Source organism: Balaenoptera physalus, assembly GCF_965194825.1.
Source record: "Balaenoptera physalus genome assembly, chromosome: 19".
In the NCBI taxonomy this organism is placed as follows: Eukaryota; Metazoa; Chordata; class Mammalia; order Artiodactyla; family Balaenopteridae; genus Balaenoptera; species Balaenoptera physalus.
In genome coordinates, this window is record NC_138900.1 from 40,719,125 (window position 1) to 40,856,255 (window position 137,131).

The following is a 137,131-nucleotide window of genomic DNA, read 5'->3' on the forward strand; positions in this document are numbered from 1 at the left end:
CAAATTTTGAAAATGCAAACTAGGTTCGTGGAAGAGATGGAAAGGGGAGGACAGGGAAACCTCGAGGCGGAGGCGGGATCAAGGACACGGCAGCTCGCATTGGTTCGTTGGAGGCCGAGGGGCGGCTCTTGAACGCTCCTTCCTCGTGATTAGTCCAATTCAGGAAAAGGGGGCGGGTACTTAGGAAAAGCGGCAGAAGCGCCTGCTTCTATTGGTCAAACCCGGAGGCGGGTGGTGAGCTCGCGGCGGCTGATTGGTGCGGGAGGTGAGGAAGGCGAGGCTCTGAGCCGGAGGTTTTGTTGTGAGGGTCGGTTGTCAAGCAGCGGCCAATCAGGCCAGGGGATGGAGGCAAGTGGGGGTCGCGCCTGGAGCGGAGCCTCGGCCTCCCGAGCCGCAGCTGCAGGTGGGGTGGACGCGGGGCCGAGGGGGCGAGGAGGCGAGGGGAGGATGAGCCCCGGGCTGGGCCGAGCCAGGCGGGGCCAGGACAGGCTGCGGCGGAGAGGGCTCTGGGCGGAGGGAGGCTGCAGCCTGTGCCCCGTAAGTTGAGAGGAATGGGAGGATTAGGCGAGGCCGAGGGACCAGCCCCAGCTTCGGGAGGGGTGGGACCGGCGCGGAGGCCGGAGGGGAAAAACCAGGGAGGCCGGAAGCAGAGCCGGGGGTCTAGCAGGAGGAGGGGTGATGAATAGGGACACAAGAATCAAGAGAGTGAATGAATGGGGATACTGTTAGCGCAGGGGAAGGGGAGAAAAGAGGGTCTGGCGAGGCAGGGGCCAAGTTAGGGAGCCCAGGAGACAGGATGTGCACGCATGGGGGACACAGGCGGCAGGGAGAAGGAGGAGTGAATGGAGGACTAGAGAGGCAGAACTGGGGAACCCAGGAGAAAGGGGAGGGCGAGGATAGGGTTCGTGGGAGGGAGACTTGGAGGAAGGGGATAGGAGGCTCCATGAGGTCGCCTTTTAGAGTTGAAGAGTCATACCGACTCACGACCAGACTGGAGGCCTAGTTTCCAGCACTGTCCTTGGGAATTGCAGGGACCCGGTGTAGTTCCCTTGATACGAACTGGATCCCTAGGGCCCTCTTTGAGACTGTCCCCAGAGAAGACTTCAATGCCTATCTCTAGGGTGCCTCTGATGGGCCCCTAAACTTAGCCTCTGACTCCGCCCCCTTCCCATACGTCAGAGAAACAGTAACTCCCAGCAATCTATCCGAACTGCAGACATGTGGTCTTCCCCTCCCCACCGCAGCTGCTGCATTTCAGGCAGCCAGCTTCCTGGAACAGAGCCTTCTCCCATCATCCTGGCCTCTGGGAGGACCTTCTTTTTCCCTGTGTTCCAAGTCACCCTGCCTGAGGTACCCCCTCTCCAGATTCTCAAACCCAGTTTGCAGTGCATCTCTTGGCTCTGGTGGTTTTGGTGGGTGTTTGTCTTTATCAAGTGGCCTTGGTCATCCAGGGAGCTGCATCTGCAGGTCTGCAAACCCAGGGACCCCTGAGCTCCCCCTGGGTATTTGCTAACAAGCCATCACCTCTGTTTGTGTTCCAGCCCGGTGTTGAGCTGGGATGGCTCAAGCCTGACATTCCATGACCCAGGATCCCAACAGTCACGCACGGGCTGCTGCTGTGGATGATTTAAAACCACGAGGTGGTCCGGGGCTGGGAGACGAAGCATTCCCTCTGCCTGGATGTGTGGAAACTCCCTGCCAACTTGATTGGCGGATCTGGGGGGGGATCCACCCCCACCCCACAAGGAAAGCACAGTCTATTGTGGGTGGAACTTCAGGTGCCAGCCAGCTGAAGGATGGCCACCCCTGTGGTCACCAAGACGGCCTGGAAGCTACGTAAGTGGTTTTCTTTCTCACCCCATTTACCCTGATAGCTGTTTGTTGCTGGGTGGCCTGAACCCCCAACTGTGTCTCCAGTTCTTGGCACAGGGGGAGACTCCAGGCTTTGGAGTAAAGTAGACCAAGATGCAAATCATGCCTTTGGCATTTTGTAGCTGGATGACATTGGCCGGGTGACTTAACCTGTCTGAGGCTTAGTTTCCTGTCTGTGCAAGGAGATAATCACGCCTCCATTCTAGAGTTGCTGTGAGATTCAAGTGAGAAAATGAACATAATGAAGCACTTAGCAGGATTTCCAGTTAGGCTGGCAGGCGGGATGGGGCAAGAAATCCTGAAAGATGTTCTTGGCGTTTTCAGACGTCTCACAAGTCAAGCTCCCCCGTCAGATGAGGGCATCTTGGGCTGGGGGCTGGGGTGAGAGGATAGGCAGAGGGATGCTGATAGCCTCTGGAATGTACCTGAGCCCGGGCACCACCCACCCCCACCGTTACTCTATACTGACAGCTCTAAACTCTTTGGTCTTAGGACACCTTTATACTCTTAAAAATTATTGAGGACCCCAAAGAGTTTTTGTTTATGGGAGTCACATCTATCAATATTTACCGTGTTAGAAATTAATACTGAGACATTTTAAAACACAAGAACGCAGAAACACGCTGTTAGTGATGATGTCCTCACATGTCATATATCTCCTGGAAAACTCCACCGTATTCTTGTGAGCAAATGAGAGTATAGAAGTCAAATTCCATCTTAGTGTTATGATAAAAGTAGTTTTGTTCTCTTGGATCCCCAAAAGGATCGTGAGGATCCCAGTGTTCTCCAGATCATATTTTGAGACCTGTTGCTCTACACGTTGGCGCTTCTGTGGGCTGTACCCCGCCTGTAATAACTGGGTGGCATAGATCTGGTGTGTCCGAACTGGCCACCTTCTGCTATGCGCTGTCCCTGGGCTGTTTTCAGAAGCTGGGGCAAGGCTCCTTCACTTTTTTAACTGTGAGAATCTGGGCAAAACTCTTTGCTGGGCCTCAGCGTCCTCATTTGTAAATGAGAGGTTTGGGCCATTTTCAAATTGTTCCTCAGCCCTAGGGTTCTGGGAGAATCCTGTTATGGGCTCCCAAGGAGGGTATACTTTGGACAGAATGGCTTTGTATTTATTGGGGTTATGAATGTATACCTTCAACAGCTGTTTTTCCTGAGAAACCAGGAAAGAACCAGGCACTGGGGAGACAGTGGGGGACAGAATAGACAACGTCCCTATGCAGCGGGGCTCAGAGCCTGGGGAGGGCAACAGGCAGGAATCAGATAATCACACTGACCCATCTCTCCTTGGAACCCAATTCCAAGCTGGAACAGTTAACAGTTGTGCGTTGAATCAGTTAACTAGGTGATGAGGGGTGGGGGTAGGGGAGTGCTGTAGGCTGCCTAAACAGCATGTGCAAAGGCCCTGAGGCAGGAAGCTTGGTGCATTGGAAGGCCTCAGAAGAGGCCATGGGCTGCAGCACAGCAGTGGGGAGAATGTGGTGTCACATAGGCTGGTGAGGACATGTGTCTGCAGGACCCCAGCCCTTCTGAGGTTTCAGCTTTATCTGAAGGGCAAGGCCAAGCCCTCAAAGCATTCAAGTGGGAGGTGATGTGATCAGGCATATTGGGCATCTGCTGACAATTTCATGTGCACAGCAGTTTCCATGGGTATAAACTGTCTGAGAGCCCAAGCCCAAATGACCTCCGGCTCCTTGTGGCTCTAGAGTCTGGGGAGGATCAGAACGTGCTTGGCCAGCGTGAGGTCGTTGAAACCTAGTTCTTTGCATCTTCTGTTTGGGGTGCAGGTGCGCAGTGCCTCTGGCCAGAATGCAGTGTTCCCCCAGCTCTGGCTGGGATGTGGGGTCCAGGTTGTGCCACCTGAGCTTGGGAAACTAGCATGGGCCTGTGCCACAGGGTAGAGCAGCAGCCATCAACCTGGCCTGCTGTGAGGATTTTTGTTTGTTTTTATTTGTTTGTACATTTAAGTTCAGTACCCAGGCCTGGGCCATTGCTGGATGCTGTCCTTCAGGCCAGAGTGGGAGCTCTTGGGCCAGTGCCCTATGCCGAGGCCTCTGCCTGGTGCCTGAGGTGTGCCCCCCTTTCCCCACCCCACCCCCTGGTCCCTCCAGGGGCTCCAATCAGTCCCCTGCTCAGGCTGCTTGCAGGCGGGTGGTCTGAGCCCTTCTAGAAGGGCCCAACCTTCAAATTCTTCTCACCCTAAAGTCTGTGGTTCTGCAGGCTGGATGCCCTGTATCAGGGACCATGTGATCAGGCTGGAGTGTGAAAACGAGAAACTTATCACTATCCCTCCCCACTGTCTCTTAGCGCCCGGCCTAGAGCAGGTACCCAGGAAACATTTATATCATGCATTAATGGCTGTCTCTGGGGGCAGTAGTCCTGAGGTACAGAGAGGGGTGGCAGTGCGTCCAGAAGGCCCAGTGCAGTGGGGGCCAGCCAGGACTTTCCCTGGGAAGGGTGAGAGCTGGGGTGGGCAGTCAGGCCTCTAGGTGGGTCACACACAGAGGGCAGCGCATGCGGGGAGTGTCTTCAGGGAAGGGGGGAGGACCCCAGGCTGGGGATCAGAGTGCTCAGGGGGAAGGTGGTTTGCCCTCTAGCTGGGTTGGGCCGTCAGTTTGGCCCAGCAGAAGCTTTTGAACATGTAAGTGTCCGTGACCAGAGCCCCAGAGCATCCAGGCGTCTGTCCCTACAGTGTGCAGAGGACAGAAGGCTCCTTGGCTGAGGTGCGGACCAGAGAGAGGCCCAGCTTCCTCGAATCCAGTGGTGGGGTCCCCAGGGCCCTGGCTCAGGTCTGGGCCTGCTGGGAGCTCTCGCCCTGCTGGGGCTGGCCTAGCCGGGCCTTGAGGTGGGGTGTTGTCTGTGAGGTCGAGCCTGGAGCCTGGCCCCCTGGGCAGCTCTGACAGCCCCTGTGAGCCACACCACCTGGCAAGCATCCTTCCTGGGCCCAGCTTCCCAGCCTTCCTGCCGTCTGAAGCGGGCACCACAGAGACCCCCAGGCAGGGTGGAGGCCAGAGCAGGTGCCCAGGAGGGGCCTCTGCAGGGCAGCCGCAGTGGCCTCTTCCTCAGAGGCACCCACGCCGGCCTCGCAGCTGCCTCAGGGCGTCAGCATGTTGGGGTTTTTCCTCCTCTGTGTGGGGAGACCTGTTTCTTCCCTCTGCGTTCTCAGGAGGGGCTACTCAGGCCCTGGCTCGGAGGCCTGGGCTGCCTCTTGGTTCCTTGCCCATGTTTTGTTCCCTGGGGGCCCTGGCAATGTCCCTTGAGACATGTGTCCGCTGCCCTCCCCACCCCAGTCCAAGCCAGGGGCCCTCGTGGCCGCCCACAGTGACCTTGCCTCCCGCTCTGTCCGGTCGGTCCTCATACCTAGACCCCTCAGGCGGCTGCGTCCTGCTCCCTCCTCACCCAGCCCACCCTCCTGTGCCCTCCTGGGCCCCAGTGCCCGCTCTCCATGGCGTCTGGTCCTCAGCCTGCCGAGCAGCCGCGAGCACCCAGCGCCTCGCAGCAGCCCACAGGCATGTCCTCACTGAACCCTCAGTAGCCCAGTGAGCCAAGCACTGTTATTATCCCCATTTACCCGACGAGGAACCCAGCACTCAGAGAGGGTGAGCGACTTGTCTGAGGCCACACAGCCTGCAATAGCAGAGCTCAGACCAGAACCCAGCTCATGATTCTGAAGCTGCGGGCTGAAGCCCTGGCTGAGCTCACCTGGGGACGGCTCGTCTGCGGTTGACATGCACGGTTCTGAAAGTGTGTTCCCCAAAGCAGGAACGCCAGGCGGTGGCTGAGAGGTGCTTAGGTGCATGGGTCAATATTTTTTATTTTAATAATTGTTTTCATTTTTCTTTTTGTATCGTAGAAAAAATAGAATGAACATATCAAGCTTATAATTTCATGCACATTATTACTTAAACGACACAGCTAAATAAAAATAGCAAGTCAGTTTTAAAAATTGAGCATAGTAAGTCAATAACCGTACCCGTGGGTATACAGAAGAAGGAAAAAATCATGAGGCCTAAGGGAAGGATGGGAATGACTGAAGTTGAGAAATAGTCATTTCTGTCTCAGGCCCAAACTGTGCCTCGTCCCACGGCTCATGGTGGGTGTCTGGGCACCAAAGGGGAGCCGCAGGGGGCAGAGCCCTCCCGCTGAGCTTCGGGTGCCAGGGCTGGTGGCCAAGCAGGGCAAGGCCTAGCCCTCCTCCATGTGGCCTGTCAGGCCCCTGACTGCCTTGTCCCTCTGCTCTTTCCTGTATAGAGGAGATCGTGGCCCATGCCAGCAACGTGTCCTCGCTGGTGCTGGGCAAAGCCTCGGGCCGGCTGCTGGCCACAGGTGGGGATGACTGCCGTGTCAACCTGTGGTCCATCAACAAGCCCAACTGCATCATGGTGAGGCTCGGCTGGCAGGTGGGGCTGGGGAGGGGTGGGTGGGCAGGCCAGGGTTGGGGGCTGGGAGCGGGCAGCTTTGCAGGAACCCAGCACATCAGTGCCTTCCCCAGCCGTCCGCTCAGGAAGGCCCAGGACAACCCTGATGGCTGGGACAGTGACCCGTCCTCAGGAATGCGGGGAGGGGGGGTCACCTGGCCATGGGACAGAACTCTGGGGAGCCTGCGTGAGAATGCTAAAATAATCCCACAGACCCGAATTTGAGCCTCGCCTGCCCACTGGCCTATCCGCTTGCCTGTCAGTTACACGTGCGGCTGTTTTGATTCATTCCCCACCTCATTCCACAAAAAGGATCTGAGCACCCCTGGTTGGAGCTGATTAGAGGACTGGTTCTTTAACAGTGTTACCAAACTTAGGTCTGGCTGCTTGCAGCTTGGAAGCCAATACTCGAGAGGCAAGTGTTGGTTGAAAGGTAAGGTTGCTTTGTTCAGGAGGCTGGCAACTGGGGGGAAGGCAGACACGTATCCAATGGCCAACTCCCCCCCGTTGATCAGAGGGCAAGAACTTTTAAAGGAGAGTTTCAGGGGTATGTAGGTGCTGGGAGGGTGCCATTGCAGAGCAGCACAGCCAGCTCTGACAGTCATCTTGAAATTGGTCATGCAGTGGTCTGATCAGCATCTTTAGTACCGGGGTCTGTTTGTCCCCATTTCTTTGAGGCCAGTTCTTGGAAGCAGCAGTTCTTGGTCATGGCTATAGTCTGGTCGTCACGTAGTCAACTTCTTCCACCTGGTGGGAATTTCAGTATCACAGCTCAAAAGATATGGTTCAGATTATTATCCATAGCCCTTGAAGAGGAACTGAAGGTCCTTGACTTTGTTTAATGACTAAGCTATTATTATTTGGTCTTGTTTGACTGCTTTCCTTTGATGCTTCTGCATTTTCCTCATTTCTCTGATTAAATTTATTCTTTGACAGAAGTTTCTCTACAGACAAAAAGCAGACAGAGGACATGCGGGGAGGTGTGTCTGTCCTAGGAAGGCCCCATAGGGTCCTTCTCCATTTCAGTGGCACTCTCTCCCTGTACACAACTATATTCAATGCCAAAAACTGTTTTCCAAAACAGGAAGGTGTAAAGGAGGGAAAAAAATAACGAAAATGAATCACATATAGTTTGATTATCCAAAGACCATTACATTTGGTATTTTGGTCTGTGCCCTTCTAGGTACGCATGCATGTGTGTGCAGACTTGTGCCTGTATGTACACACGCACACATGCAAACATGCCTACGTGTACACACACAGAAACGTATAACAGTATGTTTCCAGAACACTATCTTGCTCTTCTGTAGCCTGGTTTTTTTAAAAATAACAACATCGTCAGCATTTTCCTGTGTCCACAAATATCCTTTTACGACATGATTTCTAAAAGCCTCGCAGTATTTCATCGCAGGGATGAGCTTGGCCACGCCTGGTTCGCAGCGTGGAAGTCATTGCCGGGTTTTTGGCTCTGCTCAGCCGCAGTGGGGAGCATCCTCCTCTCCCTAAATCTTTGAGCAGATCTGCGACCTGCACATTGAATCTGTGGGTGTGGCATGTTTTTTTTTTATAAATTTTATTTATTTATTTTTGGCTGTGTTGGGTCTTCATGGCTACTCGCGGGCTTTCTCTAGTTGTGTCGAGCGGGGGCTACTCCTCGCTGCGGTGCACAAGCCTCTCACCACGGTGACCTCTCTTGCTGCGGAGCACGGGCTCTAGGCACATGGGCTCAGTAGTTGTGGCACGTGGGCCCCAGAGCGCAGGCTCAGCAGTCGTGGCACACGGGCTTAGGTGCTCCGCGGCATGTGGGATCCTCCCGGACCAGGGCTCGAACCCCTGTCCCCTGCACTGGCAGGCGGACTCTCAACCACTGTGCCACCAGGGAAGCCCCCTGTGGCATGTTTTAAAAAGCTTTCAAAACATATTGCCAAACTGTCCTCTGGAAATCAATTTACATTCTCACCGGCAGCACAGAAGCCTGCCCTCTCCCGCCACAGTGTTGCAGCACAGGGCAGTATCAGTCTTTTGACTCTTGGCCAAGTAAAGATAAAGATAAAAAGCGGCGGGAGGTGATATTTATTTATTTATTTATTTATTTGGTTGCACGGGGTCTTAGCTGCAGCAGTCGGGCTTTGTAGTTGCAGCTTGCCGGCTCCTTCGTTGCGGCACGCGGGCTCCTTAGTTGCAGCTCCTTAGTGGTGGCACGCAGGCTCCTTAGTTGTGACATGCATGTGGGATCTAGTTCCCCGACCAGGGATCGAACCCCGGCCCCCTGCATTGGGAGTGCAGGAGTGCAGAGTCTTATCCACTGCGCCACCAGGGAAATCCCGGGAGGTGATATTTATTAGTAGAAACTTAATCAGCTTAGTGTTCTTGTGAGGTCCAGCAGACAGCTGAGATCTGACCCGAACCACGGCCAAGGTTAAGGACAGAACTGAAAGTGTTTTGCTTCACTTTGCTTTGGGAGTTCAAATGTGTTTCCCCTCTCTGAAATGCCAAAGTAACATACACCAGTTGAAAAAGAATCAACACAGGCTGACAAAAAATGGACATGAAGTGACCTCCATGCTCTCACCCTCAGAACAGCACAGTGGACAGCGTGGGGTCTGGCCTCTAGACTAAGCCGCTTACACCAGGTGTAGCTCACAGGCCCCCAGCAGGCCTCATCCCCTCACTTGCCACAGAGCAGGCCTCTCAGTGCCTCAGACTCACCAGGTTCTTTCTCACCTCAGGTGTATACACACGCTATCACCTCTGCAGGCAGTCTTTGCATTTCTGTGTGTTTTTGACTGTGAGTGAACTTGTATAGCTCCCTGACCCAAACATCCCTCCCTGGAGACAACCGCGGCTCCCGATGCCTCTGTGTCCTTCCAGGATTGTTTTATACATTTGCAAGCAAATGTGTATGCCTGGTCCCCTTCCCCTTCTTAGTTTGCACAAATGCTATCGAGCGACATATACTGTCCTCCACCTTTTCTCACCTGAGAGCATCATGGAGATTAGTCTTTCTCATATTCAGAGGGTGCCTCGTTCATCCTTGTAGCTGAATGCTATTCCATTGCATGGGTGGCCACAGCTTCTCTAAACAGTTTCCTGTGATGGGCATATATATTCTTTCCAGTCTGTTGTCAGATTCACGGCAAAGAATGACCTTGGGTCTGTGTTGTTTCACGTGTTTGAGTGTGTGTTGGGTAAGCCCCAAGGTGGAGTGCCTGGTGTGCAGGGAATGTGCATTTCTAATTGTGGATAGATTTTTGCTTAATTGCCCTCCATGGAGTTTCTACCCATTTATACTCCTGCTGGTGATACTGGGGAGTCGGGCAAGCTGCTTGTAACTGTCTGGCCTTTGGGTAGTTCTGCTGAGGAGCAGTTTTCCCCTACTGTCCCCAGTTCCCATGGGAACATGGTCTTAGCAAACGCTGATGGCATCACCACTGGGCATTCGGTGGCCAGTGCTGTACGGGGAGTGACAGACACCACGGATTTCAGATTCCAGCCTCCTCTCCAGAAAGCTGGAAGTGCCAGCACCTCCCACCCCCATCCCTGGGCTCAGCCCTGCCCAGCTCTGGCCTGGTCTGAATTGGGGGGAGCCTCTGTGTCTCCCAGCAGAGTCACTCCCAGGTCCCCTGGGTTCCAGAGCCCCTGCCTGAGAACGTGGCTGGGTCCTCCAGAGGGGGCCGCCTCTGGGGATCCGCGCGTTCCAGAGGGGCGAGGTGTGTGCCGCTGACGAGCCAGGCCTCAGTTCTGCCGTGGTTTCCCCTCCTGAGGGCTGGGCCGGGCGGAGAGTGGAGATGGGAGCACAGCCCAGGTGGGCGATGCTGTGGACTTGGGACTAAAAGGTCAGCTGCCCCCCTCCGAGGGGCCCAGGGCCACTTCTGCAGGTGATGTTCATGCCAGGAGCACGACTGGCGTCTGGCCCACTTTTAGCCCTGGGAGTCGAGAGGCCTGGGGGTGGCTCGGTCTAGCACAGCATCCCTGCTTGACGTGCCTCCCAGGGATCCAGATTTTAGGGCCATAGCTGGGGGTCTGTTCGCGCAGAGTGCTGAAGCTGCCACCCTCTCCTCGCAGAGCCTGACGGGTCACACGTCCCCAGTGGAGAGCGTACGTCTCAACACCCCTGAGGAGCTCATTGTGGCCGGTTCCCAGTCGGGCTCCATCCGCGTCTGGGACCTGGAAGCTGCCAAAAGTAGGTGTCCGCACTTGCCTTCCCCACACGCACACCTGCAGTTGTGCTTGTCCTCGGCTTTGCTGTCCAGCCGCTTCCTCCAGGAAGCCTGTCCTGACTAGGTTTGGTGCTTTTCTCCTGGGGCACTGACCGGACAGTGTGGTGACCCCCACCCCTGTTGACCTGGCAGCAGTGACGTGCATTGCTGTCTGAGTGCTGCCACTGAGGGGGCGTTCTGTAAATGTCTGAATGATGGACAAATGTGTGCATGGGTGGGTGGGTGTCTGTGGATTCAGAACCTGGAATGACATCAAGTGCCACCAGGGACCACGCAGGACTCGTAAATGAGTGAGGGGGCTGTGTGCGGAGAACTGGGGTGTGTGCCCCGCTCCCGAGGGTCCCCACTCAGCTCCAGCTAACTGTTGCCTGCAGGAATGGGGCCTGGGCGGCCAGACTTTCTGTTTCCTTGTGCTTTGTTTGTTTTAATTTAGTTTTCATCTTTATAGAAGTTATGCATAGTCTAAAAAGTCAAATGCTGGTAGTTCACAAATGGTCACAATGGAAAGAGGAAACCTTGCCCCACTCCGGCCCACTCCAGGGGCCTCAGCCTTCTGTCCTTTCACCTGGTGAGTGCTAATCGCCTCCGCTTTTCCAAACAATGTGGATATACTGCAGTTTCTTTCCTTTTTAAAAACACTTCATACATTAGCTGTGCCTTCCTCCTACAGAAAAGGAGAATTGAGCTCTCTCGTTGCTACCCCAGCTCCGTCACTCACAACATTTCCCCCCCATCCTCCCTGAATCACCTTTTAAATACTCAGTGTTTATATTATCAGGACCTATAGATATTATTCAGAGCTGATTGTATGTATTTCTTTTCTTCTGATAATTTTGTTTCCTTGGAATTAATAGTTGTTCTTTTTTTCATCTGCATGTTTTCTGTGTCTTTGTTACTAATCCAGCCCCAACTTCTCTGCCAGAAGAGGAAGGCTCCTCCTTGAGTTTACCCCCAAACCCATCCCATCACTGAGGTGTCTCTTCCCAGAGCCTCTGTCCCCAGGTCCTAGTGGCCTGGGAGCTCCCAGGCCTGCAGCCCAGCTGCCATCCTGAGGCCCTTGTCTCCTCCCCGGGGAACTCTCTCCGACTCTGCCACACCGGATCCCACGTTGTCACTTTTCTTGTTTCCCCCCCTCTTTTATTTATTTATTTTATTTATGGCTGTGTTGGGTCTTCATTTCTGTGCGAGGGCTTTCTCTAGTTGTGGCAAGCGGGGGCCACTCTTCATCGCGGTGCGCGGGCCTCTCACTATCGCGGCCTCTCCTGTTGCGGAGCACAGGCTCCAGACACGCAGGCTCAGTAATTGTGGCTCACGGGCCCAGTTGCTCCGCAGCATGTGGGATCTTCCCAGACCAGGGCTCGAACCCGTGTCCCCTGCATTGGCAGGCAGATTCTCAACCACTGCACCACCAGGGAAGTCCCTGAAAATTACTTTATTCTAAAACCACCCCCCTTTTATTTTTAAGAGTTTGAGTATAGAATTCTAGGTTGGGAATACTTTTCCCTCCGAATTGTGAAGGTGCAGCTCCGTTGCCTTTTAGGTTCCAGGGTTGCTGTGGGGAAGTCAGTGCCGTCTCATCCCAGATCCCTCTCATGGGACCTGCGTCTCTCCTCCTTCTGCCTCTCTCTCTTTACAGGTTTGTAGGATCTTCGTCCCAGTGTCCTCAGGTTTCACAGAATAGGCCTTGGTGGGCCTATTCTCATCCCTGTGCTGGATCCTCACTGGGGTCTTTTGGTCTATAAACTTGTGCCCTCAGTTCTGGGCCAAGTCGGGAGTCCCGCCTTCCCTGGAAGGGGGGCTGCCTCTCAGCCTTGGTGGCTGTTGCCACACGGCAGTGTGGGCGCAGTGTTGCCAGCTGTACAGATTTTTCAAGTGAAGCTGGGAATCTGGACATTTATGTGGAATCCACCCATTTCTGAAGGTTGACAGCTAATTCAACATATTTTTCAAGGGCTTCCCTGGTGGCACAGTGGTTAAGAATCCACCTGCCAGTGCAGGGGACACAAGTTTGAGCCCTGGTCCAGGAAGATCCCACATGCCGCAGAGCAACTAAGCCTGTGTGCCACAACTACTGAGCCTGCGCTCCAGAGCCTGTGCTCCGCAACAAGAGAAGCCACTGCAATGAGAAGCCCGCGCACCGCAACAGAGCAGCCCCCGCTTGCCGCAACTAGAGAAAGCCTGTGTGCAGCAGCGAAGACCCAATGCAGCCAAAAATTAATTAATTAATTAATTAAAAATAAAACCAAAAACGTATTTTTCAGAACACTCTGCAGGCTGACACTCAGAGGTCCAAGTAAAACCTGTTTGCTCCCTGCTTTTTGCCAACCTCTAGTCTGGACCTTCCAGCATGCCAGGTGGGAGGCCATCCCCTACCTGAAGGACAGGAGAGGAAAGGGTGACATGGATTTTGCCGAGTCTGCCTCTTCCAGAAGAGATGCCCCCCTTGCCTGGCTGAGACTTGAAGGTCATTCCAGGCCTCTACTCTGGTGCTTGCTCTACCTCTGCTGCAGGACAGTGGCCATTGGCCACGCATGCCTGGTGGCTGGGTTCATTCTGCTCTTGTATAGGTGATCCTCAAGAAATGACCTCAACCCGAGCCTCTTGGGTGATGCTTGCCCATGCAGTGACGGGCTGTTTAAGAAAGACAGAACCCCGGGACTTCCCTGGTGGTCCAGTGGTTAAGAATCCGCCTTCCAATGCAGGGGACACGGGATCATTCTCTGGTCGGGGAACTAAGATCCCACATGCCGCGGGGCAACAAAGCCTGCGCGCCCCAACTTCTGAGCCCGCGCACTCTGGAGCCCACGTGCCACAGCTAGAGAGCCTGCGTGCCGCGACTAAGACCTGTCGCAGCCATAAATAAATAAACAGACAGACAGAGCCCCAGGCCCTCTTAGATAATGAAGAGGGGCTGCATGCTTTGCATCTCAGCACGCGGTCCCACTGCCTGGCCACACACAGGACCCACAGTGCGGGGGCATCGCTGGACAAGGGGCCAGGGAGGAGCAAGCCTGAGCTGGCTGGGCTCCAGCTGAGAAAGCAGAAAGGCTCGGGCAGAAGGCAGTTCATTTCCTGGGAAGCCTCTGCCTGGACCCAGATCCCAGTGGAGGGCACCAGCCATTCACCATTCACTGAGGAGCAAGGGAAAAAGAGAAGCCAAGGGCCGTGATTTCTCAACCATGACTTTCGTGCATAAGGGAATGTGAGGAATTTCTTGAGGTGGGCAAAGAATGGAAACTGAAGACCTCTGGAATTCCTGAGCCCTGGACTCCCAGAGCTGGCTGCTCTACAAGGAGCCTGTTACACAGCACAGCCCAGACCCCACTCCCGGAGAGCCTGACTCAGTGGTGGGATGGGCCCAGACTCTGGCTTTCTTAAGCTTCTAGGTGGTTCTGATGCAAAGCCAGGTTGGCCCTGTCTCCTTATTTGACAGATGGACAAACTGAGGCTCAGGGAGGGCCCTGAACTTGATAAAGACTCTGTGGCTGGGGGTGGCGGAACCTGGGACTTGAATCCTGGTGTCAAGACTCCCATCCCAGTGTTGTCCGCCCTGCCATTTGCGGGGGGTTCAGCGATGGAAGAGAAACTTGCCCTTAGCATCCTCGGCAGGAAGAGCTAAGACCTCAGGCCCACCTCCACCCCCAACCCACCACAGTGTGAATGGAAATGATACAGAGGCAAACTGGCACCCCACATGCAGGAAGGGGTTCTTAAAGGGCTGCCTTACTGTCACATCAGTTGCTCATCACTGGAGGGTTCAGCTACTCGGCTGGAAGGGCTTAGAGATTCCCATGTGAGGCAGACAGACCCCAGAGACCCCTCCACTCTGCAGCTCCTGGATCCTGCGACCAAGTCCGGCCTCAGGAGGCCTGCCGAGAGCCCTCCTGGGACAGAAGACCAAGGGCAGAAATCACACCAGAAGAATGTGTTCCTGCCTGCTTTCCACAGAGCAGCCAGAGGGCGAGGGTGGGTCAGCCCAGGATCCCACAGGAAGGCATGCTTCACGAATGTGAACCTGCCACATCCTCTCAGGGCGGGCCAGGATTTTGGAAGCCTGGCTTATGGGATGCAAAGCAGGTGGGCTGGTGGGGGTGGTGTGGACTGGGGCAGGAGCCAGACGAGTCTCCTCCCTCCAGGGCCTGGACTGGCCAGCATGTGCCCGAAACCCCCTTGGCCAGCAAGGCAATGCTGAGCCCCCGAGACAACTACAGAGAGTGAGGAGGGCAGCTGCTCAGGTTTTGGTGCGGTTGAATCTTGTCCTTAAAGCATTACATCTGGGGTCTGCTTGAACACCTCCTCCAACAGAGAGCTCACCACCTCACAAGGCAGCCTGTTTCACCTTGGTGCAAACCTAAGGACGGCTGGACTGCCACACCCCTTGGCACCAGCACTCCTGGGGTGATCAGTTTCATTCAAACAGCGGAATTATAAATCTTATAAAAAGCAAGACACATGAGGCCAGAGAGAAGAGGCAAACTTGAGTGGTACCAGAGAACACTCTGAGACAGAAACGCAAGGTTTGCCTGCAGCCTCCCTCATCTGCCACCCACTAACATCCTGCTCAACGACCACCTCCTCCAAGAAGCCCCCCTGGATTTCTCTTTTCAACCTAGCAGCTTCTCCCCCAGCTTGGACCTCTCCTGCATCTCTCTCCTTGCACTGTCTTGGGTGTGGTGGGATGCCTGGCAGACCATAAGCTCCATGTCCGCATCCACAGGGCCTGAACCAAGTACCATAGCTACCTGGCTCTGCTGACTCTGAGGCTTCACTCTCATGAGAGCATGCTGGGACAAGCCCAGAGGTGCAAGCTGTGGGGAGCTTGTAGGGAGTTTTCTGAGGGCTCGGGTAATGGCAGAAATGGCTGGCATCTCTTGAGAGGAAAATAGGAAAGTTAGTTGTTAGGGTGGTAGGACTCTGGTTGGTTTTCCTCCCTGTTTTGAAAGTCTGTGCTACTGTTGTGTTTTTCTGTGCAGTCAGTATGAAAGCACACACACAAACGAACACAACGGCCCTCGCTCCACCAGCCATCCTGTTTGCCTCTCACGCCATTGTCTCTGCTCTCTTCCTTGTTAGTCCTTCGCACACTTATGGGACACAAAGCCAACATCTGCAGCCTGGATTTCCACCCGTATGGCGAGTTTGTGGCCTCGGGTTCCCAGGACACGAACATCAAGGTGAGCCACCACTCTGCACCCTGGCTCTCCCGCCGGGCCAAGCAGCGGGACCGGGACGGTGTATCCCATCTGCAGTGGGGGGTGGGCTTCGGCTCTTCAGGGGACATCTTCCCCCTGTGTGGCAGCATCCATGCCCTCCCAGGGCAGGGATGTGGAAGCGTTTGCCAGACATTTCTGCTAGGGATGCCCAGCTTTAGTGAGCGGTTTCCAGACCCCTGTCACTTGGGGGTGTAATGACCTGGAGGTGCCCAGAGCCCCACTCTGCTCATGGCCACATGTTGCCCTCTGGCCCAGGCTCCAGGACTGAGCTTGGCTAGGCCTCCCCAGCCCAGCCCACCTTGGTTGTGACCTGTCCTGACCCTGCCCCCCTCTGCTCCTCTCCTCACAGCTCTGGGACATCAGGAGGAAAGGCTGTGTCTTCCGATACAGGGTAAGCAAGGCACCCTCTGTCCATCACTCCACAAGCACCTTGCAGGTGCGGAGCATGGGGCGGTGCCCAGACCCTGGCAGGGGCTGGAGGGGACTGTTGTCCAACCTGGGTGAGAACGTGAGAAACAAGAGTCCAGATGAGAAACATGCATCTGGAGCAGAGCAGGAGTGCAGTGGGTGGTCCACCTGGGCCCCCGGTTTTCCGTGACTCCCCGCAGAGCTGTGTTTACCAAACTGTGCTCCACGGTTTGCAGGCCGCTAACAGGTGTCATTAAGTGAAGGGGGTTCCTGTTCATATGAGTTTGGAAGGACTGGGTTTAATAATTAATTTTGGAGGTTTCTAGACCCTTTGATGTTAAGAGGAGGCATTTAACTCTCCAAAAAGAGACACAAGACACATTGCTTCCCAAACTATAAGACCACGCAGTGTTGATTTCCTGGAGCGTCCTGCAGGACTGGGAGTCCATGAGCGCACAATGGAGAAGTGTCCCTCTGTGACATCTCCCGCACGTGGCTGGCAGTCCCCTCCTCGCCTGCTCCCAGGAAGCACTGCTTCTGGAGAGCAGGGAGGAGTGGGTGGTGGGGAGAGAAGGCCACTGGGCCCAGGCCCCTCGGGTGCTCATGCTCTGTCCTCCCCTCAGGGGCACAGCCAGGCCGTGCGGTGTCTCCGGTTCAGCCCCGACGGGAAGTGGTTGGCATCGGCCGCAGATGACCACACGGTGAAGGTAGCTCCCGGCCTGACCTGGGCCCAGGGCTGGAGACTGGGGTCTGCTGAACCCACTCAGGCTGGGTCCTCACCTCCCTCCTGATCAGGCTCGCACATCCCGAGCCTGTCCAGAGTGGGAGGAGGTTCGTGGATAAAGAGCTCGGGCTGGATTGGAGGGCGAGCGGGCAGCTGAGGGCCAGGCTGGCCCTGACCTCCACCCTGCCCTGCCCCAGCTCTGGGATCTGACTGCTGGCAAGATGATGTCCGAGTTCCCTGGCCACACGGGGCCTGTCAACGTGGTGGAGTTTCACCCCAATGAGTACCTCCTGGCTTCTGGCAGCTCTGACAGGTGAGGAGGAGGAGCAGGGCTCGTCGCCCATGACTGCTGTCCCTCACATCTCTGTCCTCTGGTGTATATCTGTCCCCAGTCTGTCTCTCTGTCCCAGGGTGTCACATGATCCCAGGTAGACTGAATTAACTGCCAGCCAAGCTGGGATGGGACCCGGGTCACATCTCTCTCCCGACTCTGGTTCCCTGGCCCCAGTGTCCTGGGACTTCATGGTATGTCTGGATCTGGCCCCAGTGTCCTGGGACTTCATGGTATGTCTGGATCTGGCCCCAGTGTCCTGGGACTTCATGGTATGTCTGGATCTGGCCCCAGTGTCCTGGGACTTGATTGCGTGTCTGGATCCAAGGCCCATATTCACCTCCCAGGTGCTGAGTCCCCTCCCGCTCCCTGTGCAGGGCCAGCCCCTGGCCCCAGGCATTGCTCTGAATGGCCGTGACCTGGGGCGGCAGGTGTCTGGAGAGAAGTGGACGCCCCCGGCCACTGGCCTGTGTGGAGGCCAACACGTGGCACCGGCTTCCCAGCACAGCCTGGCTTCCTTTGCAGGACCATCCGTTTCTGGGATCTGGAGAAATTCCAGGTGGTGAGCTGTATCGAAGGGGAGCCAGGGCCTGTCAGGTAGGCGGGCGGCTGGGCAGTGGGCCAGGGCCCTCCTCCCGGGCAGTGGGGTGTGGCTGCAGGTGGACCTTTCCCATCTCCGCTTCCGCTCCCTCCCGTCCTGGGCTCCCCGCAGCCTCTCCGGTGTCTCCTGACCCACGGTCCACTCTCGCCTGGCCCAGGAGCGTCCTCTTCAACCCCGATGGCTGCTGCCTGTATAGTGGCTGCCAGGACTCACTGCGCGTCTACGGCTGGGAGCCCGAGCGCTGCTTTGACGTGGTCCTCGTCAACTGGGGCAAGGTGGCCGACCTGGCCATCTGCAATGACCAGCTGGTGAGAGAGCCACCGCCCACCGTGCACCCTTCTGCTGGGTCGCCTGCCTGCCTCCCCCTCAGGCCCCCAACTCCCACCCGGCCCCGGGGAGGTCCTGCCCCCCCCACCCTGTCCCCCAGCACCACTGCGAAGGGTCCCGCCCCAGCTCTGCCGCTTCCCGCAGATAGGCGTGGCCTTCTCCCAGAGCAGCGTCTCCTCTTACGTGGTGGACCTGACGCGGGTCACCAGGACGGGCACGGTAGCCCCGGACCCCATGCAGGACAGCTGGCCCCCGGCGCAGCAGCCGCCCCACCCCAGCGCCCCGCTTCGGCGCATCTACGAGCGGCCCAGCGCCACCGGCAGCGAGCCTCAGAGGTGGGGTGCTCAGGGCCCCGGAGGGCGCTGGGGGGCGCAGGAGGCGGGCCCGCAGCCCCTGCCTCACCGGGGCCCCCGCCTCCTTTCTGCCTGGCCTGCTCCCCAGGGTGAAACAGAACTCAGAGAGCGAGCGCCGCAGCCCCAGCAGCGAGGATGACCGGGATGAACGGGAGTCTCGGGCGGAGATCCAGAACGCCGAGGACTACAACGAGATCTTCCAGCCCAAGAACAGCATCAGTGAGGCCTGGGCCCTCCCCTCCGAGCCCCAGCGTTCCCCTCTGTGAAATGGAGGCAGATGGTCCTTTCTGCGGATGGCGTCCATTTGCTGCACTCCCTTAGCTTAATTCCTAACCCATGTCTGGGCCCGGACTCTGTTCCCAGGTCCTCTAGGCCCCAGCAGAGACCCAGCAGCCGCTCAGTGCTCGGCCTGCCCCGAGCAAAGGAAGGCCCAGTGGGGCAAGGGGCAGGGAAGGGGCAAGCCTGAGGGTTCGGGGCCCGGGAACAGGTCACAGTCTGCAGCTGTGCGCACGCCCAGGAACCACACTGCATCCGCTGCATCCTGACGGGCCCAGGGTCCCCGGCTGGCCGGGCCTGAGGGCTCAGACAGCAGCCCTAGGCTGACCCACATGAGTCCCCAGCCCCCTTTTCCTCTGCAGGTCGGACGCCACCCCGAAGAAGTGAGCCCTTCCCAGCACCCCCAGAGGATGGTGAGTCGGGGGGCAGAGCCTGGCCTCCCAGGGACCCCAACTCCCTACTCCTCCCCTCCCACAGCACAGTTTCCAGCCTCTCCCCCAATGGATCTTTTCCGTCCACTCGTCCAAAACCACCAGCTGTGTGCCAGGCCCTGTGTCAGACCCTGGTGATTGAGTGTGAAAAAGCAGGTAGCTGCCCCCGTCAGCAGCCAACACCCAGTGAGGAAGGCGAATGGTAGACAGCCACAGGGGAGGAAGGAGCCGGGAGTGGTGAGAGGCTCCGTGTTGGGGAGAAGGTGTGTGTGTGGGAGAAGGTGTGTGTGGGAGAGAAGGTGTGTGTTGGGAGAGAAGGTGTGTGTGGGAGAGAAGGTGTGTGTGGGGGAGAAGGTGTGTATGGGGAGAGAAGGTGTCTGGGGGGGAGAAGGTGAGTGTGGTGGTGAAGGTGTGTGTGAGGAGGAGAAGGTGTCTATGGGAGGAGAAGGTGTGTGGGGGGGAGAAGGTGTGTGTGGGAGAGAAGGTATCTATGGGAGGAGAAGGTGTGTGGGGGGGAGAAGGTGTGTGTGGGAGAGAAGGTATCTATGGGAGGAAAAGGTGTGAGTGGGGGAGAAGATGTCTATGGGGGGAGAAGGTGTGTGTGGGGGAAAAAGTGTCTCTGGGGGGAGAAGGTGTGTGTGTGGGAGAAGGTGTCGATGGGGAGAGAAGGTGTGTGTGGGGGAGAAGGTGTGTGTGGGGGGAGAAGGTGTCTGAGGGGGGAGAAGGTGTCTGAGGGGGGAGAAGGTGTCTATGGGGGGAGAAGGTGTCTATGGGGGGAGAAGGTGTGTGTGGGGGAGAAGGTGCCTATGCGGGGAGAAGGTATGTGTAGGGGAGAAGGTGTGTGTGGGGGAGAAGGTGTGTGTGACAGGAGAAGTTGTCTGTGGGGGGAGAAGGTGTATGTGCGGGAGAAAGTGTCTATGAGGGAGAAGGTGTGTGTGCGGGAGAAGTGTGTGTGGGGGAGAAGGTGTCTATGGGGGAAGAAGGTGTGTGTCGGGGAGAAGGTGTCTATGGGGGAGAAGGTGTCTATGGGGGAAGAAGGTGTGTGTGGGGGAGAAGGTGTCTATGGGGGGAAAAGGTGTGCAGGGGAAAAGGTGTCTATGGGTGGAGAAGGTGTGTGTGGTGGAGAAGGTGTCTATGGCGGGAGAAGGTGTGTGTGTGGGAGAAGGTGTGTGGGTAAGCAGGTGTTTATGGAGGGAGAAGGTTTGTGTGAGGAGGAAGGTGTGTGGGGGGAGAAGGTGTGTGTGGTGGAGAAGGTGTCTATGGGGGGAGAAGGTGTGTGTGGGGGGGAAAGGTGTGTGTGGGGGAGAAGATGTCTATGGGGGAAGAAGGTGTCTATGGGGGGAGAAGGTGTCTATGGGGAGAGAAGGTGTGTGGGGGGGAGGAGGTGTCTATGGGGGAAGGTGTGTGTGTGGAGAAGGTGTCTAAGGGGGGAGAAGGTGTGTGGTGGAGAAGGTGTTTATGGGGGAAGAAGGTTTCTACAGGGGGAGAAGGTGTGTGTGCGGGAGAAGGTGTCTATGGGGGGAGAAGGTGTGTGTGGGGAGAGGGTGTCTATGCGGGGAGAAGGTGTCTGTTGGGGAGAAGGTGTCTATGGGGGGAGAAGATGTGTGAGAGGGAAAAGGTATCTATGGGGGGAGAGAGTGTGTGTGGAGGAGAAGGTGTCTGGGGGGAAAAGGTATGTGTAGGGGAGAAGGTGTGTGTGAGGGAGAAGGTGTGTGTGAGCGGAGAAGGTGTCTATGGGGTGAGAAGGTGTCTGTGGGGGAGAAAGTGTCTTTGGGGCGAGAAGGTTTGTGTGTGGGAGAAATTGTCTATGGGGGGAGAAGGTGTATGTGGGGAAAAAGGTGTCTGGGGAGGGAAGGTCTGAGTGGGTGAGAAGGTGTGTGTGGGCGGGAACGTGTGTGTGGGGAAGAAGGTGTGTGGTGGGGGGAAAGGTGTCTATGGAGGGAGAAGGTGTCGGGGGGGTGAGGGTGTGTGTGGGGGAGAAGGTGTGTGGGGGGGAGAAGGTGAGGGTGTGGGAAAAGGTGTGTGTAGGGAGAGAAGGTGTCTATGGGGGAAGAATGTGTCTACTGGGGGAGAAGGTATCTATGGGGGCAGAAGGTATGTGTTGGGGAGAAGGTGTCTATGGGGGAAGAAGGTGTCTATGGGGAGAGAAGGTGTCTATGGGGGGATAAGGTGTGTGTGGGGGAGAAGGTGTCTACGGGGGAAGGTGTGTGGGATGCAGAAGGTGTCTAAGGGGGGAGAAGGATTGTGTGAGGGAGAAGGTGTCTATGGGGAGAGATGTTGTGTGTGGGGAGACGGTGTCTATGCAGGGAGAAGGTGTCTGTTGGGGAGGTTTCTACGGGGGGAGAAGGTGTGTGTGGGGGAAAACGTGTGTGTGGGGAGAGAAGTTGTCTGTAGGGGGAGAAGGTATCTATGGGGGAGAAGGTGTGTGGGGGGAAGAAGGTGTCTACTGGGGGGAGAAGGTGTGTGGGGGGGGGAGAAGGTGTCTACGGAGGGAAAAAGTATGTGTAGGGGAAAAGGTGTTTATGGGGGGGAGAAGGTGTGTGTAGGGGAGAAGGTGTGTGTGTGGGACAAGGTGTCTTTGGGGAGAGAAGGTGTGTGTGCGGGAGAAGGTGTGTGTAGGGAGACAGTGTCTAAGGGAGGAGAAGGTGTGTGTGCAGGAGAAGTGTGTGTGGGGGAGAAGGTGTCTATGGGGGGAGAAGGTGTGTGTGATGGAGGAAGTTTCTATGGGAGGAGAAGATGTCTATGGGGGAAGAAGGTGTGTGGGGGGGGAGAGTGTCTTTCCGGGGAGAAGGTGTGTGGGGGGAGACGGTGTCTATGGAGGGAGAAGGTGTCTGTGGGAGAGAAAGTGTCTTTGAGTGGAGAAGGTTTGTGTGTGGGAGAAATTGTCTATGGGGGGAGAAGGTGTGTGTGGGGGAGAAGGTGTCTATGGGGGGAAAAGGTGTGTGTTGGGGAGAAGGTGTGTGTTGGGGAGAAGGTGTCTATGGGGGAGAAGGTGTGTGTGGGGGAGAAGGTGTCTATGAGGGGAGAAGGTGTGTGTGGGGGAGAAGGTGTGTGTGGGGGAGAAGGTGTGTGTGGGGGAGAAGGTGTCTATGGGGGGTGAAGGTGTGTGTGGGGGAGAAAGTGTATGCGGGGGAGAAGGTGAGGGTGTGGGAGAAGGTGTGTGTAGGGAGAGAAGGTGTTTATGGGGGGAGAATGTGTCTATTGGGGGAGAAGGTGTCTATGGGGGGAGAAGGTGTGTGTGGGGAAGAAGGTGTCTATGGGGGAAGAAGGGGTCTATGGGGGGAGAAGGTGTCTATGGGGGAGACGGTGTGTGTGGGGGAAAAGGTGTCTATGTGGGGAGGTGTGTGTGCTGGAGAAGGTGTATAAGGGGGAGAAGGTGTGTATGGGGGGAGAGGTGTGTGTGAGGTAGAAGGTGTCTATGGGGGAAGAAGGTGTCTATGGGGGCAGAAGGTGTCTATGGGGGGATAAGGTGTGTGTTGGGGAGAAAGTATCTATGGGGGGAGAAGATGTGCGTGGGAGAAAAGGTGTGTGTGGCGGGAGAAGTTGTCTGTAGGGGGAGAAGGTATCTATGGGGGAGAAGGTGTGTGTGGGGGACAAGGTGTCTGTGGGGGGAGAAGGTGTGTGTGGGGGAGAATATGCCTGTGGGGGAGAAGGTGTCTGTGGGGGAGAATATGCCTGTGGGGGAGAAGGTGTTTGTGGGGGAGAAGGTGTCTATGGGAGGAGGAGGTGTGTGTGCGGTAGAAGGTGTCTGTGGGGGAAGAAGGTGTGTGTGGGGGACAAGGTGTGTGTGGGGGAGAAGGTGTCTATGGGGCAGAAGGTGTGTTTGGGGGAGATGGTGTGTTTGGAGGGAGAAGGTGTCTATGGGGGGACAAGGTCTTTGTTAGGGAGAAGGTGTCTATGGGGTGAGAAGGTTTGTTTGTGGGAGACGGTGTGTGTACGGGAGAAGGTGTGTGTGGGGAAGATGGTTTCTATGGCGGAGAAGGTGTGTGTGGGAGAGAAGGTTTCTATGGGGGGAGAAGGTGTGTGTGGGGAAGATGGTTTCTATGGGGGAGAAGGTGTGTGTGGGAGAGACGGTTTCTATGGGGGGAGAAGGTGTGTGTGGGGGAGTAGGTGTCTAGGTGGGAGAAGGTGTGTGTGGGGGAGAAGGTGTCTATGGGGGGAGAAGGTATGTGTTGGAGAGAAGGTGTCTATGTGGGGAGGTGTGTGAGTGTAGAAGGTGTCTAAGGGGGGAGAAGGTGTGTATGGGGGGAGAGGTGTGTGTGAGGGAGAAGGTGTCTATGGGGTGAGAAGGTGTGTTTGGGGAGAAGGTGTCTATGCGGGGAGAAGTTGTCTGTTGGGGAGAAGGTATCTATGGGGGGAGAAGGTGTGTGTGGGAGAAAAGGTGTGTGTGGCGGGAGAAGTTGTCTGTAGGGGGAGAAGGTGTGTGTGGGGGAGAAGGTTTCTATGGGGGGAAAAGATGTGTGTAGGCGAGAAGGTGTCTCTGGGAGGAGAAGGTGTGTGTTGGGTAGAAGGTATCTATTAGGGGAGAAGGTGTGTGTGGGGGAGAAGGTGTGTGTGGGGAGAGAAGCTGTCTATGGGGCGAGACGGTGTGTGTGTGGGCGAAGGTGTCTATGGGGGGAGAAGGTGTCTATGGAGGGAGAAGGTGTGTGTGGGAGAGAAGGTGTCTGTGGGGGGAAAAACTGTGAGGGAGAAGGTGTGTGGGTGAGAAGGTGTCTATGGGGGCAGAAGGTGTGTGTGGGGACAAGGTTTCTATGGTGGAGAAGGTGTGTGTGGGAGAGGTGTCTATGGGGGAGAAGGTGTGTGTGGGAGAGGTGTCTATGGGGGGAGAAGGTGTGTGTGCCAGGGGAGGTGTGTGTGGGAGAGAAGGTGTGTATGGGTGGAGAAGGTGTGTGTGGGGTAGAAGGTGTGTGGAGGAGAAGGTATGTTTGGAGGGAGAAGGTGTGTGTGGTGGCGAAGGTGTCTGTGGGGAGAGAAGGTGGGTGTCGGGGAGAAGGTGTCTATGGGGGGAGAAGGTGTGTGTGGGGAGAAGGTGTGTGTGGGAGAGAAGGTGTGTGTAGGGGAGAAGGTGTCTATGGGGGGAGAACGTGTGTGTGGGCAAAAGGTGTCTATCGGGGGAGATGGTGTCTATGGGGGGAGAAGGTGTCTGTCGGGGAGAAAGTGTCGTTGGGTGGAGAAGGTTTGTGTGTGGGAGAAATTGTCTATGGGGGAAGAAGGTGTGTGTGGGGGAGTAGGTGTCTGTCGGGGGAGAAGGTGTGTCTGCGGCACAAGGTGTCTCTGGGGCAGAAGGTGTGTCTGCGGGAGAAGGTGTGTGGGGCGTAAAAGGTGTGTATGGGGGGAGAAGGTATGTGTGGGCCAGAAGGTGTCTATGGGGCGGGAAGGTGTGTGTGGGAAAGATGGTGTCTGTGGGGGAGAAGGTGTGTTTGGGAGAGAAGGTGTCTAACGGGAGAGAAGGTCTTTGTTAGGGAGATGGTGTCTATGGGGCGAGAAGGTTTGTTAGTGGGAGACGATGTGTGTAGGGGAGAAGGTGTGTGTGGGGAAGATGATTTCTATGGAAGAGAAGGTGTGTGTGGGAGAGAACGTTTCTAAGGAGGGAGAAGGTGTGTGTGAGGAAGAAGGTGTTTATGGGGGAAGAGGGTGTGTGGGGGGGAGAAGGTGTCTATGGGGGGACAAGGTGTGTTAGGGGGAGAAAGTGTGTTTGGGGGGAGAAGGTGTTTATGGGGGGAGAAGGCCTTTGTTAGGGAGAAGGTGTGTATTCGGTGAGAAGGTTTGTTTGTGGGAGACGGTGTGTGTAGGGAAGAAGGTGTATGTGGGGGAGATGATGTGTGGGGGGGAGAAGGTATGTGTGGGGGAAACCATATCTATTGGGAGAGAAGGTGTGTGTGGGGGAAAACGTGTGCCTCCGGGGGAAGGTGTGTGGAGGGGATAAGGTGTCTTTGGGTGGGGAAGGTGTGTGTGCGGGAGAAGGTGTGTGTGGGGAAGAAGGTGTCTATGCGGGGAGAAAGTGTCTATGGGGGGAGAAGGTGTGTCTTGGGGAGAAGGTATCTCTGGGGGGGAGAAGATTTGTGTGGGTGAGAATGTGTGTGTGGGCGAGAAGGTGTGTGTGTGGGAGAAGGTGTGTGTGGGGGAGAAGGTGTGTGTGGGAGAGAAGGTGTCTATGGGGGGAGAAGGTGTGTGTGGGGGAGAAGGTGTGTGTGGGATAGAAGGTGTCTATGGGGTGAGAAGGTGTGTTTGCGGAGAAGATGTCTATGTGGGGAGAAGTCTGTTGGGGAGAAGGTATCTATAGGGGGAGAAGGTGTGTGTAGGGGAGAAGGTGTCTATTGGGGGGAGAAGGTGTGTGTGGGTAAGGTGGTGTCTATGGGGGGAGAAGGTGAGTGGGGGGGAGAAGGTGTGTATGGCGGGAGAAGGTGTGTGTTGGGGAGAAGGTGTCTTTGTGGGGAGGTGTGTGTGCTGTAGAAGGTGTCTAAGGGGGTAGAAGGTGTGTATGGGGCGAGATATGTGTGTGAGGCAGAAGGTGTCTATGGGGTGAGAAAGTGTGTTTGGGGAGAAGGTGTCTATGCGGGGAGAAGTTGTCTGTTGGGGAGAAGGTATCTATGGGGGGAGAAGGTGTGTGTGGGAGAAAAGGTGTGTGTGGCGGGAGAAGTTGTTTGTAGGGGGAGAAGGTATCTATGGGGGAGAAGGTGTGTGTGGGGGACAAGGTGTCTGTGGGGGGAGAAGGTGTGTGTGGGGGAGAAGATGTCTGTGGGGGAGAAGGTGTCTGTGGGAGAGAAGGTGTGTGTGGGGGGAGAAGGTGTGTGTGGGGGAGAAGGTGTTTGTGGGGGAGAAGGTGTCTATGGGAGGAGGAGGTGTGTCTATGGGGGGAGAAGGTGTGTGTGGGGGAGAAGGTGTCTATGGGAGGAGGAGGTGTGTGTGGGGGAGAAGGTGTCTATGGGGGGAGAAGGTGTGTGTGGGGGAGAAGGTGTGTGGGGGGGATAATGTGTCTATGGGAGGAGGAGGTGTGTGTGGGGGAGAAGGTGTCTATGGGGGGAGAAGGTGTATGTGGGGGAGATGATGTGTGGAGGGGAGCAGGTATGTATGGGAGAAACCATGTCTATTGGGAGAAAAGGTGTGTGTGGGGGAAAAGGTGTGCCTCCGGGAGAAGGTGTGTGGGGGGGATAAGGTGTCTTTGGGTGGAGAAGGTGTGTGTGGGGAAGAAGGTGTCTATGGGGGGAGAAAGTGTCTATGGGGGGAGAAGGTGTGTCTTGGGGAGAAGATTTGTGTGCGTGAGAATGTGTGTGTGTGCGAGAATGTGTGTGTGGGGGAGAAGGTGTCTATGGGAGGAGAAGGTGTGTATGGGGGGAAAAGGTGTGTGTGGGGAAGAAGGTGTCTATGGGGGGAGAAGGTGTGTGTGGGGGGAGAAGGTGTGTGTGGGGGAGAAGGTGTCTATGGGGGGAGAAGCTGTGTGTGGGGGGAGAAGGTGTGTGTTGGGGAGAAGGTGTCTTTGTGGGGAGGTGTGTGTCCTGCAGAAGGTGTCTAAGGGGGTAGAAGGTGTGTACGGGGGGAGATATGTGTGTGAGGCAGAAGGTGTCTATGGGGTGAGAAGGTGTGTTTGGGGAGAAGGTGTCTATGCGAGGAGAAGTTGTCTGTTGGGGAGTTGGTATCTATGGGGGGAGAAGGTGTGTGTGGGAGAAAAGGTGTGTGTGGCGGGAGAAGTTGTCTGTAGGGGGAGAAGGTATCTATGGGGGAGAAGGTGTGTGTGGGGGACAACGTGTCTGTGGGGGGAGAAGGTGTGTGTGGGGGAGAAGATGTCTGTGGGGGAGAAGGTGTCTGTGGGAGAGAAGGTGTGTGTGGGGGAGAAGGTGTTTGTGGGGGAGAAGGTGTCTATGGGAGGAGGAGGTGTGTATGGGGGAAGAAGGTGTGTGTGGGGAAGAAGGTGTCTATGGGGGGAGAAGGTGTGTGTGGGGGAGAAGGTGTCTATAGGGGAGGTGTGTGTGGGGGAGAAGGTGTGTGTCGGGGGAGAAGGTGTGTGTGGGGGAGAAGGTGTCTATGGGGGGAGAAGGTGTGTGTGGGGGAGAAGGTGTGTGTGGGAGAGAAGGTGTCTATGGGGTGAGAAGGTGTGTTTGCGGAGAAGGTGTCTATGTGGGGAGAAGTTGTCTGTTGGGGAGAAGGTATCTATAGGGGGAGAAGGTGTGTGTTGGGGAGAAGGTGTCTTTGTGGGGAGGTGTGTGTGCTGTAGAAGGTGTCTGAGGGGGTAGAAGGTGTGTATGGGGCGAGATATGTGTGTGAGGCAGAAGGTGTCTATGGGGTGAGAAGGTGTGTTTGGGGAGAAGGCGTCTATGCGGGGAGAAGTTGTCTGTTGCGGAGAAGGTATCTATGGGGGGAGAAGGTGTGTGTGGGAGAAAAGGTGTGTGTGGCCGGAGAAGTTTTCTGTAGGGGGAGAAGGTATCTATGGGGGAGAAGGTGTGTGTGGGGGACAAGGTGTCTGTGGGGGGAGAAGGTGTGTGTGGGGGAGAAGATGTCTGTGGGGGAGAAGGTGTCTGTGGGAGAGAAGGTGTGTGTGGGGGGAGAAGGTGTGTGTGGGGGAGAAGGTGTTTGTGGGGGAGAAGGTGTCTATGGGAGGAGGAGGTGTCTATGGGGGGAGAAGGTGTGTGTGGGGGAGAAGGTGTCTATAGGGGAGGTGTGTGTGGGGGAGAAGGTGTGTGTGGGGGAGAAGGTGTGTGTGGGGGGAGAAGGTGTGTGTGGGGGAGAAGGTGTCTATGGGGGGAGAAGGTGTGTGTGGGGGAGAAGGTGTGTGGGGGGGATAATGTGTCTATGGGAGGAGGAGGTGTGTGTGCGGGAGAAGGTGTCTATGGGGGGAGAAGGTGTATGTGGGGGAGATGATGTGTGGGGGGGAGCAGGTATGTATGGGGGAAACCATATCTATTGGGAGAGAAGGTGTGTGTGGAGGAAAAGGTGTGCCTCCGGGAGAAGGTGTGTGGGGGGCATAAGGTGTCTTTGGGTGGAGAAGGTGTGTGTGCGGGAGAAGGTGTGTGTGGGGAAGAAGGTGTCTATGGGGGGAGAAGGTGTGTCTTGGGGAAAAGGTGTCTATGGGGGGAGAAGATTTGTGTGGGTGAGAATGTGTGTGTGGGCGAGAAGGTGTGTGTGGGGGAGAAGGTGTCTATGGGAGGCGAAGGTGTGTATGGGGGGAAAAGTTGTGTGTGGGGAAGAAGGTGTCTGTGGGGGGAGAAGGTGTGTGTGGGGGAGAAGGTGTGTGTGGGGGGAGAAGGTGTGTGGCGGGGAGAAGGTGTGTGGCGGGGAGAAGGTGTCTATGGGAGGAGGAGGTGTGTGTGCAGGAGAAGGTGTCTATAGGGGGAGAAGGTGTATGTGGGGGAGATCATGTGTGGGGGGGAGCAGGTATGTATGGGGGAAACCCTATCTATTGGGAGAAAAGGTGTGTGTGGGGGAAAAGGTGTGCCTCCGCGAGAAGGTGTGTGTGGGGGATAAGGTGTCTTTGGGTGGAGAAGGTGTGTGTGCGGGAGAAGGTGTGTGTGGGGAAGAAGGTGTCTACGGGGGGAGAAAGTGTCTATGGGGGGAGAAGGTGTGTCTTGGGGAGAAGGTGTCTCTGGGGGGAGAAGATTTGTGTGGGTGAGAAGGTGTGTGTGTGGGAGAAGGTGTGTGTGGGGGAGAAGGTGTGTGTGGGAGAGAAGGTATCTATGGGGGAGAAGGTGTGTGTGGGGGAGAAGGTGTCTACGGGGGGAGAAGATTTGTGTGGGTGAGAAGGTGTGTGTGTGGGAGAAGGTGTGTCTTGGGGAGAAGGTGTCTCTGGGGGGAGAAGATTTGTGTGGGTGAGAAGGTGTGTGTGTGGGAGAAGGTGTGTGTGGGGGAGAAGGTGTGTGTGGGAGAGAAGGTATCTATGGGGGAGAAGGTGTGTGTGGGGGAGAAGGTGTGTGTGGGAGAGAAGGTGTCTATGGGGTGAGAAGGTGTGTTTGCGGAGAAGGTGTCTATGTGGGGAGAAGTTGTCTGTTGGGGAGAAGGTATCTATAGGGGGAGAAGGTGTGTGTGGGAGAGAAGGTGTCTATGGGGGGAGAAGGTGTGTGTGGGTAAGGTGGTGTCTATGGGGGGATAAGGTGTTTGGGGGGGAAAAGCTGTCTATGGCGGGAGAAGGTGTGTGTTGGGGAGAAGGTGTCTTTGTGGGGAGGTGTGTGTGCTGTAGAAGGTGTCTAAGGGGGTAGAAGGTGTGTATGGGGCGAGATATGTGTGTGAGGCAGAAGGTGTCTATGGGGTGAGAAGGTGTGTTTGGGGAGAAGGTGTCTATGCGGGGAGAGGTGGTCTGTTGGGGAGAAGGTATCTATGGGGAGAGAAGGTGTGTGTGGGAGAAAAGGTGTGTGTGGCGGGAGAAGTTGTCTGTAGGGGGAGAAGGTATCTATGGGGGAGAAGGTGTGTGTGGGGGACAAGGTGTCTGTGGGGGGAGAAGGTGTGTGTGGGGGAGAAGATGTCTGTGGGGGAGGTGTCTGTGGGAGAGAAGGTGTGTGTGGGGGGAGAAGGTGTGTGTGGGGGAGAAGGTGTTTGTGGGGTAGAAGGTGTCTATGGGAGGAGGAGGTGTCTATGGGGGGAGAAGGTGTGTGTGGGGGAGAAGGTGTCTATAGGGGAGGTGTGTGTGGGGGAGAAGGTGTGTGTGGGGGGAGAAGGTGTGTGTGGGGGAGAAGGTGTCTATGGGGGGAGAAGGTGTGTGTGGGGGAGAAGGTGTGTGGGGGGGATAATGTGTCTATGGGAGGAGGAGGTGTGTGTGCGGGAGAAGGTGTCTATGGGGGGAGAAGGTGTATGTGGGGGAGATGATGTGTGGGGGGGAGCAGGTATGTATGGGGGAAACCATATCTAGTGGGAGAGAAGGTGTGTGTGGAGGAAAAGGTGTGCCTCCGGGAGAAGGTGTGTGGGGGGAAGAAGGTGTCTATGGGGGGAGAAGGTGTGTCTTGGGGAAAAGGTGTCTATGGGGGGAGAAGATTTGTGTGGGTGAGAATGTGTGTGTGGGCGAGAAGGTGTGTGTGGGGGAGAAGGTGTCTATGGGAGGAGAAGGTGTGTATGGGGGGAAAAGGTGTGTGTGGGGAAGAAGGTGTCTGTGGGGGGATAAGGTGTGTGTGGGGGAGAAGGTGTGTATGGGTGGAGAAGGTGTGTGTGGGGTAGAAGGTGTGTGGAGGAGAAGGTATGTTTGGAGGGAGAAGGTGTGTGTGGTGGCGAAGGTGTCTGTGGGGAGAGAAGGTGGGTGTCGGGGAGAAGGTGTCTATGGGGGGAGAAGGTGTGTGTGGGGAGAAGGTGTGTGTGGGAGAGAAGGTGTGTGTAGGGGAGAAGGTGTCTATGGGGGGAGAACGTGTGTGTGGGCAAAAGGTGTCTATCGGGGGAGATGGTGTCTATGGGGGGAGAAGGTGTCTGTCGGGGAGAAAGTGTCGTTGGGTGGAGAAGGTTTGTGTGTGGGAGAAATTGTCTATGGGGGAAGAAGGTGTGTGTGGGGGAGTAGGTGTCTGTCGGGGGAGAAGGTGTGTCTGCGGCACAAGGTGTCTCTGGGGCAGAAGGTGTGTCTGCGGGAGAAGGTGTGTGGGGCGTAAAAGGTGTGTATGGGGGGAGAAGGTGTGTGTGGGCCAGAAGGTGTCTATGGGGCGGGAAGGTGTGTGTGGGAAAGATGGTGTCTGTGGGGGAGAAGGTGTGTTTGGGAGAGAAGGTGTCTAACGGGAGAGAAGGTCTTTGTTAGGGAGATGGTGTCTATGGGGCGAGAAGGTTTGTTAGTGGGAGACGATGTGTGTAGGGGAGAAGGTGTGTGTGGGGAAGATGATTTCTATGGAAGAGAAGGTGTGTGTGGGAGAGAACGTTTCTAAGGAGGGAGAAGGTGTGTGTGAGGAAGAAGGTGTTTATGGGGGAAGAGGGTGTGTGGGGGGGAGAAGGTGTCTATGGGGGGACAAGGTGTGTTAGGGGGAGAAAGTGTGTTTGGGGGGAGAAGGTGTTTATGGGGGGAGAAGGCCTTTGTTAGGGAGAAGGTGTGTATTCGGTGAGAAGGTTTGTTTGTGGGAGACGGTGTGTGTAGGGAAGAAGGTGTATGTGGGGGAGATGATGTGTGGGGGGGAGAAGGTATGTGTGGGGGAAACCATATCTATTGGGAGAGAAGGTGTGTGTGGGGGAAAACGTGTGCCTCCGGGGGAAGGTGTGTGGAGGGGATAAGGTGTCTTTGGGTGGGGAAGGTGTGTGTGCGGGAGAAGGTGTGTGTGGGGAAGAAGGTGTCTATGCGGGGAGAAAGTGTCTATGGGGGGAGAAGGTGTGTCTTGGGGAGAAGGTATCTCTGGGGGGGAGAAGATTTGTGTGGGTGAGAATGTGTGTGTGGGCGAGAAGGTGTGTGTGTGGGAGAAGGTGTGTGTGGGGGAGAAGGTGTGTGTGGGAGAGAAGGTGTCTATGGGGGGAGAAGGTGTGTGTGGGGGAGAAGGTGTGTGTGGGATAGAAGGTGTCTATGGGGTGAGAAGGTGTGTTTGCGGAGAAGATGTCTATGTGGGGAGAAGTCTGTTGGGGAGAAGGTATCTATAGGGGGAGAAGGTGTGTGTAGGGGAGAAGGTGTCTATTGGGGGGAGAAGGTGTGTGTGGGTAAGGTGGTGTCTATGGGGGGAGAAGGTGAGTGGGGGGGAGAAGGTGTGTATGGCGGGAGAAGGTGTGTGTTGGGGAGAAGGTGTCTTTGTGGGGAGGTGTGTGTGCTGTAGAAGGTGTCTAAGGGGGTAGAAGGTGTGTATGGGGCGAGATATGTGTGTGAGGCAGAAGGTGTCTATGGGGTGAGAAAGTGTGTTTGGGGAGAAGGTGTCTATGCGGGGAGAAGTTGTCTGTTGGGGAGAAGGTATCTATGGGGGGAGAAGGTGTGTGTGGGAGAAAAGGTGTGTGTGGCGGGAGAAGTTGTTTGTAGGGGGAGAAGGTATCTATGGGGGAGAAGGTGTGTGTGGGGGACAAGGTGTCTGTGGGGGGAGAAGGTGTGTGTGGGGGAGAAGATGTCTGTGGGGGAGAAGGTGTCTGTGGGAGAGAAGGTGTGTGTGGGGGGAGAAGGTGTGTGTGGGGGAGAAGGTGTTTGTGGGGGAGAAGGTGTCTATGGGAGGAGGAGGTGTGTCTATGGGGGGAGAAGGTGTGTGTGGGGGAGAAGGTGTCTATGGGAGGAGGAGGTGTGTGTGGGGGAGAAGGTGTCTATGGGGGGAGAAGGTGTGTGTGGGGGAGAAGGTGTGTGGGGGGGATAATGTGTCTATGGGAGGAGGAGGTGTGTGTGGGGGAGAAGGTGTCTATGGGGGGAGAAGGTGTATGTGGGGGAGATGATGTGTGGAGGGGAGCAGGTATGTATGGGAGAAACCATGTCTATTGGGAGAAAAGGTGTGTGTGGGGGAAAAGGTGTGCCTCCGGGAGAAGGTGTGTGGGGGGGATAAGGTGTCTTTGGGTGGAGAAGGTGTGTGTGGGGAAGAAGGTGTCTATGCGGGGAGAAAGTGTCTATGGGGGGAGAAGGTGTGTCTTGGGGAGAAGATTTGTGTGCGTGAGAATGTGTGTGTGTGCGAGAATGTGTGTGTGGGGGAGAAGGTGTCTATGGGAGGAGAAGGTGTGTATGGGGGAAAAGGTGTGTGTGGGGAAGAAGGTGTCTATGGGGGGAGAAGGTGTGTGTGGGGGGAGAAGGTGTGTGTGGGGGAGAAGGTGTCTATGGGGGGAGAAGCTGTGTGTGGGGGGAGAAGGTGTGTGTTGGGGAGAAGGTGTCTTTGTGGGGAGGTGTGTGTCCTGCAGAAGGTGTCTAAGGGGGTAGAAGGTGTGTACGGGGGGAGATATGTGTGTGAGGCAGAAGGTGTCTATGGGGTGAGAAGGTGTGTTTGGGGAGAAGGTGTCTATGAGAGGAAAAGTTGTCTGTTGGGGAGTTGGTATCTATGGGGGGAGAAGGTGTGTGTGGGAGAAAAGGTGTGTGTGGCGGGAGAAGTTGTCTGTAGGGGGAGAAGGTATCTATGGGGGAGAAGGTGTGTGTGGGGGACAACGTGTCTGTGGGGGGAGAAGGTGTGTGTGGGGGAGAAGATGTCTGTGGGGGAGAAGGTGTCTGTGGGAGAGAAGGTGTGTGTGGGGGAGAAGGTGTTTGTGGGGGAGAAGGTGTCTATGGGAGGAGGAGGTGTGTATGGGGGAAGAAGGTGTGTGTGGGGAAGAAGGTGTCTATGGGGGGAGAAGGTGTGTGTGGGGGAGAAGGTGTCTATAGGGGAGGTGTGTGTGGGGGAGAAGGTGTGTGTCGGGGGAGAAGGTGTGTGTGGGGGAGAAGGTGTCTATGGGGGGAGAAGGTGTGTGTGGGGGAGAAGGTGTGTGTGGGAGAGAAGGTGTCTATGGGGTGAGAAGGTGTGTTTGCGGAGAAGGTGTCTATGTGGGGAGAAGTTGTCTGTTGGGGAGAAGGTATCTATAGGGGGAGAAGGTGTGTGTTGGGGAGAAGGTGTCTTTGTGGGGAGGTGTGTGTGCTGTAGAAGGTGTCTGAGGGGGTAGAAGGTGTGTATGGGGCGAGATATGTGTGTGAGGCAGAAGGTGTCTATGGGGTGAGAAGGTGTGTTTGGGGAGAAGGCGTCTATGCGGGGAGAAGTTGTCTGTTGCGGAGAAGGTATCTATGGGGGGAGAAGGTGTGTGTGGGAGAAAAGGTGTGTGTGGCCGGAGAAGTTTTCTGTAGGGGGAGAAGGTATCTATGGGGGAGAAGGTGTGTGTGGGGGACAAGGTGTCTGTGGGGGGAGAAGGTGTGTGTGGGGGAGAAGATGTCTGTGGGGGAGAAGGTGTCTGTGGGAGAGAAGGTGTGTGTGGGGGGAGAAGGTGTGTGTGGGGGAGAAGGTGTTTGTGGGGGAGAAGGTGTCTATGGGAGGAGGAGGTGTCTATGGGGGGAGAAGGTGTGTGTGGGGGAGAAGGTGTCTATAGGGGAGGTGTGTGTGGGGGAGAAGGTGTGTGTGGGGGAGAAGGTGTGTGTGGGGGGAGAAGGTGTGTGTGGGGGAGAAGGTGTCTATGGGGGGAGAAGGTGTGTGTGGGGGAGAAGGTGTGTGGGGGGGATAATGTGTCTATGGGAGGAGGAGGTGTGTGTGCGGGAGAAGGTGTCTATGGGGGGAGAAGGTGTATGTGGGGGAGATGATGTGTGGGGGGGAGCAGGTATGTATGGGGGAAACCATATCTATTGGGAGAGAAGGTGTGTGTGGAGGAAAAGGTGTGCCTCCGGGAGAAGGTGTGTGGGGGACATAAGGTGTCTTTGGGTGGAGAAGGTGTGTGTGCGGGAGAAGGTGTGTGTGGGGAAGAAGGTGTCTATGGGGGGAGAAGGTGTGTCTTGGGGAAAAGGTGTCTATGGGGGGAGAAGATTTGTGTGGGTGAGAATGTGTGTGTGGGCGAGAAGGTGTGTGTGGGGGAGAAGGTGTCTATGGGAGGCGAAGGTGTGTATGGGGGGAAAAGTTGTGTGTGGGGAAGAAGGTGTCTGTGGGGGGAGAAGGTGTGTGTGGGGGAGAAGGTGTGTGTGGGGGGAGAAGGTGTGTGGCGGGGAGAAGGTGTGTGGCGGGGAGAAGGTGTCTATGGGAGGAGGAGGTGTGTGTGCAGGAGAAGGTGTCTATAGGGGGAGAAGGTGTATGTGGGGGAGATCATGTGTGGGGGGGAGCAGGTATGTATGGGGGAAACCCTATCTATTGGGAGAAAAGGTGTGTGTGGGGGAAAAGGTGTGCCTCCGCGAGAAGGTGTGTGTGGGGGATAAGGTGTCTTTGGGTGGAGAAGGTGTGTGTGCGGTAGAAGGTGTGTGTGGGGAAGAAGGTGTCTACGGGGGGAGAAGATTTGTGTGGGTGAGAAGGTGTGTGTGTGGGAGAAGGTGTGTCTTGGGGAGAAGGTGTCTCTGGGGGGAGAAGATTTGTGTGGGTGAGAAGGTGTGTGTGTGGGAGAAGGTGTGTGTGGGGGAGAAGGTGTGTGTGGGAGAGAAGGTATCTATGGGGGAGAAGGTGTGTGTGGGGGAGAAGGTGTGTGTGGGAGAGAAGGTGTCTATGGGGTGAGAAGGTGTGTTTGCGGAGAAGGTGTCTATGTGGGGAGAAGTTGTCTGTTGGGGAGAAGGTATCTATAGGGGGAGAAGGTGTGTGTGGGAGAGAAGGTGTCTATGGGGGGAGAAGGTGTGTGTGGGTAAGGTGGTGTCTATGGGGGGATAAGGTGTGTGGGGGGGAAAAGCTGTCTATGGCGGGAGAAGGTGTGTGTTGGGGAGAAGGTGTCTTTGTGGGGAGGTGTGTGTGCTGTAGAAGGTGTCTAAGGGGGTAGAAGGTGTGTATGGGGCGAGATATGTGTGTGAGGCAGAAGGTGTCTATGGGGTGAGAAGGTGTGTTTGGGGAGAAGGTGTCTATGCGGGGAGAGGTGGTCTGTTGGGGAGAAGGTATCTATGGGGAGAGAAGGTGTGTGTGGGAGAAAAGGTGTGTGTGGCGGGAGAAGTTGTCTGTAGGGGGAGAAGGTATCTATGGGGGAGAAGGTGTGTGTGGGGGACAAGGTGTCTGTGGGGGGAGAAGGTGTGTGTGGGGGAGAAGATGTCTGTGGGGGAGGTGTCTGTGGGAGAGAAGGTGTGTGTGGGGGGAGAAGGTGTGTGTGGGGGAGAAGGTGTTTGTGGGGTAGAAGGTGTCTATGGGAGGAGGAGGTGTCTATGGGGGGAGAAGGTGTGTGTGGGGGAGAAGGTGTCTATAGGGGAGGTGTGTGTGGGGGAGAAGGTGTGTGTGGGGGGAGAAGGTGTGTGTGGGGGAGAAGGTGTCTATGGGGGGAGAAGGTGTGTGTGGGGGAGAAGGTGTGTGGGGGGGATAATGTGTCTATGGGAGGAGGAGGTGTGTGTGCGGGAGAAGGTGTCTATGGGGGGAGAAGGTGTATGTGGGGGAGATGATGTGTGGGGGGGAGCAGGTATGTATGGGGGAAACCATATCTAGTGGGAGAGAAGGTGTGTGTGGAGGAAAAGGTGTGCCTCCGGGAGAAGGTGTGTGGGGGGAAGAAGGTGTCTATGGGGGGAGAAGGTGTGTCTTGGGGAAAAGGTGTCTATGGGGGGAGAAGATTTGTGTGGGTGAGAATGTGTGTGTGGGCGAGAAGGTGTGTGTGGGGGAGAAGGTGTCTATGGGAGGAGAAGGTGTGTATGGGGGGAAAAGGTGTGTGTGGGGAAGAAGGTGTCTGTGGGGGGATAAGGTGTGTGTGGGGGAGAAGGTGTGTGTGGGGGGAGAAGGTGTGTGGCGGGGAGAAGGTGTGTGGCGGGGAGAAGGTGTCTATGGGAGGAGGAGCTGTGTGTGCAGGAGAAGGTGTCTATGGGGGGAGAAGGTGTATGTGGGGGAGATGATGTGTGGGGGGGAGCAGGTATGTATGGGGGAAACCCTATCTATTGGGAGAAAAGGTGTGTGTGGGGGAAAAGGTGTGCCTCCAGGAGAAGGTGTGTGGGGGGGATAAGGTGTCTTTGGGTGGAGAAGGTGTGTGTGCGGGAGAAGGTGTGTGTGGGGAAGAAGGTGTCTGTGGGCGGAGAAAGTGTCTATGGGGGGAGAAGGTGTGTCTTGGGGAGAAGATGTCTCTGGGGGGAGAAGATTTGTGTGGGTGAGAATGTGTGTGTGGGGGAGGTGTGTGTGTGGGAGAAGGTGTGTGTGGGGGAGAAGGTGTGTGTGGGGGAGAAGGTGTGTGTGGGAGAGAAGGTGTCTATGGGGGAGAAGGTGTGTGTGGGGGAGAAGGTGTGTGTGGGAGAGAAGGTGTCTATGGGGTGACAAGGTGTGTTTGCGGAGAAGGTGTCTATGTGGGGAGAAGTTGTCTGTTGGGGAGAAGGTATCTATAGGGGAAGAAGGTGTGTGTGGGGGAGAAGGTGTCTATGGGGGGAGAAGGTGTGTGTGGGTAAGGTGGTGTCTATGGGGGGAGAAGGTGTGTGGGGGGGAGAAGCTGTCTATGGCGGGAGAAGGTGTGTGTTGGGGAGAAGGTGTCTTTGTGGGGAGGTGTGTGTGCTGTAGAAGGTGTCTAAGGGGGTAGAAGGTGTGTATGGGGCGAGATATGTGTGTGAGGCAGAAGGTGTCTATGGGGTGAGAAGGTGTGTTTGGGGAGAAGGTGTGTGAGGGAGAGAAGGTGTGTATGGGGGGAGAAGGTGTGTGTGGAGGAGAAGGTGTCTATGGGGGGAGAAGGTGTGTGTGGAGGAGAAGATGTCTATGGTGGGAAAAGGTGTGTGTCGGGTAAATGGTGTCTATGGGGGGAGAAGGTGTGTGTGGGGGAGAAGGTGTGTGTGGGGGCAAAGGTTTATGTGGTGGAGAAGGTGAGGGTGTGGGAGAAGTTGTGTGTAGGGAGAGAAGGTGTCTATGGGGGGAGATGTGTGTGCTGGAGAAGGTGTCTAAGTGGGGAGAAGGTGTTTATGGGGGGAGAGGTGTGTGTGAGGGAGAAGGTGTCTATGGGGGAAGAAGCTGTCTGGGGGAAGAAGGTTTCTATGGGGTGAGACGGTGTCTATGCGGGGAGAAGGTGTCTGTTCGGGAGAAGGTGTGTGTGGGGGAAAATGTGTGTGTGGGGAAAGAAGTTATCTGTAGGGAGAGAAGGTATCTATTGGGGAGAAGGTGTGTGGGGGGAAGAAGGTGTCTATGGGGGGAGAAGGTGTGTGTGGAGGTGAAGTTGTCTATGGGATGAGAAGGTATGTGTAGGGGAGAAGGTGTGTGTGGGGGAGAATGTGTGTGTGGGGGAGAACATGTGTGTGCGGTAGAAGGTGTCTATGGGGGGAAAAGGTGTGTGGGGGAGGAGAAGGTGAATATGGGGGGAAAAGGTGTGTGGGGGATAAAAGGTGTGTGTGGCGGGACAAGTTGTCTGTAGGGGGAGAAGGTATCTATGGGGGACAAGGTGTGTGTGGGGGACAAGGTGTCTGTGGGGGGAGAAGGTGTGTGTGGGGGAGAAGGTGTCTGTGGGGGAGAAGGTGTGTGTGGGGGAGAAGGTGTCTATGGGAGGAGGAGGTGTGTGTGCGGTAGAAGGTGTCTGTGGGGGGAGAATGTGTATGTGGGGGAGATGATGTGTGGGGGGGAGCAGTTATGTATGGGGGAAACCATATCTATTGGGAGAGAAGGTGTGTGTGGGGGAAAAGGTGTGCCTCCGGGAGAAGGTGTGTGGGGGGGATAAGGTGTCTTTGGGTGGAGATGGTGTGTGTGCGGGAGAAGCTGTGTGTGGGGAAGAAGGTGTCTATGGGGGGAGAAAGTGTCTATGGGGGGAGAAGGTGTGTCTTGGGGAAAAGGTGTCTATGGGGGGAGAAGATTTGTGTGGGTGAGAATGTGTGTGTGGGCGAGAAGGTGTGTGTGGGGGAGAAGGTGTCTATGGGAGGAGAAGGTGTGTATGGGGTAAAAGGTGTGTGTGGGGAAGAAGGTGTCTGGGGGGAGAAAGTGTGTGTGGGGGAGAAGGTGTCTATAGGGGAGGTGTGTGTGGGGGAGAAGGTGTGTGTGGGGGGAGAAGGTGTGTGTGGGGGAGAAGGTGTCTATGGGGGGAGAAGGTGTGCGTGGGGGAGAAGGTGTGTGGCGGGGAGAAGGTGTCTATGGGAGGAGGAGGTGTGTGTGCAGGAGAAGGTGTCTATGGAGGGAGAAGGTGTATGTGGGGGAGATGATGTGTGGGGGGGAGCAGGTATGTATGGGGGAAACCCTATCTATTGGGAGAAAAGGTGTGTGTGGGGGAAAAGGTGTGCCTCCGGGAGAAGGTGTGTGGGGGGGATAAGGTGTCTTTGGGTGGAGAAGGTGTGTGTGCGGGAGAAGGTGTGTGTGGGGAAGAACGTGTCTATGGGGGGAGAAAGTGTCTATGGGGGGCGAAGGTGTGTCTTGGGGAGAAGGTGTCTATGGGGGGAGAAGATTTGTGTGGGTGAGAATGTGTGTGTGTGCGAGAAGGTGTGTGTGGGGGAGAAGGTGTCTATGGGAGGAGAAGGTGTGTATGGGGGGAAAAGGTGTGTGTGGGGAAGAAGGTGTCTATGGGGGGAGAAGGTGTGTGTGGGGGAGAAGGTGTGTGTGGGGCGAGAAGGTGTGTGTGGGGGAGAAGGTGTCTATGGGGGGAGAAGCTGTGTGTGCGGGGGAAGGTGTGTGTTGGGGAGAAGGTGTCTTTGTGGGGAGGTGTGTGTGCTGTAGAAGGTGTCTAAGGGGGTAGAAGGTGTGTACGGGGGGAGATATGTGTGTGAGGCAGAAGGTGTCTATGGGGTGAGAAGGTGTGTTTGGTGAGAAGGTGTCTATGCGAGGAGAAGTTGTCTGTTGTGGAGATGGTATCTATGGGGGGAGAAGGTGTGTGTGGGAGAAAAGGTGTGTGTGGCGGGAGAAGTTGTCTGTAGGGGGAGAAGGTATCTATGGGGGAGAAGGTGTGTGTGGGGGACAACGTGTCTGTGGGGGGAGAAGGTGTGTGTGGGGGAGAAGATGTCTGTGGGGGAGAAGGTGTCTGTGGGAGAGAAGGTGTTTGTGGGGGAGAAGGTGTCTATGGGAGGAGGAGGTGTGTATGGGGGGAGAAGGTGTGTGTGGGGAAGAAGGTGTCTATGGGGGGAGAAGGTGTGTGTGGGGGAGAAGGTGTCTATAGGGGATGTGTGTGTGGGACAGAAGGTGTGTGTCGGGGGAGAAGGTGTGTGTGGGGGAGAAGGTGTCTATGGGAGGAGAAGGTGTGTATGGGGGGAAAAGGTGTGTGTGGGGAAGAAGGTGTCTATGGGGAGAGAACGTGTGTGTGGGGGAGAAGGTGTGTGTGGCGGGAGAAGGTGTGTGTGGGGGAGAAGGTGTGTGGCGGGGAGAAGGTGTCTATGGGAGGAGGAGGTGTGTGTGCAGGAGAAGGTGTCTATGGGGGGAGAAGGTGTATGTGGGGGAGATGATGTGTGGGGGGGAGCAGGTATGTATGGGGGAAACCCTATCTATTGGGAAAAAAGGTGTGTGTGGGGGAAAAGGTGTGCCTCCGGGAGAAGGTGTGTGGGGGGGATAAGGTGTCTTTGGGTGGAGAAGGTGTGTGTGCGGGAGAAGGTGTGTGTGGGGAAGAAGGTGTCTATGGGGGGAGAAAGTGTCTATGGGGGGAGAAGGTGTGTCTTGGGGAGAAGATTTGTGTGGGTGAGAATGTGTGTGTGGGGGAGAAGGTGTGTGTGTGGGAGAAGGTGTGTGTGGGGGAGAAGGTGTGTGTGGGAGAGAAGGTGTCTATGGGGGAGAAGGTGTGTGTGGGAGAGAAGGTGTCTATGGGGTGAGAAGGTGTGTTTGCGGAGAAGGTGTCTATGTGGGGAGAAGTTGTCTGTTGGGGAGAAGGTATCTATAGGGGAAGAAGGTGTGTGTGGGGGAGAAGGTGTGTATGGGGGGAGAAGGTGTGTGTGGGTAAGGTGGTGTCTATGGGGGGAGAAGGTGTGTGGGGGGGAGAAGCTGTCTATGGCGGGAGAAGGTGTGTGTTGGGGAGAAGGTGTCTTTGTGGGGCGGTGTGTGTGCTGTAGAAGGTGTCTAAGGGGGTAGAAGGTGTGTATGGGGCGAGATATGTGTGTGAGGCAGAAGGTGTCTATGGGGTGAGAAGGTGTGTTTGGGGAGAAGGTGTGTGAGGGAGAGAAGGTGTGTACGGGGGGAGATATGTGTGTGAGGCAGAAGGTGTCTATGGGGTGAGAAGGTGTGTTTGGTGAGAAGGTGTCTATGCGAGGAGGAGTTGTCTGTTGTGGAGATGGTATCTATGGGGGGAGAAGGTGTGTGTGGGAGAAAAGGTGTGTGTGGCGGGAGAAGTTGTCTGTAGGGGGAGAAGGTATCTATGGGGGAGAAGGTGTGTGTGGGGGACAACGTGTCTGTGGGGGGAGAAGGTGTGTGTGGGGGAGAAGATGTCTGTGGGGGAGAAGGTGTCTGTGGGAGAGAAGGTGTTTGTGGGGGAGAAGGTGTCTATGGGAGGAGGAGGTGTGTATGGGGGGAGAAGGTGTGTGTGGGGAAGAAGGTGTCTATGGGGGGAGAAGGTGTGTGTGGGGGAGAAGGTGTCTATAGGGGAGGTGTGTGTGGAGCAGAAGGTGTGTGTCGGGGGAGAAGGTGTGTGTGGGGGAGAAGGTGTCTATGGGGGGAGAAGGTGTATGTGGGGGAGATGATGTGTGGTGGGGAGCAGGTATGTATGGGGGAAACCATATCTATTGGGAGAGAAGGTGTGTGTGGGGGAAAAGCTGTGCCTCCCGGAGAAGGTGTGTGGGGGGGGATAAGGTGTCTTTGGGTGGAGAAGGTGTGTGTGCGGGAGAAGGTGTGTGTGGGGAAGAAGGTGTCTATGGGGGGAGAAAGTGTCTATGGGGGGAGAACGTGTGTCTTGGGGAAAAGGTGTCTATGGGGGGAGAAGATTTGTGTGGGTGAGAATGTGTGTGGGCGAGAAGGTGTGTGTGGGGGAGAAGGTGTCTATGGGAGGAGAAGGTGTGTATGGGGGGAAAAGGTGTGTGGGGAAGAAGGTGTCTATGGGGGGAGATGGTGATTGTGGGGGAGAAGGTGTGTGTGGGGGGAGAAGGTGTGTGTTGGGGAGGTGTCTATGGGGGGAGAAGGTGTGTGTGGGGGAGAAGGTGTGTGGCGGGGAGAAAGTGTCTATGGGAGGAGGAGGTGTGTGTGCAGGAGAAGGTGTCTATGGGGGGAGAAGGTGTATGTGGGGGAGATGATGTGTGGAGGGGAGCAGGTATGTATGGGGGAAACCCTATCTATTGGGAGAAAAGGTGTGTGTGGGGGAAAAGTTGTGCCTCCGGGAGAAGGTGTGTGGGGGGGATAAGGTGTCTTTGGGTGGAGAAGGTGTGTGTGCGGGAGAAGGTGTGTGTGGGGAAGAAGGTGTCTATGGGGGGAGAAAGTGTCTATGGGGGGAGAAGGTGTGTCTTGGGGAGAAGGTGTCTCTGGGGGGAGAAGATTTGTGTGGGTTAGAATGTGTGTGTGGGCGAGAAGGTGTGTGTGTGGGAGAAGGTGTGTGTGGGGGAGAAGGTGTGTGTGGGGGAAGAAGGTGTGTGTGGGGGAGAAGGTGTCTATGGGGGGAGAAGGTGTGTGTGGGGGAGAAGGTGTGTGGGGGGGATAATGTGTCTATGGGAGGAGGAGGTGTGTGTGCGGGAGAAGGTGTCTATGGGGGGAGAAGGTGTATGTGGGGGAGATGATGTGTGGGGGGGAGCAGGTATGTATGGGGGAAACCATATCTATTGGGAGAGAAGGTGTGTGTGGAGGAAAAGGTGTGCCTCCGGGAGAAGGTGTGTGGGGGGGATAAGGTGTCTTTGGGTGGAGAAGGTGTGTGTGCGGGAGAAGGTGTGTGTGGGGAAGAAGGTGTCTATGGGGGGAGAAGGTGTGTCTTGGGGAAAAGGTGTCTATGGGGGGAGAAGATTTGTTTGGGTGAGAATGTGTGTTTGGGCGAGAAGGTGTGTGTGGGGGAGAAGGTGTCTATGGGAGGAGAAGGTGTGTATGGGGGGAAAAGGTGTGTGTGGGGAAGAAGGTGTCTGTGGGGGGAGAAGGTGTGTGTGGGGGAGAAGGTGTGTGTGGGGGGAGAAGGTGTGTGGCGGGGAGAAGGTGTGTGCCGGGGAGAAGGTGTCTATGGGAGGAGGAGCTGTGTGTGCAGGAGAAGGTGTCTATGGGGGGAGAAGGTGTATGTGGGGGAGATGATGTGTGGGGGGGAGCAGGTATGTATGGGGGAAACCCTATCTATAGGGAGAAAAGGTGTGTGTGGGGGAAAAGGTGTGCCTCCAGGAGAAGGTGTGTGGGGGGGATAAGGTGTCTTTGGGTGGAGAAGGTGTGTGTGCGGGAGAAGATGTGTGTGGGGAAGAAGGTGTCTATGGGGGGAGAAAGTGTCTGTGGGGGGAGAAGGTGTGTCTTGGGGAGAAGGTGTCTATGGGGGGAGAAGATTTGTGTGGGTGAGAATGTGTGTGTGGGCGAGAAGTTGTGTGTGGGGGAGTAGGTGTGTGAGGGAGAGAAGGTGTCTATGGGGTGAGAAGGTGTGTTTGCGGAGAAGGTGTCTATGTGGGGAGAAGTTGTCTGTTGGGGAGAAGGTATCTATAGGGGGAGAAGGTGTGTGTGGGGGAGAAGGTGTCTATGGGGGAGAAGGTGTGTGTGGGTAAAGTGGTGTCTATGGGGGGAGTAGGTGTGTGGGGGGGAGAAGGTGTCTATGGCGGGAGAAGGTGTGTGTTGGGGAGAAGGTATCTTTGTGGGGAGGTGTGTGTGCTGTAGAAGGTGTCTAAGGGGGTAGAAGGTGTGTATGGGGGGAGATATGTGTGTGAGGCAGAAGGTGTCTATGGGGTGAGAAGGTGTGTTTGGGGAGAAGGTGTCCATGCGGGGAGAAGTTGTCTGTTGGGGAGAAGGTATCTATGGGGGGAGAAGGTGTGTGTGGGAGAAAAGGTGTGTGTGGCGGGAGAAGTTGTCTGTAGGGGGAGAAGGTATCTATGGGGGAGAAGGTGTGTGTGGGGGACAACGTGTCTGTGGGGGGAGACGGTGTGTGTGGGAGAGAAGATGTCTGTGGGGGAGAAGGTGTCTGTGGGAGAGAAGGTGTGTGTGGGAGGAGAAGGTGTGTGTAGGGAAGAAGGTGTCTATGGGGGGAGAAGGTGTGTGTGGGGGAGAAGGTGTCTATAGGGGAGGTGTGTGTGGGGGAGAAGGTGTATGTGGGGGGAGAAGGTGTGTGGGGGGGATAATGTGTCTATTGGAGGAGGAGGTGTGTGTGTGGAAGAAGGTGTCTATGGGGGGAGAAGGTGTATGTGGGGGAGATGATGTGTGGGGGGGAGCAGGTATGTATGGGGGAAACCATATCTATTGGGAGAGAAGGTGTGTGTGGGGGAAAAGGTGTGCCTCCGGGAGAAGGTGTGTGGGAGGGATAAGGTGTCTTTGGGTGGAGAAGGTGTGTGTGCGGGAGAAGGTGTGTGTGGGGAAGAAGCTGTCTATGGGGGGAGAAAGTGTCTATGGGGGGAGAAGGTGTGTCTTGGGGAAAAGGTGTCTATGGGGGGAGAAGTTTTGTGTGGGTGAGAATGTGTGTGTGGGCGAGAAGGTGTGTGTGGGGGAGAAGGTGTCTATGGGAGGAGAAGGTGTGTATTTGGGGAAAAGGTGTGTATGGGGAAGAAGGTGTCTGGGGAGAGAAGGTGTGTGTGGGGGAGAAGGTGTCTATAGGGGAGGTGTGTGTGGGGGAGAAGGTGTGTGTGGGGGAGAAGGTTTCTATGGGGGGAGAAGGTGTGTGTGGGGGAGAAGGTGTGTGGCGGGGAGAAGGTGTCTATGGGAGGAGGAGGTGTGTGTGCAGGAGAAGGTGTCTATGGGGGGAGAAGGTGTATGTGGGGGAGATGATGTGTGGGGGGGAGCAGGTATGTATGGGGGAAACCCTATCTATTGGGAGAAAAGGTGTGTGTGGGGGAAAAGATGTGCCTCCGGGAGAAGGTGTGTGGGGGGGATAAGGTGTCTTTGGGTGGAGAAGGTGTGTGTGCGGGAGAAGGTGTGTGTGGAGAAGAAGGTGTCTATGGGGGGAGAAAGTGTCTATTGGGGGAGAAGGTGTGTCTTGGGGAGAAGGTGTCTATGGGGGGAGAAGATTTGTGTGGGTGAGAATGTGTGTGTGGGCGAGAAGTTGTGTGTGAGGGAGAAGGTGTGTGTGGGGGAGAAGGTGTGTGAGGGAGAGAAGGTGTCTATGGGGGAGAAGGTGTGTGTGGGGAGAAGGTGTGTGTGGGAGAGAAGGTGTCTATGGGGGGAGAAGGTGTGTGTGGAGGAGAAGGTGTCTATGGGGGGAGAAGGTGTGTGTGGAGGAGAAGATGTCTATGGTGGGAGAAGGTGTGTGTCGGGTAAATGGTGTCTATGGGGGTAGAAGGTGTGTGTGGGGGAGAAGGTGTGTGTGGGGGCAAAGGTTTATGTGGTGGAGAAGGTGAGGGTGTGGGAGAAGGTGTATGTAGGGAGAGAAGGTTTCTATGGGGGGAGATGTGTGTGCTGGAGAAGGTGTCTAAGGGGGGAGAAGGTGTTTATGGGGGGAGAGGTGTGTGTGAGGGAGAAGGTGTCTATGGGGGAAGAAGCTGTCTGGGGGCAGAAGGTGTCTATGGGGTGAGACGGTGTCTATGCGGGGAGAAGGTGTCTGTTCGGGAGAAGGTGTGTGTGGGGGAAAATGTGTGTGTGGGGAAAGAAGTTGTCTGTAGGGAGAGAAGGTATCTATTGGGGAGAAGGTGTGTGGGGGGAAAAAGGTGTCTATGGGGGGAGAAGGTGTGTGTGGAGGTGAAGTTGTCTATGGGATGAGAAGGTATGTGTAGGGGAGAAGGTGTGTGTGGGGGAGAATGTGTGTGTGGGGGAGAACATGTGTGTGCGGTAGAAGGTGTCTATGGGGGGAAAAGGTGTGTGGGGGGGGAGAAGGTGAATATGGGGGGAAAAGGTGTGTGGGGGAGAAAAGGTGTGTGTGGCGGGACAAGTTGTCTGTAGGGGGAGAAGGTATCTATGGGGGAGAAGGTGTGTGTGGGGGACAAGGTGTCTGTGGGGGGAGAAGGTGTGTGTGGGGGAGAAGGTGTCTGTGGGGGAGAAGGTGTGTGTGGGGGAGAAGGTGTGTGTGGGGGAGAAGGTGTCTATGGGAGGAGGAGGTGTGTGTGCGGTAGAAGGTGTCTGTGGGGGGAGAATGTGTATGTGGGGGAGATGATGTGTGGGGTGGAGCAGTTATGTATGGGGGAAACCATATCTATTGGGAGAGAAGGTGTGTGTGGGGGAAAAGGTGTGCCTCCGGGAGAAGGTGTGTGGGGGGGATAAGGTGTCTTTGGGTGGAGAAGGTGTGTGTGCGGGAGAAGCTGTGTGTGGGGAAGAAGGTGTCTATGGGGGGAGAAAGTGTCTATGGGGGGAGAAGGTGTGTCTTGGGGAAAAGGTGTCTATGGGGGGAGAAGATTTGTGTGGGTGAGAATGTGTGTGTGGGCGAGAAGGTGTGTGTGGGGGAGAAGGTGTCTATGGGAGGAGAAGGTGTGTATGGGGAGAAAAGGTGTGTGTGGGGAAGAAGGTGTCTGGGGGGAGAAAGTGTGTGTGGGGGAGAAGGTGTCTATAGGGGAGGTGTGTGTGGGGGAGAAGGTGTGTGTGGGGGAGAAGGTGTCTATGGGGGGAGAAGGTGTGCGTGAGGGAGAAGGTGTGTGGCGGGGAGAAGGTGTCTATGGGAGGAGGAGGTGTGTGTGCAGGAGAAGGTGTCTATGGAGGGAGAAGGTGTATGTGGGGGAGATGATGTGTGGGGGGGAGCAGGTATGTATGGGGGAAACCCTATCTATTGGGAGAAAAGGTGTGTGTGGGGGAAAAGGTGTGCCTCCGGGAGAAGGTGTGTGGGGGGGATAAGGTGTCTTTGGGTGGAGAAGGTGTGTGTGCGGGAGAAGGTGTGTGTGGGGAAGAAGGTGTCTATGGGGGGAGAAAGTGTCTATGGGGGGCGAAGGTGTGTCTTGGGGAGAAGGTGTCTATGGGGGGAGAAGATTTGTGTGGGTGAGAATGTGTGTGTGGGCGAGAAGGTGTGTGTGGGGGAGAAGGTGTCTATGGGAGGAGAAGGTGTGTGAGGGAGAGAAGGTGTCTATGGGGGAGAAGGTGTGTGTGGGGAAGAAGGTGTGTGTGGGAGAGAAGGTGTCTATGGGGGGAGAAGGTGTGTGTGGAGGAGAAGGTGTGTGGCGGGGAGAAGGTGTCTATGGGAGGAGGAGGTGTGTGTGCAGGAGAAGGTGTCTATGGGGGGAGAAGGTGTATGTGGGGGAGATGATGTGTGGGGGGGAGCAGGTATGTATGTGGGAAACCCTATCTATTGGGAGAAAAGGTGTGTGTGGGGGAAAACGTGTGCCTCCGGGAGAAGGTGTGTGGGGGGGATAAGGTGTCTTTGGGTGGAGAAGGTTTGTGTGCGGGAGAAGGTGTGTGTGGGGAAGAAGGTGTCTATGGGGGGAGAAAGTGTCTATGGGGGGAGAAGCTGTGTCTTGGGGAAAAGGTGTCTATGGGGGGAGAAGATTTGTGTGGGTGAGAATGTGTGTGTGTGCGAGAAGGTGTGTGTGGGGGAGAAGGTGTCTATGGGAGGAGAAGGTGTGTATGTGGGGAAAAGGTGTGTGTGGGGAAGAAGGTGTCTATGGGGGGAGAAGGTGTGTGTGGGGGAGAAGGTGTGTGTGGGGCGAGAAGGTGTGTGTGGGGGAGAAGGTGTCTATGGGGGGAGAAGCTGTGTGTGCGGGGAGAAGGTGTGTGTTGGGGAGAAGGTGTCTTTGTGGGGAGGTGTGTGTGCTGTAGAAGGTGTCTAAGGGGGTAGAAGGTGTGTACAGGGGGAGATATGTGTGTGAGGCAGAAGGTGTCTATGGGGTGAGAAGGTGTGTTTGGTGAGAAGGTGTCTATGCGAGGAGAAGTTGTCTGTTGTGGAGATGGTATCTATGGGGAGAGAAGGTGTGTGTGGGAGAAAAGGTGTGTGTGGCGGGAGAAGTTGTCTGTAGGGGGAGAAGGTATCTATGGGGGAGAAGGTGTGTGTGGGGGACAACGTGTCTGTGGGGGGAGAAGGTGTGTGTGGGGGAGAAGATGTCTGTGGGGGAGAAGGTGTCTGTGGGAGAGAAGGTGTTTGTGGGGGAGAAGGTGTCTATGGGAGGAGGAGGTGTGTATGGGGGGAGAAGGTGTGTGTGGGGAAGAAGGTGTCTATGGGGGGAGAAGGTGTGTGTGGGGGAGAAGGTGTCTATAGGGGATGTGTGTGTGGGACAGAAGGTGTGTGTCGGGGGAGAAGGTGTGTGTGGGGGAGAAGGTGTATGTGGGGGAGATGATGTGTGGGGGGGAGCAGGTATGTATGGGGGAAACCATATCTATTGGGAGAGAAGGTGTGTGTGGAGGAAAAGGTGTGCCTCCGGGAGAAGGTGTGTGGGGGGGATAAAGTGTCTTTGGGTGGAGAAGGTGTGTGTGCGGGAGAAGGTGTGTGTGGGGAAGAAGGTGTCTATGGGGGGAGAAAGTGTCTATGGGGGGAGAAGGTGTGTTTGGGGAGAAGGTGTCTATGCGGGGAGAGGTGGTCTGTTGGGGAGAAGGTATCTATGGGGAGAGAAGGTGTGTGTGGGAGAAAAGGTGTGTGTGGCGGGAGAAGTTGTCTGTAGGGGGAGAAGGTATCTATGGGGAAGAAGGTGTGTGTGGGGGACAAGGTGTCTGTGGGGGGAGAAGGTGTGTGTGGGGGAGAAGATGTCTGTGGGGGAGGTGTCTGTGGGAGAGAAGGTGTGTGTGGGGGGAGAAGGTGTGTGTGGGGGAGAAGGTGTTTGTGGGGTAGAAGGTGTCTATGGGAGGAGGAGGTGTCTATGGGGGGAGAAGGTGTGTGTGGGGGAGAAGGTGTCTATAGGGGAGGTGTGTGTGGGGGAGAAGGTGTGTGTGGGGGGAGAAGGTGTGTGTGGGGGAGAAGGTGTCTATGGGGGGAGAAGGTGTGTGTGGGGGAGAAGGTGTGTGGGGGGGATAATGTGTCTATGGGAGGAGGAGGTGTGTGTGCGGGAGAAGGTGTCTATGGGGGGAGAAGGTGTATGTGGGGGAGATGATGTGTGGGGGGGAGCAGGTATGTATGGGGGAAACCATATCTAGTGGGAGAGAAGGTGTGTGTGGAGGAAAAGGTGTGCCTCCGGGAGAAGGTGTGTGGGGGGAAGAAGGTGTCTATGGGGGGAGAAGGTGTGTCTTGGGGAAAAGGTGTCTATGGGGGGAGAAGATTTGTGTGGGTGAGAATGTGTGTGTGGGCGAGAAGGTGTGTGTGGGGGAGAAGGTGTCTATGGGAGGAGAAGGTGTGTATGGGGGGAAAAGGTGTGTGTGGGGAAGAAGGTGTCTGTGGGGGGATAAGGTGTGTGTGGGGGAGAAGGTGTGTGTGGGGGGAGAAGGTGTGTGGCGGGGAGAAGGTGTGTGGCGGGGAGAAGGTGTCTATGGGAGGAGGAGCTGTGTGTGCAGGAGAAGGTGTCTATGGGGGGAGAAGGTGTATGTGGGGGAGATGATGTGTGGGGGGGAGCAGGTATGTATGGGGGAAACCCTATCTATTGGGAGAAAAGGTGTGTGTGGGGGAAAAGGTGTGCCTCCAGGAGAAGGTGTGTGGGGGGGATAAGGTGTCTTTGGGTGGAGAAGGTGTGTGTGCGGGAGAAGGTGTGTGTGGGGAAGAAGGTGTCTGTGGGCGGAGAAAGTGTCTATGGGGGGAGAAGGTGTGTCTTGGGGAGAAGATGTCTCTGGGGGGAGAAGATTTGTGTGGGTGAGAATGTGTGTGTGGGGGAGGTGTGTGTGCGGGAGAAGGTGTGTGTGGGGGAGAAGGTGTGTGTGGGGGAGAAGGTGTGTGTGGGAGAGAAGGTGTCTATGGGGGAGAAGGTGTGTGTGGGGGAGAAGGTGTGTGTGGGAGAGAAGGTGTCTATGGGGTGACAAGGTGTGTTTGCGGAGAAGGTGTCTATGTGGGGAGAAGTTGTCTGTTGGGGAGAAGGTATCTATAGGGGAAGAAGGTGTGTGTGGGGGAGAAGGTGTCTATGGGGGGAGAAGGTGTGTGTGGGTAAGGTGGTGTCTATGGGGGGAGAAGGTGTGTGGGGGGGAGAAGCTGTCTATGGCGGGAGAAGGTGTGTGTTGGGGAGAAGGTGTCTTTGTGGGGAGGTGTGTGTGCTGTAGAAGGTGTCTAAGGGGGTAGAAGGTGTGTATGGGGCGAGATATGTGTGTGAGGCAGAAGGTGTCTATGGGGTGAGAAGGTGTGTTTGGGGAGAAGGTGTGTGAGGGAGAGAAGGTGTGTATGGGGGGAGAAGGTGTGTGTGGAGGAGAAGGTGTCTATGGGGGGAGAAGGTGTGTGTGGAGGAGAAGATGTCTATGGTGTGAAAAGGTGTGTGTCGGGTAAATGGTGTCTATGGGGGGAGAAGGTGTGTGTGGGGGAGAAGGTGTGTGTGGGGGCAAAGGTTTATGTGGTGGAGAAGGTGAGGGTGTGGGAGAAGTTGTGTGTAGGGAGAGAAGGTGTCTATGGGGGGAGATGTGTGTGCTGGAGAAGGTGTCTAAGTGGGGAGAAGGTGTTTATGGGGGGAGAGGTGTGTGTGAGGGAGAAGGTGTCTATGGGGGAAGAAGCTGTCTGGGGGAAGAAGGTTTCTATGGGGTGAGACGGTGTCTATGCGGGGAGAAGGTGTCTGTTCGGGAGAAGGTGTGTGTGGGGGAAAATGTGTGTGTGGGGAAAGAAGTTATCTGTAGGGAGAGAAGGTATCTATTGGGGAGAAGGTGTGTGGGGGGAAGAAGGTGTCTATGGGGGGAGAAGGTGTGTGTGGAGGTGAAGTTGTCTATGGGATGAGAAGGTATGTGTAGGGGAGAAGGTGTGTGTGGGGGAGAATGTGTGTGTGGGGGAGAACATGTGTGTGCGGTAGAAGGTGTCTATGGGGGGAAAAGGTGTGTGGGGGAGGAGAAGGTGAATATGGGGGGAAAAGGTGTGTGGGGGATAAAAGGTGTGTGTGGCGGGACAAGTTGTCTGTAGGGGGAGAAGGTATCTATGGGGGACAAGGTGTGTGTGGGGGACAAGGTGTCTGTGGGGGGAGAAGGTGTGTGTGGGGGAGAAGGTGTCTGTGGGGGAGAAGGTGTGTGTGGGGGAGAAGGTGTCTATGGGAGGAGGAGGTGTGTGTGCGGTAGAAGGTGTCTGTGGGGGGAGAATGTGTATGTGGGGGAGATGATGTGTGGGGGGGAGCAGTTATGTATGGGGGAAACCATATCTATTGGGAGAGAAGGTGTGTGTGGGGGAAAAGGTGTGCCTCCGGGAGAAGGTGTGTGGGGGGGATAAGGTGTCTTTGGGTGGAGATGGTGTGTGTGCGGGAGAAGCTGTGTGTGGGGAAGAAGGTGTCTATGGGGGGAGAAAGTGTCTATGGGGGGAGAAGGTGTGTCTTGGGGAAAAGGTGTCTATGGGGGGAGAAGATTTGTGTGGGTGAGAATGTGTGTGTGGGCGAGAAGGTGTGTGTGGGGGAGAAGGTGTCTATGGGAGGAGAAGGTGTGTATGGGGTAAAAGGTGTGTGTGGGGAAGAAGGTGTCTGGGGGGAGAAAGTGTGTGTGGGGGAGAAGGTGTCTATAGGGGAGGTGTGTGTGGGGGAGAAGGTGTGTGTGGGGGGAGAAGGTGTGTGTGGGGGAGAAGGTGTCTATGGGGGGAGAAGGTGTGCGTGGGGGAGAAGGTGTGTGGCGGGGAGAAGGTGTCTATGGGAGGAGGAGGTGTGTGTGCAGGAGAAGGTGTCTATGGAGGGAGAAGGTGTATGTGGGGGAGATGATGTGTGGGGGGGAGCAGGTATGTATGGGGGAAACCCTATCTATTGGGAGAAAAGGTGTGTGTGGGGGAAAAGGTGTGCCTCCGGGAGAAGGTGTGTGGGGGGGATAAGGTGTCTTTGGGTGGAGAAGGTGTGTGTGCGGGAGAAGGTGTGTGTGGGGAAGAACGTGTCTATGGGGGGAGAAAGTGTCTATGGGGGGCGAAGGTGTGTCTTGGGGAGAAGGTGTCTATGGGGGGAGAAGATTTGTGTGGGTGAGAATGTGTGTGTGTGCGAGAAGGTGTGTGTGGGGGAGAAGGTGTCTATGGGAGGAGAAGGTGTGTATGGGGGGAAAAGGTGTGTGTGAGGAAGAAGGTGTCTATGGGGGGAGAAGGTGTGTGTGGGGGAGAAGGTGTGTGTGGGGCGAGAAGGTGTGTGTGGGGGAGAAGGTGTCTATGGGGGGAGAAGCTGTGTGTGCGGGGGAAGGTGTGTGTTGGGGAGAAGGTGTCTTTTTGGGGAGGTGTGTGTGCTGTAGAAGGTGTCTAAGGGGGTAGAAGGTGTGTACGGGGGGAGATATGTGTGTGAGGCAGAAGGTGTCTATGGGGTGAGAAGGTGTGTTTGGTGAGAAGGTGTCTATGCGAGGAGAAGTTGTCTGTTGTGGAGATGGTATCTATGGGGGGAGAAGGTGTGTGTGGGAGAAAAGGTGTGTGTGGCGGGAGAAGTTGTCTGTAGGGGGAGAAGGTATCTATGGGGGAGAAGGTGTGTGTGGGGGACAACGTGTCTGTGGGGGGAGAAGGTGTGTGTGGGGGAGAAGATGTCTGTGGGGGAGAAGGTGTCTGTGGGAGAGAAGGTGTTTGTGGGGGAGAAGGTGTCTATGGGAGGAGGAGGTGTGTATGGGGGGAGAAGGTGTGTGTGGGGAAGAAGGTGTCTATGGGGGGAGAAGGTGTGTGTGGGGGAGAAGGTGTCTATAGGGGATGTGTGTGTGGGACAGAAGGTGTGTGTCGGGGGAGAAGGTGTGTGTGGGGGAGAAGGTGTCTATGGGAGGAGAAGGTGTGTATGGGGGGAAAAGGTGTGTGTGGGGAAGAAGGTGTCTATGGGGAGAGAACGTGTGTGTGGGGGAGAAGGTGTGTGTGGCGGGAGAAGGTGTGTGTGGGGGAGAAGGTGTGTGGCGGGGAGAAGGTGTCTATGGGAGGAGGAGGTGTGTGTGCAGGAGAAGGTGTCTATGGGGGGAGAAGGTGTATGTGGGGGAGATGATGTGTGGGGGGGAGCAGGTATGTATGGGGGAAACCCTATCTATTGGGAAAAAAGGTGTGTGTGGGGGAAAAGGTGTGCCTCCGGGAGAAGGTGTGTGGGGGGGATAAGGTGTCTTTGGGTGGAGAAGGTGTGTGTGCGGGAGAAGGTGTGTGTGGGGAAGAAGGTGTCTATGGGGGGAGAAAGTGTCTATGGGGGGAGAAGGTGTGTCTTGGGGAGAAGATTTGTGTGGGTGAGAATGTGTGTGTGGGGGAGAAGGTGTGTGTGTGGGAGAAGGTGTGTGTGGGGGAGAAGGTGTGTGTGGGAGAGAAGGTGTCTATGGGGGAGAAGGTGTGTGTGGGAGAGAAGGTGTCTATGGGGTGAGAAGGTGTGTTTGCGGAGAAGGTGTCTATGTGGGGAGAAGTTGTCTGTTGGGGAGAAGGTATCTATAGGGGAAGAAGGTGTGTGTGGGGGAGAAGGTGTGTATGGGGGGAGAAGGTGTGTGTGGGTAAGGTGGTGTCTATGGGGGGAGAAGGTGTGTGGGGGGGAGAAGCTGTCTATGGCGGGAGAAGGTGTGTGTTGGGGAGAAGGTGTCTTTGTGGGGCGGTGTGTGTGCTGTAGAAGGTGTCTAAGGGGGTAGAAGGTGTGTATGGGGCGAGATATGTGTGTGAGGCAGAAGGTGTCTATGGGGTGAGAAGGTGTGTTTGGGGAGAAGGTGTGTGAGGGAGAGAAGGTGTGTACGGGGGGAGATATGTGTGTGAGGCAGAAGGTGTCTATGGGGTGAGAAGGTGTGTTTGGTGAGAAGGTGTCTATGCGAGGAGGAGTTGTCTGTTGTGGAGATGGTATCTATGGGGGGAGAAGGTGTGTGTGGGAGAAAAGGTGTGTGTGGCGGGAGAAGTTGTCTGTAGGGGGAGAAGGTATCTATGGGGGAGAAGGTGTGTGTGGGGGACAACGTGTCTGTGGGGGGAGAAGGTGTGTGTGGGGGAGAAGATGTCTGTGGGGGAGAAGGTGTCTGTGGGAGAGAAGGTGTTTGTGGGGGAGAAGGTGTCTATGGGAGGAGGAGGTGTGTATGGGGGGAGAAGGTGTGTGTGGGGAAGAAGGTGTCTATGGGGGGAGAAGGTGTGTGTGGGGGAGAAGGTGTCTATAGGGGAGGTGTGTGTGGAGCAGAAGGTGTGTGTCGGGGGAGAAGGTGTGTGTGGGGGAGAAGGTGTCTATGGGGGGAGAAGGTGTATGTGGGGGAGATGATGTGTGGTGGGGAGCAGGTATGTATGGGGGAAACCATATCTATTGGGAGAGAAGGTGTGTGTGGGGGAAAAGCTGTGCCTCCCGGAGAAGGTGTGTGGGGGGGGATAAGGTGTCTTTGGGTGGAGAAGGTGTGTGTGCGGGAGAAGGTGTGTGTGGGGAAGAAGGTGTCTATGGGGGGAGAAAGTGTCTATGGGGGGAGAACGTGTGTCTTGGGGAAAAGGTGTCTATGGGGGGAGAAGATTTGTGTGGGTGAGAATGTGTGTGGGCGAGAAGGTGTGTGTGGGGGAGAAGGTGTCTATGGGAGGAGAAGGTGTGTATGGGGGGAAAAGGTGTGTGGGGAAGAAGGTGTCTATGGGGGGAGATGGTGATTGTGGGGGAGAAGGTGTGTGTGGGGGGAGAAGGTGTGTGTTGGGGAGGTGTCTATGGGGGGAGAAGGTGTGTGTGGGGGAGAAGGTGTGTGGCGGGGAGAAAGTGTCTATGGGAGGAGGAGGTGTGTGTGCAGGAGAAGGTGTCTATGGGGGGAGAAGGTGTATGTGGGGGAGATGATGTGTGGAGGGGAGCAGGTATGTATGGGGGAAACCCTATCTATTGGGAGAAAAGGTGTGTGTGGGGGAAAAGTTGTGCCTCCGGGAGAAGGTGTGTGGGGGGGATAAGGTGTCTTTGGGTGGAGAAGGTGTGTGTGCGGGAGAAGGTGTGTGTGGGGAAGAAGGTGTCTATGGGGGGAGAAAGTGTCTATGGGGGGAGAAGGTGTGTCTTGGGGAGAAGGTGTCTCTGGGGGGAGAAGATTTGTGTGGGTTAGAATGTGTGTGTGGGCGAGAAGGTGTGTGTGTGGGAGAAGGTGTGTGTGGGGGAGAAGGTGTGTGTGGGGGAAGAAGGTGTGTGTGGGGGAGAAGGTGTCTATGGGGGGAGAAGGTGTGTGTGGGGGAGAAGGTGTGTGGGGGGGATAATGTGTCTATGGGAGGAGGAGGTGTGTGTGCGGGAGAAGGTGTCTATGGGGGGAGAAGGTGTATGTGGGGGAGATGATGTGTGGGGGGGAGCAGGTATGTATGGGGGAAACCATATCTATTGGGAGAGAAGGTGTGTGTGGAGGAAAAGGTGTGCCTCCGGGAGAAGGTGTGTGGGGGGGATAAGGTGTCTTTGGGTGGAGAAGGTGTGTGTGCGGGAGAAGGTATGTGTGGGGAAGAAGGTGTCTATGGGGGGAGAAGGTGTGTCTTGGGGAAAAGGTGTCTATGGGGGGAGAAGATTTGTGTGGGTGAGAATGTGTGTTTGGGCGAGAAGGTGTGTGTGGGGGAGAAGGTGTCTATGGGAGGAGAAGGTGTGTATGGGGGGAAAAGGTGTGTGTGGGGAAGAAGGTGTCTGTGGGGGGAGAAGGTGTGTGTGGGGGAGAAGGTGTGTGTGGGGGGAGAAGGTGTGTGGCGGGGAGAAGGTGTGTGGCGGGGAGAAGGTGTCTATGGGAGGAGGAGCTGTGTGTGCAGGAGAAGGTGTCTATGGGGGGAGAAGGTGTATGTGGGGGAGATGATGTGTGGGGGGGAGCAGGTATGTATGGGGGAAACCCTATCTATAGGGAGAAAAGGTGTGTGTGGGGGAAAAGGTGTGCCTCCAGGAGAAGGTGTGTGGGGGGGATAAGGTGTCTTTGGGTGGAGAAGGTGTGTGTGCGGGAGAAGATGTGTGTGGGGAAGAAGGTGTCTATGGGGGGAGAAAGTGTCTGTGGGGGGAGAAGGTGTGTCTTGGGGAGAAGGTGTCTATGGGGGGAGAAGATTTGTGTGGGTGAGAATGTGTGTGTGGGCGAGAAGTTGTGTGTGGGGGAGTAGGTGTGTGAGGGAGAGAAGGTGTCTATGGGGTGAGAAGGTGTGTTTGCGGAGAAGGTGTCTATGTGGGGAGAAGTTGTCTGTTGGGGAGAAGGTATCTATAGGGGGAGAAGGTGTGTGTGGGGGAGAAGGTGTCTATGGGGGAGAAGGTGTGTGTGGGTAAGGTGGTGTCTATGGGGGGAGTAGGTGTGTGGGGGGGAGAAGGTGTCTATGGCGGGAGAAGGTGTGTGTTGGGGAGAAGGTATCTTTGTGGGGAGGTGTGTGTGCTGTAGAAGGTGTCTAAGGGGGTAGAAGGTGTGTATGGGGGGAGATATGTGTGTGAGGCAGAAGGTGTCTATGGGGTGAGAAGGTGTGTTTGGGGAGAAGGTGTCCATGCGGGGAGAAGTTGTCTGTTGGGGAGAAGGTATCTATGGGGGGAGAAGGTGTGTGTGGGAGAAAAGGTGTGTGTGGCGGGAGAAGTTGTCTGTAGGGGGAGAAGGTATCTATGGGGGAGAAGGTGTGTGTGGGGGACAACGTGTCTGTGGGGGGAGACGGTGTGTGTGGGAGAGAAGATGTCTGTGGGGGAGAAGGTGTCTGTGGGAGAGAAGGTGTGTGTGGGAGGAGAAGGTGTGTGTAGGGAAGAAGGTGTCTATGGGGGGAGAAGGTGTGTGTGGGGGAGAAGGTGTCTATAGGGGAGGTGTGTGTGGGGGAGAAGGTGTATGTGGGGGGAGAAGGTGTGTGGGGGGGATAATGTGTCTATTGGAGGAGGAGGTGTGTGTGTGGAAGAAGGTGTCTATGGGGGGAGAAGGTGTATGTGGGGGAGATGATGTGTGGGGGGGAGCAGGTATGTATGGGGGAAACCATATCTATTGGGAGAGAAGGTGTGTGTGGGGGAAAAGGTGTGCCTCCGGGAGAAGGTGTGTGGGAGGGATAAGGTGTCTTTGGGTGGAGAAGGTGTGTGTGCGGGAGAAGGTGTGTGTGGGGAAGAAGCTGTCTATGGGGGGAGAAAGTGTCTATGGGGGGAGAAGGTGTGTCTTGGGGAAAAGGTGTCTATGGGGGGAGAAGTTTTGTGTGGGTGAGAATGTGTGTGTGGGCGAGAAGGTGTGTGTGGGGGAGAAGGTGTCTATGGGAGGAGAAGGTGTGTATTTGGGGAAAAGGTGTGTATGGGGAAGAAGGTGTCTGGGGAGAGAAGGTGTGTGTGGGGGAGAAGGTGTCTATAGGGGAGGTGTGTGTGGGGGAGAAGGTGTGTGTGGGGGAGAAGGTTTCTATGGGGGGAGAAGGTGTGTGTGGGGGAGAAGGTGTGTGGCGGGGAGAAGGTGTCTATGGGAGGAGGAGGTGTGTGTGCAGGAGAAGGTGTCTATGGGGGGAGAAGGTGTATGTGGGGGAGATGATGTGTGGGGGGGAGCAGGTATGTATGGGGGAAACCCTATCTATTGGGAGAAAAGGTGTGTGTGGGGGAAAAGATGTGCCTCCGGGAGAAGGTGTGTGGGGGGGATAAGGTGTCTTTGGGTGGAGAAGGTGTGTGTGCGGGAGAAGGTGTGTGTGGAGAAGAAGGTGTCTATGGGGGGAGAAAGTGTCTATTGGGGGAGAAGGTGTGTCTTGGGGAGAAGGTGTCTATGGGGGGAGAAGATTTGTGTGGGTGAGAATGTGTGTGTGGGCGAGAAGTTGTGTGTGAGGGAGAAGGTGTGTGTGGGGGAGAAGGTGTGTGAGGGAGAGAAGGTGTCTATGGGGGAGAAGGTGTGTGTGGGGAGAAGGTGTGTGTGGGAGAGAAGGTGTCTATGGGGGGAGAAGGTGTGTGTGGAGGAGAAGGTGTCTATGGGGGGAGAAGGTGTGTGTGGATGAGAAGATGTCTATGGTGGGAGAAGGTGTGTGTCGGGTAAATGGTGTCTATGGGGGTAGAAGGTGTGTGTGGGGGAGAAGGTGTGTGTGGGGGCAAAGGTTTATGTGGTGGAGAAGGTGAGGGTGTGGGAGAAGGTGTGTGTAGGGAGAGAAGGTTTCTATGGGGGGAGATGTGTGTGCTGGAGAAGGTGTCTAAGGGGGGAGAAGGTGTTTATGGGGGGAGAGGTGTGTGTGAGGGAGAAGGTGTGTATGGGGGAAGAAGCTGTCTGGGGGCAGAAGGTGTCTATGGGGTGAGACGGTGTCTATGCGGGGAGAAGGTGTCTGTTCGGGAGAAGGTGTGTGTGGGGGAAAATGTGTGTGTGGGGAAAGAAGTTGTCTGTAGGGAGAGAAGGTATCTATTGGGGAGAAGGTGTGGGGGGGGAAGAAGGTGTCTATGGGGGGAGAAGGTGTGTGTGGAGGTGAAGTTGTCTATGGGATGAGAAGGTATGTGTAGGGGAGAAGGTGTGTGTGGGGGAGAATGTGTGTGTGGGGGAGAACATGTGTGTGCGGTAGAAGGTGTCTATGGGGGGAAAAGGTGTGTGGGGGGGGAGAAGGTGAATATGGGGGGAAAAGGTGTGTGGGGGAGAAAAGGTGTGTGTGGCGGGACAAGTTGTCTGTAGGGGGAGAAGGTATCTATGGGGGAGAAGGTGTGTGTGGGGGACAAGGTGTCTGTGGGGGGAGAAGGTGTGTGTGGGGGAGAAGGTGTCTGTGGGGGAGAAGGTGTGTGTGGGGGAGAAGGTGTGTGTGGGGGAGAAGGTGTCTATGGGAGGAGGAGGTGTGTGTGCGGTAGAAGGTGTCTGTGGGGGGAGAATGTGTATGTGGGGGAGATGATGTGTGGGGTGGAGCAGTTATGTATGGGGGAAACCATATCTATTGGGAGAGAAGGTGTGTGTGGGGGAAAAGGTGTGCCTCCGGGAGAAGGTGTGTGGGGGGGATAAGGTGTCTTTGGGTGGAGAAGGTGTGTGTGCGGGAGAAGCTGTGTGTGGGGAAGAAGGTGTCTATGGGGGGAGAAAGTGTCTATGGGGGGAGAAGGTGTGTCTTGGGGAAAAGGTGTCTATGGGGGGAGAAGATTTGTGTGGGTGAGAATGTGTGTGTGGGCGAGAAGGTGTGTGTGGGGGAGAAGGTGTCTATGGGAGGAGAAGGTGTGTATGGGGAGAAAAGGTGTGTGTGGGGAAGAAGGTGTCTGGGGGGAGAAAGTGTGTGTGGGGGAGAAGGTGTCTATAGGGGAGGTGTGTGTGGGGGAGAAGGTGTGTGTGGGGGAGAAGGTGTCTATGGGGGGAGAAGGTGTGCGTGAGGGAGAAGGTGTGTGGCGGGGAGAAGGTGTCTATGGGAGGAGGAGGTGTGTGTGCAGGAGAAAGTGTCTATGGAGGGAGAAGGTGTATGTGGGGGAGATGATGTGTGGGGGGGAGCAGGTATGTATGGGGGAAACCCTATCTATTGGGAGAAAAGGTGTGTGTGGGGGAAAAGGTGTGCCTCCGGGAGAAGGTGTGTGGGGGGGATAAGGTGTCTTTGGGTGGAGAAGGTGTGTGTGCGGGAGAAGGTGTGTGTGGGGAAGAAGGTGTCTATGGGGGGAGAAAGTGTCTATGGGGGGCGAAGGTGTGTCTTGGGGAGAAGGTGTCTATGGGGGGAGAAGATTTGTGTGGGTGAGAATGTGTGTGTGGGCGAGAAGGTGTGTGTGGGGGAGAAGGTGTCTATGGGAGGAGAAGGTGTGTGAGGGAGAGAAGGTGTCTATGGGGGAGAAGGTGTGTGTGGGGAAGAAGGTGTGTGTGGGAGAGAAGGTGTCTATGGGGGGAGAAGGTGTGTGTGGAGGAGAAGGTGTGTGGCGGGGAGAAGGTGTCTATGGGAGGAGGAGGTGTGTGTGCAGGAGAAGGTGTCTATGGGGGGAGAAGGTGTATGTGGGGGAGATGATGTGTGGGGGGGAGCAGGTATGTATGTGGGAAACCCTATCTATTGGGAGAAAAGGTGTGTGTGGGGGAAAACGTGTGCCTCCGGGAGAAGGTGTGTGGGGGGGATAAGGTGTCTTTGGGTGGAGAAGGTTTGTGTGCGGGAGAAGGTGTGTGTGGGGAAGAAGGTGTCTATGGGGGGAGAAAGTGTCTATGGGGGGAGAAGCTGTGTCTTGGGGAGAAGGTGTCTATGGGGGGAGAAGATTTGTGTGGGTGAGAATGTGTGTGTGTGCGAGAAGGTGTGTGTGGGGGAGAAGGTGTCTATGGGAGGAGAAGGTGTGTATGTGGGGAAAAGGTGTGTGTGGGGAAGAAGGTGTCTATGGGGGGAGAAGGTGTGTGTGGGGGAGAAGGTGTGTGTGGGGCGAGAAGGTGTGTGTGGGGGAGAAGGTGTCTATGGGGGGAGAAGCTGTGTGTGCGGGGAGAAGGTGTGTGTTGGGGAGAAGGTGTCTTTGTGGGGAGGTGTGTGTGCTGTAGAAGGTGTCTAAGGGGGTAGAAGGTGTGTACAGGGGGAGATATGTGTGTGAGGCAGAAGGTGTCTATGGGGTGAGAAGGTGTGTTTGGTGAGAAGGTGTCTATGCGAGGAGAAGTTGTCTGTTGTGGAGATGGTATCTATGGGGAGAGAAGGTGTGTGTGGGAGAAAAGGTGTGTGTGGCGGGAGAAGTTGTCTGTAGGGGGAGAAGGTATCTATGGGGGAGAAGGTGTGTGTGGGGGAGAAGGTGTCTATAGGGGAGGTGTGTGTGGGGGAGAAGGTGTGTGTGGGGGAGAAGGTTTCTATGCGGGGAGAAGGTGTGTGTGGGGGAGAAGGTGTGTGGCGGGGAGAAGGTGTCTATGGGAGGAGGAGGTGTGTGTGCAGGAGAAGGTGTCTATGGAGGGAGAAGGTGTATGTGGGGGAGATGATGTGTGGGGGGGAGCAGGTATGTATGGGGGAAACCCTATCTATTGGGAGAAAAGGTGTGTGTGGGGGAAAAGGTGTGCCTCCGGGAGAAGGTGTGTGGGGGGGATAAGGTGTCTTTGGGTGGAGAAGGTGTGTGTGCGGGAGAAGGTGTGTGTGGGGAAGAAGGTGTCTATGGGGGGAGAAAGTGTCTATGGGGGGCGAAGGTGTGTCTTGGGGAGAAGGTGGCTATGGGGGGAGAAGATTTGTGTGGGTGAGAATGTGTGTGTGGGCGAGAAGGTGTGTGTGGGGGAGAAGGTGTCTATGGGAGGAGAAGGTGTGTGAGGGAGAGAAGGTGTCTATGGGGGAGAAGGTGTGTGTGGGCAAGAAGGTGTGTGTGGGAGAGAAGGTGTCTATGGGGGGAGAAGGTGTGTGTGGAGGAGAAGGTGTGTGGCGGGGAGAAGGTGTCTATGGGAGGAGGAGGTGTGTGTGCAGGAGACGGTGTCTATGGGGGGAGAAGGTGTATGTGGGGGAGATGATGTGTGGGGGGGAGCAGGTATGTATGTGGGAAACCCTATCTATTGGGAGAAAAGGTGTGTGTGGGGGAAAACGTGTGCCTCCGGGAGAAGGTGTGTGGGGGGGATGAGGTGTCTTTGGGTGGAGAAGGTTTGTGTGCGGGAGAAGGTGTGTGTGGGGAAGAAGGTGTCTATGGGGGGAGAAAGTGTCTATGGGGGGAGAAGCTGTGTCTTGGGGAGAAGGTGTCTATGGGGGGAGAAGATTTGTGTGGGTGAGAATGTGTGTGTGTGCGAGAAGGTGTGTGTGGGGGAGAAGGTGTCTATGGGAGGAGAAGGTGTGTATGGGGGGAAAAGGTGTGTGTGGGGAAGAAGGTGTCTATGGGGGGAGAAGGTGTGTGTGGGGGAGAAGGTGTGTGTGGGGCGAGAAGGTGTGTGTGGGGGAGAAGGTGTCTATGGGGGGAGAAGCTGTGTGTGCGGGGAGAAGGTGTGTGTTGGGGAGAAGGTGTCTTTGTGGGGAGGTGTGTGTGCTGTAGAAGGTGTCTAAGGGGGTAGAAGGTGTGTACGGGGGGAGATATGTGTGTGAGGCAGAAGGTGTCTATGGGGTGAGAAGGTGTGTTTGGTGAGAAGGTGTCTATGCGAGGAGAAGTTGTCTGTTGTGGAGATGGTATCTATGGGGGGAGAAGGTGTGTGTGGGAGAAAAGGTGTGTGTGGCGGGAGAAGTTGTCTGTAGGGGGAGAAGGTATCTATGGGGGAGAAGGTGTGTGTGGGGGACAACGTGTCTGTGGGGGGAGAAGGTGTGTGTGGGGGAGAAGATGTCTGTGGGGGAGAAGGTGTCTGTGGGAGAGAAGGTGTTTGTGGGGGAGAAGGTGTCTATGGGAGGAGGAGGTGTGTATGGGGGGAGAAGGTGTGTGTGGGGAAGAAGGTGTCTATGGGGGGAGAAGGTGTGTGTGGGGGAGAAGGTGTCTATAGGGGATGTGTGTGTGGGACAGAAGGTGTGTGTCGGGGGAGAAGGTGTGTGTGGGGGAGAAGGTGTCTATGGGAGGAGAAGGTGTGTATGGGGGGAAAAGGTGTGTGTGGGGAAGAAGGTGTCTATGTGGAGAGAACGTGTGTGTGGGGGAGAAGGTGTGTGTGGGGGGAGAAGGTGTGTGTGGGGGAGAAGGTGTCTATGGGGGGAGAAGGTGTGCGTGGGGGAGAAGGTGTGTGGCGGGGAGAAGGTGTCTATGGGAGGAGGAGGTGTGTGTGCAGGAGAAGGTGTCTATGGAGGGAGAAGGTGTATGTGGGGGAGATGATGTGTGGGGGGGAGCAGGTATGTATGGGGGAAACCCTATCTATTGGGAGAAAAGGTGTGTGTGGGGGAAAAGGTGTGCCTCCGGGAGAAGGTGTGTGGGGGGGATAAGGTGTCTTTGGGTGGAGAAGGTGTGTGTGCGGGAGAAGGTGTGTGTGGGGAAGAAGGTGTCTATGGGGGGAGAAAGTGTCTATGGGGGGAGAAGGTGTGTCTTGGGGAGAAGGTGTCTCTGGGGGGAGAAGATTTGTGTGGGTGAGAATGTGTGTGTGGGGGAGAAGGTGTGTGTGTGGGAGAAGGTGTGTGTGGGGGAGAAGGTGTGTGTGGGAGAGAAGGTGTCTATGGGGGAGAAGGTGTGTGTGGGAGAGAAGGTGTCTATGGGGTGAGAAGGTGTGTTTGCGGAGAAGGTGTCTATGTGGGGAGAAGTTGTCTGTTGGGGAGAAGGTATCTATAGGGGAAGAAGGTGTGTGTGGGGGAGAAGGTGTGTATGGGGGGAGAAGGTGTGTGTGGGTAAGGTGGTGTCTATGGGGGGAGAAGGTGTGTGGGGGGGAGAAGCTGTCTATGGCGGGAGAAGGTGTGTGTTGGGGAGAAGGTGTCTTTGTGGGGCGGTGTGTGTGCTGTAGAAGGTGTCTAAGGGGGTAGAAGGTGTGTATGGGGCGAGATATGTGTGTGAGGCAGAAGGTGTCTATGGGGTGAGAAGGTGTGTTTGGGGAGAAGGTGTGTGAGGGAGAGAAGGTGTGTATGGGGCGAGATATGTGTGTGAGGCAGAAGGTGTCTATGGGGTGAGAAGGTGTGTTTGGGGAGAAGGTGTGTGAGGGAGAGAAGGTGTCTGTGGGTCAGAGGGTGTGTTTGGGGGAGATGGTGTGTTTGGGGGGAGAAGGTGTCTATGGGGGGAGAAGGTCTTTGTTAGGGAGAAGGTGTCTATGGGGCGAGGTTTGTTTGTGGGAGATGGTGTGTGTAGGGGAGAAGGTGTGTGTGGGGAAGATGGTTTCTATGGCGGAGAAGGTGTGTGTGGGAGAGAAGGTTTCAATGGGGGGAGAAGGTGTGTGTTGGAGAGAAGGTGTCTATGCGGGAGAAGGTGTGTGTGGGGGAGAAGGTGTCTATGGGGGGAGAAGGTGTGTGTTGGAGAGAAGGTGTCTATGTGGGGAGGTGTGTGAGTGTGAAAGTGTCTAAGGGGGGAGAAGGTGTGTATGGGGGGAGAGGTGTGGGTGAGGGAGAAGGTGTCTATGGGGTGAGAAGGTGTGTTTGGGGAGAAGCTGTCTATGCGGGGAGAAGTTGTCTGTTGGGGAGAAGGTATCTATGGGGGGAGAAGGTGTCTATGGGGGGAGAAGGTGTGTTTGGGGAGAAGGTGTCTATGCGGGGAGAAGTTGTCTGTTGGGGAGAAGGTATCTATGAGGGGAGAAGGTGTGTGTGGGAGAAAAGGTGTGTGTGGTGGGAGAAGTTGTCTGTTGGGGAGAAGGTATCTATGGGGGGAGAAGGTGTGTGTGGTGGGAGAAGTTGTCTGTAGGGGGAGAAGGTGTGTGTGGGGGAGAAGGTTTCTATGGGGGGAAAAGATGTGTGTAGGCGAGAAGGTGTCTGGGGGGAGAAGGTGTGTGTTGGGTAGAAGGTATCTATTAGGGGAAAAGGTGTGTGTGGGGGAGAAGGTGTGTGTGGGGGGAGAAGCTGTCTATGGGGCGAGAAGGTGTGTGTGTGGGCGAAGGTGTCTTCGGGGGGAGAAGGTGTCTATGGAGGGAGAAGGTGTGTGTGGGAGAGAAGGTGTCTGTGGGGGGAGAAAGTGTTTGTGAGGGAGAAGGTGTGTGGGTGAGAAGGTGTGTGTGGGGAGAAGGTTTCTATGGGGGAGAAGGTGTGTGTGGGAGAGGTGTCTATGGGGAGAGAAGGTGTGTGTGGGAGAGGTGTCTATGGGGGGAGAAGGTGTGTGTGCCAGGGGAGGTGTGTGTGGGAGAGAAGGTGTGTATGGGTGGAGAAGGTGTGTGTGGGGTAGAAGGTGTGTGGAGGAGAAGGTATGTTTGGAGGGAGAAGGTGTGTGTGGTGGCGAAGGTGTCTGGGGGGAGAGAAAGTGGGTGTCGGGGAGAAGGTGTCTATGGGGGGAGAAGGTGTGTGTGGGGAGAAGGTGTCTGTGGGAGAGAAGGTGTGTGTAGGCGAGAAGGTGTCTATGGGGGGAGAAGGTGTGTGTGGGGGAGAAAGTGTCTATGGGCGGAGGTGTGTGTGGGGGCGAAGGTGTCTATGGGTGGAGAAGATGTCTATGGGGGGAGAACGTGTGTGTGGGGAGAAGGTGTCTATCGGGGAAGAAGGTGTCTATGGGGGGAGAAGGTGTCTGTGGGGGAGAAAGTGTCTTTGGGTGGAGAAGGTTTGTGTGTGGGAGAAATTGTCTATGGGGGGAGAAGGTGTGTGTTGGGGAGTAGGTGTCTGTCGGGGGAGAAGGTGTGTCTGCGGCACAAGGTGTCTATGGGGCAGAAGGGGTGTGTGCGGGAGAAGGTGTCTATGGGGGGAGAAGGTGTGTGTGGGGGAGAAGCTGTGTGTGAAAGTGAAATTGTCTATGGGAGGAGAAGGTATGTGTAGGGGAGAAGGTGTGTGTGGGGGAGAATGTGTGTGTGGGGGAGAAGATGTGTGTGCGGTAGAAGGTGTCTATGGGGGGAGAAGGTGTGTGTGGGGGGAGAAGGTGTATATGGGGGGAAAAGGTGTGTGGGGGAAAAAAGGTGTGTGTGGCGGGAGAAGTTGTCTGTAGGGGGAGAAGGTATCTATGGGGGACAAGGTGTGTGTGGGGGGAGAAGGTGTGTGGGGGGAGAAGGTGTCTGTGGGGGAGAAGGTGTCTGTGGGGGAGAAGGTTTGTGTGGGGGGAGAAGGTTTCTATGGGGGGAAAAGATGTGTGTAGGCGAGAAGGTGTCTCTGGGGGGAGAAGGTGTGTGTTGGGTAGAAGGTATCTATTAGGGGAGAAGGTGTGTGTGGGGGGAGAAGCTGTCTATGGGGCGAGAAGGTGTGTGTGTGGGCGAAGGTGTCTACGGGGGGAGAAGATGTCTATGGAGGAAGAAAGTGTGTGTGGGAGAGAAGGTGTCTGAGGGGGGAGAAAGTGTTTGTGAGGGAGAAGGTGTGTGGGTGAGAAGGTGTCTATGGGGGCAGAAGGTGTGTGTGGGGAGAAGATTTCTATGGGGGAGAAGGTGTGTGTGGGAGAGGTGCCTATGGGGGGAGAAGGTGTGTGTGCCAGGGGAGGTGTGTGTGGGAGAGAAGGTGTGTATGGGTGGAGAAGGTGTGTGTGGGGTAGAAGGTGTGTGGAGGAGAAGGTATGTTTGGAGGGAGAAGGTGTGTGTGGTGGTGAAGGTGTCTGTGGGGAGAGAAGGTGGGTGTTGGGGAGAAGGTGTCTATGGGGGGAGAAGGTGTCTGTGGGGGAGAAAGTGTCTTTGGGTGGAGAAGGTTTGTGTGTGGGAGAAATTGTCTATGGGGGGAGAAGGTGTGTGTGGGGGAGTAGGTGTCTGTCGGGGGAGAAGGTGTGTGTGCGGCACAAGGTGTCTATGGGGCAGAAGGGGTGTGTGCGGGAGAAGGTGTGTGGGGGGTGGAAGGTGTCTATGGGGGGAGTTGGTGTGTGTGGGCCAGAAGGTGTCTATGGGGCTGGAAGGTGTGTGTGGGAAAGATGATTTCTGTGGGGGAGAACGTGTGTTTGGGAGAGAAGGTGTCTAAGGGGGGGAGAAGGTCTTTGTTAGGGAGATGGTGTCTATGGGGCGAGAAGGTTTGTTTGTGGGAGACGGTGTGTGTAGGGGAGAAGGTGTGTGTGGGGAAGATGGTTTCTATGGCGGAGAAGGTGTGTGTGGGAGAGAACGTTGCTATGGGGGGAGAAGGTGTGTGTGGGGGAGAAGGTATCTATGGGGGGAGAATTGGTGTGTGGGGGAGAAGATGTCTATAGGGGAGGTGTGTGCGGGGGAGAAGGTGTGTGTGGGTGGAGAAGGTATGTGTGGGGGAGAAGGTGTCTATGCGGGAGAAGGTGTGTGTGGGGGAGAAGGTGTCTATGGGGGGAGAAGGTGTGTGTGGCGGAGAAGGTGTGTGTGGGCGAAAAGGTGTCTATGGGAGGAGGAGGTGTGTGTGCGGGAGAAGGTGTCTATGGCGGGAGAAGGTGTGTGTCGGGTAGATGGTGTCTATGGGGGGAGAAGTGTGTGGGGGCGAAGGTGTGTGTGGGGGCGAAGGTGTATGTGGGGGAGAAGGTGAGGGTGTGGGAGAAGGTGTGTGTAGGGAGAGAAGGTGTCTATGGGGGGAGATGTGTGTGCTGGAGAAGGTGTCTAAGGGGGTCGAGGGTGTTTATGGGGGGAGCTGTGTGTGTGAGGGAGAAGGTGTCTATGGGGGAAGAAGGTGTCTATGGGGGGAGAAGGTGTCTATACGGGGAGAAGGTGTCTGTTTGGGAGAAGGTGTGTGTGGGGGAAAATGTGTGTGTGGGGAGAGAAGTTGTCTGTAGGGGGAGAAGGTATCTATCGGGGAGAAGGTGTGTGGGGGGAAGAAGGTGTCTATGGGGGGAGAAGGTGTGAGTGGAGGTGAAGTTGTCTATGGGAGGAGAAGGTATGTGTAGGGGAGAAGGTGTGTGTGGGGGAGAAGGTGTCTATAGGGGAGGTGTGTGTGGGGGAGAAGGTGTGTGTGGGGGAGAAGGTTTCTGTGGGGGGAGAAGGTGTGTGTGGGGGAGAAGGTGTTTGTGGGGGAGAAGGTGTCTCTGGGAGGAGGAGGTGTGTGTGCAGTAGAAGGTGTCTGTGGGGGGAGAATGTGTTTGTGGGGGAGAAGGTGTCTATGGGGGGAGAAGGTGTGTGTGGGGGAGAAGGTGTGTGTGAGAGGAGAAGTTGTCTATGGGGGTAGAAACTATGTGTAGGGGAGAAGGTGTTGATGGGGGGTGAATGTGTGTGTAGGGGAGAAGGTGTGTGTGGGGAGAAGGAGTGTGTGCGGGAGAAAGTGTGTGTGGGGATACGGTGTCTAAGAGAGGAGAAGGTGTGTCTGGGGGAGAAAATGTCTACGCGGGGAGAAGGTGTGTGTGGGGGAGAAGGTGTGGGGGGGGGAGAAGGCGTGTTTTGGGGGAGAAGGTGTGTGGGGGAGAAGGTGTCTATGGGAGGAGAAGGTGTGTGTGGGGGAGAAGCTGTCTATGGGAGGAGAAGGTGTGTGTGGCAGAAAGGTGTCTATGGGGGAGAAGCTCTCTATGGGAGGAGAAGGTGTGTGTGGCGGAAAGGTGTCTATGGGGGAGAAGGTGTGTGTGCGGGAGAAGGTGTCTATGCAGGGAGAAGATCTGTGTTGGGGAGAAGGTGTCTATGGGGGAAGAAGGTTTGTTTGTGGGAGACGGTGTATGTAGGGAAGAAGGTGTATGTAGGGGAGATGGTGTGGGGGGGGGAGAAGGTGGGGGGGGAGAAGGTGTGTGTGGGTGCAGAAAGTATCTATGGGGGTGAAGGTGTCTTTGGGGGAGAAGTGTGTGGGGGAGTAGGTGTCTATGTGGGAGAAGGTGTGTGTGGGGGAGAAGGTGTCTTTAGGCGGAGAAGGTGTGTGGGGGGAGAAGGTGTGTGGGGCGGAGAAGGTGTGTGTGGGGGAGAAGATGTGTGTGGGGAGAGAAGGTGTGTGTGGTGGAGAAGGTGTGTGTGTGGGGAGAAGGTGTCTATTGGGGGAGAAGGTGTCTATGGGGAGAGAAGGTGTGTGTGGGAGAGAAGATATCTATCGGAGCAGAAAGTGTGTGTGGGGGAGGAATTGTCTATGGGAGGAGAAGGTGTGTGTGCAGGGAAAGGTGTGTGTGGGGGAGAAAGTGTCTATGGCGGAAAAGGTGTGTGTTGGGGAAAAGGTGTGTGTGTGGGGGAGAATGTGTCTACGGGGTGAGAAGTTATGTGTGGGAGAGAAGGTATCTATGGGGGGAGAAGGTGTGTGTGGGGGAAAAGGTGTGTGTGGGGGGCGAGGTTGTCTGTAGGGGGAGAATGTATCTATGGGGGAGAAGGTGTGTGTGGGGGACAAGGTGTCTATGGGGGAGAAGGTGTCTATGGGGGAGAAGGTGTCTATGGAGGGAGAAGGTGTCTATGTTGGGAGTAGGTGTGTGTGGGGTGAAGGTGTGTGTGGGGGAGGTGTGTGTAGGGGAGAAGGTGTCTATGGGGGGAGTAGTGTGTGGGGTGAAGGTGTGTGTGGGGGAGCCATGAAGATGCGGGTCCGTGAGGCTCTGAGGAGATGGCACGTCAGGCCGGCCTGGGGGCCAGGTGAGGAGGAAGGAGGAAAGAGCCTCAGGTGGGATGGAGCCGCCAGGACAGCGGGGGCTTGGGGTCCAGGAGCAGGAGACCAAGCCCTGCAGGCCCTGGGTCGGGGGTTTGGGGTTTTGCTGTTGGAGGGTTTAAGAAGGAAGAAAACCTGATCTGTTCCCTTAGGATTGGAGAAGAAGGCAGGGCGGGGCACCCTCATCCTCCAGCCCATCCCTCCCTCCCCTGCTTTCTCCTCAAGGAGCCATCTTCTTGTGCCCCTCAGGCTGGGTTCCTGAAAGGCCTCTCTCTCCCGGGCTCCCACTCACCATCCACTATCCACTCCCCCCGCCAAAACACACTCCTTTCCTAGTGAGGCGACAGGAGCGCCACTCCCTGGAGCTCCCTGGGTCCTGTCCACACACAGTGCTTGGCGCCTGCTTTCTGCCAGACCTGTGGCTGAGTGGGTGGTAAGGGAGGGGACAGGCCCATCCCCGTCCCCCAGGCCTCCCGTTAGAGGTGCCGCCCACAGTCCCAGCCCAAGCCCTGCCTTCTGCCCGCCCCCGTCCCTTCTCCTGGCCTGACCTGACCCAGTGATCTTTTCCTTCCGCCTCCAGACATGGCCACAGCCAAGGAGGCAGCAAAGCCCAGCCCAGCCACGGATGTGCAGTTCCCGGTGCCAAAAGTATGTCTAGGTGGAGCGGGCAGGGTGTGGGGCTCGGAGGGGGCCTGGAGTCCTGAACTGGCGCTGGGGCGGCCCTTGCTGGGGAAGGGGGGCTGAGAGGGAGGGAGGCCTTGGGCTGGCCACCTGCTGAGCCCCGGACCCCTCCAGCTCGAGGTCCTGTCCCGGCCCCCAGTCGTCACTTCCACCCCTGCACCCAAGGCTGAGTCTCCCATCATCCCTGCCACCCGGAACGAGCCCATCGGACTGAAGGCCTCCGACTTCCTGCCTGTGAGTGGGGGGCCCAGGCTGAGGGCGGGTGGAGGCCTGTGGGGTGAGGGCAGAACTTGGCTGCCAGCATCAGGGCACCCGTCCCATGCAGGCCGTGAAGATCCCCCAGCAGGCGGAGCTGGTCGACGAGGATGCCATGTCACAGATCCGCAAAGGCCATGACACCATGTGTGTCGTGCTCACCAGCCGCCACAAGAACCTGGACACTGTGCGGGCCGTGTGGACCACGGGTGACATCAAGGCAAGTGCCACCTCTGCCCGGGTTTGGGGTTGAGAAGAGGGCCACCCGAGGGGCACAGGGGGAGCTAGGCGGCCCCTGTCACCGCACCGAGCAGTCTGATGAACAGCCCGCAATAAACCCCATCATCACACCACACCCAGGCAGGGCCACTCAGTCCCTGGTCCCCTCTGACGGGTGCTCTGTTTGCCCAGACGTCGGTGGACTCGGCCGTGGCCATCAGTGACCTCTCCGTGGTAGTGGACCTCCTTAACATCGTCAACCAGAAAGCGTAAGTGGCTATGGCGGGCGGTGGGGGGAGTGGGCAGGGCCGGGCACTGAGGGCACATGTCCCTGGCCCTCTCCCCAGCTCCCTGTGGAAGCTGGACCTATGCACCACCGTCCTGCCACAGATTGAGAAGCTTCTGCAGAGCAAGTACGAGAGGTACGGGTGGGGAAGCCGCACCTGCCTCCCAGCAGGGAGGGACCATGGGAAAGACCCCCAGGGCCGGCGCCCTTGTGAGGTGGCTGTGCAGCATTGCTGTGCCCTCCAAATTTGAGAGGCCAGAGCGAAAACAAGCCCATGCTGCCTCTCTGATCCTGTCTCTGCCCCTTTGGCTCTGTGTACCTTGCTCTCTGTCTTTCTATTTGTGACTCCATCCATCCCCCTGCCTCTGAAGCTATGTCCAGACAGGCTGCACCTCTCTGAAGCTGATCCTGCAGCGGTTTCTGCCCCTGATCACAGACATCCTGGCAGCCCCGCCCACCGTGGGTGTGGACATCAGCCGGGAGGAGAGGTGAGGAGCCAGCGGCGTGTGTGGCAGGGGTGCCATGTCAAGCGAGAGCACAGGCCTGGGGGCCCAGCCTGCTTGTTGGTGGCCCTGCTGAAACAGCTTATAGAGGTCATTGTGCCTGGGACGGTGGCTCAGGGCACGGGGTAGGGTTGCCAGAGCCTTGGTTCCCCCATGGCCTGGCTCTGCCCTGCGCCCTGGCCCAGCCTCAGTGGGTCCTGCACTCTGGGCCTCAGCCTTCCTCCGGGAGGAGGGCCGGAGCGATTTGTACAGGAAAGGCTCCGGGGCTGGGTGGGGGTAATGGTGACCGTGCCAGCCAGCCACCTCAGGCGTGGCCCCTCTGCCCGCAGGCTGCACAAGTGCCGGGTCTGCTACAAGCAGCTCAGGAGCATCAGTGGCCTCGTCAAGAGCAAGTCGGGCTTGAGCGGCCGCCACGGCAGTGCCTTCCGCGAGCTGCACCTGCTCATGGCCAGTTTGGACTGAGGAGCCCAGAGAGTGGTGGCACCCTCAGGCCTGGCCTCGGCCCCCCACTCCTGTTCCCTGTGCGCCCACCGGCCACCTCCACAGCCCTAAACTCTGACAACTTCTCTCCAGCAACAGTTGCCCAGCTTTGTCCGACTCCTGCTTCCTGGGGCAGCGAACCAAGCCCTGGGGCTGCTGCTGTAATTTATAAGGTGAATTTTATTAAATTTGTAACTATTCCCTGCTTTCCTTGCTGGGAGGTGCAGCCTCTGGCCACAAGGCTCTCCTGGGCCCCATATTGCCTGCCTGGCTCTTCAGAGATGAGACCACTCCTTCTCCAAGACCCAGAGGCGGTGCACCAGGCAGCGTGGCCAGCAGGGGGCAGCAGAGCGATGGGCCGGCGGGAAGGGGTAAGTTCAGACTTGTTCTGGGGAGAAGAGGGACCCAGCAACTCCCCCTTTCACGGCTAGGAGAAACAGGTGAGGATTGGGCTCATTCCCTCTGTCTCAGCCACACTCCCAGCTGTCCTGTGGATGCCTCCAAGGCCAGCAGGTGTACACTGCAGGGGGCCAGGACCCCAGCCTTGCAGGCATGGCCACCACCAGGCTGACCCAGGGCCCACCACCCTCCCCCATCCCCCCAGGAGGCCTCCAGGTATAGGACCAGACGAGCAGCTGCCCCATCCTCCAAACAAACAGCTTTCACTCCCTGCAGGAGCCCCCAGTGCTGGCTGGCCAGAACATCTCCCCTGACCCAGTGGTCGTCCCTTATGCTCCTGAGGCAGGTTCCGCCCCAGTTTGGTGGGAGGGCCTCACTGAGCCCTGCCCATGTTTCCCCAAGGCTGGGACGGGGTGCAGGCCAGCACAACCCCCGTGGTGGGGAGCAGCGGGGGTGGGGCACTCACCTGTGGCCAGTTCACTTAAGGGGGCAAGGCCAGGGCAGAGGGCAGGCGGTGGAGCAGGGCCCACTCCGGCTGGGTTTTTGGCAAGCCTTTGGAGAGCCTGAGTTTCCCATCTATAAGATGGAGGTGACAGCACTGTAAGGATGGGGGCGGGGGGGAGGCGGCCCCTCCTAGTCAGGAATGTTCAGAAAAACATGATCCTGACTTGGTGACCAGCCAGCAGTGGGGAGCCAATGGCACGTGCCTATGCCCTGCTTGCTCCCTGCGATCTGACCAGGGGTTCACGAGACCAGCTCTTCCAGACAATGCTTGTGTAAAAAGGTTATTTTAATACGTAAAAATGGCTAAGCTTCCAAAAGTTCTTAAATAGGATTTCAGAGGGAGGAAAATGTCAAGAGGCCAGTGGGCAAGGAGGTAGCCTGGTGCCAGGCAGATGAGGGGGAGCAGCAAGATCCCCACCCACTGGCCTCCTGCCGGCCATAAATACAGCCCGGCCCGCGCTCCTGTGTACACCTAGGAACACTGCATACACGCCCAGTGAGACGCTCTACCCCCTGGGAGCCAGAGAAGAGTGGGGCAGGGCCGCCCACCAACCGCCCAGTTCCCACTGTTCCTGTGCCTTCTGGGGGCTCCTCAGCCCACCCACTAGGGAGGGGCCCTGCAGGCTGGGGAGGGTTGGGCCAGCCCGTGCCACCTGTGCCCAGAGCCACAGCCGAGACACCATTTCTTTCTGAACGTGTTTCTTATCTCTGAGGGGAGACGGGCGAACGAGGAGCCTCCACTCTGGCCTCTGCCTTGTGGGCTCCAGGCGCTGCAGCAGGAACAGGCGTCAGGACCCAGTCCCTGGTCCGGCAGAGTGGGCATGTCCATCACACAGGCAACGGCCTCGACTTCCCTGTGGGAGGGGGAGGGTTCGTCAGCACCAGGATTGTCAACCTCTGTCCCAGAGCAGGAGGGAGCTGCAGAAGCACACAGGCAGCAGGCAGCGAACCCCAGACCCCGCCCTGAGCAGCCAGCTTCCCGGCACAGCCCTGCAACCCGAGGAGGCCAGGCGGCTGGGCGGGCAGCCCTGGGCTGCGGGCCCGACACTCACCTGGAGACTTTGCAGCCCCAGCCGTCAGGCTGAAATCAAAGCAACAGGTGTCTCACCGGTGGGCCCACCTTGGGCCAGGACCCCCCAGGACCCTGCTGACCCCTCTCCCTTTAGATTCAAACACTCGCCAGGCCCTTCTGTGAGTGGGCCAAGCTGTGGGCTGGAGCCCCATATTCTAGTCCTGTGGCCTGGCTCACTCCTCGCCTGGGACAGGTGAGCCTCGTCCTTTCTACCCCCCGGGAGCCAAGGCCTGCCTTGGACGGTGTGTCTTGCATGAGCCCAGCCAGCCCAGCCTCAGAGGATCAGAGGATTGTGTCCTGGGCCTCATGTCAGCAGCCCTGCTAGGAGCCCAGAGGGCTGGACCCAGCACTATCTGCCCTGGCTACTTCCCAGGGCCAGGGAAGGTTGTGAAACAGGTTCTGGAGAAGTTTTATAAACTTAAAAAAAGGAAAGAAAAGAAAAAGCCCATTCAGATAAGGGCAGCCTGGCCCACTCCCTAAAGACTCACCCGAGGGCTGCAGCTTCCTCCTGATGGACCCTGGGCGGCTAGTGGTCCCAGAGCCAGGGGCCGAGTGGGCTCGTGCTGAGGGCTGTGGCGTCTGGCAAGCTGGTTCCCACTGTGGGCAGAGAAGGGCAGGTGGGTGGGGCCTGCTGCCCTGGGTCTGCCCCCTACCCCACACGTTTCCCCTCCCCAGCCACCTGAAACCATTTCCTCCTCTGCAAGATGAACATGATGATGATAGAATAACCATGGTGGGGAGGGTGTGAGATAGCATACGTAAAGAAGTGAACTAGTTACTACTGAGCGCCTGTGTGCCCGCCTGCACCTGCCCCCGCCCCACCTCCGACCAGCTGATGACCCCCACAGGTACTTCTGAGGCCGAGAAAGAACACCTGGACTAAAGAGGCTACTGGGTTTGGGTTCAAGTTCTGGCTCCACCCCCTCTGGCATCTTCCCCTCCTCCACCACTCCACACTGTCCTCCCCTCCAAACCCTCCCTCCTGCCCATGACCGGGACGTCTATGACCCAGTACTGGCCTGAGGCAGAGCCTCTGGTGGTCCCCGTACCTCTAGATGCTCCTGGCTGGACCAGGACCCGAGCTCTGCCCTGCGGGACCCGGGCCCCAGCTCCACGGAGCGCACCCTCTCAGCAAACTTGAGGGAATAAAGCGTCTCACTGGTGTTCTTCTCCACGGGGGACACCTAGGGGACATGAGAGCTCACTCCCCACCCAGCTGGCCGGCTGCCCTCGCAGAACTGGAATGGGCACCAAAGGGAGCCCACAACTAGGGGACTCTAGAAGGCTCCCTGGACAAGACTGAGAGGGAGGGGAGCAGGAGGGCAACCAAGGTGGCAGAAATGGAGGAACTTGCCAGGCACACGGTGCACGTGGCCAGGTCTGTGGGGAGGCTGCGGGGGAAGGGGGCCGCATGTCACTGACTTCGGAGCCGCTGATGACAGGAGGCTCTTCCCTGCACAGCCTGGGATGGTACCTGGGCCGCAGGGGAAGGTGGGGGTCCCTGTTCTTGGAGATGGTTAAGCCCCTACACGCTAATGCTCACACCATCCGGCCCGTCTGGGGCCCTCACCTGCACCACCATGAGGGTCTTGCTGTCCCCGCTGAGCGAGTCCTGCAGCAGGTAGGTGAGCTTGGAGTTGCGGAAGGGCACGTGGCCCTGGCGGGAACGCAGGGCAGCAATGACGTCCCCCAGGGCCGACAGCGACTTGTTGATGTGCTGTGCCTCCCGCAGGCGGCTGCCCTCAGCCCCCGACTTGCCCACGCGCTCCGAGCCGGCCAAGTCCACCAGGTTCAGCTTCCCTGCGGGGAGGGTGCTGGGCAGGTCAAGGCTGCCCCGGGAGAGGCGGGGGTGGGGGTGGGGGAACGGGGGTGGCTCAGGCCAGGCGGCTGGGGCCCTCACTCACCCGTGGTGCGGAGACCGGTGCTGCCGTCCACGCCGTGCACTGTCACTATGAGCAGGGCATGCGAGCGCGAGCTGTGCTCGTTCAGGTTGGTGAACTCCGTGGTGCGGTTGGTGTGGCCGAACTCGAACACCTGGGGCCCGGGGGAGGGCAGAGAGAGGCACAGGGTTTGGAGTGGGGTCTTCAGAATCAACTGTCCCTGAGTACCCCTGTGAGGGGGCGGCACCCTCTGCCTCGTCCAGGGGAGGAAACAGGCTCAGAGAGGCCTGGGGACCTGGCAGAGCCTGCATCCGACCCCCATTCTGTCTTCCGGGGCAGCTCTGCTGTGGGCAGAGTCTCCCCAGCCTTTCCCCACCCCAGGCCCCCCGCAGCCCCACACCTTGTTGATGTCCTCCACGCTCTGCACCTGGAACTCCGTCAGCCCTGGCACGTACAGCTGCCCGCTGCCGTCGGGACACAGCCGGATCTCCAGTTTCTCCTGGGGCTCCTGCCCCAGCAGGTCCCTGAGAGCAGGAAGGACGGTCACTCCCTCCTCGCAGTCTGCCCTCTGCTTGCACTGCACCCACCCACCCCCAGCCTGGAACGTTCCCCCAACCATCACACTTCTGGAAGCCTTCCTGGACCATGGGGCTAAGCCCCTCCCCCTCCCCCTGCTCCCCCTCTGCGCTCAGTCTGCTGAAGGGCAGAGATGGAATGTTCCCCCAAAGTCCTGGGGTGCTGCTACTCCTGCCCCCACGATGCACCGAGCCCCTGTGGGCAGGTCCTCCCAAGACCCCACTCTCACTCTTCACCACCTGGTGCAGCCTGCAGGTAGGGTGAGGACACTTCAAGGGGAAAAGGAGTCCCTTCGCCTGGGTGTCCCAGGTGGGCTCAGACAGCCCTCCTCCTCCTGCCTGCTAGCGTGGGGGAGGGGCCTGGGACCAGTGAATCCCCTGGGCTGAGTCAGGACATTCAGCTCCCACCTGAGGGGCTCCCACTCGAGGGCCTTCCGCCTGAGGGCCCCTCACCTGAGGACCTCGTTGTAGATCTCGGCCGCGCTGACGGTGATGGTGTACTCCCAGTCAGACGCCTTCTCCTGCACCTCGGAGAAGAGCAGCTGCAGGGCCCGCTGGTTGATGCCTGGGTTCTCAAGGGTCCCCTGCGGGCAGAATCAAGGCTCCGGTGAGCCAGGCCTCCCCCCACCACATGGGCTGGCCCGTGCAGATGCGCACATGGTATCTGTGGTCCCCACCTGCTCTGGCTACCCCTCACAGGCCAGCCTCCCTGACTGAAGCTCCCCATCTGCATGCCGGTTTGCCCCCCAAAATGCCCTCCACCAGCTACAAGCAACTTCACCCCCTTGGGCCTCAGTTTCCCTGCTTTTAAAACGGCACCACCCTGCCAGGATTGGGCCTGAGACTTAAAGCGGAGTACCAGGTGAAGCGCCTGGCCCAGGCCTGCACACACGGGCTGCTGATGGATACCTGGCCCTGGTGGGCCACCTGGGAGGGGGCACCGGGAACGTATGACATGTATGAATGTATGACAGTGAGGGGCTTATTGTCAGGTAGGCCATGAGCCAGGCTCTGTGGGTAATGCAGGGGAGGCACAGGCAGAGCTGGCAAGTGAACTGGGGCCGGATGGGCTGGCTGGCCTTTCTAGAAAGACATCTGGAGTCCTCACCTGGGCCTCCCTTATGGCACCTCCCACCCTCACTTCACTTCTGCCACTGGGGCCTCCTTGCCAGGCCTCAGTGTCCTCCCCAGCACGCTCCAGATTCGTGGTCTCAGCCCTGCTGTTCCCTCTGCCTGGAGTGCTCTTCCCCATTCTCTCCGTGACTGGCTTAGGTGTCTGCACCAAAGTCACCTCCTCAGGGAGGCTTCCTCTCCCTCCAAATGCCCGATCCCTCCCTCACTGTTGGTTCCTCATACCTGGCCGAATTTTTCTCCCTAGCACCTGACAGGACACATCCTGATTTGCCGCGTGCACTGCTGTCTCCCCACTGGTGGGCTGGCTCTGTGGGGTCAGGCACCCTGGCCACGGCTGTGCCCCAGGCCCCAGGCACGGTGCCTGATGCACAGTGGGGCTCAGCAGGGATGTATTGGAGGATGGAGGCCCCTGGTGGTCAACTCTAAGCACCCAAGACAGAGCTGGGAGCCTAGAAGGTGCTGCACACACCCCACGCCTTTCACCTCCCATCTCGCTTGGCCTGCCCCCTACTAACCCGTTTTGCCAATCCCAGAACTGAGAGAAAAGAAGGTCCAGATTGGGGGAGAAAGGACCACCATGACAGCCTTCCCAAAGGGTGCCTAACAGCCTGGGCCAGCAGGGCCCTCTCGCGCCCCTATTTGGGACAGCAGGAGACCCGCCCCCCTCCCCTACCTGGAGAATCCCACAATAACCCCTCAAGAGCCAGGGAAATGGCTCCATTTTTATCTACAGTCAAGTTTCTTCCTCCTCTCAACCCCCCCCACTCCCAGCCACATCCCATAGAGGGGAGCATGGCACAGGCAGGGAGATGAGGCCCTGGGAGCTGCAGGTAAGAGCTGGGCACCCGGGACTTCCCTGGTGGCGCAGTGGTTTAAGACTCCACGCTCCCAGTGCAGGGGGCCCGGGTTCGATCCCTGGTCAGGGAAATAGATCCCACACGCACGTCACAACTTTTTCGCATGCCACAATTCAGGGGTTGGCGAGCCGCAACAAAGCACACTTGCCACGACTAAGGAGCCCGCCTGCTGCAACTAAGACCTGACACGGCCAAATAAATAAATAAATAAAATATTAAAAGAAGAGCTAGGTGCCCCACGACAACCTTCACTGGCCAGTCTCTCCCACTGCCCAGGTATCTCCTTGAGGGCCGAGATCCCCCCTCATTCATCCTGACACTCCCAGGGCCCAGCATGGCAGCCATACAACAGGAGCCCAATAAATGTGTGTGGGTGAAATGAAAGCCAATCCTGAGAGACGTCACAGCGATCTGCCCTGGACTCTGAGCCCAGGCCGAGACCCCTCTGAGGCCAGAGGTGGTTGTCAGCACACCCTCCCCTCCCCCATACCTACTGGCACCATGCAGGTGTGCTTGGGCAAGGCGCCCCCTCTGCAGGCCTGGTGCCTCAGGGCTAACACGGATAACTATGGGCTCTGCTCCAAGGTGGTTATGAAGACCAAGTGAGGCAAAACACACCCCACGCAGAACCTCGAGACCAATGAGGGGAGCCCCCGTCAATGGCAGCAAGGGGTTGGTCTTCACTCTGCATCCCTGCCCCACCCAGTGGGTACCCACCTCCATCGTGTATGTCTTGCCAGCACCCGTCTGGCCGTAGGCGAAGATGCAGACGTTGAAGCCGTCGATGCAGGAGGTGATCAGGGCCTGCACCTCCTGGAACACCTGCAGAGGGGACGTGGGATGGAGGATGAAGGGCTGCCAAGGCTGCTGGGTCCAGGGCCCCCCACCAGCCACCTCCCCCTGACTGCTCCCCTCCCCTAATACGGCACCTGTTATCGTGGGCAACCAGCTCACTGTGGAGGAATTTGTGACTAATAAGTCACTTACACTAGGTGTTAGTGGGCAACCTCATTGCCGAAAGACTGAAGGGAAGTCAGGGCAGTAATTACTGCCCACCAGCACCTGAGGAAGGGGCCGCCCAGCCCAGGAACTCAGGAGCCCTCCCCCAGCTTCTCCCTCCCTCAAGGTGGGTCAGCAAATGAAGGCCGAGGAAGCATGTGCCTGGCACCTCCACGGGCCGGCTGGCCTGCCTGCCTGCCAGCCAGCAACAAAGGACAGGGGCAAAGATAAAACCCAGCATGGGGACAGGAGGGCACAGGCAAAACAGGCCTCCCGGGTTGGCCCTGGCAGAGATGAGGGAAGAGTGGATGCTGAGAACACATGGCTCGCACAGGCTGAGGGCTCCTCCCTGAGGCCTGGGGGGCAGCATGGGAGTCCCTAGGAAGACCCATGGGACTGATAGAGGAGGTGCTCCTGGCTGGAGGGGCCTGCCTCCATGCAAGCCAGGGTCCTGTGGATGGGCGGGGCCACATGACTGGGAGGGGCTGTGAGAGTGGGTGTGGCTGAGTATGGGAGGGGAACCACGTGAGTGGGAGAGGCCATGTTAGTGGGTGTGGCTATGAGGGTAGGAGGGGTCACATGGGTGGGATGGGCCTGAGTGGGTGTGGCTGTGAGGATGGGTGGGGCCACGTGGGTGCCATAGGCTGTGCATGGATCTGCCCTTCCTAGTAGAGGCTTCCAAAGCCCTCAGTTTACCTTCCCACCCTCTTCTCTCCTCCAGAGGTGAAGAGAGAGGGACCGTGGAGCACTGGGCTTCTCCATCCTGTCTGCTCTCCCTTATACTTATTTTTGTCCAGCTCCCAACATCTCTCCCTCTGCAGGTGAGGTGAGTCTGTCTCCCCCTCCCTCCACTGTTCTCTGTCCCTCTCCCCGCAGGGCCACACTCACGTCCTGCTGTGAGGCTTTCGGGGAGAAGACCTTGTCCAGCTCAAAGGAGACGGGCTTTCCTCTGTGCAGCAAGTGAATGATGGAGTCGTCGTCGGGATCAAAGGTCACAGCATTGGTCGCCTCAGGTCCTTCCCCATCCTCTCTGGTGACTGGCCGGACACGGGCAATCACCCGGATGTTCCCTGGATTGGGTGGGGGAAGAGAGAAGGGTACAGACCAGTTCAAGACCAGACTGCCTCCACACTGGTGTCCATTGGCGTCCAGAGCAGGCTAGTGGCTCAAGAGCCCCCTGCCTTCTAAGTAAGGCCCCCAAGGGCAAGGTGGCCCACAACGATTTTATCAGTCACTCACGCTATAGTATAAATTAACGTATCAATACATTTTCTTGCTGAGCAAACCAGTTGACGGTAGGAGCCTCACCTTGGGGACATGGAGGAAAGGTCAGTTGTGGGGCTCAGACACTGCACCCAGTTTGGGTGGGATACCAAAATGGACAACTCTTTACACACCTGGACTTCAACAGTTTCCTCACGTACACAACGAGGGGCTTGGATCTCAGCAAGCCAAGGGGCTTATTCTATCACTCTAGAAGGGCACAGTGAATGCCAGGACAGGGCTTGGGAATCAGATGGGCAGAAAGGACCAGGCAGGAGATGGGCACAGGCAACAGGGCAGCCCCAGGGGTGTCTGACGCACAGATCTGATCATGCCACCCCCTTGCTTCAAGCCTTTGGGTGGGATCCCAGAGTTCCTGGAATGAAGAGAAAACTCCCCATCACGTCTAGCATGGCCCCACCTTCCCTTCACCTGCCCACTCCACCTCACAGTCCAGGCCTCAGCCCTGGTTTTACCTCCTACGGGAAGCCCCCTCGACACCCTCAACTGTCAGATACCCAGGGGCTCTCAGAGCCCCTCCCCAGCCTGGGTAAAGGGTAGTGATGGGGTTCTCTGAGTGATTAATGATCACTGTGTGCTCGCCCCCTGCTGAAGTAAGCACCAAAGCCATAAGTATGGCGCCCAAAGCCATATGCTCAGTGTCTGGAACGGCACTTGGCACAGAGCAGGTGCTCCATAGACCTCTGTGCCGTGAATGGGTAGTGTCTCAAGCTTGACCAGGCCCTAGATCAGAATAAGTGGCATTCTAGCCACCAACCACCCGATGCTTCAATACCCTACCCCTCCGCCACCTGGTAGCCTGCCATAGGCATTGGGCAAAGGTTTCAGAGTTGAACAGATCCAAGGTGGACCATTCACTAGCCATGCAGTTTTGAGCAAATTCCCTGTGACGTCTCTGTGCCTCGGTTTCCTTATCTGCAAAGAGGGAATTACAATAGCTCCTCGATGACAGGGCACAGCTCCAAGGAGTGGTGCTGGGGGCCATGGGGAAGGACAGGATCACTTCCGAGGCAGGTCAGGGCCCCCTCTGCCAGGCACCCCCCAGCCCGCCCAGCGGTTACCTTTCAGCCGCACAAGCTCATTGTGGCACTTCTTGCGCAGCTGCAGCTCCCGGCGGTACTTGCGCAGCAGCTCCTGGTTGTTGCTGTTGACCTCGTCGATGGCCTGGCCGATCTAGTGGGGGATGCGCAGCACCGTCAGGGGGCCAGCTCCACCCGCCTTGCTTGCTCGGCTGCTTGCCCCCTCCCCGTCCCCACAACAGTCTGCTCACTGCCTCCTGCCCTGGACTAAGTACCTGACATGCGCTGTCACACGTCACATCTTCCCAATAACCCCTCTGGGTAGGTACTGTGAACAGGCCCATCTTACAGAGGAAGAAACTGAGCACTAGAGAGGCTAAGCCAATCTCAAGGTTGTCCTGCTGATGAGTAAAGAGCCAGGACTCAGCCCTCACTCCACAGCACCAGCACTTGACTACATGATTCAGCTGGACCCAAATCCCAGCTCTACCCTGAGGACCTGGGGGACCAGAAGCAACTGGCTCAATGTATTCAAGCCTCAATTTTCTCATCTGTAAAATGGGGATAACAACATCTAACTCATGGATTTGTAGGAGCTGGTAGGTAAAGATCTCCAAGTTACATTTCATAAGGAAAAGAAACAAGATGCAAGCCACAAGTACACCTGCTCCCCTTTATTGGGTGAAAGGGAAGTGCGTGTCCATGTACATATATGTCAACAGTTTTCATCATGCTCAGAACACCCTTCGGGGGAAATGCTGGGAGACAGGCCTCCTTTGGGGAGCAGTCTGGGTGGCAGAGAGAGGCCTTTCCTTTTCATCTGAATGCCCTTCTGTGAGGTGTGTACTTTCAACATGTCCGTGTATTATTGACATAATTTTTTAAAGGAGAAGAACTATTTTCGATTCCCAAAATACATGTCTCTCTACCCTGCAGAGCTGTCATACAGATTCAAGGAACCGACGGCTATAAAAGGCTCAGCACGTAGGAGGCACTTAAGAGACACTGGCTATTCTCATACTGCACAAGTACAGCTTAAAAAAATTAAACCTAACAGATCTAAGGATACGTGTAGCATGTTTGAGATACAAAGATATGCATAGCACGTATGGGATATAAAGATATATGTGACGTGTTTGGTTTATACCCAAATACCTGCTCTTGACCAGACTGGTTTTCAAATGTTTTTTGAAACATTTGAAAAACATTTTTTGAAATGTTTTTTGAAACATTTTTCAAACTGTTTTTCAGGCGGAGGGCCCCCTGCCTCTTGGGAGGGGTGGCTTGTGAAGGGGTGTATGTGGAGGGTTTCTTGGGAAATAGTCCAAGGAGTCTTCTCAGCAAAGGGGCCTGGCCTGGGGTGTCATAAGCATCAAATACAGCCAGTCCTTGGCCTTAAGTTGGGGTCCCCCATAGGGGGTCTGTGGAGAGTCTCACTTTTTTTCCAGCTCCTTCGCTGGAATCCACACACAGCTGCCATCTGGGGGCTTTGTCTGAGTTTGGGAAGGGCGCGCTGGGTGGCTGCTGCGTCTGCCCAGGGGCTCCAAGGCTTCTCCCAGCCCCGCCCCCCCATGGGCTGCACTCACCTCGGCCTTGACGCTCTTGAGGGCCTCCTGCAGCAGCAGCGGGAAGCCGCGCACCTGACGCTTGAGCCCATTGTAGTCGTTGGTCAGGGTCCGCAGCGCTGGCTGCAGCGTCAGCAGGTTGGTCCGGACACCTATGGAGACACAAGGGGTGAGAGGCAGACGGGGTGAAGGGCGGTGGCGTGGGGCAGGCTAGAGCCCGGCTGGACGGCTCACCTGCCAGGTTCTCGTGCACAGCCTTCATCTCCACCTGGGCTCTGGCAAAGGCCTCCTCGATGGCCCGGTTCTTGTCCTCCTCCAGGGACTGCATCTCCTCCAGCATCTGCCCGTGTGCCCGCTCCAGCTCCGACTCGTACATGGCGATCTGAGGCCAGGGCCAGAAGCTTAGTGCCGTGCGCCACGCAGAGAAGCCCCGCCCCTCAAGCCTTGCACACGTGAACACACACACAGGTGGGGTAGGACGGCCGTCTCTCTCCCTGAAAGGGCTGGGAGCTCCGTGCAGCTACTTCCCGGCATCAGCCCAGCACCAACCTGGGTCCCGGCACATAACACAGGTCCCAAGCCACAGGCCCCAGGAGAGCAGGGGAAAGCATTTGTTATGATACTGACTAGGGCACCCTTCCAAGAGCGTGTGTGCCGGGCCCTGAGCGAATCCTGTGATTAGGTCAAGCCCCACTGGGAGGTGGGTTCTGCGATCAGATCATTTTACAGATGAGGAAACAGAAACCTGCCCTTGGTCACACGGCCAGCGGGGAGAGGAGGGACTGAAACCCAGGTCTGTCGAACCCCAAGTGCGCAGCCGCTGCACCGTGCCAGAGGCCGGCGGTCTCCGGCGCTGGGGCCCGGGGTGCACACGCTGCCCCGACAGACATGCACACCTGCGCCCGGAGCTGCGCGGTCAGCTGATGCGAGCTCTGCAGCTGTTGCTCCATCTCCTTCAGCACCTGCCGCTGCATGGCCACCTGCTCCTGCAGGTGCTGGTTCCGGGCCTGGGTCTCACTGAGGGCCTGCCTGGTCTTGGACGACTCCACCTCCACCGTCTTCATGACATACTGTAAGGGGAGAGAGGGGTGGGTGCATGGAGGTGCGTGGGGGCCTTGACCTTACCCTGGGACCCTGGGGGGACCCTCAGGAACATCCCACCAACGGCCTGCAGAATAAACTAGAGGAGCCCCGAGGTCTGGGCTTTCCAGAAAGCTGCAAGGGCCTCCTGGAATCTTCTCATCTTAATGAGCCCACTAGGAGCCTGGCTGTGGCCCAAGACTGGGCCCAGAGCAGACAAGAAGGGCAAAGACGAGGGCAGAATCTAGCGATGCATCACGTCCATGCCTGGCACACAGCGGGCACCTCAAGCATCAGTTGCTGGATGCCTACATGGCCTGGCCCTGGACAGCAAGAAGGGGAAGGGGCCAGGCTGAGAGCAGATCTGGAAGGATTCCTTCAACCCCCCGCACCTACTTATTCACCAAGACAAGCCCCTCCTACATCCAGCCCATCCTGGGCTCCAGGGACCAGAGTTGAGGCGTGGTCCAGGTGCGCACGGGGCACCACATGTGGTGCATGCGGTCAAGGCTCACCTTGACGGGCGGCGACTGGGCCCGCAGGCTGGCGATGGTCTCGTGGCTGTCACGCAGGCGCCGGCTGAGCCGCTCCTCCTCCTGCGCCTTCTCGGCCAGGCAGTCCTTGAGGCGCAGCTCCACCTCGGCCAGCCGGTCAGTCTTCTGCTGCACCTCCAGGTTCAGCTCTGACAGCAAGCCTTTGTTCTCCGCCACCTCCAGCTGTAGCTGGGACAGCTTGTCGCGGAGCTGGGCGCTCTCCTGCAGACAGACGGCCGCGGAGGCGCGGGGGCCGGGACAGGTGTGAGACCAGTGGGCAGGAGTCAGCGTGAGGAAGTGGGGTGACCGTTGGGAATCGAGCGCCCCGGGACCACCCTGGCCCTGGGCCCACCTGGCTGTGCTCGCAGCCTGTGCAGGGCGCCGCCGGCTTGGCCCGCAGCTCCTGCAGCTCGGCCTCGCAGCGCCGCATCTCCTGCCTCAGTCGCTCATTCTCCACCATCAGCAGGTCCCGGTGCTTCTCCAAGTCGGTGCCTCCCTGCAGAGAGCCAGAGCCCGGGGGGCGGGGGCATGTGGCGAGGGCAGATCAGGGGGAAGGACGGAGCGGGGAGGCAGAGACAGTGCAGGGGCAGGGGAGAGGGGAGAGGTGGGGAGACAGAGAGAAGGAGAAAAGAGAAAGAAAGGCCAGTGATGGATGGAGAGAAGAGAGGAGGGGCTCCAGAGACGATAAAGACAAAGGCAGAGGAGAGGAAGAGATGGAGGAGGGTGGTGAGACAGGAACTGCTCCCGGCTGCACCCCACCCCTTTCATTCCATTTTCCTGAGTGTGAAAGTAACAAGGAAAGTCATATTTATACACAGAGTTCACACTCCTACTTTACATCAGCAAATACGAATTAACCTCCCTCCTGTTACGGGTCACACCACCTCGTGGGCACAGTGAGTGGTGATAAGTACATGGGGAGCATCCCCCCCCAGCCCCGTCCCGTTAGGATGGCATGGTCGGGCTCACCAGCTCCGATCGAAGGCGGCTCACTTCCTGGGCCTGGCTTATGAGCTTCTGCTTCAGGTGTTCCACCTGCCAGCACAAAGCCGGGGCACACTGAGCCTGGATTCTCTCCTCCAGCCCACACCCAGGCCTCTCGCCCAAACCCAGAGCCCCAGTCCTCCCTGTGCTCAAGCATCAGGCCACACCTGGGACTCTAGGTGCAAGGCACCTGGCCTGGTCCTGACAGCTCTCAGCACCCTCTCCCGTCACAGGACCAGCCAGTCTGGGCTTACAGGAGAGTCCGGGGAGCGAGTGCAGCCGAGGCGACCCCTGTGCCAGCCTGGGCCCACGCCAGGGGCAGCTCGCCGGGGGACTCAGGAGGCTGACCCTCAGGACGCCTGCCTTGCACAGGCCCCTACCCAGGCCTGAACCTACTTCTGCATTTGTCATTTAACATTCTTTTTTCTTTAAAGGGCCTCCAAAGTGTATAAACTCCAGGCACTACAAAACCTGGATCGGTCCTTGACCAGCCCCTAGAATTTTCTACTTTGAGTGGTTCCTGGTGAGTCTGTCTGTGGAGATGGGCCTGCCAGTGACCAGGGCACATCTGGGACCTGCCTCCACCCCAGCTCCCAGTCTGCCTTGCCGGAGAGCTATGGCCAGTGGAGGCTGTTAGAAAGAGAAGGGGTGTGCACCCCATCAGGAGGCAAGGGTGACCTGGTTCAACCAGAGCCCAGGGAGGGGAAACCAGCCCCAAGAGACCAGGATCCCAGGATGGCTGGCTGCCCTCCCCGCAGGCCTAGACCCTGGTTCCACATCAGCCCACCTCCAGGAAACTCTCCCCCGGGGAAATAACCCAAAATGCAGACAAAGACTTTGGCACCAGTGTTCGTCAGAGCCTGTTTGAGCTTTTTCTTGCAGAACATTCTGTGCTGATCGCACGGAACCTTGGAAAAGGTACAATGGGAGTCAGACTCCCTCTCTGGGGGATAAGGAGGTGTGGTTTGCACAAGCATTGGGCTCTTGTTACTAAACATCAGGAGACAAAGCCCACCGCCTACAGGGGCCACCAGCCAAGTAAGACAGGTGAGGGGCAGTGCAGGACTAGATGCCCAAGATCCACCTGAAGGAGACAGAGGACTGCAACTGGGGTGGGGGGGGGGGGGGACACAGGCCCAGTGTCACCAAACTTCTGACCTTTCAAGAGAGGACAGACATTGGGATTTTCGGGGTGTGTAAAATCTCCCCGCTACCTATGGCTGAGATGTCATCAACAGTCTGTGCGCAGCACGAGCTCAGAGCCAACCGTCTTCTGGCGCTGGAGAAGGCGGCTGGACCACAAGTCAGCCTCTGCTTTTCTGAGCAAGTTGGGGGAGGAAGCGGGCCATGGGCGCGACCCCACCTCCAAGGAAAAGGCCTGTGACACCAGCGCTGCTCACTCGTAGTTAGGGAGGCGGATTCCAAGAACACAAGACCCAGAGAGGGGTTGGGAGACCCAAGGAGACCAAGGCCTCCTGGTGGACAAGCAGGTGACTTAAGGGCTGAACCCGAGAAGGTCACCTCTGTCACCTCCACCAGCACATTCCTTCCTAGCAATGTGCTGGGCATGGACCAGGCCAGGCAGCAAAGCCCATGCCATTTCTCTGCCCGCTCCAATACACCCTTCTGTTAAAAGCCTGGTACACAGAGCCTCAGTTCCTTCGCCCTGGAGGGGAGTGAGGGACAGTTTGAATAAGGCAGCCTTTCATTCCTTAGTCATGAAATTGGGAATAACCTGAATGCCCAACATTAGGGAATGGTTAGGTGGATTACAGTATATGCACTCATAGACTACCGTGTAGTCGTTACACTCATGTTTATCAGGAGTTTTAAATGATGTGGGGAAAAGCTCCTCAACATATTAAGTCAAAGAAAAATCCAAAAACAAAATCGCATATGCAATACAAAAAGGTAGAGGGCTCTGGACCACGGAATGATGTTTGACAAATTCTTTTCGATTTGCAGTAATTTTTAAGTCTCAATATATATTCCTCCTGCACTCCCCCTACCCTGAAATAGGTGGAATCTACCTCCTTTTGAAAGGTTGGGGTTCCCCTCCTGCCTCCCCTCCCTCAGAAATCACCCCAGGAAGATCCACTTGCACGGAGCTGGTGCCCCAGACAGGCTGCTTCCTCGGCACCAGGCTGGGTGGGCTCGGACCTCGCTTGTCCCCAACGCCACTGGCACTCAGACCCGATGCAGTGAAAGTGGGGTTTCCCAGTGTTTACCTGGGAGTCAGGATGCCTGCCTGACACCTGCCTGCAGCCCAGTTCCTGTTCTCTTCTTACATCACAATCGGAACGCTGGGTGCTCCTGGCCTCTGTCTGGAATCTCTGAGGGGTGCCCCAAAAGGAGGCGGCTGCCCCATGAGGCAGGCTGGGGGCGGGGTGGAGGGATGAGGAAGAGGCTGTAAAAGACCCCTTTTGTCAGAAATGTCAGGCACTCATCATCTCCTGGCTAGTCTCGGGCAGTGGAGGAGCACGGCCCACTGACACCGCAGGGTGTCCGGTCAGGCACAAACCACCCCGTGGTGCGCGGTGCCTGCGCCCCGGCCGGCCAGCTCCACTGGGGGCTGGGAACTAAGGAGGCGTGCTGCCCAGGAGTGGGACCCTTGCCCTCCACCCCCGGGGGGTCGGCTTCGGGAGGGTCTGCAGGGGAGACAGCAGACTTCTCCCAGCCTGGGAGGTAGAACAGGCGAGTCTCTCAGGGTCAGGGAAAACAGTGAGCGCAGGAGACGGAGACAAAACCAAGTACGGGAGGAGGGCTCGGAGCAGAGACGGGGAACTGAGAGTGAACCTGACCAGAGAGCAGGGCCTTCTGCGGAGGGGGCCCCTGCAGGCGCGCCCTTCACCCACCCAGTACAGCTCTGAGTCAGCGACGGTGCCTGCATCTGTACGCAAGGGGTCGGGGTTGGGGGGGACCTTCTCCATCAGCTCTTCGGGAGGTGCCCAGCACACCAGAGACACTCAGTGAACACAGAAGTGATGGCGAGGGGGCAGCACACTCACTCCTGAGTGCAAAGAGCCAGGCCAGAGGGGCAGGCAGGCTCCTGACCGGCTGCTGTGATGGCCCCCGGACAGCACAAGGTCGACCCCAGGGCTGAGAAGGGACCAGGCTGGGTTTGTGCCACAGCCCTCCCCGGGCTCGGGCTCCTAGTCATCCTGAGAAACTGAGCCACAAGCCTGGTGCAGGGAGCCTTGAGGGAGAGGGAGCTGGGGCCTGTCTGCTGACCTGATGCAAATCCACAGTTACATCTCCCAGCAGAAGCGGGCTCAGCGGAGGGTGCGGCTGCCCTGTGCCACTCTGTGTTTTCCCAGCTGTCTGCTCCTCTCGACACAGACAACCTGCCGATTAGCCCCCAACCTCCCACCAAGCCTGGCCCTCCATCATCGGCTGTCTTCTGAGGAACGGAGGGCTCTCCCAGTGGCAAGACCAAGGCATTGCTGAGCTGGGAAGATGAGAGGGCCTGGGATCCAGACGGTCCCAAGGAAACACAGCCCAGAGGCCTAAGGGGCAGCCCCGGGAAGCACCCCATCCTGTCCCCAACCCACTCCCCCTCCCGGGAGACCTGACTCCTGGTTACCTACCTACATGACCACTGACCAGGCCCGACTGGCTCCATCCATCCCACCTGCCTCCACTGCTGAGTTTTCACATTTGAGTCCTTCTGCCACCAAGGGGCTTTGGGAACATGGACTCTCAGGCCAGACTGCCAGGGTTTCTAATACAGACATCACCCTACCTTGCCAGACAACCTTGGACATGTCTCAACTCCACCGTGCCTCTCCATTTCCTTAGCAGTAGAATGAGGCTACCTCACTGAGGAGGTCTGGAGGATTAAGTGAGATTACATGAGTAACATATGTAAAGTGCTTAGGACAAGGCCCAGCATGTAATAAGTCTATTACTAGAATGAAAGTCCGTGAAGATAGGGATATTTGTTGTATCAGTGCTGGACCCCCAGTGCCTAGAACGATACCTGGCATATAGTAGGCGCTCAGTAAACACATGTAGAAAGAGTGCTGAATGCATGAGGGGCCAGGAGAAGCAGGGTCTGTGAGAGAGCGGTCAGGCAGGGCGTGGGGGAGCAGAGGTGGTGGAGGCTGGGGTGTGCTGAAGGATGCTCACTTCTGCCAAAGGCAGGAGCTGCTAATGGGCTCCAGGCAGCACATGCCATGTGGGAATGTCAGCCCAGAGGTGCCACAACTTCCAGTATTTTATGACAAAAAAAAGGAAGTTGAGATTTTTATATGAACTTAACTAAGATTTAAATGGTGGCAACTAATTTGATCATACAATCAGGACAGTTGGAACTAATAAATTCAGCAAAGTTGCGGGATATAGCATGTAAAAATCAGTTGCGTTTCTATGCACTAACGCTGAACAGTCCAAAAAGGAAATTAAGACAGTAATTCCGCTTAAAATAGCATCAGAAAGAATAAAACATGTAGGAATAAACTTAACCAAGGAGACAAAAGACTTGTACACTGAAAACTACAAAATGTTGCTGTAAGAAATTAAAGATGATACCAGTAAATGGAAACACAGCCTGCATTCATAGTCTGGAAACAGTATTGTTAAGATGTCAATACTGCCCAAAGCAATCTACAGATTCAATACAATCTCTATCTAAATCCCAATGACATTTTTTGCAGAAATATTAGCATCCATCCTAAAATTCATATGAAATCTCAAAAGCCAAACAGCCAAAACAATCTTGAAAAAGAAGAACAAAGTTGTAGGACTCGCACTTCCTGATATCAAAACTTACTACAAAGCTACAGTAATCAAAACAGTGTGGTACTGGCATAAAGACAGACATATGGACCAACGGAGTAGGGGAGAGAGCCCAGTTATAAACCCTCATGTATATGATCAATTGATTTTTGACAGTGGTGCCAAGATTTTCAATGAGGAAAGGACAGTCTTTTCAACAAATGGTGCTGGGAAAACTGGATATCCACATGCAAAAGAATGGATCAAAATGGATCAAAGACTGAAACATATAAGCTAAAACTATAAACCTCTTAGAAGAAAACATAAGGGAAAAGCTTCATGACATTAGATTTGGCAATGATTTCTTGATGTCAAAAGTACAGGCAATAGAAGGAAAAATAGGTAAGTTGGACTTCATCAAAAAAATTTTTGTGCATCAAAAGACTGTCAACGGAGTGTAAAGGCAACCCACAGAGTGGGAGAAACTATCTGTAAATCACATATCTGATAAGGGGCTAATATTCAGAATATATAAAGAACTCCTACAACTCAACAACAACATAAGAACCCAATTCAAAATGGGCAAAGGACTTGAACAGACATTTCTCCAAAGATTATATACACACGGCCAATTAGCACTCCCAGATGTGCAATATCACTAATCATTAGGGAAATGCTAATCAAAGCCATAATGAGATACCACTCCATACCCATTAGGATGGCTATTATTTAAAAAAACAAAAAAGGCAACTCAGAAAATAACAAGTATTGGTAAGGATATGGAGAAACTGGAACCTTTGTGCCCTACTAGTGAGAATATAAAATGGTGCACCCAGTGTAGAAAACAATGTGGTAGATTCCTCAAAAAATTTTAAATAGAACTTCCATATGATCCAGGAATTCCAGTTCTGGGCATATACCCAAAGTTATTGAAAGCAGGGTCTCAAAGAGATATCTGCACACCCATGTTCATAGCAGTATTATTCATAACAGCTAAAATGTGGGAGCAACCCAAGTGTCCATTTATGGATGAATGGATAAGCTAAGTGCGGTCTAGCCATACAATGGAATGTTAGTCTGCCTTAAAAAAGGAAATCCTGCCATTTGCAACAACATGAATGAACTTGGAGAGCATTATGCTAAGTGAAATAAGCCAGACACAGAAAGACAAATACTGTGATTCCACTTATGTGTAATACCTAGAATAGCTAAATTCATAGAGACAGTAGAATGGTGGTTGCTAGCAGCTGAGGTGATGAAGAGTTAGTGTTCAATGGGGACAGAGTTTCAGTTTTGCAGGATGAAAAGAGTTCTGGAGACGGATGGTGGTGACGGTTGTACAATTATGTGATACATTAATACCCTGAACTATACACTTAAAAATGCTTAAGATGGTAAATTTTATGTTATGTGAATTCTACCACAATTTTTAAAGTGGTTGAAAAAAAAAAAAAGAAAAAAGCAGGTCAAACAAACAAGGCACATTTGAGGGCTAGATCTAGTCTTCCAGCCTGTGGTTTCTGCTCACAATGTAAGGTTCTATGTTGAGGTGTGGGGGCAATAGGAGGAGGGGTGCAGTCTGGGTGTGTGTAACGATGGTAGGAGCCTTGGAAGCGTGAAGGCCACTGCTCCAGGGACATCCACAGAGGACAGGGGAGCTCAAGGCCACCAGCACGTGGCCTGGGGCTGCTGGGTGCCCCAGGACTGAGGACCTTTGACCCGAGTGCTCCCCACAAGGCACACAGTGAGCTCCCAGAAAATATAAACATCTCCATCTGCCACATCCAAGGGGAGGCCTGAAAAGACTCCTGAAGCTCTCACAAGCCCAGGTTCCAACAGGGACAATGGCAGCCCCAGTTGCTGAGTCAGCTTTGCCAGTGGGGCATCATAAGATCATCACTTTGAACCCCCCAATCCTGTTAGGTACATACTATTATTATCGCCATTTTACAGCAAGAAAAACTGAGGTTCCAAGAGATTAAGTCATGGTTAGGCAACTTGTTCAAGGTCACCTGACCACTAAGTGGTGACCCTAGGATTGGACCTAGGATTGGAACCCCTGCAGAGCAACGTATAGAAGACCAGAAAGATCAATCTGTGTCAAACCACAGTGAGGCTGACAGGAGACCAGAGCACACAGAAGTGACACCTCACAAGGCACAGCACTTTACAGTTTACCATCCATTTTCCTGTCCAGTCCCATAATTGAGCTGCCCAATAACCACGAAGCAACATCTATTTGACCCAGTGTAGAGACTGGTAAATGAAGGCTCAGAGAGGAAGTGACTTGCTACAGCTGCACAGCCAGGGCTAGAACCCTACTCACATGATTTCAAATCCAACACCATTCCTGGTAACGATGACTGGCGGTGGTGGCAGTGGCGACACCAATAATACTGGGTCATCTCACCAGGTACTGTTATTATGTCCATTTTACAGATGAGGAAACTGAGCTGCAGAGCAGTAATAACTAGTCCAAGGTCACACAGCTAATGAGTAGTGCCAAAGTCAGGATTTGAACCCAGCTCTAGGCCCAAGTGGTTGGCCACAGCTCTACAGAGTCAGACTCTCCAAAGAGTGGCTCAGAGACCTGGAGCTTCAGGTACATCTCCTGAGACATTTTTCAGAAAAGACCTGGCAGTCAGAAAGTTCAGGAATAAAATATGAGCAAAGACCAGGAACCATTCTGAATTCTCCAAATCATCCAGAGGCGTGGGGGTTGGGGGGCAGGGAGGGGTCAGGCATATCTGGAGAGCTGGCACTCAAGGACACCAAAAAGGCTGAGATGCTTGACCTGCAACTTCCCCTCTAAAAAGTAAGTCAATTTTGCTAATTAAAAGAAAAAATGTTTCTTAAAAATTTGTTTAAAGTCACAAAAGACCATATATTGTTATTTAATTTATATGCAACGTTCAGAAAAGATAAATCTATACAAACGAAAAAAAAAAAAGCAGAGCAGTGGTTGCCAAGGGTTGGGGGGGAGGGGCATATGGGGAGTGACAATAGGTCTTTGTAGGGTGATAAAAATGTTCTAAAATTAGATAGTGGTGATGGCCGCATCACCAATATACTTAAGGCCGTAAATTCTACACTTTAAAGGGGTGAGTTTTATGTATGTGAATTATATCTCAGTCAAGTTCTTTAAAAAACAAAACTTGTTTCAAAAGTGAAGTGCCCGGACAAACTAAACCAAGGAAAGTCAGGGAAGGAAGACCTCTTGCCACAGGTCAGACATGTGTCCTGCAGGGAGGGCCCTAGACCAGCCCCACAGCCCCATGGGGCAGCACCTCATGCCACGTTCCAGCTACACAAGCCTTGGTTCGCCCTGATACTCATCCTGCTCCCCCTGCCACGGTCCCTTTGCACTGACTGTTCCCTCAGCTCAGAATGAATGCACTTCCCCTGCTCTGTGCCAGACCTCAGCTCCAGAGCCGCTTTCTCAGGGAGGCTGCCCCCGACCTCCCCTACAGGTCCTGATCTCCCCGACAAAGGCGCGTGGTAGAAACCCTCATTCCCTGTGTGTGTACCCGCCTGCAGAGCCCTTGTTACTCTTCCAACTTTCATAAGTGCATGTAACAAACGTCTGTCCTCCCCTAGACTGCAGCCTCCGCAGGCCAGGGCGTGCCTGTCCACCTGGGCATCCCCACTGCTCAGCTGGGTGCCCATACATACCAGGCACTCAGCAGACATCTGAGGCAGAAAGACAGGCGGGCACCGCAGGAGGCAACAGTGATACAAAGCTGGTGTGTCACACCTGCCATGAGGAGCTCCCATTAGTGGGGCAGACAGGCCCAGAGGCAGCAAACAGTGGGGTCACTGTACAGAGGGAGACACAGGGCACTAGGGATGCCCCAAGGAGGCCCACCCAACTCAGCCAAGGACAGGTGGTCAGGACAGAGTTCTTGAGGACACACCTGTAAGCTGGAGAAATGCTGCATTTTAAAAGTGCATGAAAATAATCTGCTGCCCCTGGAACTGAGAACAAGGCACGGTATTCAGTGATGTTCCCTCGAGTAGAAGGTCCACATGCTGGGCAATCACAGAGAAAGAAACTGACCCAACCGAAGGCAGGGTTTTCCAGAGAGAGCTCAGGCCCAGGAGCTCAGGCACGGGCTCCAACGTGGGGATGGTTTGGAGGCAGGGCTGGGGACCTTGGGGAAGTGGGGAGGGTCAGACACAGGCACGAGAGACAGACACGGACAATTAAGAGTGGGGAGCTGAGCCCCAGGAAAGGGGCCTCGGGGCCTAGGTGGTGTTGGGAAGGAGGGTGAATTAGCCAGGCATGCGGAGGAGAGCTAGGGGTCAGCCCACAGGGACTGTGGAGTCCCCAGCGTCCTCCTGGCTAGCCAACAAAGGAGAAGCTCTAGAACCTTCACTTTCTAGGGCTTCCAGAGATTTGAGAGCTCCCTTCTCTCACTTGCACACACGCCAGCCTCTCATTTCCTGCCAGTTTTCCGTGGGGTGACCTCTGCAATGAGTTTGGTCCACCTGGGCTGCCCAAGCCAGGGCACCTTGGAAGATGGAGTAGACTCAGCACTGGCCTCGGGACGGGAACGTCCCTGTGCTTTCCTGCTCCGCTCATGCCTACACGTGCTGCCTGTCACTTCTGGAGAGGTAGGTCCTGGCCCCTGGTAACCACAAGGAATGGGGCACATGGATGGCCAGGATGGGAGGCCCAGGCCTCTGATTCTCGCCACCTCGCCCTCTTGTGCACTCCCAAGCCAGGAGAGGAGACCCCATCTGTCCATTATGCTGGTGGTCTGGTGGGTTCCGGGTGCCCTGGGCAATGTCCTCCGACCTGCTCCACAGTGGGCAGCGGCCTCAGCCCGTCCCATCCTCCCCAGGTACCTGATTGTGCAGCTGGGTGGGTGTGGCTTGCTGATCACTGTCGCAGACAGCCAGCCTCTCCCGTAGGGCCACCAGCTCCTCCTGTAGCTGGGCTTTCTCCTCCTGCAGCTGGGACATGGCCTCCACCATCCTATGTACCACGGGGGCCGCACCTGGCGGCCCCGACAGGCTCGAGCACCTCCCGCTGCCAAAGAGCCGCCCACCTATGAGCAAAGTAGCCGCCGATCAGCAGGGCACCAGAGGCCCCAGCCTGGCCGAGGAGAGGGGGCCCGTCATGGCAGGGGAGGGGATGCCAGCAGAGGGGACGAGGGAGCCGGGCAAGGGCTGGGGGCAGCAGCATGGGTTAGCCGGGGGCCTCCGGGGCCTGCCTCGTTGGAAGCCGCTTCAGCAGGCAGCTTCTGGGGGATGGAACTGCCTAGACCAGGACTTAGGAAAGCAGCTTCCACTGATTATTCCCCCAAAGCCTGTGTTCTAGGTCTGATGAGCAATACCCTCTCCATGGCCAGCCTGCATGGACTTGCAGCTGAGAAAGACATAGCTCTAGCAACAGCTGTTCTCTCCCCAGAAAACACTATCCTTGGTGGAACATGATTTCTTTAAACCCCAAACCCTCTCCAGAGTACAAAAGAGAGGCGGGGGCTCCTCAGCCTGCCCCCTGCCTTCCGCAGGGAGTGGTTACCCGCACACGGAGAGGAAGCAAGTGGAGGTGTGCATGTGCAAGGGACAGACAGACCGGGACACGGGGACAGACACAGCACGTGGGCAGGAACACAGCCAGGCGCGCTCCCAGGCGGACCCCTGCAGGATTGAGCACAGGGACCTCACAGGCAGGAGGAAGGGATAAACACAGGGGTGGGTGGCGCCTCAGCCTTCTACCGTCCTGTCACCAGGAGCAGAAGAGACACAGACAGACAGATGGAAGGACAGAGACACACAGTCAAGGCCTGTGACCTGCTAATGGGGCCTGGCATGCTTGTCACAGCTTGCTTTGATGGCCCCAAGAATGGCCACAGTCTCTGCAGGTGGGGAACGGGCAAGGAGGTGGGGCAGTGGGGCAGAGGAGAGGCTGGAAGGGCACGGATCTTCAGGCAGCCCAGTCCGGGTCCTGGCCAAAGCCTGAGAGGCAGGGCCAAGTGTCCAAGGGTGAAGCATGAAGAGTGGCATCTGCTGGCCGCGAGCCTCCACCCTGCCTCAGAGCACCAGGGTGTCCGGGCTCCGCCACACTGTGTGGGCAGGACTCGGTGCGGGGGGATCCCAGACTCTGGAAACAAAGCCACCTGCACCTGAAGTCACACATCCCAGCTTCAACCCACAGGGAGCTGGCAAGTTGAGACAGCACAGAAGCCAAAACTGCAGCTTGGCTTTTGGACTGGGCTGGAGCGGGGAGCACAGATGGAGCTGATTCCAGGCTGGGCAGGACATCTCAGCACTGGGCCCAGGAGACGTAGACAGTGAGAAGCCGCTCTCACTCTAAAGGGAGCAGGCCACGCACACACAGACTGCCTTTTCCCTTCCTCCCAACCCTGAGGGACGGCTCCGACTCAAGGCCCTCTGGAAAGCTGGAACAGGGGCCATCGCTGGCTGGCTAGGAGCCCTGGCCGTGCGGCCTGCACGTGACACAGCATGCATGTCACACACAGTTGGCCAAGCTTCTGCTATCTGTTCTAGAGAGAGCGAGCTCAGACGGATGCTTCCAGGCCTGCACACGGGGCTGCCATGGGCAGCATGTGACCAGCACAGCCCTCTGCCCTCTGCAGACTGCCGTGGTGTGGCAGGAAGTGCTCTTGACTCCAGGTCCAAGAGCTGGTTCTGCCACTTCAGAGACGTGTGGGAGGGCCCCTCAGGGGCTTCCTTTGCAAAATGGGGACAATGGTCCTTATCCAGAGGCAACCTTGGGCAAGAGCCTGGAACCCACGAGGGATGCGCAGGTGTGAGTGAGTGTCACCGAGCAGGACGTGGAAGAGCCCTTCTAGCCCGGGACACTGCTCATCTCACCCTCAGAGCCCACAGCCAGGGGAGTTCACCCTGACCTGGGCACAGTGCCCGTGTGTCAAGGGAGCCAAGAGGGGCCCGGAGAGCGCTTGCTGGGCGAGAAAAGACCTAGAGGAAGCTAAGGGACAACAGCAGAGGAGGAAGAGGTGAGATCAAAGGGGCACCTAAGGGCGGGGACTGAGGGACCTCTGCACCCTCAGAGTAGGTCAGCTGTCAGTCCGAGTTTTCAGAAGACAGTGTTTTTCTCCGAGACCCTGCCTGGACCAGCCCCTCAAGGACACTCAGGCTCGGGGGTCCCAGCCCCGGACCCGCTGACAAGAGTCAGCCCCCCGGACTGGAGGGACGATGCCCCCCCTTCCACACCCCGGCCAGACCCCGACACCTGCCCCCGAATCAGTGCCGGGCCCACGGGTGAAGGCGGCTCTGGATCAACCTCAGAGAAGGGAGTGGTTCCTTCCACCTCGCAAGTTCAGACACGCAAATCAACCTCTGACAGGAAGAAGCAAACAAGAGAAAGGCCAGCTCCTTTCCCCCCTCGCTCTTGGCCTTCCCCTCGGGCTCCTTGAGGATGCACTTTCCCAGTAACGGCTGGGCTCTGGGTTCTTGCTGGGGAGCCCCACAAAGGGGGCACACAGCCTCTTCCAGAACCTTGCCAGCCTTGCCGGAGAAGAGTGGAGCCACCAGCTCCTCCTTCCCAGCCTCAACGCAGCAGAGCGAAGCCCTGTCCTAGGGACCTCTGAGTCCCTGATGGACCCACGGAGACAAAAGGAGGGGGTCAGGCCTCTCTCTGCAGGAGGTGGCGTCTTTGAGGCTGCCACCTTCACCCTGCTTTTGACAGGCGCTGGGGAAAAGACAAAAAGCGGGGAAATTCAACCCCAGCCCATGCCGGCCAAAGCTGCTTATCACCGGTGGTGCGCAGCGGCACCGGGAGGAGGGTGCCCCTGGAGTGGGGATGGGCAGGCTGCAGTCTCTGAGTTCCACGTTCAGGCGGCCACCTCCAGGGGAGGAGGACGGTGTCTGGGACAAGAGCCTCCCCTCCGACACCTGCTTTAGCCCGGGCTGTGCCGGGTCAGCGGGCAGACTTCCTTTACCTGTTTTCTCTACATTCATGGTGCCACCAGCTTCTTGGGCCTCCCGGCCCCGCCTGGGGGCCGGCGCCTGCCTCTTCAGGAGTTTCTCTTCTTTCGCCCCCTGACTCTTGCTGTCGCACCCCTTGTCCCGCAGGGCCTGCTGCCAAGACACAACCAGAATCCTCACATGAAGGGGGGGGACTGCAGCGGGGAGGGGACCCCCCTCGAGCCTGAGGACGGTGCGCTCCCGGAGCTGGTGAGGACCTCAGACCCGGCCAGCCCATCCCTCACAGTGTGGGTGGGGACTACGAGGCCCGGAGTCTGGAAGAAAGCATGCCCAGATCTCACAGCGAGAGGGGGCAATGCGTTCTCCTGGCCCCCATCAGCAGCCAGCCCTCTGTACCAGCAAACGAGTCTCCTGGGCACTTAGGAACCCTCAGGTGAAGCTCACTCGGCTGACCTGTGAGCTCCGAGTCACCACTGCAGTGGTCTGATCGCTCAGGTGCACCGGCCCAACATTCACAGGCTTGTCCAGCCCCACCAGGCACACGGCAGTCTCAGGGCGATGCCCGCCGCCCCCCCCCCCCACCATGATGTCAGCTGCCCTCACCTTCAGACGGCACCAGCCTGGGACTGCCAAGGAGGGGGCACACGGGTCCATATGAGCAGGGGAAGGCCATGGCCCACCCCCCGGCATGGCTATCCAGGACCGCAGGACCCTGTCTCTAGGTCAAGGAGGAGCCAAGGCAAAGAAGGCTGAGGTAGAATAGACCAGTGAACTGGTGGGGAGATGGAGGGGAGAGGCAGAAAGAGTCTTTCATGCAGAGAAAACCACCTGCAACTCACACAGAAAGACGTCCAAGGCAAGCAGCAGAACCACATGTAAAGTGCGATTCCATTTAAGGATAATGGAAATAAAAGAGGCCTCCAAAATAAAAATCTGGGGAAATATACACTGGTTTTCTCTGAGAGGTCGGGTGATGGTGCAGGGGCTAAGAGGAGAAATATGCATCATTTAAACTTTGGGGGAGATCAAAAGAAACTTAACGGAGAGAGAGTGGGAAGAAAAGAAAGCCTTTACATTTCATTTTGAATCTTTTTGGCATTTGCATTTTTAACCTTGTAAGCATCTATGGTGTTCTGTTTTGTTATCTTTGATAACAGAAGTTATCTGGCAAGGCAGATTACAGACACTTTTGTGTATGTCTTTGTGCCCACCTTATTCAAAACAAAAAGACAAATGTTATGTTTAAAAAATGTTCAGAGCCTGGGTCCGGAAAGGCCTGGGTGTGAAGCCTGGCTCAGGTGAGCTGTGTGACTGTGGGCAAGTTACTTACCTTCCCTGGAGTTTCATTTCCTCATTCTTAAAACAGCAACTCCACTTTCTACTTGAGAAGGGAGGGTGGTGAGCAGTCTCTCGTATTTAGGAAAATTCCCGCGACTTAATTTTGTCCCCACCCTGTGACCAACTGCCACACCAGCACGAGCAGCTCTGTCATTGGTGGCGGCAACAGGGGCAGCTGGAAGTTTCCATTTGCCGCCCAGAGCAAAGGTTACACTATTTCTGGCCTGTTGGCCAAGCCACAGGATGGGCAGACAGGCCCCCAGGGGGGTTGGGAATTTCTGCAGCCTCGAAAGGGAGCGACTCAGGTTGTAACTGCTTGAGAAGCTGGCAGGGGACCCTCTGGGTCCCCTCACTGTGTCTGGATCCCTTGGGCCCCACATCCGCCGCCCACCTTGAAGCCCCTATAAACAGAATGAAGCTTCAACGGCCCAAGACACAACTGTGGAGACTGGTTGCTGGCGGGAGCTTCTTAGATCCTCAGCAGACCTGCTGACCCCAGCACTCAGCGGCAACCACAGCCCAACACCCCATAATCAAAATGCAAGAACAGAGCCTCCGCCCAACTCAAGGCTGCTGGTTTCTGACCACCTCCTGATTTAACTACCAATGGCTCAAGTCATAAAAAATGGTTTCTTTAACATAAAAACAGTTTCTTTAACTGTCCCTGCAACAGGCTTTTCTCGCAGACCTTATAGATAAAAGAAGGACCATTCGGTTCCATTTTCAGATGAACCACATAAGAAGGGCTGACAAAAACCCAGAAGCCCAAGATTGTCCCTGAAGCAACAAACAAGGGGTCCATGTTCAGACCCGGCTTGGGGCCACACGAGGGAGGACAAACACAAAGGGCACATATTTCCCACAGCCCCTCCTGCCCTCCATCTGCATGTGTCCCTTCAAGGTGGCCCTCTCATGCACAATCTTTCTTGGGGGGAGGGGCCTTGGCAACACCCCCAGATAACTCTGGTCCTTCATCCTCGGCCACTATGTCAATGTTTGCGCATACATTTGTGATCATTTGATTACTCCTGGCCTCTCTGCTAGACTGCTGGGTCTATTTCTCTTCTTTGCTGTGTGCTGGCACCTAACAGAGTAGGCACTTCATAAACATCTGTTAACAAATGCATCCATTTAAAAATTGCAGAGCCTGTGTTATCCTGAAATTGCTCAAGCTATAGCTGCATGAATGCATTGGTATTTGTTTAAGGATCTCTTTGCAATCAGAAACAATACAGAGAATCAGTCAGAGAAACCCTGAAGTAGAATATTATGCAGCAGTTTAAAAGAATGAGGTAGTTCTCTATATATTGACAGGCATGAAGAAATAACCAAGACTTACTGTTGAGGGAAAGAGCTAGTCACAGAACAGAAGGTAAAAGTAAAGAATAAAAATTGTATAAATCCAATCAAGTGGTTGTACAGGAAAGATAAATAAACACCAAACTCTTAATAGTGGATTTCTCAAAGATACAGGACCACAGGAGACATTCAATTTCTAGATATTATATTCCTGCCACGTGTGAATTCTTTACACCATGTGTTATAAAGCTCATCATGTTCAGATCCCAACTTGCTGTGTGACCAGTAGCAAGTTACTTAACCTCTCTGAGCCTCCCTTACTTCATCCATAAAACTCACATAAAACAGTAACTGTGTCTTGGACTGATGTGAGACATACAATACATGCCACAAAGCCTGGTACAAAGTCAGTGTTCAATGAAGAGTAGCTATTATTATTGCTATCATGATGTATTAATTCTACAACCAAATACTACACATATATATATGTAAACTTTGTCTTTTGAAAGTCACATGATAACTGACTTGCAGTGATAACTGCAAGAGAAAAGAACCCAAGTTTTGGCAAAGTCCTCTGTCTAGCTTTAGGTTCTCACTTTAAACGAGGAAATGTAAATACGTATTGCCCCATGGACTCATATGCCCCAGTGGGAATAAACAGCTCCCCTAAAAACCTGCCCATCTTCCTAACAGCTCCTCACTGAAGGCCCCACAGTTCCCACTTTAACACTTCAGCCGGGGCGTGGCTGAAAAGCTGCTGTCATCTCCTGTGAGATTTCCCCCGAGCTAACCTAAATAAGCAAATTGCCCCATTCAGGCAGGCTCAGGGTGGATGTGCCATGAGGAGCTTGGCAAGAGGCAGAAGGCAGGTCCCCAGCTCTCCCTCCCTGCTTCCCTCCCCGGAGAAGGAAGCTGCTGGAGCTCAGAGGGCCACGGCACACTGGCCCAGCTCGAGCCCTGGCATTTCTGACCGCCCCAGGGCTCACCTGCAGGGTCAGGTAGAGCCTGTGAGGGCTCCCGGGGCTCGCCCAGTCCACGCTGAGGGCTCGGCACTGAGCCAGGGCCGGGCGAGCTGCACTTCGGGTGCTGGAGTCCTCGTCGCCGCCAGCCGGGCTGTCTCTTCCACGCCCTGTCCCAGGACAGAGGAGACAGGTGAGATGCTTGATGCTGGCTGGAGACTGCTGGCCGGGGACCACTGTTCAGGGCCGTAGCTGAGCTCCCCTTTCACACACTCCAGGCAGCCCAGGTGCTGCCAGGAGGGACTCACACGCCCTCACATGCCTGCCCTACACAGAGGGAAAGCCTGGCACTCGGCGGGGGCTGTGCTCCTTCCTAATCACAAGCCGCCCTGGGATCCTCTGCAGGAAGTCGCCCAAGACCCCGCGGGAGGTGGCGGGCTCCCCTCCCTCCACAGTGGCGTTAGGGCTGGCACCTGCCCACGAACACCCTCTACAGACAGCAGCAGAAGGAAGCCGATGCCACCCTGGCTGCGCTAATCTTCACAGGAGGTGCACCCTGGGGCCGCGGCCTCATTACCGAGGCTGCCTCTAGGTGGCAATTTCTCCCCTGCCTTCATAAAGACCAACCCCACGCTGGGTGGCGTGGTCCCTGTAGCCTCCAAAAACACACTCAGGACCAGTTAAAGCGCATCCTCTCAAGCCTCTGACACACTGCCTCCCTCACCGGATTGGGGGAGAGGGCTGCAGCAGCGACACCCCATTCACCCCTCCCTTGACCCACCACCACAGCCTATGGGACCAGACGGGACGGGAGAGGGGATTCGCCTCACAGGGCAAGCTGCAGAGCTCCCACCCTGGGGGGCAATCACATCCTGAATGCCAGCACTGGGCCAAGTGCTTTCCAGGCCTTATTGCCCTTCTTGATCCTCAGTTTCCTCGTCAATACAATGGGCATAAGGAACCAAGCTCAGTCCTGTGATGAGGATTAAACAGGGCGACACATGTAAAGGGCTCACACTGAAGGTAGCCAGCAATGCAGGCCATCAGCTCCTCACAACAACCCTGAGAGGTAGGAACCGGAGACCCAGAAGGGTTAATAATGTGCCCAGGGTCACACAGAGCCAGTATTCCAATCCCATGTGCTAACCCACCCTCTGCTTGCCTACCCTTCTCAAGGCAACAATAAGAGGGGGGTGGGGGTAGAGGGGCCCAGGGACGTCCACACTGGCTGAGGCTCTACCCAGTGGCAGGCACCACGCTTAGCATTTCACACATACGATTTCACTGGACCTTTGTCTTAAATTTTAAAAGTAGATAAAAGTCTGTATGGTCATATAATCCTCATAATACTAATTTAAGAGACCAATACACACACACATAAGACTAGAAGGAACTATATAAAATGTTTAGTGACAGGCTTATAGGTGATTCTTATTTTCCTTCTTATACTTTTCTGTGTTTTTGGTTTTTAGTTTTCCAGGAGAACATGTTTTTTTTTCAATCCTTGCTTTTTTTTTTTTTTTTTTTTTTTTTTACCAGAAAAGCAATACTGTTCATTCATCTTTAATCCTTTGGACAACCTTGTTGGGTAGAGACCATCTTCAGCCCCTTCCAGACAACTGGGGCTACCTGATCCAAAAGCCCAAGCTTTCCCCAGCGGCCTCCAGGGTCATCCCCAGCCTCACTGTCCCCTGCAGAGAGACTTTGGAGGGCAGCGCTCTGCCTGCCACCTATGGCACAAGTGTGATGAGAGAGAGGGAACTGGAGTTTGCTATGTGCCCTCTCTGGGCCTCAGTTTTTCCTTCTGTACATAGAGGGGCTTGGACCCGATGTCCTGGAGGGACTCTGCCAGCTCAGACAGGCTGGCAATCTTCAGCCCTCTCCCCGTAGGTCAGGAGCAGTCAGACAGCAAACCCTTAAGGCATCTTGTCTGAAGATCCCCCCCTGTCCCCACATTTACAGGACAACCTACCCAAGCCAAGGCTGGCAGATAGTCATGGGGCAGCTCCCCGGTCCTGACGATCTAGCTCCCACCGGGAATCAGAGGAGCTGCCCACTTCTTGACGCTGGAGGCACCAGGGGACATGACCCAGAAAGGAGAGCTGGTGTTGACAGCTCCCCCAGGGGCACAGCGGGGGCCCCGACTCGGGGACTCCCTCACTGCCCACCTGCTGTCGGGGCCGCCTTGGATGGCACCTAAAAGGAGGGCATGGCAACCACTCCCTGCCAGGCCACGCTCCGGAGCAGCCTCCGTCCACTCGCCATCCGCGGGCGAGCCCTGGCGGAATCAAGTGTCAGCTCCGCGCAGGGCACCGGGCAGCAGTTCACCTACCTTGTTTACCGGCCGCGGGCAGAAACCGGAGCGAGACCACGAGCGCTCCGCCGCCAAGGACAGGCGGATCACAGAGCCACAGCCACCTGGCCGGGCCAGGGAGCGCGTGGCTGTCCGCGGAGTTCTCCCCCTGCGCTACAGACTGCGTTAACGTTTAACTCGCGTCCCCGGCTTCTCTTTACAGACGGGCGCGGGGCAGGAGCGCCCAGCGAAATTGACGCCCTGACTCCACGCCCGGCTCGCGGGCTGCCGGTACCCTGTAATTACCTGACAGCTCTGACTGAGCCTAGGAACTTGCCAGAAACCCCGATCTCATCGCTGGTATCTGGAGGAAGGAAAGGAAATAAAGAGGCATTTTAAAAATGCGGACTCACCAGTTCTCAACCTCCCCGGGCCGGTGTGTGGGAAAGGGCGGGCGGCCGGGCTGGCTGGGGCGGGGCGAGCCATCCCCGGCTCGGGCTCCCCGGCCCGGCCCACTCGCCACAGGCCGCGCAGCGAGGGCGTGGCTCCCAGGTTCCACGTCCTGCGAGATGGGACCATGGCCCGGCGGGGCTCAGCAGCCTCCTCCGGGCGTCGGGCAGCCTGCGGAGAGAGCAAGAAAGCGAGATTGAAGCCCGCTAGCCGGCACCCTCCGCCCCCATCCGAAGCTGATCGGAGCCCACCATCTGGAAGGGTCCGCTGAACTGGGTCACCTGTTACCCAGAGCCCCAACTCGAATGTCCCCCAAGGAGCCCCCGGGCTCACGGGCTGAAACAGAGCCTATCACCATTTCAGCGTACTAGCTAAGGAGAAGGGAGGCTCAGAACTGGGCAGGGAGCCCGTCAGGTGTGTCTGCAGCACAATGTGGAGACCCCACATCTCAGCCCCTCCACTCTGAGCCTGGCAGCATAAAGACAGGTCACAGCCCCACATGGAGGAAGCACCAGTCAACAGCGTCTCCATGAATCTATTCAGAAGGGGCCTTGACTGTGGCCGTGACGTCAGGCTTACATATATCAAATTCTCTTAAAATCAGCTCATTCCTGTATTCAACTAGCCTTCACACTGTACCTACAACTGGCAGACACCGAGCTGGGATTTGAAATACAAAGATTCATTCATTCCTCATTTAATAATTATTTACGCGGTACCTGCTGTGTGCCAGGCACCTGCCCGGGGTCCTCTTTGATCAGGAGAGACATGGCCTCAAAGCTCCCTGTCAGGAGGGAGGTAAACACTTCAACAAACCTCCACAATCAAAACAGGATGCAGGGAGGCACCAGGTGGTATGGAGAATGGGGGTGGGGGTGGGGAACACTGGTCTGGGTAGAAAGCCCCATGGGGCCCTTATGAACAGAGCAAATGAACAGAACAGACTTCATTTACTGCACAAGTCTTTATTGAGTACCTATTGTGTGCAAAGCAGCTCTGAGGGCATTTAAGGTGACACCAAGCTGTGGTCCCAGACTCAGACAACAAGTGATGCCATTTACAGAAGAAGCCAAGTCAGCTCAGAGGGGCAATGTGGAGTTTGCTTTTGGTTTTAAAATGGAGTTGGAGGCACCCAAGGACTTCCTAATGGCGCCACCTGGGCTGTAGGCCACTTTCCCCAACCCTCACTGCACTGACCACTCTCTACCAGGCAGTAAAGATATCTGTTTGAACAGTGTCCATCTCCCCTGACCCTCTATGGCTCCCCAGGGTGGGTCCCACAGCACCCAGCCTGGAGCAAAGCTACATCCACACCAAACACCTGGTGATGGCTTTTGGGTGAATGCCCGGAAATGAATGCACACAAAAGCTCGAACTTAAGCTTGGAAGAGAGCAGGGCTGGAGATGGAGACACAGAACTGGGTGGCTGATGGGGGTCACTGTGGCACAGGTGAGAATGCAATCACCAAAGGCGGTGCAAGATGAGAGGCAACCAAGGAGGATGGAGCTCACTCCAAGTGGGAAGAAAAGCTGGAGAAGGAAGGTCAGAGGTGTCAGGAGCACCAGGCAGGTGCAGAGTCCTCAGAGGTGACCGGAGAGTGAGTGGGAAGGAGAGGACGGTCAGTTCCCAGGGAACCATGCCACGGAGAGGTCAAACTGGAAGAAAGGTCAGTGGAGCAGGGCAGAGGGCAGATGTGGGAAGGCCCAAGGGGGATGGGGGCTAGAGGAAGCTGCCACTTCCTTCACTTTGGAGAAGCTGGCTAGGATGGGAAGGAGAGGATGTGGTATTTAGAAGAGGAGAGATTTGCACATGCTGGGTCAACAGAGGGACAGGAATGACTGAAGCATCGAGAGGCAAGAGAAGAGTGCAAGGATGGGTGGCCTGAACATCTGGTGACCCATGTTCGCAGAGCTGAGCCCTGGAAGAATGCCAGGCTCCTGACTAGGGAGTCATGGTCTCTGCCTTCCTGGACTAAGGAAGACAACTTGGAGGAGGAGGCTCCTGGGTGCAGTCTCCCTGGGAGGGGGCAGGACTGCTGGCCAAAGGGCGGGGTGGAGGCTAATCCAATATGTGGGCAGCTCCGCTGAGGACATGGAGGTGGACCAGTGTGGAATGGAAGGAACCAGGAGGAGCAGCCAGATGTCCCCTCCTCCAGGCTGCTTGGCACGGAGCTGGGCGCACAGCAACCCTGAGGCTCAGCTGCCCAAGGGATGAGCAGGGAGTGAGACAGGCTCCACCTGCATGCCAAGCCGCTGGGAAGGTAAGATGGCGGAGGACACTGAAGGTCGATGTCACAGTTGAGGGAAAAGACTTTTAAAGGGGATCATCTAAGTCTGAGGGGGCAGGGACAGAAGGAGACAATATTTCATTGGTTTCAGGAAGGGAAGTTAGGAGGCAGTCAGGAAGATATCAGGAAGAAAGGGGAAGGGTGTGTGCAAGATCCTGAAGAGGAAAAAGCAGCTGAATTTAGCAGCCTGAGGGGTGTGAAGGTCAAAAGTATCAAGGACTTTCAAACAGCCCAAGGCTGGAGACTCAAAAACCTAGGTCATGGGGCGAGGTGATGGGGGCATACGAGTAGAGTGGTTATGACCGAAAGCTGGTTCAGAACCCGGCTGTGCCACTTACTAGATGTGTTACCCTGGGAGAATTACTTTGTCTCTGTGCCTCAGTATCTCCATCTGTGAAACGGAGAGAACTCTACCTTATAGGGTTGGTGTAAAGTTTAGACAATACATATATACAATGTTCAGAACAATACTGGCATATACAAAGAATACCCAAATTTTATTTTTTCAGTGACCTCTATCCAGTGGTGGGTGGATGCAGAGGGCTGGCTGCAGGAGAGCCAGCACCTGCCTCTCTGGGTTTAGGCCAGGGTGGTGGAGCTACAGCCCCCTTGCCCCGGACCAGGGATATTGCAATGATTGGGGGACACACTTGACAACTGCCCAGAGACTGCTGCCCAGGAGGCTTGGTCTCCCTGGGAGAGCGGGCAGAATGTCAAGGAGGTTGGACAGGGGCTGGACCTCCCCTCCGCACGGTCACACGTCCTGGGTTTTGCAGGTCAACCCAGATTTCAAAATCTCTGCTCCCTGGTGCCCATAAGGACAGCAGAACTCACGACCCTATGTCCCTAAAATCCAGTCACTGCAAATACAGGGCCCCATTCTGAGACTGCATTCCTTGCAAATGACTCTCTGGCCAAGGAGAGGGTTACTTTTATCAAGGGCATGGGGAACAGCCTGGGCCAGTGTACGTGCTCACTCAGCCTCAGGCAGACAGAAAGCCAGAGAAGATGAAAGGCCAGGGGTGGCCACGACCCCAAACCTTGAGACAGATGTGTGTATTGGGGGGGCTGGGGGGTCGGAGGTACAAATGGTACCAATTTATATGCAGCTTCCTCTTTAAAATCTGCCAGGACCAGGCCCTTCACTGCGCCAGAGTTCTGGTCTAACTCACAACAGGGGGTTGAAGGAGGTGGCTTCTGGCTCGCCCTTCCTGCTGGGCCCACTCCCCACCCCCGACCCCCCCCCGGGCCCCCCCCCTCCGCCAACCGCCCCAGGCTACCGCTGTCAAAGGCTCAATTTCGCCCACTGCCCAGGACGGCACCGGCCCAGGCCCTCCTTCCTAACCTGGGGCTGGCCCACCCCATCCCGGCCCTGCGAAGGGGAAAGTGAACTGCCCAGGGGACCTACGGGGTGGGAGGGCCCAAAACTGCAGCCTTCAGGGGCGCCCTGCGGATGCAGGGACCTCTGCCAGGGGAGGGGGCGGCGCTGACGGGCACGCGGTTCCCCGGCAGTGTCCGGCTTTCCCGGGCCATTGAAATCGGAAAGGGGGTCCCGAGGCTGCTTGGATTCCAGGGGACACGCCGCTCCCATGCCCTGCTCGGTTCAGGCTGGACGGCGCAGGGGGGATGCGGGATAGCGCAGGGCCGGGTCTCCGGGGCCCGGCCCTCCCTGCGCCCCCCAACGGGGCCGGGCAGGGGGATCCAGGACGCGGCACCCCGAACGACAGGCCGGGCGGAACCCGAGCGCCCAGCCCGTCCTCAGCCCGCCCGAGCCCCGGACTCACCGGCCTGGTGGAGGCAGGATCCCTGCGTCGCTGCGGCGCCCGGGGCTCGGCCCGGCCCTCCAGTGGGAGGCAGCTCCACGCCACCGCCTCCTCCTCGGCCCGCCCCGCTCCCGCCCCTCTCTGGCTCCTCCCGCACACTTTCCACAGGAAATGATTAACTCCGGCCCGCGGCGCGTTCCCATGGCAACCGGCTCAGACCCAGGTGGGGGGTGGTGGCGCGCGCGCACACGCACAGACTCACACTCGCACGTGGGGCCGCCCACTCTGTTCAGACCTTCCCGTTGAGTGTCCCCACGCTCCACAGACGCCCGTGCACACGTTCGCGCTCACCCCTGGCGCACACGCACCTTCTACGTGCTCACATACAGTACACAGTATACATGGCTCTCACGTATGTTTGCACACTTGCTCTAGTGAGTCCACATGAACACATTCACAGTTCTCACACACATCCCCACGCTTTTGCACTTAAACTTACACTTTCGTTCTCACTCCCTCAAAGCCTAGTACTACAAAACTTTCGCACACAGTAGTTACTACTCACAGGCATACTTACAAGTGCTCCCTGGCTACCCTTCACACACTCTCACAACCTCTAGTACACGTCTTCTTGACCTTCTAGCATGCACACTACACACACACTCTTACACAATCTAGCTAGTACATGTGCACACTTACACATTCTCACACACTTTCCACGTGCACTCACATTCCTGTACGGTGCTCAGACTTAACCCCATGCTTTCCCACAAATGCTGCACATGCGCCTGAGTACACACATCCACTTGTACACGCTCACACACGTTCTCACACGCTCTCTGACTCTGTCACACTACAGCCTATACATGCTTTAGAACCCCAGTACACGCTTCCACACACGCTCTAGTTAGTGCCCACAGGCATGCACTGTCACACATTAGCACACGTGTTTTCACACACATTTCTCACTAGCTCTATTAGGAATACACAGGCCAGGTTGCCTGCCCAGCCAGGGTACCACCTGCTGCCTCCTGCTCCTCAGCCACCCTATTCCCCTCTCGCACCCCCCTCAATAGATAAACGTCTTGCAGAGCAGGGAAACTGTTTGGGATTTTTTAAGGTAAAATATTCCTTTGCATTCCAGTGAAAACACGTTCAGAATGCAGCCGCTCCGGAGCAGGCAGCAGCTCCTGGCGTAGCCACAGTCGGCCCTCCTCATAGGATGCCCCAGAAGAAGCCTGGGAGGCCAGGGAGCCGGCCGGCCAAGGAGACCCAGCTGACCCGGAGGAGCCACTCTGTTCTTTGTCTCCCAAACAGAGGCGGCGTTTCACTCCAGTGTCAGCAGCAACATTCCCCTTCCAGGGTGCGGAAGGAGGACAGAGAAAAGAAACTCAGAAGCCAGCCCAGTGCAAGCTGATGGTCCCGAAGACAATCCCGGGAGGGGGGGGGCGCTCTGCCTCTTCCTGTTTAACAGGGGATGATGGCCCAATGGCCTGGGAGGAGCAAGGAGGGGACTGGAGGGGGGGCGTGCAGCTCCAGGTGGGTTCTGTCTCTTGCTGCTGAGCAGGCACTGGGCTGGCCGTCAAGAATCTCAACCAGAGACAGAGCCAAGGTTCTGGGCCTCAGATTGTTCTGGATGCCAGATCAGGACACTCACAATCCCCCTACTGAAAGTGGGTTCGTGTATGTTTTATTTTCTCACTGAGATGTCCCAGTGCAGGCCCAATAGAGGGTGCCTTTCATGCTTCTGGAATGGTTCCCTGGAGAGATAGATTTCTAGCTAAGAACCCCAGATAATCCTCCCAATGGGAGAGCAGGCCATAATTTGAGAGGTACCTTCTCTGAATCCCCCTGCCTGCCCTCCAGACAGCACTGGTCAGGGGGACCGCAAGGTTGGATGAGGGCAAATTTTCTCTAGATTCCTGACCAAGTATCTCCCTTTGTTACAGATCCTAGCATTTGATTGAGGAGGGCAGTGGGATAGGGGTGTCTGTCTTTAAAGTCCTGATATAGAACTGGAGGCCATGTCTTACTTGTGGTCGGTTCGTTGACATTAACTGCAGGTTCCTTCCAAAGCCAAAGCCAGATTTTAAAATTAATAATAACATTTATTGTTCTTTTTCTCTGATTACCAAAGTAATAGATGTTCATTGTAACCATAATCCCACCCACTAGAGATAAATGCTGCCAACATTTTAGTACAGTATTTTTTTTCCTCTGTGCATATAATAACGACCATTTATCCACAGCTATCACTGTGCCAGGCACTGCACTGAGCTCTTTAAAAACAAGATCTCATGTAACCCCGAACACCCTTTGAGGTGGGTACCGTCATATCCTCCATTTTCAGGAGGGAAAACTGAGCCTCCTAAAGTTCATTCACAAACTCAGTGTGTGGTAGCGCTGAGATATGAACCCAATAGGTGTGTGTATGTATACATATACACAAACATATAGCACTACTATACATATATAGGTGCCGGAGTTTAAGTTCAAAGCACCTTGGGACTTCCCTGGTGGTGCAGTGGTTAAGAATCCGCCTGCCAATGCAGGGGACACGGGTTCAATCCCTGGTCCAGGAAGATCCCACATGCCACCCAGCAACTAAGCCCGTGCGCCACAACTACTGGGCCTGCGTGCGGCAACTACTAAAACCGGCGCGCCTAGAGCCCGTGCTCCGCAACAAGAGAAGCCACCGCAATGAGAAGCCCGCACACCGCAACGAAGAGTACCCCCCGCTCGCCACAACTAGAGAAAGCCTGCGCTTAGCAACGAAGACCCGACACAGCCAAAAATAAACAAATTAAATAAATAAATAAATAAATAAAAGTTCAAAGCACCAGTGAAGGAAAAAGAAAATTGAGACGTGAGGAAGCATTTTCCGAATTCCAGCAAAACTGCCTTGAAATGCAAAACCGATTTGCTTCATGATTGTTGGAATTTAAGATTGCACAATGTCAGGAACTACATACCAATGACTTCAAGGTCATTTCTAGCCCAGAAACTTCACTGATGGTTTGTAATGGAGGCTGCCAATTCTCTCTGGTCATACGGAAAGTGAAGGATTTGCCAGAAACTCGGCCACCCCAACACTGAGGTCCTGAACTCATGAGCGAGGACTCTTGGGTTCAGCCTTTGGCCTTGACCTCGACCTCCTGCCTACCTCCTGGCAGAGGCATAAGTGTCCCCGGGAGGGCCACAAGAATGCAGTAGCCAGAACACTGCAGACCCATGTGTACATCTACCCCATCCCTCGAGGGGGGCGTGAGGGACAACACCATTGCTGTTCAAAGGGCTTGAAACCCCTTAACTCTCAGGCATCCATCTGAGAGGGAGCCAAGGGCCTGAGGGTTCTTCTGCACAGAGGGCAGCAAAGAGGGGGCCATAACAAACCAGGCTGTGTTTAATCTGATTCTCGTAGCACCCCCGAGTAAAGCCCACCTAAGATTTACATGATTTTCCAGTGTAAATGACTTGAGATTCGATCACCTCCAGGCCTTTGCAATGCTATTCTCCCTGCCCAGAAGGCCTCTCTCCTCACCCCACTCCCACCTGCCTCTACCCACCTTCACCTGGCCGGCTCCTGCTGTCCTTCAAGTCCTTCAAGCTTAGAGGTCACCTTCCTTGACCCTCCCAGACACCACAGTCCCCTGCCTGCTCACCCCACTGCAGCACCTCCCACGCTGGATTGTAAAGGCCTCTCCTGTCTACAACATCATCTCCTTGAGGGCAGGGTCCTTTCCTGACTTGATCACAGGTGAAGCCTCTGCTACAGATTCAGCTCCTACAGGCACTAGGTGCCTGGCATCACATCAGTTTTCGCTGAATAAATAGCTAGATCACTTACAATTTAGAGGGAGAGAACAGGGTGCATTAAGCATACCCAAACAGACTTTCTTCCCATGTAAATTCACGATGAGTCTTATCAAAAGGAAGTAAGTGAACGGATCCTTAAGGAATTATTTCAGTGTGGTCAGTAAGGAGCACCTCGCAGCTGTGAATAGGGCATCTGTGCACGATCCTGGGTAAAGTTTCTGGAAGTCAGAGAATACCTTCTGGAGTTGAGTCACACGGTAAGTAATCCTGACTCAATTAGCCACTGTTTTGAAGCCACATTTTCCAATAGCCCTGAAACAGCCCCGTCATGGACAGCACAGAGAGAGCTGGGAAGATCCCGGAGGGACGGGCGGGGCTCTGCACCCAGCCCTGCCAAGCATGCATCTTACTCCTCACCGGCAGCAGGACACGGGCCCTCGACCTCTGAGCATATCGGGGGGCTGGCCCTGGGTTCACACCTGCCAGCTCTGAGGAAGCCACGCTCCTCAGTGGATGTGAAGGGGTTGGGTCTTGGACAACCCTGGGAGGCACTGTAAATCCTGTCTCTCTCCTCTGCTACGGACTCAGCTCCTACGGGCACTCCGTACCCAATAGATATTTGAACAAATGGTACCTTTCTCTCCCTTCTCCATTTGCTGCTCCCTCTGTGCCCTCCCTGTGCAAGGGTGCCTTCCTTCTAAAAGCTGTATTAACTGGGGAAACAGTTCTCCCATTTCCAAACCAAGGCAACCCTCCCCTCAATAAAACCACCTTGCTCTAAAATCTCTAGACAGTGACTGCCTCTCTGCATTTGGCAGGGAGATTGGACAAAGCAGCACTTCCCGGCTCTTAGGTGAGGGGCACCTGAAACCTCTTGATGACGAACTTGGCAGAGAGACCCTGCCCGCAGCATTCCAGGGTAGAAAGCAAACGGGGGTTTGTTTCCGTTATCATTTCCCATCGTCTAAACAATGAGAGGAATGCAAACATCGAGGAGATATGTAATTAAGCATCAGGTAATAAAAAGATTTAGGAAGGATGGCTATGGGAGATGAGCCCTGCCGCCACTGCCCCCCCTCTGAGTCAGCCCTTCCCTGGGATCATCCAGAAGTCTGGGCTCCCTCTCCCAAAAGCTCCCTCCCTGGCTTCTCTTCTTGCTCCTAAATCATTCTCTCTCCTTGTTCTAAGCCAAGACATGCATTATTAACATCATTTCCACTTTTTTTCCAACTTCGCCGTTCATTTTTCCCCTCTGCTGCAAATTCTAGGTAGTTGAGGTTTTTTTTTTAAACTTTAATTTTTATTTTTCCTGCACAAGGGCAGGAGAAATCAAGAGAGGAAAAAGCACCCCCCTCTCCGCCAAATCCCACCACCCTTAACTTATTCTCATTGGCTCAGATGTTCTTTCTGGTAGTTGACTTTGAACAGACATTATTTCTGTATTAAGGGGAGACTGTATAGAGCAGTGGTTAAAAGTAGGTTTGGGGTCAGATGATCGTGGGTTTGAACCTTGGCTCTGTCACTTCCTCCATGCCTCAGTTTCCTCCTGTGACAATGGGGGTAGCAATAGTGCCTAACTCACTGGGCTGTCTTGAGAAGTAAATAAGAGCAAACATGTGACACCCAGAGCCTGGCGCACCAGCTGTGGTTATAGTGGAAGGCAGACCATGGATACAGTTTTCTACTCTGCCTTTTTCTCACTTTAAATCACAGGCCAAGCATTTTCCAAGTTACTTTTTCCTACTGGGGCCCGCTCTTTTCTGAACTGCAGGTTCCAGACTAAGGATGAGGCCCAGGTCCCGTCCGACCCTGGGGTCACACTGTGTGGGGCACACCCAGCACCCTGTAAAAATGACTGAAAAGAATAAACATTTTAAATGGCTGCATGATATTCCTCTGAACAGCTCTGCCCCAACTGAACTGGCCATTCCACGGAATCAGATATGTGAGTAGCTCCCATTTTTCACACTTATAAATAGCATTGCTGCAACATCTCCCCACATGCAGCCTGTTCGTTCCCTGGGGAGAGGGTGGGAGATGGGGGGAGAGTGGGGTTGTTAATTTCATAAAAATCTGGATAGTCTGAGCTTTTTTTTTTTTTTTTTACACTTTCTAAACATGTTGCCAGATTGCCATCAGAAGGACTGTACCAAATTTACACTTTACACTGTCGCTGGCAGCATTTTTGACGAGAACTACTTTTCGTACTAATTTACAGTTTTTCTCTCGGATCTGGAACTCTCGCCCAGGCTGGTTCCCCTGTGAGGCATGAGGCATATAAAAAGTCTGAGTGATGGCTGTCAGGGAAGGAAGTGTCTGGTTCCTTTGCTGGGTTTCTGTCTGCTGGGCTGGGCCGGGCTGAGAGCACTGAGTCAGCGCCCCCCCTCCTTGCCTGCTCTTCGAGCCCCCAGACACTTTCCCAGGTGGGTTCTGGAACATCCCACAACCCTGGAAGATTCTGCTTAGGCGGCCACCAGCATTACTAAGGTTATCTCTGCTCTGACATCAGCCTGCAACTGCATTCTGGCTTCTTGCAAGAAGTCAATCAACCATTTCTAGAAAGAAAATCCCTCAAGAGACCCTGGCATCTGCAATCAGCTTTCCACTCCTGGGGGGCAGCAGGGGGGCGCACAGAGGCAGCAGCCGGGTGAGGGCAGCCGTGTTTTCCCAAGAACTGCAGCCACGGCCCCTGACCACCCTGCCAGCCTCCTGGCACTGCCAGCACATCTCACCCAGGTTCTGCGGCAGCCCCGCGGCCTCTTGCCCAGCCTCTGGGGGTGGCCCGTGTTTGCAAACAGCCATGGGAAGTTCTGACGCTGCTGATTAACCAGAATCCCACAGTTCTGGGTTGTTAGTCATCACGACAAGTCTCAACCTTCCGCCCGCCCTGACGACATCGCCAGCTTCCAGGTGACAGGGAAGAAGTGACTAGGACCTTGGTAGTTTCAGTGGCATCCATCGTCACCTTCACAGGGGAAGGGGAGGACTGCCACCCATCCCAAACAACCAGCATGTGCAGGGCCTGGAATGCCAGGGTGGGAATTTAATCTAATTCGATTTAGCTTGCTTCTGCTGAGGGACTGGGCGAAACTCTACGTATAGGATTGCTTTGGATTTCATTTAATCCTCACAACAGTATGTGCGGTGGGTATTATAATTCCTATTTTACAGATGGAAAAACTGGGGTACTATGTTCTAAGAGTGGCTAGGCCCAGGAATGAGTAGGGGGCAGTCAAGGGAAGGCAGCTGGGAGTGCTGGGAAAGGTGGGTACTCCAGGCCAGGAGCTGTGTTCCCAACCACTGCGCGACCAGATTTCTTCCCCTCTCTGGGTCTCACGTCCCTCCCTGGGTAAATGAGGAGGATGAGCGGGTCAGCTTTCCAGCGCTAAAGCCATGAGGGAGGCGGTGGGCAAGTTGGAAGGGATGACAGTGTGATTCTGAGGTTCTGCTCCCGAAGTCCTGGTCCCAGGAAGGGGTAATTCCAGCTGCGAACCTGGGGCTCTGGCCTCACTGTTTACAGTTGCTTCACAAATGAATGCCAGCAGAAGAAAGGAGATGAGTGGTTGCCAGGGGCTGGGAGTGGGGGGAAATGGGGAGTGACTGCTAATGGGGTTTCTTTTGGGGGTGATGAAATGTTCTCAAATTAGATTATGGGGATGGTTGCACAATTCTGCAACTATACTAAAAACCATTGAATTGTACACTTCAAGTGAGTGAATTGTATGGTTTGATCGGTAACGCTGTTTAAGAGAGGAAGGAAGGAAGGGAGGGAGGGAGGGAGGGAAGAAAAGAAGGTAGGAGGGAAGTAAAGGGAAGGGGGAGGGACGGAGGGAGGGAGACCGCACAGAGGTTGGGCCAGAGCTGCCTTTGAGATTTGCCTCCTGGGAGTGGGGCCCTCACACCCAGCCCCTCCCCAGTCACCCCTCCTCCAAGTACCCCGAGCCTCAGAAAGGTATGTATGAAGACACCTAAGTGGCAAGTGATGGCTCCAGATTCCAACCAGAAGTAATGGGAGCCTCTGACCTCGGAGGTGGAAGGAGTCAAGAATCAAAGAGCAGGTGTGGACCTGGAGGGCTGGGGGATGGCAAGAAGATGGATGGAGGCCAAAGGAGGGCGAGCGTCAAGGAGGAGACCCTGAGAGTCAGGGCGAGGCGTGGCTCCATCGAGGAAGCCCAGGAAACAGAGAGCCTGGGCTGGCCATGGCCTCTGTCAGTGGCACCCCAGAAAGTGTGCGTAGGAAGCACCTGTGGCTCCTGGGGGCCCCTCAAACTGGTACAGTTGTATTCTGCCTGGCACCAATGGAGTCGCAGACAGATGCAGCCATCCCAGGGGCAACGTCGACCCAGACTTGACCCCGAACCCGGTGCACAGGCACAGGGGACCCAAAATGAGGGCAAAATTGGCCAATAAGGGTAAAGAGCTCATTCCACTTCTGCTGTTAGGGCAACTTATTGCTGAAAGAGGAGACTCTCAGAGGGTCTTAGAGGCACAGCTTCCTGTCTAAATCTCCAAAGGCAGACAACCCAGAAAGCACCTCCCCCCAGACGAACCTCCCCGTCCACGCAGGCACATCCCCTTAGGCCCACCTCTTTGGGCAAATGGCAGTGGATGGCCCAGCCATAAGGGAACAAAGGAAGGTACATCTTGGAGACTGCCTCTGAGAGTCCTAGCCCTGGGGTCAAACCCACGTGCCTGGCAGCCAAGCTGGCAGAGGCTGAGGGGATATATCCCGAGGCTGAGGGCTCCTGCCTTATTCCTCCGGCCCTGGGGTACACATGCTGCTATTGGACCCGCTCTGTGGATATGACCCCAGGCAGGCTGGCTCCAGAGGCCAGGTCTTGAACCACTGTACCATACAGCCTCTCCAAGGTACAGTCGGTGAGGTCCTTGTCACCCCGTGTCAATCCTCAGCATGCATTCAAGGCTCTCTGCCATCTGCCTGCAGCTGACCTGCCCAGCCCTCTCTCCCACTGCTCCGACCAAGGCATCCTCCTTCTGTTTCCTGAGTTTACCATGTGTCCGTGCCTCCCTGCCCTTGCACATGCTGTTACCTCCATGATGACAGCCCATTCACCTAGTGAGGCCCAGTAGAAATATCACCTCCTCCATGGGACCTTCCTGGTGCCCCCAGGACCATCTGCTCTTCCCTTAGTACACTCGATTGGAGCTTGTGGGGGACTTATCAGTCTCCTCCATTACCCTGGAGCTCCCTGATTCAGGCCCCCACGCTGTGTGACCTTGGTTAAGGTACTCAACCTCTCTGAGCCTCTGTATCCTCATAAATGGCTGCCCTAATTATAATAGTTATTATTATTCTGGGTAATATTTACTGTGCACTTACTATGTGCCAGGCACTATGTGCTAAGTACTTTATGTGCAAGATCTCATTCAATCCTTATAGCACCTTAGGAGGTGGGTATTATTATTACCCTTTGTTACAGAGAGAGATTACTGTTAGGATTACTGCCATTATCATGATTGCTATTCTTTCTTCTGCCACAAAGCCTAGCATGCAGCAGATACTCAAATCCTGTTTGTTTAAGTCAAGTGTGGATAAAAATAGAAGGGGACTTAGATAGGAAAAGAGTTCCAGAAACATGGCCATACACACGCTCCAGAACATTCAGGCCTAGCCTTGTCCTGGCTGGGATGATACCATCTCTGGAGCCCGATGCTGGCAGACAGTTGAGGCCAGGGACCTGGGGTGGCCTGCTTTTGCTTCTCCCATCAGCCCTATCTTTACCCACAGAAACAGAATCTGCCCAAACCAGACCTGCAATGCTCAGAGTCCCACAGCGAACAGGCCTCCTGGGTAAATGGTGACCGAGGCTCTGGAAGTCCTGGGTGTCTGGCTGGTGGCAGAATTTGTGCATATTTGTAACCGGAATAGCTTCAGGGTTGGCTTTGCCGGCTCAAGGCCAAAGGTGCAGAGTGCCCTGTGTCTCCATGTTCCAAGCTCCAACTGCCCCAGTGTTTTCTAGGAACCCTCGATCCAAATTTTTCCTGGAAGCCCCAGGGGCTGCTTGTAAGGTTCTTTGCCCATCACTCCCACCAGCTGATCTGGGACCACATCAGCCTCTGGCCTGACTGTTTGACCAGGATTCCCTCCAAGACCAATGCAGATACCTGAGCCCCCATCACCAGAGAGGCTGGGGGATGCCCTAAAAAGGTGCTGCACGTGATGTCGGAAACATAGGCTCTGACAGTGAAAGTGAGGGGCACACACCTGAGAAAAACTCCATTCACGGCATGGGGAGAAGGGGAGAAATATCTACTGTCTCAATTATGCCCAACCATGCTTGTCCCATGGCAAAGTTGCCTGGGTTCATGGCATCACAGTGTCCTTCTGACATACCACCAATACCTCCAAGACCCCAGATTCCTTTCCTTGCCTCCGCCTAACCTGGGCACACATGCAGTGCTTGGTGCCTGGATTAAGTCTGTGCCCTGTGGTGAGATCTGCCCCAGAGGACCCAGCGTCCATTCATACAATGGACTAAGCTGGGCTGCCCCTGCCCAGCAGACGGGCTTTCACAGCCTTGAACTTCAGCTGGGTTAGTCCCTTTTCCCCTCGCGGCCTCCTCGGCCCTGATGTAAATTAGTGGACATAAACAGGAAAGGATGTGGTCAACCCCCCCAGCATTCGACCTGCTACTCACAGTCGTTCACGGTGGGGCACATTTGAGGGAGGGCACCTCCACTTCTGATGGCTCCTCAAATCCTCAAAACACCCCCATCTATAGGTGAGAAAACCGAGGCCCTGAAAGATCAAGTGGTCAGTCCAAGAAAAGTGCCAGACCAGGTATTCTGAGGCTACTTCTCTCCACTGCCCACTCTGACCTGAAACCCCGACATTGACGCTGCTTGCCCCAGACCCAGAAGTTGTGATGGGCCCCCGAGGAAGGGGGGAAACGAAGTCAGATCTGTCCTCGAGAGTCTGAAGGACCCCAGGGGCCTGTGTGTCCCTGCCTTCCTGCCGGGAAGGGCCTCAGAAGACCCGCCTCCAGTGGCTGAACAGAAGCCGGCAGAAGGTGAGGGATCTGACTGACACAGCGGAAACTCTGGGCTCAGAACTGCCAAAGTGAGTCGCAACTGACGTTCCTCGCCTACAAGTTACAAAACCACAAGGAGCTGTGGAGTGACAGCCGGCTTCCCGAGGGTCAGAGGAATGTTGTTGCCAGACAGGTTGATGAGGCATCTGCTGAGGCAGGCTTCAGAAACCAGGCCTGGGCTGTCGCCACACCAGGCGGCTCCCAGGAGGCCAGCCACCTGACCTCGCCCCCAGCAAGGTCTAAGGTGGGAAGACTGCAGGGCTTTCCCCCAACCAAGTCTGTAGCCATGACAACCTACTTTAAACCATTAATAAAGGTAATTATGGGGACTTCCCTGGTGGCTCAGGGGTTAAGAATCCGCCTGTCAGTGCAGGGGACACGGGTTCGATTCCTGGTCTGGGAAGATCCCACATGCCGCGGAGCAACTAAGTTCGCGCGCCACAACTGCTGAAGCCCTAGAGCCCGCGTGCCGCAACTACTGAAGCCCTAGAGCCCATGCTCTGCAACAAGAGAAGCCACCACAATGAGAAGCCCGCGCACCGCAACGAAGAGTAGCCCCTGCTCGCCGCAACTAGAGAAAGCCTGCGGGCAGCAACGAAGACCCAGCGCAGCCAAAAAAAAAAAAAAGAAAGATAATTATAGGCATGATAACAATAATAATAATGTCTAACCTTTCTACAGCACTTACTACATGCCAGGGACCACACTGGACACTTTTTCTGGATCTTCACGTGTATTAGTTTCCTGTGGCTGCTATAATAAATTACCACAAACTGGAAGGTTTAAACAAAAGAAGTTTATCCTCTCCCAGTTCTGGAAGCTAAAGGTCAGAATTCAAGGTGGCGGCAGAGCCACATTCCCTCTGAAGGCTCTAGGGAAGACTCCTTTGCCTCTTCCAGTTTTTGGTGGTTGCTGGCAATCCTTGGTGTTCCTTGGCTTGTAGATGGATTATTCCAATCTTTGTCTCCGTCTCCACATCGTGTTCTCCTCTCTGTGTGTCTGTTCAAATTTTCCTCTTCTTATAAGGACAAGAGTTGTATGATTAGGGCCCACTCTAATCTAGTATGACCTCATTTTAACTCGATTACCTCTGCAAAGACCCTATTTCCAAACAAGGTCACGTTCACAGGTCCCAAATAGACATGAGTCTGTAGGAGACACTATTCAACCTACTGTATCACAAGAAATCCTCCCAACAACCCTGGTGCCACTCTTATCTCCATCTTACACATAACAAAACTGAGGTTCAGAGAGGTTAAGCAACTTGCCTGAAGTCACACAGCCGGGACCCGAACCCTGTCTGTCTGATTCTAGAACCCACACTATATTGTCCCAAGCATCATCCTCATTACCGCCTCCTCACAGGGCCCAGTAGTTCAATGTTCACACAGCTTCTCCTGGCCATTGTCACATCTTGCCACCACAACCTCGAGGGGGCTGGTTTGCAGTTTACAAAGGAAACAGAGACTTCATTAATTAACCTGACCAAGGTCACACAGCTAAAGAGTGGCAGTCTTTCAAACATGGGTCCAGCACTCTCCAAGATGTAGGCTCCAAATGGGGATCTAACGGGAACATTCCAGGGCTTTGCCAAGTCAGTGGAGGCTATTTCCCCAGCATGATCAATGGCTGCGCTGTGTTTACTGATAACACCCACTTCGGCTACACCTGCCAAGCTCATAAAAGGTATTGTAAATCTGTGGTTTAAATTCACCTCCTCAGGTTTCAGCCCCTTGTCCAGAGCTATTCTCTGCCAGCAGCAAGGCCAGCTGTTTGAGTGGTTACATAGCAGAGAAAAAGCAGGTCAAGAATCCATGAGGCCCTCACAGCTCACATCTGAGCCTCAGGGCCTGGGCCGTGGCAAGAGATGAGATGGGCACCGTTCACCCCTCATCCCGTTGCTCCCGGCTGAGAAGGGGTGAGACACAGATACAGCCTGGTTAGCCAGGTGCCGGTCATGGCTCCAGGCACCATCCGGCTTTTTCCATTAATCCACACAGGTACCCATGAAGTCAGTGCTACTGGTAGCCCCGCTTTTCCAGAGGAGGAAGCTGAGGCTCAGAGGAAGGCCACGCTCCGCTGGTGAGTGGCCACACCAGCACTCGGTCCCAGATCTGCTCGAGTCCAGGGCCCCAGTCTTGGTCTCTGCAGGAGGGACTTCCAGCGAGGCCTGGAGCCTGCGAGTGGCCACTGTGATGGAAGCACCTTAGAGCTTGCAAGGGACAGAGTGGGGCTGGAAGGGATTTGAGAGAGGGAGGCCAGGCCTGAGGCCCAGGATGCCCAGTGAGTCAGTGTGTTCTGGAGCCAAGCAGGGCAAGGGAGGGATGTTAATGGGCACAGGCAGGACCCTGGAGGACCTCCCTCTGACCCACTGCAAGAGCCAGAGAGGTTTAACACGAAAAGGAGACCACGTCACCTTCTGACTCTAAAAGCACCAGTGGCTTCCCGTGAAGCTTACAACAGAATCCAAACTCCTTACTGTGTCCGACAAGGCCTTGCAGTGCTGGCCTGATGACCTCCCTCAGCTCAGTTCTGCTCCAGCCACACAGGCTTCCTTCTTGTTCCCTAAACATGCCACGGGGCCTTTGCACTTGCTATTCTCTCTGCTTAGAATGCTGTTCCCCTCTAGAAAAATGGTACAGATGAACCGGTTTGCAGGGCAGAAATTGAGACACAGATGTAGAGAACAAACGTATGGACACCAAGGGGGGAAAGCAGCGGGGGGGGGGGGGTGGTGGTGTGTGATGAATTGGGAGATTGGGACTGACATGTATACACTGATGTGTATAAAATGGATGACTAATAAGAACCCGCTGTATAAAAAAATAAATAAAATTAATTAAAAAAAAAAAGAATGCTGTTCCCTGAACTCTGTGCATGCTGCCTCCTCGTCCTTAGACTCTCAGCTCAGCTGTCCCCTCCTCAGAGTGGCTTCCCCTGGCCACCAGTCCAGAGTCAGTAACCCCCCAGTTATTCTCTATGCAATCCCCTTGTTTTCTTTTCTTCTTAGCACGTATTGCATGTTGCAATTGCTGTTTGTTTATTGTTTGCCCCTTAATCGTCTTTCTGCCATGAAGCCAAGGACTTTATCTTGTTCCCTGCTGGTCCCAGTACCTAGCACAGTGCCTTAGCCATAGTAGATGCCCAGTGGATATTTGTTGAATGAGTAAATGAATAAATTCTCTAGAAATGTGGAATCATAGACGGATCACCCAGAGAAAGACCCGGGAACAGACTGAGCCGACAGTTGTGATGGGATGAGAAGAGCAGCCCAAGGTCAAGGCCTGAGTGGAAGCTGCTGGGGAAATCCTGGGAGAAGAGAGAAGTGTGTGAGCCACAAGGGGCCAGCCTGACTGCAAACAAGGGCAGAAATGCATGGAAAGGAGGTAGTTTTCTCAAGAGCAGTGCAGACAGAACTCATGGCCAACCAGCTGGCATATGAGACGAGGGAGAGGCTGGTAAGAGCTTAAGGGTGATTTGTCAGGGTGACAAGCAAAAGGTAGGCCCCCAAGGCCCATTCATTTATTCATTCATTCATAGGTATCAAATACCTACCATGTTCAGTGAGTGAAGAGGGCTGTTCTGGAGGGGGCAGAGGCAGGGACAGGGTCAGAGTAAAGGAGGTAGGGGCTACCTGGGGCTGCTGGGCCTTAAGCCAGGAGGACTTCCTGGAAGAGGGTGACCAGCCCCTGTGAGAGGATGCTCTACCTCAGGCTGCAGCTCTGGGCAGAGGCAGGAAGGGGAGCCAGGTGACTCTCTGCTGCTTCAGCTCCAGCCACAGCCACAGCAACCAGACCAGAGAGGGTTCATCGGTTCATATCCTGCTCCAACCCATAACAGGGACTCAGATCAGAAGTTCACCCTTAGCCTCAAAGGTGAACTTTCACCCCATAAGCCTCGGCACCCATTTGCTCACAATCTCAAGGTGCTGAAGGCTAATTGCCCCCTCCTTTCTTATAGGCCTGGGGAAAGTCCAAGGGTCAGTCATCTTATCTTGATAGGTGTACGGGGGACAGTTCCGGGTAGAGGATGGCTGGGGACCTTGACAACGATTTGCTGACCTCAGAGTTCCAGAAGTTAAAAGAAACAACACCAGCAAGTAAAATACCAAGAAAACTCCCCAGGCCACGATGGTCCAGCGGTTAGGAGCTTGGGGTCTGGGGTTAAAATCCAGGCCCACCTCTCTCTGGCTGAACCATCTCAGGCAAGCCCCTTAACCTCTCTGATCCTGTTTTCCTCGTCTGCAAAATGAGCATAATCATATCACTTATCCTTCAAAGGGTAGTTGAAGAGATGAAAAACATAATGTATGGGAAGAGCCTAGTACACGGTGGGGCACTCAATACATGGTAACACTTATTAGGGGGCCAGTTACACGGCAGGCACTGCTGGAGGGTCCTTCATTCTACAAAATACCTGGCCTGTCCTCTTCAAAAACGTCAACATCATGAAATACAAAGAAAAAACTCAGGCACTGTTGCAGGTGGAAGGGACCTAAGTAGACGTGACAACTCAAGGCAACACCTGGGCTTGCGTTTCCTTTCACCATAAAGGGCATTATTGGGAAAGTTGATGAAATCCCAATATGGTCTGACAATTAGATAGCAGTGTTGTTTCAAAATTAAGTTGCTGATTGGGATCATTGTACAGAAGTTATAATTTCTTATTTTTAGGAAATTTACAGTGAAGTGTAAAGTAAAAAGTCATCACGTCTGCAACTTCAGGGAGAGAGAAAAGGATAAAGCAAATGTAAAATGTTTATACTTGGGGCATGTAGGTGGAGGGTATCTGGGAATTCTTTGTATTATTCTTGCAACTTTTCTGTAAAGTCTATAATTATGGAAGAAAAGGAAAGGAAAGAGAAAAGAAAAGAAAAGAAAAGAAAAAAGAAAGAAAGGAAGGAAGAAAGGAAGAAAGGAAGAAAGGAGGGAGGGAGGGAGGGACGAAAGAAAGAGAGCAAAAGGAAGGAAGGAAGGACGGAAAGAAAGAAAGAAACAAAGAAAGAAACAAAGAAGGGAGGAAGGGAGGGAGGGAAGAAAGAAAGAGAGAGAGAAAGGAAGAAGGAAGGAAGGAAAGAAAGAAAGGAAGGAAGGAAGGGAAGAAAGGAAGGAAGGAAGGAGGGAAGGGAAGAAAGGAAGAAAGGAAGAAAGGAAGAAAGGAAGGAAGGAAGGAAGGAAGGAAGGAAGGAAGGAAGGAAGGAAGGGGGGAAGGGAAGATGGAAAGAAGAAAAGAAAAAGAAAGAAAAGGCTGCAGAGTCCCGGCATGTCCCTCTGGTGGCAGGCTTCCGGGGAGGGTGATCAGCCATCCAGGTCTGCCTGGGACTGTTCTGGTTTTAGCACTGAAAGTCATGCATCCTGGGAAATCCCTCAGTCCTGTGTGAACTGGGATGGTGGGTCGCCTACTTCCAGGTGAGCTTTGTGGATGAATACTGTGGGCCTCTGTGGGTCCAGTGGGCCTCCCTGCCATGGTGGGGGCCCCAAGGTTGCCTCTTTGGTGGGGGGCAGGTTTGCGACAAGTGGGCAGAGTGCAGGCTGGACGCCTCATGCCAGGCAACAAGAGCCAGGCCGGTGACTTCCTGGCAATTAAGGTGTTCTCCTCAGAGGACAAGATTTCAAAGTGGCCAAGCAGCTCTGTGCCTTGAGGCCCCAAGAGTGGAATGAAGCAGATGGTGAGGCCAGCCCCACCCCACTGACACCTCTTGACCAGTTGCTCGCTTGGCCTCAGGCAAATAGTTAACCCGCAGCTGAAGCCTACTCAGCTATCACTGTGACCGGAACTCAACGTGTGAAGGGTGGATGGACACCAGGCCTCTGGAGCTGTCAGCAAGGCACTTCATGGCCGAGGAATGCGCCCTACAGCACAGCTCACCCAGCCCAGCCCGCCTGGCAGGTTGACCGCTGCCTGGGGCAGGCCTGTAGGCAATCCGGGCTGCTCAGCTACACGATGACCTGACCTCCTGGTGGACTTCCCTCCTGGGTCAGGCAGGGCAAAGGCACCTCTGTCGGTCCTCACGAGTCACTGCCCGGTCCTCTCCCTCCTGTCCCTCCCCAGCAGACGCCGAGGGTCTATGCTATAGCTCCCCCAGCCTTGAAGGGCTCTGAGGTGGGGTTTGCACACACGCTTTGAGCTCCATCCATGAAAGCCCTAGGTACCACGATTACGACGAGGATACCAGCTTGCGGGCGGCAGGCTGTCAAACACCCTGCAAGGAGGGCGCCCGTCCACTGAACTCCCCCGGCCGCTGCGGGGCCAGCTGTGAGTCAGCCTTTGACCTCGGCCCCCTTCTTAATTTAGAAGAGCAGCAGCTGCCCACCCAAATTAGCCCCTTGTTCAGTCTCCGTTCCTCCATTCACATGCCTCTCTGCTCAGGTTCTTTAGAAAATCAAGTCGGTGTGTTGAACGACCCTGGGGGGTTGTCCTCTTGTTGGACTGTTTTTGCACCAGACGATTTCAAACAGTACAAACTCTAGTGAAAGTCTCCCTTTCACCCCTGACCTCTATCCCCAAATTCACTTCCTCTGAGACGGTCATTGTGACCAGTGGCTGGTGGATCCTTCCAAGAGATAGTCCCTACATACAAGCTCACGCTAAGAAATGCCGGGTTCCCCAACAAATGTCAGCACAGCACACATACTGTTCGGTACTTTGCTTTTCTTACTTCACCCTCCTGGAGAGCCCTCCAGCTCATACACAGAGACTTGCCACTTACCGTTGCATAAAAGGTGAACACACCCAAATGATTTAACCAGTCTCTGTTGACGAATAATCAAGTTATTTCTAGTCTTTTGCAACCACAAACAATGCTTCCAGAAACGTTCTTATCCCTGGATCTTTGCTGTCACTTACAAGTAGTCATAGATATTTCTAAAAGTAGAATGGCTAGCATTATCATTTTTAATTTTGGGGTAGGGACCACCGACTCCTTTGAGAATCTAATGACAAATTAAAAATCCTCTCTCCAGAAAAAAACCTTTGCAATGATTTTGCATTCGATTTCTGGAGGGAGGCTCGCAGATGCCACATTAAGTCATCGTATAGGGGGAAAGAACACGTGTAAGAAAATTGTATCCGACCATCGCTTCTGTGTATGTGTATAGATTTGGTCATGATACAGGAAGCAACCAGTTTGTTCCACTGACAGCCACAGAAACAGCCAGCGGAGTTCAGTTCAAATTCCAGAAGTCAGATTCCTTATCATGCTTTGTCCTCCAGGGCACATACCTCTTGCGCTTGTCATGTTCCTTGACCTCAGCTCCCCAGAACGTGGCTGTGGGATGGGCGTGCTGGGCCGGGGCTGCTCCTCCCAGCAGCCGCGGGGGCTCTGGACCCCACAGACCCTTCCTGCAGCTGCCTTCTCGCCTCGGCGTGTGAAACCAGACCCCGCGTCTGGAAGGCTCCGGCGCTCACACGCTCAGTTAGGTATTAATATTTTATGCCGGCAGCCAGTGAGGACTTGGGTTAACAACAGTCTCTCCAGGAAAGCACCGTCCAAAGAGCACAAACTCCATCACCTCTCAGTGAGGATTCACATCGGACTGAAGGGAATCCACTAGAGAAAAGCTAAAAGGAAACAGAGCTGGGAGCAGCTTGTGGCTGGTCAGAGTCTGGGGTCAACGGGCTCAGGGTCTGAGCTTGGGGCCCTCGGGAGGCAGGAGCTCCCCTTGGGCCGTGGCCATGCACTGGTGTCCAGCTGGCCCTAAGGCCGAGGGCGCTGCCCACAGTGAGGACATGGCAAGAGCTGAAGCCAGAGAGCCAAGGGCCCTGGCTGACTGTCTCCCAGGCCACTCCCCTGACAGGGCTTCACACAAGGCTGTTTCCACAAATCCGGAGCAGAGCCAAAGGGCCGCCCGGCCGGTGCCTGGCTCAGAGGAGGCATTCAACACCTGTTATCCCTCCCATCCTTCCCTCTTTCCTTCAAAGTTCCTGGAGCTCAAACTCGCTGCAGAGCCTCATGCTGCCCGTACAACCCGTCCTGGGGATTTTCAGGATGACAGCCTCCCGGTACAAGCCCGAGGAGAAGTCATCAACAACCAGGAGGCCATGGATGGTCAGGAACTCCCCTGCGCTCCCTGAGCTACAAACCTTCCAATGGGCAGTTTGGAGAGGAAGGAACTGAGAACTCCCAATTCCGGAAGCCCATGTAAGTTCTAGAAGGTTCTGTCCTGGAGGCTAAAGCCATTTTGCCATCCGTGGCTTAGGCACTGAGAAAAAATTACGTAACGTCTACTGAGGACTCACTGCATACCAGGTAGCAACATAAGCGTTTCCAGGTGTGTTCACTTTTATCCCTCCAACAGCCCCTTGACGTGAATTCTAGGGTTATCCCGTTTGGATCTGTAGCTCAGGCAGCTCCGCCCGGGACCCCCGGGGGCTTTCCCCTGAGCGGCTTCCTGAAGGAGAAGGGAGGAGAGAGCAGCTCCACGCCCTTCCTCCTGCTCAGGATGGAGCCCCGGGTGTGCTGTCACTGCTTTACCTGTGTCATCGTGCCACCTTTGCAATTGCCCCGTGAGGTAAGAAGTGTGTTTATGTCCCTTTCGCAGGTGAGGAAGCCGACCTGAAGTCAACCTGCCCAGCAGCTCGGTGGCAGAGCTGGGATTCGGCCCCAGGCTGGTGGTCAAAGGCCAGGCCCTCGCTGGGCACTGCACGCTGCAGCCCACGTGGGGACGTGGCCTTGAGGAAACAGAGCAAGGAGGGGGAAAGCCTTTGCAACGTGGACGGCGGGAGCTACGTTTGCAGTAAAGTCTGGTCCGCGTCTTTGCCAAGATCTGCTTGTAACTGTCTCCCTGAAGAGACAGCCTGGGGTGAGGCTTAATGGCTCTGGGCTGGGGTCCGAGCCTGGGTTTCTCGTCCCAGCTCTGCCCTGACAGAATCAGTCTCTCCACGGGCCTGGGCGGAGGGCAGGCTCTGCCGACCCTTCCCGCCATGATGCTTTGTGATGCAGGAGTGGGAAGCAGGGCTGAAGGCAGAAACCCTCACCCATACTGACCTCTGAATATGTGCCTGAGGAGCAGCCCACCCCCAGGGAAGCCACTCAGCCCGCCTTGACAGCAAGCCCATCACCCCCGCCCCCCAGCAGAGGGCAGGGACAGCAGCACCTCTGATTGAGCACTAACTAGATGCCAGGGGCTGGGGCTACTTCTACGCAAGCCGCTTGCTATGGATCAAAGCAGACGCTGTCACTACACCCATCTTACAGATGAGAAAACCAAGGCTCAGCAAAGTCAAACAACTAGCTCAAGTTCACCACAAACCCAGTAAAGCAACAAGGCCAACGTATCCAGTAGGTGCAGGAGACACAGTGCCCAAGACCTACAGTACTTTTAGGGGCCCATGAAAATATTACAATTTCACTTAAAAGCAGACGGAAAAAAATAAACATTCAGGATGAAGAAAATGGTTTAACATATAACAAAATATTTACCTTTACGCCAACATCGTGGTAAATATATTTTTAGATTTTTCTTTTTAAAGAAAAAGAGAAAGGGGTCCACAAAGGCAAAAGTGCCTTGGGCTTGTGAAAGTTATCGTGCTGAACCTTGAACCTAGATCCATCCGCTCTTAAGGCCAGAGCTACCAAAGAACCGTCCAGCCTCTCCCCTGGTGTCAAAGAAACAGCGCCCAGGAATTCCCTGGCAGTTCAGTGGTTAGCCCTCGGCACTTTTGCTGTCGGGGCCTGGGTTCAATCCCTGGTTGGGGAACTAAGATCCTGCAGGCTGAGCAGCGCAGCCAAAAAAAAAAAAAGGAATAGCAACCAGGGCCATCCCGGGAGCTGCAGTGTGCACCGGTCCCTGAGAAGGCCACAGCCAGAAGAGCCACTCAGCCACAGACACTCACCCTACTCGCCACTACCCCTGGTGGGCAGGCCGCCCAAGCTTAATTCTTGGCCTCCAAGAAGCTATTGGAACAGAGCAGCCACATTTCAGGGGCCGAGTCATTCATGGGGAGAACGTGAGCCCCTGGAGGTGCCTGCCTGGGAGAAGCAGAAGAATGACAAAGATCATCCGGAAAAACATTCCAGCTTTTCTTCCTCACCTGAAGAAGACAACAGGTAAATAGCCTGGACTGTGGGAATTCTGTGTTTGAAAGACCTGGTATAGCCCAGGTGGACAGAGAGTCACACATACCTGGGTTTGGGTCCCCATCTGTCCTTTAGTTTGCTGTGTGACCTTGAGAAAGTTACTTTACCTCTCTGACTCTGCTTTCCCTTCTGGAAAGTGGAATAACAACAACTCCCCTTCCTCCATATACACACCCCAATAAGGTTGTAGTGAGAATTGGTGGAAATAAAATGCTTTCTGTATAGAAAAGCATTGCAACTAGTAAAAGCCAGAAGAATATTCATTTGTTTGGGAAAGAAAAAAAAAAATTGATCCCAACATCCCTAGGGTCTTGAGTAATTGCTCTGCTGTGCGCTTGCCGGAGACATTGATAAATTTGGAGAAGTCACCAAAGCCCCCGTAACCTAGACCACACCGTGAGGTCAGCCTCCTTTTCCTCCAGGTCTTTGAGGGGTCAGTTTAGACAGGAAGTGGGAACCTTACCAATGAAAGGGGAGTGCCACTTCCGATGAAGGCATCAGCGGAGTCAGAAATTCCTCAGCCCTGGTGACTATCGCCACACTTGAGCTTCGCGAGTCCAGGATTACACAACCGCAGGCAGAAACCATGAAGTTAGACCATTGGCCTGAGTAATGAGCAGACCCAGGGTTCCCTCCAGGTGAGCAGCGCGGCTGCCTATCAGGTGAGCATGTCTTACACCAAAGTTCAGTGCAGTAGTCAGAACCACAGCTGCTCACGGCAGGGAGGCTGAACTCTGCTAATACAACGTGAGTTTCTCAAGGTGTTCCAAAAGCCCTTGGCAGGAGGCAGCCTCCTCTGACGACAGCACCACCAGCCCCCTCCCCCAGAGTAGCGCTTCTCAGGCAGCATCACGCACACGAATCACCTGGGACGTTGTTAAAATGCAGCTTAAGATTCAGTGGGGCTTCAGATTGTGCATCTCTGACAAGCTCCTGGGCTGATGCTGATGCAGTTGGCGAGGATGAGGACCTAGAATTTCCTCTGGTCCCATCGACACCTGGGGTTGCCCTTCGCCGGGTAGACCAGGGGCCCTGAACAGTTTGCACTCCAGAACTTGGGATTCAAGGAACCAGTAGCATTATTATAAATTAGATCCATCACGATTTCTTTTTTTGGGGGGTGGGGGGAATGGGGTACAAAATGAATTAATGTAAACATCAGTGGCAAGATAATTTGTGAAAGGTTAATTATTTTTTCTCCCAACATATGCACTCCCTTTTCAGGCAGGTAGCAAGACCCTTCGGTGCTCTCTTGCGCCAGAGATTTTAAATGACAACTAATTGCAGTCATCTGCTGCTTTCCTTTTAGAAACAGAAGGCTCTAATAAAGCCGAATCTGCTCCCATGACCCCTTCTCCTAACCCCTCCCCGCTTAGGACTCCCCTGCTTATGTTTATGGAAAAGTATTTTTAAAGAGGGATTTTTGCAGAATCATCTTGGAGTGGCTCTTCTTTTCTTTCATAAAAATATCAGCCCAGGGCTTCCCTGGTGGCACAGTGGTTGAGAATCTGCCTGTCAATGCAGGGGACACGGGTTCGAGCCCTGGTCTGGGAAGATCCCATGTGCCGCGGGGCGGCTGGGCCCGTGAGCCACAATTGCTGAGCCTGCGCGTCTGGAGCCTGTGCTCCGCAACAAGAGAGGCCGTGATAGTGAGAGGCCCACGCACCGCGATGAAGAGTGGCCCCCGCTTGCCGCAACTAGAGAAAGCCCTCGCACAGAAACGAAGACCCAACACAGACAAAAATAAATAAATAAATAAATAAATAAATAAATAAATAAATAAATAAAATTTAAAAAAAATATATATATATCAGCCCAGGGACCCAGGATGGGGGAGGGGACAGCAAATCCCTCTTCCCATCTTGTGTGAGATGTGGTAGCAGGAATAGTGAAGCTTGGGGGTCGTCAGGCTCCCCATCAACTCCACCAGGACCCCCCCCCCCAACTCTTGAACATAGACAGTTTAGCCATAGCACTCTGGGGATGCAGGTCCAAGCACCCTAGGCCATTCTCACCAATGGGGACAAGCCTGGCGCTGGGGAGCAGGGCTGTGCACCCACTGAGGCAGACAGGCAGGGCCAACCTCAAGGAGGAGCTTCCAGCCACGTCCTGAGCTCCTTGTCCCAAGCACGCTCCACCTGGAAGCGGCCCGCAGGGACCTGCCACCCCACAAGAGGATCCAAAGGCCGGGACACCCATGGTGTCAGCATCAGAGACCAGAACATCAACCAGCAGAGCTCCTGCCCCCGCCTCTGGGTGAATTCCGCTCTCTGATGATACCTGGGAGGAGGGGAGGCCCCAAAATGATTGAAAAGGAACTTAAGGCCACCCTTCTGCTCCCCAAGGGAGCTTGGGGACAGAACTGGAGTGTATCACTGGCAAGTTTTAAAGCGGTGTCATACCCACTGCATATACTTAGTTTAATAATATTCAATATTTAGGAGAGCATTTACCATTTTACTTTTAAAGTAATACACGTATGGTGGTTTAGGCACACATGATTAAATAAATTGTTTGATAAAAAAAAATTGCTAAAGGTTACCATCTGCTAAAGTAATCTTATTGTTGTTTCTTAGTGGAGCTCTCATTTCAACTATTCGAGGCCTAGGAAACATCAGGTTGCCCCTGAGCAAACTGTGCTCCCTTACATTTTTTAAACATTAAAAAAATATATACTGCAAAGTTTATACACATTATACAGTTCATTCACTACTCAGTAAAATATTCACCTTGAACCTTTTTTTCAGTGTTCAAATTCTGAAATTTCTGTAAAATAAAAATACCTACAGATGGCATCTAGAATAGGGGTTAGTTACCTTTTGGTGTCTCTACTGCCCTCTGCTCTGCAGAAGCAGCAATTAATTAGCGATGCTTGGACCTTCCCTCCCTGCAGACGCGTGCTCTTCCCCAAGGAAACAGATCTAGGAAACGGAGGGAGACACCTGCCTCTGATAGTGAAGTTCAGGAGGATTTAAAAAAAGCAACAAAAAAGCTTCCTTCTTTGGCTTTCCTCTTTGCCAAGACTGGATCCCTGCAAGGTCCCTCCTCCCTGTAAGACCAGAGGAAGAGTCATTCCCTCTTTTTTTCTAGGCACACGTCATGGGAGAAATGCTGCCTCTTCCCTGCAAGGCACTTCAGCACTTGAGATATTTTAGTCTGTGATAGGGGACTTCATCATCAGAAAGTTTCAGCAACAGGAAAAAGAAAAAACACTTTCTTTTAAAAACAAAATTTAAAAATTACTAAATCAAATCAACTCATTTATCAACAGGGAGAAAAAAATGAATGTTTTTCTATTGCATCCCAACCAGCTCTGAACGAAGAAGCTGCAATGAATTCCAAAAAGCAGCAAAGACATACAAATGGAAAGTTAAAGCACAGATCTTCCAGTGATGACAACTGGATGGTACACTTTTCCTTTGTGGATTTCCAGAAGTGACCAGCATGAATAGAATAAGAGAGATCATTTATTGGGTCCTTACTCCATGCCAACGATTTCTATGGCATTTCATTTACCTATCAGAACAGCCCGATGAGGTAGCACTCCTCTTGTCAGCCCCGTTTCATAGACTAACAGAGGGATTAAGAGACTAACTCAGAGTTTCGTAGCTAATAAAACTCAATTCCAACCCAGGCACCTGTCTCCAGGCCCTTGCTCCTCACCCAGGCCAAACTGGACTCCAGGGTGAAACCAAGCCACGACCAGCGTGTGGGTCACTCCTCAGGGGAGCGAAAAGGTTGCAGGCATTTTCTTGTCAATCTTTATTAGACTTCCCTCCCCTCCCCCTGTAGGGCTAAGAGCATTACGTTCTCTTGAGAAAGAGCTAAACAACCCGCTCAAGAAGTTGAAGAACTCATGCAAGGTCAAAAAGGGAATTTTCATAGTAGAGTCTTTCTGGTGTCAGGCTGAAAAGTCTATCTCATTGAACTACCCCAAAAAGTCACAAAAAGAATGCAAAAACGTGCCCACTTGCTCCAAGATCATTTTCCTGGCTTTCATCTCAGCCCTTTAAAGGTGCATCATCTGCTCTGTTACAAACCAGTGTGTACAGTGTGTTGAGTACTTGTGTGTGAGTGTGTGTGTTGAAAGGGTGACAGAGATGGGGAAGGAGGCAACAACTGAGGAAATCAATCAACCCAGTGGGAGAAAAATAATCACAACACTGCAAATGTAGCAGCAAACATGAGATTGGGTTGCCATAGCAACCATTTAATTGACATTTTCATTTTCCCAGCATTTGTTCTGGGCAGGTGTGGGCAGATACGTATCCTCGGGGTTGTGTGAGGATGAGGTGCGCCCGTTTGCCACTGTGAGCCCGCAACTGGGGAGTGGTACTGCCCCCAGGTAAGGCCCTTGGAATTGGGGTCTTAGTCAGTGCACAGAGGACCCTGTGTCTCTGAGCATCCATGCCACACATAGCGTCATTACTGTGTAACAGAGGTGGAGGTGATGATATTCCTGTACTTCATCACTGCACTGATGAGACGATGAGGCCCAGGCTAAGGGCCATGCAGAGTGGCCATGGCAGAGCCCGGCTCAGACCCAGGTCCACGCTGGCTTGCTGAACCAGGGTCAAGTAGCGGGGGGCTGGGGAAGAAAAGGAGGTGAGGAGGCAGCATAGCACAGTTTAAATCCATCCACAGAGCGGGGTCATCTTTTTTCTTCTGAAAGAGTGGCAGTTTTCTGAACCAAACCATGCCCTGCCAGCAAATCTGCCTTCAGAGCACAAAGAACAGAGAAGTGGGGGGTAGGGGAAGGCAGCATCCCCACACTCAGCGATCGAGGATGGAATTAAACTCGGATTTACCTGTAAGAACAGCTTATGTTTTAGCTACAGACCTCCTCCAAGCAGCCTCAAGATTCAAAATTCATGTACCTTGCAAGCTGCACAGCAATCCTAGAGGCAGCCCTGGCTGGGTCCACGAAGCCTCGACGCAAGCGGAATACTAAACACACCCTGAGTTCCCGATGTGGCCACCTGATTACAGCCCTGCCGGAGCTTGTCTGCAGCAATTTCTCTCAAAGGCGAGGCTACATGCGTATTTGTTACCAAGCATCCGTAGACAAGACAGTGTTCAGAAAGCACAACTCCGCATGGGAAAATATGAGCTGTCAGCACATCATTTTCGTGGGGGCAGGAAAATCTTTAGGTGGAAAATATTGCTTTTATGATTTCCCCGTGAGGAAAGAACGGGCTGAAATTGCTATGGTTCTGTAGCTTCCGTTTTCCAAAAAGCTAAATGCTTTCAAGAAGCCCATCAAGGTCGGACTATAGCATAGCTTTGCTTAATCCATTTCTTCCCAGGTGTTGCACTGTCACCCTTGCTTCCTGAACTATCACTGCCTCTTATAGTCAGCACAGACTTGCATCTCTATGTGTGAAAACCAAACAACAAAGAGGCACCACTGCATGAGATGCATGAAACTCTAGGTGGAATGCTGACTCGGCTGAAATGGCCCCTGGGAAATATGCGGGAGTCCTGAAGGGTCCCAGGCAGAGGACAAACTCACTGGCCTCTTCCTAAAACCTGAGAAGAGCATTCTGGGAAGTAACCCTTATTTTGGGTGGTATTGCTCCCCAAAATATTAAAGATTACTTTTAATTGTCTCTGTAACTGAAAGGCTAAAAAAAAAAAAAATTCCTATAAATTGGAGACCTCCCCCACACTCATTCCCTTCATTTTATTTTAAATTCCATTGAAATTTATTTTAAAGCACTTCCTGTGACTTAAAAATATAGGCATTTTTGGCTAATATTATTATTTGATGCTTTATACTTGAATGTAATCAAAGCGTCAGGTTTATTTACCTAAACTTACTCAGCTGTAGGTTTGGGATTTTTTTTTTCTGGATCTAAAATTCCAAAATACTTGAGCAACACATATTCGTCAATTTGACAGTTTCTCCACTATTTTCAGCACTTTCTTTTTCATCACCATCTTTTTGCCATTGACAATGCCACTGCGCTAACAGACTTCTCAAGTTGACTATTCTAAGTTGTCCCCTCCCTACTCCCTGCTTTCCTCCACCCATCTCAGTAATCAGCCACAGTTGCTCAAGTCAAAATCCTAAAGCGAGTCCTTTCATTTTTCAAACCCTCACGCCAGCCGTTAGCAAGCCCAGCGGGCCCTACATGCCAGACAGTGTCAAGCCACCTCCCACACCCTCGTCCTGGGGGCTGAGGAAGCCACCTCACCAGGCTCCCCGTATCCCCCCGTCCCCCCTCCACGAGGCAGCCAGAGGGACTTGTAATAGCAGAATCTACAACGTGTCACTTCATTCAGTCTTGGGTTCAACAAATATCTGCACGCTTACTCTGGGCCAGCACTGTTCTACCACATCCTAGACCTTGCTAGACGTTGCATTCTTATCAGAAAGAGGACAACGGACAAAATTAAAGAGGGAAATGTGGAGTGCGTTAGAGGATAAGAAGAGCTGTAGAAAAATGACACAGGCAGGGAGGACATGGAGTGTGGTGAGTGGGTGAATTTACTACGGCCCTTTAAACAGGGGGCTGCAATTTTAGGTAGGGTGGTCAGGGGCAGCCTCGCTGAAAGGGGCGTATGAGACCAGAAGGAGGTGGGGAGCGAGCCATACAATACGTGGCGGAAGAGTTACACCCTCCAAGGGCTCCCTATTCCACTGAAACCCCAGTCCCTCACTCTCACCCATGGGGTCCTATAGGACATGCCCCGCTGGCCGCTTAATGCACTTGGTGCTCTGTTCTTCAGCCACCGCCTCTCTCGGGTCTGTCACCATGCCATCCAGGTGCTTTCCCATTTCAGAGTCTTTGCTCTGGGTGTTCCCCTGTCTGGAACACCCCATGCAGACCTCCACACACACCGCATTCCCCTTTCTCCTTCTCTCAAGGCTGGCATCTGTCCATCCTCAGGTCTTAAGGATGTCACTTCCTCAAAGAGACCTTCCCTGACCACCCCCCAGCCTCCCGTCACCCACCTTCTTTCTGTGTTTTATTCTCATCGTGGTTCTTATCACCATCTGAAATCATCTTGTTTCCTGTTTGCCTCCCCTACCAGGAATGCCAGCTCCAAGTTAGAGAATCACATCGGCCTGTTTACGGCCTGGAACAGGCTCCCGTACAGAGCAAACATTCAATACATATTTATCGAGTGAAGACATCAATCAGTCAAGTCAAGCTAGATAACGAGCTTGTAAATAATTAAAGTGATCCAGGGCAGCAAATTGAGAATCACCCCAGGCTAATCGACCCTCATCTCAGGCTCCACCATTTTATCAACAATGAGAACAACAACAATAGCAATAAACAATAAAGCAATTCAACAATAATTCAACAATTCCATTTCACAATTCAATTCAATAAAACAGTTCAACAATACTAAAAACTTGAGCAGTTATTGAATTCCTTCACCTTTACTATCATGTTTTATCCTCATGACAACCCAGCGAGAGACAGCCCATTATTCCCATCTTAGTAAGTCCAAAAACTAAGGTTTAGGGGATGTTCTGTGACTTGTCCAAGGTCACTCAGCCAGTATGGGCAGAACCAGCATCCTAAAACCAGGCCACACAGTGGTACTCAAATTCCTCTAAATAAATATCATGGAGCACCTACTGTGTGCAAGGAACTGTGAGAATTTCAAAGACTGATTATCTCACAGGCAAATTGAGATGTTATAAAAGAATTTTCAGCTAATTCTGAACTACGTGAAAGGCATCCAATGATAGTATGGTCAAAACGTGACTATTACCCATCACAGCGCTTACTGTCCACAAGGCCCTGGGCAACGCCCTTTGCATGCATTACTTTGTTACTATGTATTATTACCCCACTTTACACATGAGGAAACTGAGGCCCAGAGCAATTAAGTGACTTGCTCAAGGTCCCACAGCCAGGAAGTGATGGAGCTGGGCTACTGAACTCAGACAGGAAAAACCTAGTACTCTCTGGGTTAGATCCGGTCTGTTGGCAGAACTTTTGAGAGTATAGAAGATACTAGAAATACCTAAATCTGGCCACCTTCAGACATGTTTGCAGGACTTGAAGAAAAACATCCACATATCCCATCCTGGAGAAGTTTCTTTCCTTTATCTAAAAGCAATATGAGGGACTTCCCTGGTGGTGCAGTGGTTAAGACTCCGTGCTCCCAATGCAGGGGGTCTGGGTTCAATCCCTGGTCACGGAACTAGATCCCACGTGCATGCCACAACTAAGGAGCCCACCTGCCACAACTAAAGACCCAGCACAACCAACCAAATAAATAAATAAATATTTTTTAAAATAAAAAATACAAGCAGGGGCTTCCCTGGTGGCGCAGGTTAAGAATCCGCCTGCCAATGCAGGAGACACGGGTTCGAGCCCTGGCCCAGGAAGATCCCACATGCCACGGAGCAACTAAGCCCGTGAGCCACAACTCCTGAGCCTGCGCTCTAGAGCCCGCGAGCCACAACTACTGAGGCCCGCGCGCCTAGAGCACGTGCTCCGCAACAAGAGAAGCCACCACAATGAGAAGCCTGCGCATCGCAACGAAGAACAGCCCCCTCTTGCTGCAACTAGAGAAAGCCCGTGGGCAGCAATGAAGACCCAACACAGCCAAAAAATTAAATAAATAAATAAATCTATTAAAAAAAAAAAAATACAAGCAATATGAGCCCCTGGGCAAGGTCTGGTCCCCTCAGCTCCTTACCTGTGAGCCATGGTCCATTATCGCTGAGACCAGGATG

At 55.1% G+C, this 137,131-nt stretch overlaps 2 protein-coding genes and 2 long non-coding RNA genes across 19 annotated transcripts; 2 read left to right on the forward strand and 2 right to left on the reverse strand.

Annotated features, from left to right (window-relative positions):
* Positions 1–254: 254 nt before the first annotated feature.
* On the forward strand, positions 255–70,773 carry KATNB1 (katanin regulatory subunit B1). Of its 4 annotated transcripts, none has more exons than XM_082438190.1 (21): positions 255–403; positions 1,542–1,836; positions 6,130–6,260; positions 10,362–10,479; positions 10,965–11,084; positions 15,590–15,690; positions 16,079–16,120; positions 16,761–16,844; positions 17,059–17,174; positions 17,718–17,789; positions 17,951–18,101; positions 18,265–18,455; positions 18,562–18,692; positions 19,112–19,162; positions 68,730–68,797; positions 68,945–69,064; positions 69,156–69,305; positions 69,497–69,573; positions 69,652–69,726; positions 69,962–70,078; positions 70,423–70,773. In XM_082438190.1, the coding sequence occupies exons 2-21, from the start codon at positions 1,797–1,799 to the stop codon at positions 70,553–70,555; spliced, it is 2,088 nt and encodes a 695-aa protein (XP_082294316.1). In that variant the 5' UTR covers positions 255–403; positions 1,542–1,796; the 3' UTR covers positions 70,556–70,773. The 4 variants fall into 4 exon arrangements, with proteins under 4 accessions (XP_082294316.1, XP_082294319.1, XP_082294317.1 ...); XM_082438191.1 differs by lacking the exon at positions 255–403 and adding an exon at positions 417–537; XM_082438192.1 differs by lacking the exon at positions 255–403 and adding an exon at positions 1,329–1,350.
* LOC309648912 lies at positions 70,736–71,568 on the reverse strand. Its single transcript, XR_014256855.1, has 2 exons — positions 71,439–71,568; positions 70,736–71,000 (listed from the first exon to the last, which is right to left on the reverse strand). It is a non-coding gene; the product is annotated as an uncharacterized lncRNA (long non-coding RNA).
* A 176-nt stretch (positions 71,569–71,744) lies between these two features.
* KIFC3 (kinesin family member C3) lies at positions 71,745–107,640 on the reverse strand. Of its 13 annotated transcripts, XM_082438183.1 has the most exons (23): positions 107,503–107,584; positions 104,150–104,214; positions 103,394–103,601; positions 100,715–100,857; positions 97,106–97,244; positions 94,023–94,225; positions 84,444–84,509; positions 83,827–83,970; positions 83,457–83,696; positions 82,758–82,931; positions 82,096–82,243; positions 81,883–82,013; positions 80,339–80,450; positions 78,882–79,063; positions 77,712–77,816; positions 75,457–75,587; positions 74,829–74,952; positions 74,453–74,582; positions 74,119–74,348; positions 73,598–73,732; positions 73,037–73,145; positions 72,529–72,557; positions 71,745–72,330 (listed from the first exon to the last, which is right to left on the reverse strand). In XM_082438183.1, the coding sequence occupies exons 2-22, from the start codon at positions 104,198–104,200 to the stop codon at positions 72,553–72,555; spliced, it is 2,910 nt and encodes a 969-aa protein (XP_082294309.1). In that variant the 5' UTR covers positions 104,201–104,214; positions 107,503–107,584; the 3' UTR covers positions 71,745–72,330; positions 72,529–72,552. The 13 variants fall into 13 exon arrangements, with proteins under 13 accessions (XP_082294309.1, XP_082294308.1, XP_082294303.1 ...); XM_082438182.1 differs by lacking the exon at positions 72,529–72,557 and having other exon boundaries at positions 97,106–97,241; XM_082438177.1 differs by lacking the exon at positions 72,529–72,557.
* LOC309648913 lies at positions 80,460–81,359 on the forward strand. The gene is made up of 2 exons (XR_014256856.1): positions 80,460–81,135; positions 81,233–81,359. It is a non-coding gene; the product is annotated as an uncharacterized lncRNA (long non-coding RNA).
* Positions 107,641–137,131: the final 29,491 nt, after the last annotated feature.

What these genes read in the sequence shown, in the direction of transcription:
- KATNB1 (XM_082438190.1), top strand. Translation starts at nt 1,797, where the DNA reads ATGGCCACCCCTGTGGTCACCAAGACGGCCTGGAAGCTAC. An exon ending in CCCAGGACACGAACATCAAG is followed by an intron (nt 15,691 to 16,078) that starts GTGAGCCACCAC and finishes CTCTCCTCACAG; the next exon opens with CTCTGGGACATCAGGAGGAA. An exon ending in GCTGTGTCTTCCGATACAGG is followed by an intron (nt 16,121 to 16,760) that starts GTAAGCAAGGCA and finishes TCCTCCCCTCAG; the next exon opens with GGGCACAGCCAGGCCGTGCG.
- KIFC3 (XM_082438177.1), bottom strand. Translation starts at nt 104,200, where the DNA reads ATGTCTCTCCTGATCAAAGAGGACCCCGGGCAGGTGCCTGGCACACAG. An exon ending in CCACCCAGCTGCACAATCAG is followed by an intron (nt 84,510 to 94,022) that starts GTACCTGGGGAG and finishes TTGTGCTGGCAG; the next exon opens with GTGGAACACCTGAAGCAGAA. An exon ending in AGACCCTCATGGTGGTGCAG is followed by an intron (nt 73,733 to 74,118) that starts GTGAGGGCCCCA and finishes CATGTCCCCTAG; the next exon opens with GTGTCCCCCGTGGAGAAGAA.